General features: G+C 42.4%; 1 protein-coding gene, 1 long non-coding RNA gene and 1 pseudogene across 5 annotated transcripts; 2 read left to right on the top strand and 1 right to left on the bottom strand.

Annotated features, from left to right (window-relative positions):
* Nucleotides 1–22,505: 22,505 nt before the first annotated feature.
* LOC143716221 (uncharacterized) lies at nucleotides 22,506–24,323 on the bottom strand. 2 transcript variants are annotated; one of them, XR_013196285.1, is made up of 5 exons: nucleotides 24,082–24,323; nucleotides 23,793–23,909; nucleotides 23,404–23,511; nucleotides 23,051–23,117; nucleotides 22,506–22,961 (listed from the first exon to the last, which is right to left on the bottom strand). It is a non-coding gene; the product is annotated as an uncharacterized LOC143716221 (long non-coding RNA). The 2 variants fall into 2 exon arrangements; XR_013195987.1 differs by lacking the exon at nucleotides 24,082–24,323 and having other exon boundaries at nucleotides 23,793–23,931.
* A 19,021-nt stretch (nucleotides 24,324–43,344) lies between these two features.
* Nucleotides 43,345–128,889, top strand: LOC143706149 (epidermal growth factor receptor-like). Of its 2 annotated transcripts, none has more exons than XM_077197908.1 (17): nucleotides 43,345–43,635; nucleotides 100,851–101,002; nucleotides 101,221–101,407; nucleotides 105,286–105,420; nucleotides 105,526–105,594; nucleotides 107,659–107,777; nucleotides 109,263–109,404; nucleotides 109,771–109,887; nucleotides 110,700–110,826; nucleotides 112,103–112,176; nucleotides 112,276–112,366; nucleotides 113,975–114,174; nucleotides 115,351–115,483; nucleotides 123,472–123,562; nucleotides 123,782–123,939; nucleotides 124,082–124,123; nucleotides 128,257–128,889. In XM_077197908.1, exons 1-17 carry the CDS (start codon nucleotides 43,557–43,559, stop codon nucleotides 128,267–128,269), a joined length of 1,929 nt encoding a protein of 642 aa, XP_077054023.1. In that variant the 5' UTR covers nucleotides 43,345–43,556; the 3' UTR covers nucleotides 128,270–128,889. The 2 variants fall into 2 exon arrangements, with proteins under 2 accessions (XP_077054023.1, XP_077053944.1); XM_077197829.1 differs by having other exon boundaries at nucleotides 43,373–43,635; nucleotides 113,945–114,174.
* Nucleotides 128,890–132,672: 3,783 nt separating this feature from the next.
* On the top strand, nucleotides 132,673–134,663 carry LOC143743121 (uncharacterized; annotated as a pseudogene). The gene is made up of 3 exons (XR_013205499.1): nucleotides 132,673–132,709; nucleotides 133,419–133,553; nucleotides 133,606–134,663. The product of XR_013205499.1 is annotated as an uncharacterized LOC143743121 (transcript).
* Nucleotides 134,664–144,179: the final 9,516 nt, after the last annotated feature.

The raw sequence follows: 144,179 nt of genomic DNA, 5'->3' as shown, positions 1-144,179 counted from the left end.
AGGGATAATCAGTGTTTGTTATATTTGGATGGGTTATTGTTTCAGTTTTGTGCCTCAGTTTTCTCATGTTTCTCTGTGTTTCAGCGGTCTAAAAAACAATCTTGCAACTTAGCATCTGTTATCTGTATGTAGAGTACAGTCTTTATAAAAAAGGATATTAAACAGAAAAACCGATTCTTTGAAAAATATTCCAGGTTCAAAACAACATTTTTTTATGGCATAATGTTGATTAGGCTATGTAAGTGTTATGATGAGGTGGAAGCAAGGAGGAAGCAGGATCCAATTGCAGCACACTTTATTTAATAAACTCAAACTACATAATAAAGACTCTGGCTAGGGCACAAGACTCAGGAACAGAACCACCAACATCAAGGTACAACAACACAACATTAAGAACTCACAAAGACTGAACAAGACACAGGGCTTAAATACATACTGGACTAACAACGAGACAAGGGACACCTGTGAACATTTAAACAATCAACCAATGACACAACAGACAGGGGAACACAAGGCAAGATCACATGACTAGAACAGGGGATCACATGACAGACAAGAACCAGGAACAAGAAACAAAACCCAAACTGTGACATAGCCCCCCCTCTATGGGCGGCTCCCGACGCCCATCAAAACAAAAAAAACACAAGTTCAGGAGGGTGGTGAGGGGAGGCGGTCTTGGGGGAGGGACGGAGGGCCAGGCTCGCACTGGGACCAGGAACCAGGACACAGGAATGGCGAGCCTGAGCCACAGAGCCTGGGTGGACCTGGCTCTTGAGCGACCAGGGCAGAGCAGGATGCGCAGGCGGTGGCCAGGGCGGTGAAGACCCCTCGGGCGGCCACGGCGGTGAAGACCCCTCGGGCGGCCACGGCGGAGAAGACAGTCCATCGGGCGGCCAGGGCAGAGAAGACAGTCCTTCGGGCGGCCAGGGCGGCGCAGACACCGGCTCAGGAACAGCAGACACCGGCTCAGGAACAGCAGACAACACACACACTGACTCTGGCTCGGGAACAGACAACACACTCACTGGCTCGGGAACAGACAACACACTCACTGGCTCGGGAACAGACAACACACTCACTGGCTCGGGAACAGACAACACACTCACTGGCTCGGGAACAGACAACACACTCACTGGCTCGGAGGCGGCCATTTTGTCCGTAGACACTGGCTTGGAGGAAGTGACATGAACCGTCTCTGGATCGGCAGACGTGACTTGAACCGTCTCTGGATCGGCAGACGTGACTTGAACAGTCTCTGGATCGGCAGACGTGACTTGAACAGTCTCTGGATCGGCAGACGTGACTTGAACAGTCTCTGGATCGGCAGACGTGACTTGAACAGTCTCTGGATCGGCAGACGTGACTTGAACAGTCTCTGGATCGGCAGACGTGACTTGAACAGTCTCTGGATCGGCAGACGTGACTTGAACAGTCTCTGGATCGGCAGACGTGACTTGAACAGTCTCTGGATCGGCAGACGTGACTTGAACAGTCTCTGGATCGGCAGACGTGACTTGAACAGTCTCTGGATCGGCAGACGTGACTTGAACAGTCTCTGGATCGGCAGACGTGACTTGAACAGTCTCTGGATCGGCAGACGTGACTTGAACAGTCTCTGGATCGGCAGACGTGACTTGAACAGTCTCTGGATCGGCAGACGTGACTTGAACAGTCTCTGGATCGGCAGACGTGACTTGAACAGTCTCTGGATCGGCAGACTTGACTTGAACAGTCTCTGGATCGGCAGACGTGACTTGAACAGTCTCTGGATCGGCAGACGTGACTTGAACAGTCTCTGGATCGGCAGACGTGACTTGAACAGTCTCTGGATCGGCAGACGTGACTTGAACAGTCTCTGGATCGGCAGACGTGACTTGAACAGTCTCTGGATCGGCAGACGTGACTTGAACAGTCTCTGGATCGGCAGACGTGACTTGAACAGTCTCTGGATCGGCAGACGTGACTTGAACAGTCTCTGGACTGGACGGGACCAGCGGCGAAGAGGGCCTCGGCTCTGGCTGGACGTGGCTGACGTGAAGCTCTGGCTGGACGTGGCTGACGTGAAGCTCTGGCTGGACGTGGCTGACGTGAAGCTCTGGCTGGACGTGGCTGACGTGAAGCTCTGGCTGGACGTGGCTGACGTGACGCTCTGGCTGGACGTGGCTGACGTGACGCTCTGGCTGGACGTGGCTGACGTGACGCTCTGGCTGGACGTGGCTGACGTGAAGCTCTGGCTGGACGTGGCTGACGTGAAGCTCTGGCTGGACGGTCTCTGGCTGGACGGTCTCTGGCTGGACGGTCTCTGGCTGGACGGTCTCTGGCTGGACGGTCTCTGGCTGGACGGTCTCTGGCTGGACGGTCTCTGGCTGGACGGTCTCTGGCTGGACGGTCTCTGGCTGGACGGTTTCTGGCTGGACGGGCTCTGGCTGGACGGGCTCTGGCTGGACGGGCTCTGGCTGGACGGGCTCTGGCTGGACGGGCTCTGGCTGGACGGGCTCTGGAACTGGTTTGACGGGACGAGATTCAGGCAGGACGGTGATCCTTGCAGACCGTACGGACCTTAGCGGGGAATCTGCCAAGCTGGACATCAGCCCTGAACGCCCATAGACCGATCCGGTGTCAGACCCGCTGACTGGCGTGACGCGGGGAAACTCAGGCTCTGCAAGTGCCGAACCGCCCAAGGAAAGGGCCAGATCAACAAACCCTTTCAGGGTCCAGCCAGTATGATCCTCCGGCATCACTTGAGCGATGTGCCAATCCAGCCCGCTACAAAACAGGTCCACGAGCTGGGCGTCATTTAGCGCTCCCAGATGACAACACGCCAAAAAGTCCCTCACATACCTCTCCAAGGGCTGGCCATCTTGAGACAGAGATGATAGGAATTTCCTTAAGGCCTGGTTGCTAACAACTGCTGGATCCATTGGCGGTGAGTTCTTCTGTTATGATGAGGTGGAAGCAAGGAGGAAGCAGGATCCAATTGCAGCACACTTTATTTAATAAACTCAAACTACATAATAAAGACTCTGGCTAGGGCACAAGACTCAGGAACAGAACCACCAACATCAAGGTACAACAACACAACATTAAGAACTCCCAAAGACTGAACAAGACACAGGGCTTAAATACATACTGGACTAACAACGAGACAAGGGACACCTGTGAACATTTAAACAATCAACCAATGACACAACAGACAGGGGAACACAAGGCAAGATCACATGACTAGAACAGGGGATCACATGACAGACAAGAACCAGGAACAAGAAACAAAACCCAAACTGTGACAGTAAGGAACCTGGGTCAGGCTTTGGGGATATGTATTCAAAAATTTTTAATTTTACAATTAATAATTATTCATACGGGTTCGACCCAGATAATCATACATGTTAAATCTCCCAAAAGGGGATAATATATTCCCTGCATCTGCATTCATATATGTACTCAGGCAATTAACCACAAAGGATTATAATTAATTGCATATGTAGACTATATTTTACAGACAGGTTAAAATTAGCTCAATTGTATATCAATACTTAATCAAAACGGATTATAATTAAATATTTAATATATCAATTATGTCTATCATAGATTGATCGTCGGGATAATTTTCAAGGGGATTAATTTATGACCGAATCATCTGTTTGTCCAGTAAAACCTGATCATTCGATCTCAATCAAACCTCAAAAAATTATCCTACTTTATAGACTTTCAGGAGACTTTTTTATAGACTTTTACTTTATAGACTTTCAGGAGAAGCTATTCCTCTTGCCACAAGGAACAACTTTCCTGTTCTATAACGATTCTTTAAGTAGGCTATCAATAAATTTGTAAAGCACGTAGCTTTGGATCGTATACATTAAAGGGACTTGTATATGAGCATAGAGACAGAATCAATAAATAAATATAATGAATTTAATAAAGGAAAACTACGTATACGGTTAATAACGTTACAAGGAATAACATGTATTTAGAACAAAATACAACGACAATGAAAGAGAATGCATCAATAAAGAGAGAGAGAGAATGAGAGAGAGAGAATCTGGAAGGATCAGTGGCATTTACAGACCTTAAAACCTTTGAGAAACAACACGGACAAACACATCTTAATGCTCTGAATAGCTCGATACGAATGTATACTTGCACTGGCTCGTTGTGTGGCTGCTTCGAAGGCATGTGGATGTGTTCCGTGGAAGAGTCACGTGGCCTGCGGATGGGTCCGGAGCGCGCACTTTCAAACGAAGGTTTAACGGTCTCGGACGTAAATTACCAAATAAACAATTCAGCCTAAGTTCACTTACTCGTCTGAGGAAATGAACAAAGTAGAGAGGAAAAATAAAACTTAAACAATCAAAGGAAAAGATCCCCGTAGGGGGATCGCGGAGCAGTTACATGATTATGCAAAGAGAGAAGTAAGAGAGAGAGAGATCTTGATCAGTCATTTAAAAGGGTGAAGATGTCACACCCTCTGGGGGTATGTGAGCCAATCCGAAGTGGTCCCTTTGGAGGGAGATTTTATGACTCTTTGTGTTCAGACAGCACATTTGAATCTGTAATTTCATTGGGTGTTTAAGAGAAAGAATCTTCAAGATACTTATAATACCCATGTGTCACAAAGTTAACAAGATGTAATGTAAATTAACAAATGGGGAACGAAGATTGGAATTTATAGAGACCAAATATGGTTCACATATTTGTATGCAAAGTCTAAAACATTAACCCATTAGAGTTTACAAGAAAACAAAGGCCAAAACAACAATGAAGGAAAATCATGATGTCACATGTCTGTCCTGTCTTGGTTATGCACATGAGTGTTTTGTTATGTTGAGCCATGTGCTCTTGTTATTGTCTGGTCCCTCCCCCATGTTATCTGATTATTGGTTTATTTTTCCCACCTGTTATCCTTGTTCCCCTCCTTATTTGCCTTCCTATTTAGTCTTCCTGTGTTTGCTGTTCTGTGCTCGTTCGTTGTATTTGTTTCATATGTTGTTGCTTTAAGTTCCGTGCCTGTCTTGCCCTGCCTTGTTTGTTCTCGATCTAGTTAGTATGATCGTGGTTTTCTTTTGTTGATTTGTTTATTTTATGTTTTGTCTTTATTATAAGAACTCATTCACTCCGCACCTGAGTCCACGGATTTATTCCCACTACCCACCGTGACAGAACGAACGAGCCACATGTGGATTCAGCGGAGCGAACTTTGTCCGACTGAGAGAGAGAATGGGATTTCTCTTTTTAAATATTTCTCTCTGTGTGCCCAGAGGAATGAGGAGAGGAGGGCAGCGGAGTCTTCTTCACTGGTCTCTCCTCAAATGGGATCATCATCGTTGGATCCGTCCAGCGTTGGTATTCCGTCGATGGTTTTGGCCAGCCTCGAGTCTGCACACATCCGTCAGAAAAGACGGAGGAGGAGAAGGAGACCTGTGTCTGCCCAGTCAGAGACTGTCCACGTCACGTCACTGCCTTCATGGACCTGGACTATCTGGAGAGTCTGGCTCGGATCCTGGACATGCCCGTGTCTGCTGTTCCAGAGCCGGAGCCAGTGTCTCCTGTTCCAGAGCAGGAGCCAGTGTCTGCTGTTCCAGAGCCGGAGGCAGAGCCAGTGCCCGTTCCAGAGCCGGAGGCAGAGCCAGTGCCTGTTCCAGAGCCGGAGGCAGAGCCAGTGCCCGTTCCGGAGCCGGAGGCAGAGCCAGTACCCGTTCCAGAGCCGGAGGCAGAGCCAGTACCCGTTCCAGAGCCGGAGGCAGGGCCAGTGCCCGTTCCAGAGCCGGAGGCAGAGCCAGTACCCGTTCCAGAGCCGGAGGCAGAGCCAGTACCCGTTCCAGAGCCGGAGGCAGAGCCAGTGCCGTCTGCCTTCATGGACCTGGACTATCTGGAGCGTCTGGCTCGGATCCTGGACATGCCCGTGTCTCCTGTTCCAGAGCCGGAGCCAGTGTCTCCTGTTCCAGGGCCGGAGCCAGTGTCTGTTCCAGGGCCGGAGCCAGTGTCTGTTCCGTCCCGCCCTAGTCCGTCCCTCCCGTTCCCCCCGCCCTGGTCCGTCCCTCCCGTCCCACCCTGGTCTGTCCCTCCCGTCCCACCCTGGTCTGTCCCTCCCGTTCCGCCCTGGTCTGTCCCTCCCGTTCCGCCCTGGTCGGTCCCTCCCGTCCCGTCCTGGTCGATCTCTCCTGTCCCGCCCTGGTGTTTCCTTCCGGTCCCGCCCTGGTTTTATGGAGCGTCTGGTAGCCGCTCCGTAGGGAGGGGGTAGTGTCACATGTCTGTCCTGTCTTGGTTATGCACATGACTGTTTTGTTATGTTGAGCCATGTGCTCTTGTTATTGTCTGGTCCCTCCCTCTTGTTATCTGATTATTGGTTTATTTGTCCCACCTGTTATTCTCGTTACCCTCCTTATTTGCCTTCCTATTTAGTTTTCCTGTGTTTGCTGTTCTGTGCTCGTTCATTGTATTTGTTTCATATGTTGTTGCGTTAACTTCCGTGCCTGTCTTGCCCTGCCTTGTTTGTTCTGGATTTAGTTAGTATGATCATGGTTTTCTTTTGTTGATTTGTTTATTTTATGTTTTGTATTTATTAAAAGAACTCATTCACTCCGCACCTGAGTCCAAGGATTTATTCCCACTACCCACCGTGACACATGAGATGTGAAAATTAGATACATGTTTATACATTTCTCAAGTGGTTTATATATATATATATATATATATATATATATAAGATTAACAGGGTTTATTTCTCCTCCTCAGGAGAATTAAGCGAGTGTCACAACTCTCAGGAATTCCCTTTTAGAGGTCGTAAAAGAGGCTTGGCGATAACGGTCTTCCTTGAGGTTGGCTCGCGCGAGGATCTCAGTGGGGACTCATTACGCTGTAAAGGTGTCAAGAACTAATCTACCCTCCAGACTGGCTGGTGCTAATGGAAGATTTAGACTTGGAAGATTCATAGGCTGAGGCTTAAGAAACGTCTCTGTGGAGACATAATCGGACGACAATCATCACAATGGCGGATGGCAGGTGAATCATGAGGGTCTTGTAGCAGGTGGTTATTGAGGCTGAGGGCTCAGTTTGATGAGATTCAAAGCGGTCTCTGGCGTGGTACCCTCTTTCCGGGGGTTCCGTCGGAAACCTCCAGACACGGCTTTCGTGAGCTTGGCTGTCGATGTTCGCATCTTGTTGAGCCTCCTGTACAGGATGAAGGCCAAGCCTAGTGACAGGATGTGGCTGACTACCATAGAGATACATAGCGCGGTGTCAGCTGCGGTCCAGGCTTGGACAACAGGTGAGGTAGTCAAGATGGGCAGTCGAGACAATGCTTGGAGGGCTGTATCAATGGGAGCAATGTCAATTAGCTGGGATCCCCCTTCTTCAATCCCCAATTTCAGTTCTGGATCCAGGGTGAAGTTACAGTTCTTGAAAAAGGAGGGGATTTCCAGTTCTGATTCGTACTCATTGCTTGGAAGATGGTACAAAGCCAGATCATCTAGGTGGAGGATGGCACCTTTCGGTACTAGGATCCACATACTCTGGTTGAGCAAGGTGACACGGGTGGCAGTGTCATGTTGGTCGTAGGTGAGTGTAGCTGTGCGCACTGGGGTGTTAACGAGCCACTAAGGGCCATCAGTTACCATGGTGAATAATCCCCCGGTCGGGGTCAATGCAAGGGAATATTAGCATTTCACACCTTTGGGACACAAGGCAGTGGCCTCCTTCAATTGGTCAGAGGTCTTACATAGGATTGGCTGCTCAATGCTTTGTCCCTCCTCTAAACCCCCACACTATTGGTCCAGTTTATGGCCTCATTTGGGTTTATTATTACTCATTATTAATATTTATTATCATTGGTGTTCATGGTTATAATGTCAAGACAATCAGATAGACAAAGTTGAGTTTGTTATTTTTATTATTTGTAAATGACACTGGGCACATGACATATATATACACACATTCAAAATTCTATAAATAAAAATACATTAGCACAGAATACACTTTACTATTAGTCATACAATATATAACCCCATATAATATATAAGGTCTGTGTATAATATATAGAAAACAATATAATATACAAATACTTTAGAATATATAAATAGTACAATATATAAATAATACAATTTATAAATAGATAGCAATATGGAATTGTATAGAATATATAAATGCAGTATATATATAGAAAACTATATAGAATTATATATAATACAATCTATAAATAATACTTTGTAATATAAATAATACTATATATAAAAAAAAAACAGAATATTCAAATTATACTATAGAATAATATTTAGATGCGTAATACTAAAATAATTCACAGGCCAGCTTCTGTGGTCTCCACCGCGACTCGATCTGCACCAACTCGATCATGATGAGTTCCCAAGTACTTCTGGTCTGCTTCCAGTCTTTTTTGTAGCACCCCACACAGCGCAGACAAAACTGTACTGCGGGTTGGAGGCCGAACAACCCACACTGACTTTCCATCCAAGATAGCATCCTCTTCTGCAGACATGTGGTCAACTGTTGTAGTCTTCCAGATAGCTGCCTCTTCCTCTTGTCTGGAGAACGCCAGTCCTGCTGCTCAGCAGCTGCAAAATAGGAGGGAAAAAAGTAATTAAACCACTGAAAATATCAAATTGGTTGGGATGGGAGCCTCTCCCAGGCTGAGTCTTTTACTGAGATTTATATTTATTTACACTTACTCGTCTTTTTCTTTGTCTCATGCGCACAATGATCCTGCTGTCCTCCATCTTGTCTTTGTTCTCATCTTGGACCATCCTGTAACCCCTTCTAACAGTTTCAAAATACGTCGTGCAGGATGCTAGAGAGAGGAAGATAGTGAGGGGGGAGAATGTGTTTATTTATAACTAACTAATCTATACAGATAAATAGTTGTAGCCTTGGGACATTCTCTTGTGACTTACCTTTAAAAACAGCAGGATCTACGGCCAGTACAGCCATGGAGACGCCATTATAAAGATAGGTTGTGACCTCGAGGTTGTTGGGGGAGGATAGACTGTGGAGCAGTAATCAAAGAAGGTTTATTAAAAATATAATTTAGAAGAAAGGACTGTTATGAAACAATAGTTTTAAGGATATACCTGGTCTGTGGGTCATATTTGTGTATGTTGTTTTCCCCATTGTGCAATCTCCGTACAGCTTTCTGTAAACATCCAACATAGTATGAGGGCTCAATTCAAATACATTAATAAATAAAGCACACGAAGTTAAACGGACACCGTCAAATGTTTGTGACGGTCAGAAAATAACTTACCGCAACAGAATTATTCCCGGATCTCTTTAATTTCTTTGAAGCAGGCTCCTCTTTTGCCTCTTTGAGCTCATTGATGTCAGCCTCCATCTTATCCAACCTCTTGTCCATCATCTCCAGCTTTTCAAATATCCTCTTCAAACTTGCATTTACCATATACACCAGTCTGTTTTCGTTCGGACTCGGAGTTTGAATAGCCACATTGTCCCGACGTAAAGGAGTAACATCTCTACTCTGCTCTCCGTAAAACTCCAGCGATCTTTTGCAAGCCATCTTGAAGAGCAGAGGACACCTAGATACAAACTGCTTTTCAGGGTCTACAGTCTTTGTTGTAGATTGACACAATGTAAAGCACTTATCAGCCCACCTTTCCTGAATACTAATGAGGGGGGCAGGGGAATAGGGGCAATATTGAGCTGCCAGTCCCAAAACAAATTAGCATTTACAAAGCAAGCCATCAACTAACAGCATGTGGTCAGACAAGTTCCTGTTTTCGGGCCTTTGCGGGCATTTACAGGTACGCGTAACAAAGTTCCAAAGATCCCTGCCAAACAGCACATTTAGCGGGCGTATTCATTGTCTGAATTCTCCCTTATACACCCCTTTTGACGCAGTGCAGCATGTCTCTCATCAGGACCGTGACCAGCTGAGTTTGAGCAAAGTCATCCTGGAAGACAGTAAACAGCTGTTTCATGGAGTTCACTGTCTGGTTCAGCAGAACGCTGTGAGTGTTGAGAATTAGACACAGTTGCCTTCAATGGCTTGCTGATTGTCTGCAGGGATGCACTCTGTATGGTGAGTTGCTGTTTTAGCTGTGAGATCTGTCTGAATTTCGGCCACATGCAACCTCACAGTGGCTAGGCTTACTGCGTTGACACTGGACATACCAATGTTAAACAGGGTTCCGACAGCAGCGGCGGCTCCGAGCAAAGCTCCCAGGAAACGTTTGGTGTGGCGGTTGTGTCCGCCTAACTCAGCTGTAAAGTGAGTACCTCGGTCCGAGATGACTCTCAGTGGCAGTCCGAATCTGGAGAAGAGGTGGTTCATCAGGAGGTATGCCGTGGTCTGGGCAGTGTTGTTGGGTGCTGGACGACACTCTACCCACTTTGTGAACTGGCACACGACCGTGAGGAAGTACTTGTTGCCCCTCGTTGACCTGGGCAGAGGTCCTACCCGGTCGATTTGGAGGTCTGACCATGAAAATGTGACTCCTCTGCGTTGCAGTGGAGCTCTGTGGTTTGGGTTTACCGGTTGAAACTGGCAGCAAACCAGGCATTCTTTGACATATTCTGCCACGTCTTTCTGCATGCGGTGCCAGTAGGCCACTTGCTTCAGTGTCTCATAAGTGGCCCTGGTGCCGTGGTGTCCGGCACATGGTGCATCGTGGGCATACATCAGCATGACCCCCCTTAGGCACTGTGGCACCACAAGCTTTGGCGTAGTGATGTCATCAGGTACACAGAATGTTGTGTGTCAAACTCATCATGTGTTTGATGTCATGTAGACGTCTGAGACACGGGTTATCTGTGATTTCAGACGGTGCGATAGGGTGGTTGGAGGGGTCTGAGAGGTGGTTCAGAATAGTCTGTATGGATGTGTCAGAGGCTATGTCGTTGTTTGACATCTGTGGAGCTAGCGTTAGAGGCTGTGAGGTTGGTACTGTTGCAGGAAATGTTCGTTTGCTACGGGTTATCACAGTTCAATTCAATTCAATTCAATTCAAATTTATTTGTATAGCGCTTTTCACAATACACATTGTCTCAAAGCAGCTTTACAGAAATTGCATTTCGGAAATGTACATAGAAAAATACAGTTAGTTAATCAAGTATTAATTTATGGTATAACATATCGCTGGCTTTGAGTCGTCTCTTCACAGGCGTCGAGTCGTCTCTTCACAGGCGTTGGGGCATCTGAAGTCTCCGTGAGAGGCTGGATACAAACTGGAGCTGACGAACGCTATTTACCTCGGGACTAGCGTCCCGAGATAACAGCAGAAAGGCAGATGGGAAATAATTAGCATAGCTGATGTTCATAATGTTAATGCATTCGAACTGATTCAGCAGTAGTATCAAAGGTTAAGCATTAAGTGAATGCTTGGTTAAAGAGATGCGTCTTTAATCTAGTTTTAAACTGGGACAGCGAGTCTGAGTCTCGTACAATATCAGGAAGGCTATTCCAGAGTTTAGGAGCTAAATGCGAGAACGCCCTCCCTCCTTTAGTGGACTTAGATATCCTAGGAATGACCAGAAGCCTCGAATTTAGTGATCTTAAAGAGCGCGATGGATTGTATGGCGATAGAAGGTCTGTTAAATACACAGGAGCTAAACCATTTAGGGCTTTATAGGTCAGTAGGAATACTTTGTAATTGATACGTAACTTAATAGGTAACCAGTGTAGAGATGATAAAATAGGTGTTATATGATCATATTTTCTTGATCTAGTAAGAACTCTAGCGGCTGCATTTTGCACTAACTGTAGCTTGTTGATTGAGGATGCAGGACAGCCAGCTAATAAAGCATTACAGTAATCTAGTCTCGAGGTCATGAATGCATGAACTAACTTTTCTGCATCAGAAACAGATAGCATGTTGCGTAGCTTAGCAATGTTTCTAAGGTGGAAAAAGGCTGTTCTTGTAATATATGAATTATGATTTTCGAAAGTCAAGTTGCGGTCTAGTATAACACCCAGGTCTTTTACTGTAGTGGATAAAGTAACTGGACATCCTTCTAAATTAAAGTTGTATTGTAAGGGATTTTGTGGGTAGTTTTTTGGACCAATAAGTAGTACCTCCGTTTTATCTGAATTTAATAGCAGGAAATTACACGTCATCCAGCATTTTATATCATTTAGACACTCTGTCAATTTAGATAAGTTAGTGTTTTCATCTGGTCGTGATGAGATATATAATTGAGTGTCATCAGCATAACAGTGGAAATTAATTCCATGTTTTCTTATAATATTACCAAGTGGCAGCATATATATTGAGAATAGCAGAGGGCCTAACACCGATCCTTGCGGCACTCTATAGTCTACTGACGTTATCTTTGATTTTTCCCCATTTAAACAGACAAAATGGTAACGGTCTGATAAGTACGATCTAAACCAGCTTAATGCCTGTCCCTGAACACCAGTGTAGTTTTGTAGTCGATCCAAGAGTATTTTATGATCGATAGTATCGAACGCAGCACTAAGCAATAGCAATATCACAGCAATATTAAAGGTAGGTGGGTGGGTTGGAGGTGACCATAGAGTGCCGTGCAGTGTGCCAGTCTTGGCAGGGGCATCAGTTCGGTCATTCAAGTCTTTGTCAAGGCCCGGTTGTCTTGAGTGTCCTTTCACCTTTTTCCAGTAGACAATCTGGTTGTGTGTTCTTGTGATGTCATCGCATGCCTGGAACAGGTGTTGGTGTCAAGTCAAGTCATCCTCATTTATATAGCGCTTTTAACAATGTAGATTGTTTCAAAGCAGCTTTACAGAGATAAACATATAATTTAAGGTAACAGAGATTGGTTAGGTTTTATAGTGGTTCTTGAAAAATGTTTTTTCCAGCTGATTCACTTCCGTCTAAATGATCATTTGTTATTAAATTAGGGGCTGCTAAGACGACACCGTTCTATCTAAACAGACTTTAAACGTGAACCTGTGATAGACGCTGATGGCGTTCACATGCGCATTAAGAATTTATTCTATAGTTATGTGCGTTTGAATATATGTGCGCAGGTTTGTAATTCCTTACAAACCATGACTAAACAAACTACTTGTCTTGTCTATAAATTTTGATGCAGAATTTTATTTTATCTTTGGGTAGGTACGCGAACCGAAAAATTCCACAACGCTTTATCTGTAGAGTGGTATAGGGATCCTCCATAGGGAGAGGCTAGTTGGCACTTCCGCACTGCATTGTCATCAGGTCCAGGCGAAAGTCCTTCGTCAGATCTGGAAACGGCCTGGATCCGGCAGGCTGCGGAAAAACCTCGGGATAAACAAAGACACTAAAATTAGCATAGATGCCATTCTTCTTATGATGTAACGAGTACATCAGGATTTAAGGGAAGTGTTCCCAGTTCCGGCTGACCTAATCTAAGCAGCCTAATATTGAATTATAGAAGTCTATAGAGTGTTATGTGAATGCTAGGTCAAAGAGATGTGTTTTTAGTCTAGCTTTGAACTGACAGACTGTGTCTGCTTCCCGGACAATGTTAGGAAGATTGTTCCAAAGTTTTGGTGCTAAATAGGAAAGGAGCTACCGCCAGCAGTCGATTTGGATATTCTAGGTATTATCAACTGGCCGGAGTTTTGAGATCGCAATAGACGTGAAGGACTATAATGCGTTAAGAGCTCGCTCAAGTACTGGGGAGCTAAACCATTTAGTGCTTTGTAAGTAATCAGCAATATTTTAAAATTTAAACGATTTTTAATATGGAGCCAATGCAGTGTTGACAGAACCGGGCTAATATGGTCGTACTTCCTGGTTCTGGTAAGAACTCTAGCGGCTGCGTTTTGAACTAGCTGTAGTTTGTTTATTAAGCGTGCAGGGCAACCACCCAGTAGAGCATTACAATAATCTAGCCTTGATGTCATGAACGCATGAACTAGTTGTTCCGCATTTGTCAATGAGAGCATATGACGTAATTTAGATATATTTGTAAGATGGAAAAATGCGGTTTTACAGACACTAGACACGTGACTTTCAAATGAAAGATTGGTATCAAAGAGCACACCCAGGTTCCTAACTGACGACGAAGACTTAACAGAGCAGCCTTTAAGTGTTAGACGGTATTCTAGGTTATTGTCATGAAACTGCACATGGAACAAGGACAGAGGAGATCCAAACGCAGGCTTTATTATGAGGAGAATCCAGAGACAGGTACAGGGAAACAGGCAGAAGTCAAAACCAGGTAAGCAGTCCAGATCAGCAATCATACAATGCAGGGATAAGGCAAACGGGAAGACCAGATACAGGCGGGAAGTCCAGGAACCGTGAAACTAGAAAACACTAAGGAACTAGGAAAACGCTTAGGATGCAGTAAGACACTTACAATACTCAGCAAAGGTACAAACGGCAACTCAGGCTTAAGACAGGTGCGCTAAACAAGATAATCAAACACAGGTGCATAAAATAAACCATAATCAGTCCAGGGTAAAACATAATGGAAACAATAACCTACGAAGAAGTTCCCCACAGAGGCTCAGGCGGGCACTCCAGCCGCAGATCTTCACATAACCCCCCCTCTAAGGAGCGGCTTCCAGACGCTCCTAAGAGCTCCGGAGGGAGGTCGACGGGGGATGGGGTGGAGGGCCAGGCCCGTGGAGAGGCAGGAGGCCTGGAGACCAGAGCAAGGCATGGGGCCGCTCAGGTACTTGACTCACTTGACTCGGTACTTGATTCGGCACTTGACTCAGCACTTGACTCACTTGACTCGGTACTTGACTCACTTGACTCGGTACTTGACTCACTTGACTCGGTACTTGACTCACTTGACTCGGTACTTGACTCACTTGACTCGGTACTTGACTCGGTACTTGACTCACTTGACTCGGTACTTGACTCACTTGACTCGGTACTTTTTTATGAACTCACAGGCGCGGGCGCGCGAGAGAAAAACAAATAAATAACTGAGCGCACGGGTGGCGCGTTAACAGGCTAGCGAGTTAATAGCGTGTTGTGTAGGGCTGTAACGATTCACTCAACTCACGATGCGATACGATTCACGATACTGGTTTCAAAATGCGATTTTCTCGCGATTTTTTTAACAAGTGATTAATTTAAGAAATTATAAATGAAAAAGTTTCCCTTTTATTATTTCTCAGACAAAATGCTGCACATTTCTTTTTGAAATATATTTGTCAAATAAAAAAACTACATTGAAATTTAAAAAAAAATTCCTTCAAGGTTGTTTCAACTCAGTCTTTCTGTCTGTCTGGTCAAGATGGTGGATGGTACCTTCCCACACTAAGTAAAAGACTATGTAAAATTAGTACCACATTTAGAGGGGTATAATTTGTATCATTACACTAGCAAGAGTGAAAAAAACACACATTTAGAAAAATATGCCATAACCATCAATAAATTATATTTATATAAAAATATATATCCAAGTACACATTTAGAGAAAGAGATCGTAAAATAAATACAACACCTGGTTGCCACGGAAACACTGGTGCACCTTGTGATCTCCGTGGCTCTCGCACTTGTCGTATTAATGCCTTTTACATGAAAACGGAGGTGACTTGTGCTTCTCAAGGTGGTGATTATTATTAGTCTACGGCAAGTCAAAATGACGCCACACCTCCGATTTGATGAGTCAATATCTACGCTTGCTGTCGCCATGTGTTTGACGGCGCGTGCACACCAGTGAGGCACACACTGACGCTGCGCGAGCGGAGCAAACCGAGCGTTTTCAGTCCATTCCTATAGAAGTTGAGCTTGGCTCACACAAGCTCAAGTTCCATGAATGAAGTGAAAACACTCGCTAGCTTCGCGCCAGTGTGTGCTTGCTGCTATTGTGCCTGTAAAGCGAGGTTCACAACTTCACAGTAGGCTACAGTAAACGCCCCTGCTTAAAACGTCTATCGCGATTCGTTTAACATTTCAACTGACTTGAATCGTCACACATTTGTATCGATTTTCAACCGGTTGCAAGTGTATCGTTACATACCTAATGTTGTGCTAACAATAACGGAAGCTAGCGATGTCAGGTTAATCTGAGATGTTGTCTAAGCTGTATTTAGTAGTATAAACAACTAGAAATGGTAGTAAATGATGGTTCAAAACAGAAAGAAATACAAAGCTAATACGAGGCTTAGACGGAGCTTACAGCCTCGAAGCAAACAAAACACAGCAGGCAGCTAGGCAGACAGGAGCAATCGATCAGGATCAGGAACAGCAATCGATCAGCACCGGATGATCAATCGATCAGCACCTTCAGGATCTCTGCTCTCTCTGACGTGGCTACACTGCTTTGATCTGATGTGGGTTTAGACTTGGGCTTACCAGTGGCACATTGAGAGGGGTTCCGATGCCGGCTTTCTGGCCTTGATGCTCCGGACAATGGGGATCGGCTATTTCTGGGTCGCCGGCTGGCTTCCCAGGTGGCTCCACCCATTTGTGTTGTTGGATGGGTGTTGCCGGTCCCAGAATCTTTCAGAGCGCCCGGACGAGCACCATTGCGGTTGTCCTGCCCTCTGCTGGCCTGGAACTGTCTTGACTCTCTGTACAAAGGTCTGTGGTGTTGTGGGGCGCCCTCTAGAGTCATCTCTGAATAGTAATCGGAGACAGGGAAGATTGTGTGGTTTTTCACAGTCTTTGTGGACACAGTCTTTTGCTTGACATAAGCTTTGTGGGCCAAGTCTCGTAGCTGTTGGGTAGACATGGTCCATGGACAGGCCAGGACGCCCATGTGATGACTCACTGTGGGATGCAGATTTCGGAGAAATAGAGTTCTGAAGTTGAAATCCACTTCCATACTTGGCTCGTTCCGTGCTCCAAAGTAGGCTTGTCGGAATCGGCCTTGGTAGGTCTGTGGGGTTTCAAGTCTTGTCTGCTTGAGGTCAGTAGTTATTAAGATGCAGCTTGTGTCAAAATGATTGATGGTGACCTGTGACTTAGCCCCGCCTCCTGCCCTTCCGGTGAACCCTTTGATCTAGGGATTAACCTTTACCCTTGTCAGCCATCGATCATCCGGTTGAAAGGAATTTTTGACAGGTAGTTTTGACCTATTGACCAGGATATGATAAATCAAGTTGACAGTTGGTTTTGATCCGGGGGTATGATATATCAAGTTGACAGTTAGTTTTGAACTATTGACCCGTGTATAATAAGTTATTTTGACAGGTGGTTTTGATGTTAACATAATGAACATAAGCTTTGATGATAATGGTTTATCAGAAGTGACAGAAGGTTTGAGATTTATTGGCTTTGATGGTTTTGATGTTATTGGCTTTGAAAAGCCGTAATTTCCCTCCCACCCCGGTTACTCAAGTTAAAAAGCATTGTACATTTAAAATGGTTATAAAATGTACATTTAGTCATTTACAAAATATCTTCCACTAAGTAGATTTGAAAAAGCATTGATCTTTAAAAGTATATAAAATATATTTTCAAAACAAAAAAAGATCCCAGAGAAAAAACATACAGGTTATGAATGGGTCCTTTAAAATAAAAAGCGACTGAAGCAGTTATTTCAAAACAAAAAATAAAATCAACACTTACTTTTTCACTGTGGTGAAGAAAAGGGGTTAAAGTTGAAAAGCTCCTAGAGCATTTCTTTCTCTCTCTACGAGTCTCTGAGTTAAGTGTGTGTGCCTGTGCACAAGGATGGTATCTGTTGTTTTAGCAAGTCCGTCGTCAATAAATTACTGTATCCCTCTCTCAAATTTGCTCATCCTCCTATCTTAGTCAAAAGAACCGCGAGCACTTATTTTCCGTGTGTCTGTGTCTGTGTGTATGTATGAGAGGGCAATAAATTACTTTAGGCCTCTGAATCCTGAAAACCTCTCTCTAAGTCAGAGGGAGCGCGCACTTATCTCTCTGTGTGTGTGTGTGTGTGTGTGTGTGTGTGTGTATAAGGGGATGATTTAATGGAAGTTATGTAGGTTTTATGTTTGAACTTTCACACGCGGCTTCATCGGATCTCGCTGCACATTCCAGATATAATATTTTTCATACTAACTAAAGTTGAAAAACATTCTGTTCATTCAAGTATGTAAATGAAACGGTTATAAAAAATACATTTAGTCATTCACAAATATCTTACACTAAAGTTGAAACATATTCTGTTCTTTAAAAAGTATATAAAATATATTTTCAAAATAAAAATCATCCTCCATGTTTTAGAGAGATACATACAGGTAATGAATGGGTTTACAAAAATAAAATCAACTTACTGATTCACCGGGATGAAAAAAGATCCTGCATGCGTTTGTCTCTCTCTCACACAGTCTCTGATTCAGAGGGGAGTGGTGAGTGTTCAGTGTTCAGGATGTGACATTGTGAATGTTTTTCTAGTATTTATTTCAAAGTATAATCTTAAAAGTTTAAATATGATTTTTTAAAATGAAAAGATTGTTTAAATTAAAATCTTTAAAGTTTTAATACATTCGTATCTTCTATGTATCTTTTAGTAGATTACTGTAATGATTCTGTTTAACGGTGACCTAAAGTATAATGTTTATTAATATAGTCAGAGCCATAATGATTTTTGTACTGTAACAGCAAATGCTACTCCGTACACCTAAACACGACCCTCACAGAAATCAGCATTTTTACATTGTTTTTACATACTGTTTTGCACTCACACACACTAACCTGGCTCCATAAAATTAACTAATCTCCATTTTTTAAATTAAATGATTATAAATAAAGTATATAACTCAATGAATAATAACAAGTATGTTACTAAAATGAATTCAAACAATTTAAACATAGTTTTAGCTATATTCATTTATATATAAATAAAAAAGTATATAAATATAAATATACCTTACATTTCCATAGTGCTGAAGATGTAGTTCTTCTACAAGCCCTCCTGGTTCCTTCAGTGATAAACTACAGGGTGAAATGAAGCTTCACACCCTCAAAGAGACGAGAGGAGTTACAGGACAGATGAGCCTCTGGGACACAATGTCATAGCATATGTAAAGTTAATCTGCTTTCCAGAGTTTTATTCATACTAAATTCATTTAAAAGCAAAATATTAAAAGTTTAAATTAGATCTTTTAAAAGACTGTTTAAATCAAATCTTTAACGTTTTATTAAAATCGTATATTTTATTTATCTTCTTAGAAGACTTATGTATGATATAAATTATTTTGCATAAATTTAACCTAAGGTATTATTTTTTTACTAAACAGTTTAAAGCAATTTTAAAATTTTAAAGCAAAAACTGTACTTAGAATGCAGAGTTTTTAGATTAGTTCTTAGATTGCACAAAAACTGCACAGTTTTTGCTTTAAAATTTTAAAATTGCTTTAAACTGTTTTAAACTAGAATATGAATCGCGTGTGTGAATGAATGAACTGAACAGTTTTTACCAAACCCTATTGCTATACTGAGATGAGTGAAAATCGACTGAAATATGTTGAAATAACGTTAAAATGTCTTTGTATTAGCAACGTATTAGACTGCAAATTAATATTTATATGCCCTAATATAGCCTATCATAAAAAAAAAAAACGATATACCTATGTTAGAAGAAATATGAAAGACAACATTTCGTTGACTAGTTTTGGATAGATTATTAACTGTTTTCTGTAAACTAGACTACTGCCACATTGAATAAGCTTTTGTTCACCAATTTCTGCTCAAATGTTAAATATATTAGGCTATGTTTGTTTTGTCAAAAATAAAGTCATCAACTAGAATGCTATTTTAGTGTTTGTTCCAATGTAGGCTTTATTCAAACTAATGAATCCTTAACTTTGAAATATGTATGATAAAATGTATACTTTAGTTTTTACAAAGAAATATTACACTTGAAATATTGTTGTTTTAATTGTTGCTGTAATTGTAACCTTTTTAATAAAAGAGCAAATAATATATTTACAAGGTAGATGTAAACAAAATCTTAAAAGGTCAATATAATCCTTCTCTTCAAATTATTTGTATTGTGTTTTATTAGTGACAAATTTGGGGAGAGGATACATATCCAATACTTTCTGAAAATACAGTATGATAATTAACTACACAATTACTAGAAATGTTCACCTTGGATATTATACAATTTGCAAGTAAAAATACAGGTGGAAAAATACTATTTTTTTCTAGATGTTTCCAACTGTGAACCAATTTTGTAGTTTATATATATTTCTTTTCTTGTGTCCTTGTATTCTTTCTTGTGGCTCAGTGACACACCTGTGAAAAGCTCATTATGCAGGCTCATTAAGCAGGTCTTTTGTCTTCACAGGTGTGAATCAGACCATTATACATGAGTCACGCCCATTTCGCATATTGCCTTTCCAAACAAAAAGCGTTTTACTAAATTTAAATCAATGTATTGTTTTATGTGAATCATTTGGCAGGATGATTTTCAGATCATTTTGAAGCAAAAATCCTAGGTGAGAACATCCATTAGTCAAAAGTCTTGTGGACACATATTTAGTATGTGTTTTGTGGCCTTATTTCAGAGACTTTAAGTTTTAGTTTTTTCAATAACCAGGCATAAACAATATTCTCTCAAAAATACAAACATGTACATACATCTTGCTCACATATTATGGTAGCCCTGTTTGTGCTATATAGAGTGAATTTACACCTTTGCCATTAACATGTTTATAAATAACTGAAAAAAGCACAAATGTCAGAGCAGGTCAGAACACCTCCAGGACCCCAAAAACACCTTGGACCCATAAGGGTTAAACGACACTCTTTCCCCGTGGAGCACTCACACGCCAGATGATACTTGTGTCCCGAATCGCCGGAACTCGACGGGCAGTCGTTCTCCGTCAGCTTTTGCGTCGCCATTTCAGAGGTTTCTAGATTTTCAAATAGGAAACTGTTTGATGGTGAAAGATTCAAATAGTTTCCGGAATCTCTTGAGCGAGTCCTTGCAGCACAATCGTCCAGGCCTTGTGCTTCAACGCTCGGAAGCTTGTGTTTTTGGGTCTGAAGCGTGAGTCGAAGAAGTGTAGTTTTGCGTCAGGCTCAGACAAACAGGAGCTTCTGATCAATTCCTTCCAATTTTGATCAATGAGATGTTGTAGTACCTCCACAGTCGCGTTTTTTTACGATTATGAATCCAACGTCGTTGAAGCATCTGTCTGTAGTGTCAAAACGGGGTTTAGCAGCATTACCGGCATACACAGCGGTTAGGAAATATGGCTTGTGTGCGATAACTGAGGCTGGCTCTGTGTAGAGTTTATCAGCCCTGCGATTGCTGGCCCGCCCTCGCCCCTGGTGTGTACGGTGGGGGTCAACATCAGGACGCCATAAATAACTATCTCCTGCATGTCATCCGAGAGAATTCAGCCGAAAATTATTTTAGGATACTGTTCAGTTTATTTAAAAAGCATTTTTCATTTAACACCGCTGTATTAGCTTTCTCATTCAAACACAATGCATTGCGTTAAACTGACTTAACTCAATATTGTCATGTTGAAAGAACATGTTTCAGTTAAGTAGACCAAAATAATTACTTAAGTAAATGGAGTTAAATCAACACAATACTTTCAAACATTTTACTTTATCCATTTGAGTCGAGATTACACAAATGAGTTGTTTTAAACATACAGTGGCAGTAACAGTTAACAGATGAATGACATGGTCCTTTTTTATACCCTAATCATGCAACGTATCTCAGGAGACACAACTCATAAAATCCAAAATATATCAAATTTTTAAAAAATTCTTTTGGATATGTTTTATTTAAGTCCAGATGATATAAAAAATGAAATGAAATTATTTTTTGCTTCTTTTAAAAGAGAAGATCTTGTTAAGATAGCTACTAAAAAAAAAATGTATCTTGATTCTTACAAATTAATAGTTTATAATAGTGGATTGTTTTACAACATTTTAAAAATACTGGTCAGTTTATGAAAAATATTTTTGTTTTGTTTTGTTTTAACAAAGTTTTGGCTTTTGGCTGAAGTTAAGTTTTGGCTTAACTCAATATGTTCATGTTAATTATACCAAAAACAATATTTGATGCTTGTTCAATTTACTTATGTAAATGAAGTTAATCCACATACAACAAAACACAGTGATTTATCAGAAAATTACCATTGTTTGAAGAAAAACTTAAATCAGCCGATGCTTATTAACTATTGAAGTTATTAAACACCCCGTGAATTCGGTAATGTTTTAATTTCACTCTAGACAATTTAATAAACACTTCAGGGGAGAATTCTTTGTTAATTGTTAACTTAAAGTATGCACAAAAGAAATTCGATCCTATCTACTTTCTAAATGTGTGTTATGGATCTATGGCGAACAATTCACACGTGTTGGATATTACTTAACGTTTTATGTCAACAGGTACAACCTTAACAAATGTTATTTAATAAAGAAAACCTTTTACAAAATCTTTACTCCGTAAAGACTCTAAATGTTAGTGCATTTGCTTTAGTTCACAGAGGATGGTATCATGCAATTGTTCAATTATTGACCAATCATTTGTTAAAAACTAACCTGGAAATTGAATTAAGTGTTGTCTTTAGGAAGAAGTAAAAATTACTTCAACAAAGCTTGATGTGATGTTAAGTTGTTTCTCATTTGATGGTAATAAAAAAAATACATTTTATTTGATTATTATAATTGATTATTATAATCATAAGGTCAAGTAGAATGAAAAAACATTAAAATGTATTTAAAGATATCTAAGCTTAAAAACTTTAAGAAATACAAACTTTGCCGCTGTTTATTTTGTGCCCAGTTTGGATTCTTCTCACTTGTACAATATACTTGGTTCTCAATACAAAAATTAAAACTCCATCACCAATCAATTATTAAAAAATACATAATGCCAAACAATACAACAGTTGTTACTGCAGTTTCTTCATGAGATATTCTTCATGCTTGAACAAAGCGTTGACCAGGTGCTTGGCAATGCTTTCACAATTCACACAGTCAAGCAGTTCCCTCATCTTCATCCGGCGTGTTGGATTCGCTCGCACATTTGCAACGGATTCATTGTGCAAGTCAAGATCGTCAATGATTGGATCAATGTTCTTCATTTTTTCAACCAACTGACTGGTTTTGCTTTCAGAAACCCTTGATGATCTGAGAATATAAAACTTGAAAAATTAAAAGAGGAAAAGGAAAATGAAAATGAAGGCAAAATGGGAAATAATATAAGGATTGAATCTAACCTTGTATTGACCTGTTTCTCTTCTTTCCCAGTCGCCCCTTTTGGACAGTATTTGGCTTTGATAAAATCTGTAGTAAAATAAATAAGTGCCGTAAAATAAAAGACTATAGTTACAATTCTGAATAATCCAGGAGCATGACACCAGATAAAATAAATTCATCATGACTTATTCTACAAAACTTGATTCAATAGTACCAAAAATATTTCAAATTTGTACATGACGCTGTTAGATCAGAATGTAACTTTCCTTAAAATTGGTCCCAAATAGTTAACTTAGACTGCTTAATTAAGATTAATTTTATAAATTACATAGGCGAAAAACTGTTTTAATAGTTTCTCATGTATCACACTTACAATTTGCCGGTACATTTGATTCGGCAGAAGTCGTGCTAATCTCGAAGGAGCTTGAACCAGTTATGATAGGCGAAAACACATGGCCACCATCAGATGCAGAGATTTTGCCTGTTTACATAAAATATCTGCCAGGTCATCTGTCAATTGTTCATTTACTTTATTATTGCAACCATGATTTGAGTTAATTCGTGGCTTTGATAAAATCAGCAGTAAATAAAAGGCTATAGTAATGTAGTATAGTAAAATAATCCAGGAGCATGACAAATTTGTACATGACGCTGTTAGATCAGAATGTAAATTTCCAATTGGTCCCAAATAGTTAACTCGGACTGCTTAATTAAGATTAATTTAATGCATTACTTAGGCGAAAACTGTTTTATTACACTTACAATTTGCCGGTACATTTGATTTGGCAGAAGTCATGTTGATCTCAAAGGAGGAGCCATGAGTTAAACCTGTTATGACAGGCGAAAACACATGGCCACCATCAGATGCAGAGATTTTGCCTGTTTACATAAAATATCTGTCAGTTCATCTGTCAATTGTTCATTATACACCCAATAGCGTACCTCCCCCCTTTTTCATAGTCGCTGGTTACCGGAAGTGTTTTTACTTCCAGAAAACGCCTGTTCCACTCTATAATGTTTCTCATTAAAAATAAATATAAACCACACTAACATGTTACTTGGATACCCTATTGTCCTGCAGTGTTTGCTGTCTTTAGAGAGAGCGAGAGAAAAGGAAAGACCATGTTATTTTAAATGGAAAAAATCATGCAATCATCCTATAGGCAGTAACGCAGTGCATTACAGTACAATGATGAAGTTTACAGTTCTTTTCCATTCAAGGGAGCATAATATCATAAATATTGAACCATCTGAAACAAGACGCTTGACGGTGCCCAGCGTCAGAATGTATAACTACATTATGAGAATGTGTATTGTGAAAAAACGCTAGGCTATATAAATAGCTTTGACTTAACTTTTATATATATTTGGTTATCACATTGTGCCATTCATATTTATAGCTTACATTTTAAACAATTTTATCATGCAAAGTGCTAAAAGTTAAAATCAAAGACAAAGTAAAGGAAGAATTAAAAAGTAGCCTACCGAAATTTAAAAAGTAGCGTAAGTAACTGAAGAGGAATAAAATACAGATTAAATAATAAAATAGGCCTATGCACATATAACCATGTATGACTAAAATAATCTAAATAAGATTTAAAACTGAATAAAAACCAAAACATTTATTTTAAAGTCCTTTATGGAAACCCCGCAGCGGCCAACTACAGTAAACTGTGATTGGATGGGGGGGAAATATATATATATATTTTTTCTGAAACATATGACGCCAAAAACATTTGATATAGAACATATAACAATGTGTAAGAGCAACAAAGCATGCTAGAGGGTAAGCTAAACAGCAATAGCTTGTTTAAAACACTAATGAATTTTTTTCCTTATGTATAAACAATCTTTTTAAATAAAACATCGTAGAGAAAATTATAGAGAAAATTCTCACTTTTAGACATGTCTTTTGATGAGGTGGTAAGAGGAGTGAGGGTGCAAAAGTTTTTGGTCCAGAAATGATTTGTCTTCTTTTGTCTTCTATACAGAAGAGTCTGGGCAAAATACTCTAAACGTCAGAGCTGTGTGTCCACAATGTTCTTTCAGTACTTCAGCTGTAGCATGAGGTCCACGGTAGGTCATCGTTGACATTTTTTATCATCTCTTGTTTTTTTCAGGTTACACATGGCATTAAATTACTATAGCCGCTTAAGGACTAAGTTGTAAGGTATTTGACAAAAAAGCCTCCAAAATGGAGGAGGTCAAAGGGCATGTTTCCTGCTATATAGTATCATCAGCTCTCCCAAAGGCTGTTCATGCGGCCTACAGACAAACTGTCGCATCAACAAATGCTAACATTTTAAAGTTCTACATATATATTTTGAGTAGATAACCGATAGTATATTCTCTGTAAAGGGTTTCAGCCTGTATGTTTCCACACTGATTAAGGATAGTTCGGGAGATACAAGAAAAGTAAAAATTATATACACCTTAAACGTGCAATAGATCATAGCTACAGTAGAAAAAGTAAGATCATGCTTTGAATTAAGACGAGTAAAATTAAATGTGCTGCGTGATGGACCGCAGAGGCACATCGCCTCTGAAAATGTGCGGTGGTTTTCTAAATGATACAACTTCATCTAAATTAGAGCAATGTAGAGTCCTGGGATTTCTTACAAACAACAACTACAAAACATAACAAAACCATTGTGACAAACTTTGACAACATGTTTCATGTGGCATGGACAAAAATACTGTTTGAAATATTGTAATATATTTGATATATTTTGTATAAGATCTAAGATGCCAAAGCACTGTTTTTGCTTTAAAATTTTAAAATTGCTTTAAACTGTTTAGTAAAAAATAATACGTTAGGTTAAATTTATGCAAAATCATTTATATCATACATAAGTCTTCTAAGAAGATAAATAGAAGATACGATTTTAATAAAACGTTAAAGCTTTGATTTAAACGGTCTTTTCATTTTAAAAGATCTAATTGAAACTTTTAATATTATGCTTTTAAATGAATTTAGTATGAATAAAACTCTGGAAAGCAGACTAACTTTACATATGCTATGACATTGTGTCCCAGAGGCTCATCTGACCTGTATCTCGGGGGTCATGCATTCATTTCACCCTGTAGTTTATCACTGAAGGAACCAGGAGGGCTTTGTTTATGACTTTGGACTGTTTTTATCATTGCATAAAGAACTAAGTCTTCAGCACTATGGAAATGTAAGGTATTTTTATATTTATATACTTTTTTATTTATATATTAATTAATATAGCTAAAACTATGTTTAAATTGTTTGAATTCATTTTAGTAACAGACTTGTTATTATTCATTGAGTTATATACTTTATTTATAATCATTTAATTTACAAATAGAGACAAGTTAATTTTATGGAGCCGGGTTAGTGTGTGTGAGTGCAAAACAGTATGTAAAAACAATGTAAAAATGCTGATTTCTGTGAGGGTGGTGTTTAGGTGTACGGAGTAGCATATGCTGTTACAGTACAAAAATCATTATGGCTATGACTATATTAATAAACATTATACTTTAGGTCACCATTAAACAAAATCATTACAGTAATCTACTAAAAGATAAATAGAAGATACGAATGTATTAAAACTTTAAAGATTTTAATTTAAACAATCTTTTCATTTTAAAAGATCATATTTAAACGTTTAAGATTATACTTTGAAATAAATACTAGAAAAACATTCACAATGTCACATCTTGAACACTGAACACTCACCACTCCCCTCTGAATCAGAGACTGTGTGAGAGAGAGAAACGCATGCGGGATCTTTTTTCATCCCGGTGAATTAGTAAGTTAATTTTATTTTTGTAAACCCATTCATAACCTGTATGTATCTCTAAAACATGGAGGATGATTTTTATTTTTAAAAGATATTTTATATACTTTTTAAAGAACAGAATGTGTTTCAACTTTAGTGTAAGATATTTGTGAATGACTAAATGTACATTTTATAACCGTTTCATTTACATACTTTTAAATGAACAGAATGTTTTTCAAATTTAGTTTGTATGAAAAATATTATATTCGTAAATGACTAGATGCACATTTCATAACCGTTTCATTTATATACTTTTAAAGAACAGAATGTTTTTAAAATCTAGTTAGTGTGAAAATATTATATCTGGAATGTGGAGCGAGATCTGATGAAGCCGCGTGTCAAAGTTCAAACATAAAACCTTCATAACTTCCATTAAATCATCCCCTTATACACACACACACACACACACACACACACACACACACACACACACACACACACACACACACACACACACACACACACACACACACACACACACACACACACACACACACACACACACACACACAGAGATAAGTGTGCGCTCCCTCTTGCTTAGAGAGAGGTTTTCAGGATTCAGAGGCCTAAAGTAATTTATTCCCCTCTCATAAATACACACAGACACAGACACACGTAAAATAAGTCTGCGCGGTTCTTTTGACTAAGATAGGAGGATGAGCAAATTTCAGTCAGTTGCTGTGCAGTTGTTGAACAGAATGTAGACTACCCGAGATGGCACTTCTGTGAGGGGTGTGGCTTCGAGTGTGAGTCCGAGGTCCCCACATCCAGGTGAAGGTTGGAAGAAACCCAGCGTGTGGTTTAAGGTAGAGGTCTGCACTCCCGCGGGAGTCCCGCGGGACCCGCGGGTCCCGACGCAAAACAGTGCGGCGCGGGACAAATTTTTAAAGGTCATTGCGGGAGCGGGCGGGATGATGAGGTGCACTTGCGGGTGCGGGCGGGAGGGATGATACGCTGCACTCCCGCAAATTAAATATGAGTGTAAAGTAAAATATATAAATGATTAAAGTAGCGTACATAATTTGTAGTTGTGAGGGAGATTCTGATTGGCAGCAATAAAAACGTTTTAAGCAGCCTAAACTTGTGAATGTTGTCGGGTAGGGCGGGGCCTAATCTCACGCACACTTGTTTAGAGACAATTCCTTTCCCGCTGCTCCGAGTTCGAATTCGAAAGCTAGTTCAAGTTCAAAATAGACAGCATGGACGAGGAACAGAGCGCCTCTAGTGCTTCAGATAAAGTACAGTTGTGAATATTATGCTGTTCGTAATATGGGACCAATAAATATGTTACCAAGTATTGGTAAGGAATTTTGTGTGCACGCATTTTTTTTCCCCAAGACCTTTCGTCAGACAGAAAGTGCGGGCGGGAGCGGGACATTATATCACAGATGCGGGCGGGAGCGGTACTAAAAATGACAAATCTTTGCGGGAGCGGGCGGGAGCGGGACTGAACACTGCGGGAGCGGGCGGGAGCGGGTCTGAAAATTGTGTCCCGCGCAGACCTCTAGTTTAAGGTTTGGCCACGTCGAATGTTGAGCCACACAGCGACCCCTTTAGTGTACGCTGGTACCACTGTCCCTTGTTCGTTGATTAGAGTGCAGACTTCAGGGATGGTCTGCCCCGACAGTAGATTGTCATGATTGCTGGGAACAGGTGGCTGTAAAGTCAATGGGGCCCATACTACTTCATTAAACATGTCCAAGCTTTGAGGCGAATCAAAACGTCTGCTCCAATGTAGACATCGTGGACTGGGTCCGGAAGGATCAGGAAAAAATGAGTCAGGCACCGGTGATTCCACTTTAGTTGCAAAGCACAGATCCCTTTTGCAGATACTATGGAGGATGGATGTGAGTTGAGAGGGAAACGTGTGCGTTTGCTGGTATAGGGCAGTTCCGGTGTGTTGTCAATGATTGCATTGAATAGTGAGAGACTGATGGCTGACTTGTCTGCCCATAGTGCCAGAATAATGTCTGTTGTGGTTATATCCTGCAGCTGCAGGTCAGTCCTGACCTGGGGGCAGTAGATATCAGAGCCTTGGCTGGTTTTGAAAGTGCAGAGTAGCAAACTTGACCCCTGATCAGCTGTTGTGACTGGGTTGCCATGTCTGGCTGAGGGAATTCCCGTGAACCCTGTGACCTGACAGTCTGGCTCAGCAGATTTGTGTGGCTGGAGTGGGAGTGGTTCACGCACTTGAGCCCACACTTGCAGGTATTTGAAGTCCAGTAACGGTTCGAATCGATCCAGCAGGTCTTTGCCTTTTAGAAATGGATAAATGTTCATCGGTGAAACGTAGACCGGATGTACTAGACTCATAGGACCAATTGCCAGGTGAATGGGGGCTACGTTTCTTAGCTGGATGTCATTTTGGCTGTATGACTGCACATTCAGCTCGCAAGTGTGGAAGTTAAGAGTTCGATTCTGTCTTCGAGCTTGAAATTTGAGTGTTTCAAAGAGTTGAGCAGATATGAGTGTGAGGTCTGATCCTGTGTCTACAAGCGCTTCGAGTTTCACCTCTTTTTACAACGTGATGGTTAGGTAGAGTTTGACGTGCCACTCCTTTTTCGATCAGATTCCCTAGGAGTTTTGGTGTGGGGTCTTGTGTGGTGATTGATAAACAGTGCGGGTATGTGTCGTGTGGCTCGTTGTGGGTGCAGATTACCAAGACAGAAGTTCTGCAGCTTCAGACGTGGCTGCATTGTCTCTGTTGGATTTGGGCTCCAACTTCAGCTTACCACTGTCCCGTCGAGAGCAGTCTCCCGGCCGGCTCTCTGGGCTTGGTGTTCGGGGAGATGGAGGTCGGCTCCTTCTGGGTCGCAGGCCGGCTTCCCAGGTGCCCCCTCCCATTCGGTTGTGGGAGGGGCGAGGCCGGTCCTAGGCTTCCCAAGAGCGGTCGTTCTGCTGCCTTGGGTGGGCACCCCCACGACCGTGCTGACCTCTGCTGGGTTGGAATGGTCGTGACTCTCTGTGGACAGGTTTGTAACAGTGCTCAGAGACGGGGCAGATTGTGGGGTTTTTCACGGTCTTTTCAGAGACAGTTCTTTGTTTGGTGTATGCTTTGTGAGCCAAGTCACACAGTTGTTGGATCGACATAGTCCGTGGCTCGGCTAAAACCCCGAGGTGATGCGATAGGGTAGGATGGAGATTCCGCAGGAACAAAGTTTTGAAATTCCAGTTCTCTTCCATGCCTGGCTCATTGCGTGATCCGAAGTAGACTTGTCGGAGGCGGCCGTAGTAAGCTTTTGGGGTTTCCAGCCGGGCTTGTTTCAGATCCATTGCCGCTATGATACCTTGGTCTGATTCTGGATCGGATAATTCGCAAATCAGAGCTTGCCGCAATTGCGGGTAGTCCCTGTTGACAGTTTCTGGTTGATTGTCTAGGAAACTTCGCACGTCACGGCTCGAAGTGATCCTGAGAAGGTACAACTTATCCCAAGTAGTGGCGTTGGCCACTGTTTGTAGGTGGAAGTCAATGTCTTGTAAATAAGAGTGGACATCGTGACCTCCTGCTGGATTGGGAGTGAAGGTCGGGATGTTTCTAGCCAGCTTGTCTAGTTCTTTAGGGGCCGTGTGGTAATGGTTGGCCCGACCCTTCGGGCTGTGTATCCCCACCCTTCTTCAGCTGGTGGGAACTCGTGGCGGCTGGCTAGTGTGGTGTCGCGCCGTGGGCTTCCCTCCGCTCTGTCAGCTTTGGGGGGTTGGCTGAAAAGTGCAGGTTCGCTGGTGAGGGGAAATGGAGTGATGGGTGTTTCCCCCTCCAGCTCACTCTGCAGTTTGTAAGAATGTTTAAGTTCTCTGTGGACAACGTCAAGTTCATATTTTAGATCTTGTCTCTGTTAGACAAGCTCATTAATTTCAGCTCAGCCTGCTTGCAAATGTCTTTCACAGGCCTTTGGCTTTGGCCTCTCGGTCTTTTAATTCAATCTCTGCTCTTTTTAAAAGAGCGTCGCCATGACGCAGTTTGTCAAGGAGTTCCTCCGTGGTACGTTTCTCCGACTGCACTCTTCTGTCTGTGTCCGTGCGCAGATCCTCCAAGGTCTTTTGCAGTCTTTCCACTTCCTTTTCTAATTCTGGGCGTGTTTCGTCCTTGGCTTCGACCTCCCGAAGTAGCTGATCCAGACGCCCCTGCGCGTGGTCCTTCTGTTTGCGGGCCTCCTCCAGTTGAGTCTTTAGTCCTGCGATTTCCTTTCCCAGATTGGTGTTATCTTTCTCCGCCAAGCATGCTTGTGCCAGTAAATTGTGGGCCAGGCTTCCTATTATCCGGCTCCATTCCTTTGAACTGTAGGCCTGCGTGGGGTCCTTGGACATTAGCAGGTCTACGTTGGCGTCCAGTTCCTGTCGGGTCAGGAGTTTTGGGTCGCCAACGTCCTTGGGCATACAGCCGGTTGTCATGGTTCTTAACCAAGCATCCAGATTGCTCCAATGGGCCGCAGGGCTGGAGGCCCGTGACATTCTGGTTCACTGTAGGCGAGAGAAACACAACACACAGAAATAGGGCCAATGCAAGCTTGTCTTGAGGCTAACGAGCTGTAGTATGGCTGTGCCGTCTATAGAAATTTTGGCTAACTGATGTAGACAGTTAGGCGGCCAATTTACGCAGGTCAGCGTGGGACCCGAAATAGAGGCTGCTCGGTTGTCACTCTATTATTTAGCTTCCTTGGGGTCTCTTGGTGCAAAGAAACAGATCACAACAGAACAAAACAAAACAAAAGGAAGAGTAGATCGAGAGGGAAAAAACAAAACAAAAATATTGCAGTGAAAGTATTACCTAGGTGAATTGACCTGCGCTGTGGTGTAACCACTATTAACTCAGAGGGTGTGTCTTAGGGAGAAAGAGGTAAACCAAACACTCAGAAAATATATCCGGGGGAATATCTAATATTCTGTGTCCTATAGTAAGTGGCAGGGTTTTATCAAAATTCAGTTTTACCTGAGGTGAACTGAGGTCGAACCCAGCTGGCCCCAGCTAGCGTGGTCAAACTCTCCGGCGCCCTAAACACTTGACCGCCGTGACCCCGGGCTCTTCGTTGCTCTGCGTCATGGTTACGCTCTCAAACAGCGCGTGACCGTAAACACAACCTGGTAATTTCAGAGATATCAACCGGCTGACCGCACTGCAAAAGTGGGCGGGGCCCAGAACCCACCAGCGAACTGGTGTGGCGGCGCCTATGGTTTGTGCCCCGGTCCCAACAATTGACTTGTGCGTCGGCTTGGTGGTTGAACCTTCAAAGCACCAGGTTGCTGATTTCACTTACTGCGTGTCGCAACCAGTGGCAGAGATAAAATAACTCGAGAGCCACCGCACGGTCAGTGCCGGCGACGCTAGTCGGCAGACTCGCCCACAGAGGTCAACCTGCTGAGGTGCTGAGACTTTTACCTATACAACACGCAAAACAGAATGAACAAGGGAGCTTAAAGTTAATTAAGATTGTCTTGCTTGAACCAAATCAAGTAATTTAGGTATGTAGAAATAAAACAGAAACTACACTAAACCTGGAAAAGGGATAAGGTAGTAACAAAATGACTTTGAAAAGAAAGTTAATTTAACCTGGAAAGGAAAAACCAACTTAAGAGATGAACGGCTTTTGCCAACTAATGATAGCACAGAAAGTTATTAGACACGGATGGTAGTTATTGAAAATAACCTAACCCGATCGGAAGTTAGCAATAACCCAATGCAGGTGGAAACCGGAAATGGGAGCGGTAGGCCGCTGTAGTGGGTTTGGAGCCTCAAGGGGGCGCACTTCCTCGCTGTGCATCACCTTGACTGTTTGACACAATTTAAATTTCAATTCAAATTGGTTTAAACTCAAATCCAAATAAGCCTGGGGGAAGTTGACAGAGAATTAGAATGATTTCTTATAATAATCACAACAACACTGAAGTTTTTCAAAATGATTATAAAATAACTATTTTATTGGTAATCCAGTAACAAAGGCAAAATCATTTCATAGAATTATAGCTGAGAAACAGATGCATAAGAAATAACTGCTACCATACCACACTTTACAAATGAGAGAGGAAACATGCAACACGGATGTATACAAACTCATGAAGACAGTCCTAAAATGCTGTGCTACCATACTTAATGCTAAGAGAGAGTCAATGTGAGTGAAATGAATGTTTGAGTCAGTAAGTGTGATTGATCTTTTCTTTGGGCACTATGATGGATTGCACTTGCAAAAGATCAAATTGGCCAAAAGTCTGTCAGACATTTGTGCACGATGGGGCCGTAGTATGATGCCTCCATGGCTTAAAACACGCTCCACTGGAGCACTAGAGGCCGGCACTGCCAAGACCCTGATGGCTACTTGGAATAGTGCAGGAAGGGTGTTCCGGTTTATAGCCCAAAACAACAGGGCGTTCTGTCCTTCAGATATGTCAATGTAGTGACTTAGCTGATGTGCTGGAGTGGTCCCAATGTTTTTCCTCTGTCTCTTATGATATGCTGCAAACAGACCCACCTCATGTTCAGGCTGTTGACCTTCTTGCTCTTCAGCTTCAAAACAAGGAGCCGGCACATTCTCAGCAGCATCTTGCAAGATCAATTCTGGTAAAGGATATGCACAGCAGAAACAAACATGCAAATATTAATGTTGCTAATTATGCAGTTATTTAAAGTGAAAATCTATTACCTAAAAAAATTTATTTAGCTTGATAATATTTACCCTTCACTTTTTGTGTAACCACTTCCTTGACTTCAGGGCTGACCAGCACATGGTACTCCACCCACTGCAGTGAAAAAGCTGGATCCAAGATGGCTGCTTTTAGATAGATTGGGTCTGAAAATGGTGCAGTAGTATCTATTGAGCTTGCCATTTTCACATTTATGAAGATTCCAAGGAATCTTTTGATCAGGGAAGCTTGCAAACTTCTGACCAGGCTGCTTAAGAAACAGACCTGAGATTTCAGCTTCTCCAAGTGGTGATTCAAAGAAAGAACAGATGGAACAACAGAGCTGATCGTGACAATCTTCTCTCCCTGTGTCAAATCTGTTGCCTCTGCAAACGGCTTCAAGATGTCCACCATCTCCTTTAACTGAGTCCACTCCCTTGATGTGAACAACAGCTCCTTATGTCCAGACTTTTCCAGAACACAACAGAATCTTGGATGATCGCATTCAATTACTGCTCGTACCTGTCTCAGTGTTGAGTTCCATCTTGTGGTAACAGCAGCTGGAATGCTTTTTTCTCCAAATTCAGACTGAAAGACATCTTTGAATGTTGTGCTTGTGTGAAGCAATGAGCTGATTTTGGACAATTTTGAGAGAGCACGTGACATCATATTTGTGTCTTTCAAACCATCCCCCACCACAAGCTGAAGTGTGTGGGTGAAACACTGAAGACGCTGTTTTCTTCCAATAGCAGCATCCAGGGATTGCTGCTCCTCTTCGCTTAGGTCATTCCAGAGCTGTGGATCATCAAGTTGGTCCTCATCATGCATGTCTTGTTCGTGTTCAGTGGGGAAGCACACAGTGAAGGCCTTCTTCATGTTGGCTGCATTGTCACTTATAATGTAGTCTAATTTATCTTTAATGTTAAAATCATCACAAATGGCCTCAAATTGCTCACTGATTCTTTCACCGGTGTGTGGGCCTTTGAAACGGTTGCAGGCCAATAAATTCGAATTAAGCTTTATCTTCTCATCAGCTACCTCAATGAAGTGTACAGTTACTCCAAGAAACCCCCTCATTTTTCTATCGGACCAAATATCCACTGTGACAGACACATTTTGTGCGTTGCTTAACACAGTTTTTAGCTTCATGCATCGCTCCGCAGCAAGGTTTTCCACTTTTGAGGACAATGTTCTGCGACACACTGGGGTGTACTTCTGGTCAACCACTGAGAGAAAGTGGCGAAAACTCTTGTTTTCCACAATAGACAGAGGTAGGTTGCAATCACTAACTAAGTCAGACAGTATTGAATTAGTTATAGCTTTCTGTTGAGGGTGACCAGCACTGTACTGCCCAACACGGGTTTCCATGAACTGTGAGACTGAAGGTTGCTGTGGATCATTTGATATGCTTTTGTTACTCTGATATTCTTCAAACCTGCGCATGGTAAAGAGAATACAAAGCAGAGATTATATTAATTAAAATATTCAGAATAAATACATTTAAAATAAATCTGGACACATTTTTTAAATAAAAACATTTTATGATATATCAATATTATATTATGATATGATATTATTGAACATTGTATAACAAAAATTATAACATGGCTCTAGGTTCTGCATTCTGTTATTGAAATCTTCTGCTATCATTACTCAATTGTAAATTTCAGTTATAGCCTAACTTATATGGTTTAAACATTGTTGGACCACAGTGCATCTTTTATCTAAGGTGACTGTTTTTTTTTATTCATCCCATCCCAAGGTTTTTTTTTATACCCATTCACTGATTTTATATTATTTTTGTTTAAACTGAACTGAACTTAGCTGGATGATGACATCACAGAACTGCGGGTTATAGATAAATTTAACTAATTTAATAATTGATGATCTTTACAATGGAACGGAATCAACAATGAATTGACTTCTGCTGAACAAAAACACTATTTACTTTTAGAGCTGCTGAACAGCCTAAATTAACTCTGTTTGCATCATTTAATAATTTTCCTGTTATCACTGTAAAGCTACTTTGACACGTAACGTTAGTCAACCTAACGCTTCATTTATCGGCACTAATAATAATACTATAATGAAGTCGAAGCTTTCTTGACATGATTATTGGGAATTTACAGTATATTTTCAAAATATTTATAGTACTTATAGTATTAGGAAAATAGTTACATGAAATAAAAAATAATAATACAGACACAAAAAAATAATATAGATTGTTAAATAATGTTGAATAAAAATAAGAAACTACAAGTGAATGGATTTCAAAGACTGTGGGATGGAATTAATAAAAGTGATTTTTTCCTTGTAGGCCTAACGTAATATTATTTCTTATATATTCTAAATTATCATTATATTGATACATTATTCAAACTTAATTCAAATGCTTTCACGAGACGATGTGTCTCAATGCCGCACTGTCGTTCTTAATTCAAAATAAAATGTTAATAATTTGATAATACCAGGCCATTTCTGATCATCCATGGGGTCGAGTTTAAAATGTGAGCCGTGGCCGCAACAAAAAGTAAATCAAACATGTTTGGCACTGGTTCCACACTGGTCAATTTTGCTGGATTCATCAATGAGGCATGCAAAATTATTAACAAAGCTGTAGTTGATGTCCATTGTCTACTGAGTCTGTGTAACTGTAGCTAGCTAGCTAACATGATAAGTTAAATACTGAACCATCTACGACGTGTAACAGGTAACAATGTCAACTTACCGCTGTCTGTGGGTTTTCAGATGCCTCACAAAATTGGACGTTGTTGACAAAGCATCTGTAATTTTCGAACCACAGGTTCTACATATTGCACTCCTCCTGTTGCTCGTTGTTTTATATTCTTTATATCCAAATAAAATTACCCTGGGTATCATTTTGGCAGAATCCTCCATGAATGCGCGATTTTCAAACTTAGTGGATGTTGATTGGTTGGTTGTCTGATTGGTTGAATGTGAAGAGTGGCAATGCAGATTTAAAAATAAAAAAATATTTATATATTTAATATTTAGACACAAACCGACGAGAGAACCTGAGCCCCGGGCTGGAGCTAAGATCAAGGGAATAAAATCTAACGAAAGTGTGCGGTGAGGACCAGCCTGCCGCATCACAAACGTCCTGAAGAGAAGCTCCTGAAAGAAGAGCTGTAGAGGCAGCCATACTCCTGGTGGAATGAGCCCTTACAGCCAAAGGTGAAGGCTGATGGGCCGAACCGTAAGCAAGCGAGATGGCCTCGACCACGCACTTGCTCATCCTTTGCTTAGATGCCGGACACCCTTTCTTAGGTGACCCAAAACAGACAAACAGTTGTTCTGATCTCCTCCACAGGGCAGCTATGTGGACAAAAGCATCTAAAGCCCTAACGGGGCACAGCAAATTAAGTCTCTTCCGGTCTGACGTCAGAAAAGGCGGAGGACAGAAAGCCTGCAGAACTATAGGTCTAACAATAGTAGTTGGCACCTTAGGAACATAACCTGGTCTCGGACAGAGAAAGGCCTTACCAGGAGCAAATTCCAGGCACGAGGGAGCCACCGAAAGTGCTTGAATATCTCCAATTCTTTTTAGAGATGAGATAGCGAGAAGAAGGATAGTCTTTAGCGTAAGAAACTTTTCCGAAACTTCCTCGATGGGCTCGAAAGGAGCTAGGGAGAGACCTTCTAAGACGATGGCCAGATCCCAAGCTGGTACCCTCGTGCGAACTGCAGGCCTCAGCCTCAAGGCGCCACGAAGGAAGCGAGATATAAGTGGGTGTCTCCCGAGAGAACCTCCGCTCGAAGGGGCGTGGTAAGCAGCTAAGGCCGCCACGTTCACCTTCATTGTGGAGTGGGATAACCCTGTGGAGAGACGGTCCTGCAGGAAATCCAGCACTGTACCAACCGGGCAGTTAACCAGTTAACCAATCGTCTATATAGTTCAGAATACGGATGCCCTGCAGCCTCAGCGGGGCTATAGCCGCATCCATACACTTCGTGAACGTGCGGGGTGACAGAGCTAGGCCGAACGGAAGAACCCGATATTGGTAAGCTTCGCCCCCGAAAGCGAACCTCAGGAACTTCCTGTGTTGAGGGAGGATAGGTACATGGAAGTAAGCGTCCTTTAGATCTATCGTGACGAACCAGGCTGTAGTATCCTAACTCCCTGCTGGGTGGAGGAACCCGCTCTATAGCTCCTTTTGCTAGGAACTCTACTAAGGGAACCAGCCTCTCGAGGCTGGCCTCTGGGTGAACATCCCGAGTGACAGACACAGCGCCCCGTAACGTACTGGCAGGGAACAGCTGGTCTGGGCACTCCACAACCCTCCTCGGAGGGGGCGACTGTCCCTTGGGAAATCGCTCGCCAAGTCTCTCTACGCCCTGTATAGGCAGGATTAGTAGAGCAGACCCCTGAGGGCATCGGGAAAGACAGGGCACCGTGTTTTTGTGCAGTGAACTCAAGTCTTCCACGATGGGGACCACCCTCAGAGTCCTGACGTTCAGCACGTAAGGATTTTTTCGACGCGGCCTTCTTTGCGATAATGACTGTCCTCAGATCAGCCCTACCCCGAGAAGGTCCCGCCGGAGAGCGCCCGCCTCGTCCCTCCAGTTTCTCTGCGGGGGGGCACGAGACGTGACACTCCATTTCTGCTGCACTCTTTTTGAAGTACTCGGCGGCTGGGACTGCCCTCGCTCAGCAGCCCCAGCGACACACACTTTAAGAGGCATACATTTCTGAAAAGCAGCCGCCTGTTTCTTCTCTTCCTGGAACCTCTCCGTGACAGAGTGAAGAGCGTCACCGAAGAGGCCCGCAGGCGAAACTGGAGCATTTAAAAGGAGAGTCTATCTTTCTCCTTCATAGAGGTCTGACTCAACCACAAGTGTCTCTCTGTGGCCACCATGGCTGCCATAGACCGGCCGATAGATTTAGCGGTCTCCTTGGTGGCCCGGAGAGTGAGATCAGCAGTCTGCCTGAGCTCATTAATCATATCCACAGAAATTTCACCCCCCTCACAAGCATCTTTAAGCAGGTGAGCCTGATAAGCCTGCATAATGGCCACAGTGTGTAGACATGCAGCCGCCTGACCCGCCGCCGAGTAAGCCTTCCCCACTAACACAGAAGTACTTTTTAGCGGCTTAGAGGGCAGAGCCGGTGCTTTAAGTGAAGATGACGAAGCAGGAGAGAGATAGCTAGCGAGCGTCTCCTCTGCCTTCGGGATGGTCACGTACCCTGAAGCTTTTGCACCAAAAATGTTTCCATAAGCATTAGACTGGTTAGTATAAATTCTATTTTAAACAGGTCTAACCCAGGTCTTTGAAACCTCAGAGTGAAGATCTGGGAAGAATGGTAAGCACCGGCGAGAAGGCTGAGGACGTGCAGACAGAAGTCTATCATCTAATTTGCTTTTATTTCTAGACTCCTGCCTATCAGTTGGCCACTCGATGCTGAGCTTTTCAACAGCCCGAGATAACACATCTATCGGCCCCTCTTCAGCAGTATGCTGGTGTGACAAGTCAGTTTCTTCTGATGCAAAACTTTCGACATCGAGCTCCTCAGAACTGGATAATCTAAGTTCGACTTCATGTGCCTCGACCCGGGCAGAAGTAGCCGCCGCAGCGCGTGCTTCCAGAGCCGGGTGAGAGGCACTAGATCTCGCTGGAGATAGCTGAGATAGGGCGGAGCCCGTCTCAACGTCGCCAGTGAGATCCATCTGCGAGCCCCAAGACAAGCGCCGCCGCTCTGCCTCAACAGAAGCGGGACCCGAGCCTCGGGGAGCTCGCAGCAAACCACTCTCCTCGAAGAGCGATCGCCGCGAGCGCAGAGTTCTCAAGGGAAAACGCTCGCAATGCTCACAATCGACCCCCCCGAGAGCCGACTGGGCATGCTGCAATCCCAAACAAGCAACACACAGCTGATGTGTATCCCCACCCGTGATGTATCGTGTACAGGGGGAAACACACTTTCTATATTGCTCGCTCGTCACTTTGACACTCATATTGTTTTTTATATATATATATATATATATATATATAGTGAGAAACTCCTGTCTAAACAGACAAACACAATCGCTAGATTTCAGACACACACAGAGCTTGCTGAAGTAACAAAAAGCTGGCGTATTGTGTGCTCAGGGGATATTTATAGCTTCCTGGTCGATGACGTCACTCGCTATGACGCTCCATCTCTCCATTGACTGATTTCATTCATGCTTCAGGCGCGTTACGCTGGAGGGCGTTCCCACTGCGATTACACGCAGCGGTAGTCCCTGAAGGGGAACTAACTAACTAAAATTACTAGAACTGCAGGCTACTCAAACGATTACAATCCAAAAGTAGGCTATTTTAAAGTCGATTTTAGCCACTTCTTTTGCCAGGCCTATAATGTTTTAATGTAAGATGTCATATTGTAATTATACAATATACATAGATGTATTATTACTATACGATTTGATTTCCAAAACACACACACACACACACACACACACACACACACATCAATGTGAGTTTACTCTGATGCGTCATTGACCGTTCAAGATTAGCTTGCTTGCGCTTTACGACAACACCTGCTAGACAATTTTCTGGAGAGCCGTGATACTTCGACCTTGGAAACTTCTGATCATCATTCAAGACAAGTATTGTGTTATAGGTGGTATTTTGTTAATTCAGTGTGATAACTGTTTGTTGCCTTTTTTTCTTTCTTTTTTTCGTGATTTCATCTTCCCTTTTACTTCAATGTACTTGTAAGCAATCATGTCAATTATATGCCCAGCAAGCATGCTATCTTTACCAATGCCTAATTTCACCGTGCTTAAATTATATTAAAAATATTCGCTCCCTGGGCGGTTAGACACATATATCTCATTTAACTTACATTAACTTACATTCGACTTACATTAGCTGTTTAAGTTTAATTAATAATCTTAAATATTATTTATTTAGCAATAATTAGCCTTTGCCTAGTATGTTATCTCCTTACATATACCTATTGGGTATTAATTCATATCACAAGTTCTTGAATATCATTTTACACAACTTCTTAATATTATGCATTAACTTAATATGGCGTACTGGTGTTACATTTAAAAATAAATAAATATTAAGCAAAATGACAAAATAATTAATCAGAATACTTACCAAAAGTTGCTCCAGGTCACGCTTCGCCGTCTCTGCAAGATTACGTGATTCAGATTTGTCTTGGCACAGCTACTAAAAGATTTACAACTGTCAGTCAGGTTGCTCACGTCACATCTACGTCGTCAAGCTCAGTTTGAGCCTGCCCAGTACGCTTGGCTATCAGGAAGTGAGTGCTTCTGTTGGGCTTCAATTCTCTCCATTGAAATCAAGGGGGTCGCTGTGTCCATTTCTTTTACTGTCTATGCGTCTAGGCCATAGACTGTAAAAAATATGGACGTAGTGTCCATGACGTCACCCGTAGGATTCTGAAGAGCGTTTTTGAAGCCTAAAGTGGGCGGAGTCGCTTGTCGCCATCTTGGAAGCGCGTCACAGTGCGTCACTCCCGGATAAACGAAAATGGGCAAAAAGGCGGGACGTGGGTGGAGTTGAGGTGCCTGGATGCTGAAACTACGCCCGCCTTGCTCGAGTTTGCTCAGGCTAAGAACTAATGTGCTACTGGCCTCGCGCAAAAGTGACAGCTGACTTGAAGAAGTAAACCTAAAGCCAATAGTTAAAGTTCATGTTTTTGCCCTTTGAAATACTATAATAGTTAAAAGACATAACTAAGAGTGAGACTATGTGTATTGTGATGCATTATTATTCTCATGCAGTAACTTATAATATTTGCTCTGAGCGTGTGTGTGACAGTGATGCGCATACATGTCAGTCAGCGAGGCATCGCACGTCAAGTTCGTAGAGAGCTTTATTCAGTCCATTTTATATAATGATAGATATTACCCTAGAAGTTCAAGTAAATGCACTAGAAATACGCACTCATTTAAGGGACGAATAGAAAGCACTGACACCTGCAGGATTTAACCTGACGGTACTTTTTATTGAACACTAAACTGTGAAATAAGCATATTATAGTCTATCTGCTCCGTAAGATCAGCGGTACAGCAGAACGAGTGTGGCCTCTATATCTTAGACGTTTTTAAATCTGAACTCCAAAAAGCAACGATATTGTCAGACATCCATGAGTGCATGTTCACAGAGGAAAACAACTGAAGAACAGCAATGGTTGTTCACTCGACAACGACGGAATCCAACGGCGTGGGCGAAGGTAAGGGCGGCGTGTAATAAACTGTATCAAATAATCCCGAAAAAAGTACAAACACGACAGAGATGACAAGTTCAGCAGCTGGAATCAGCTGAGGTGACATGATGGCTAACAGAGAGCAGACAAACGGCTAGTAAGTTCAGCGGTAATCCACCTGTCACTCAAGTGGCCACGCCCTTGATTATGCAGCATTTTAAGGCTTAATATAATTTAAACGGATGAGTTCTAAAAAAAAATCACCCCCCTCACAGTGCTCATGAAGGGTAAAATTAGCTGTATAGACCAAAACAACTTAAGACACCAGGCTGTAAACATTTTTTTTTCTGCGATAAAGTTAGGCATTTTAACATGGGGGAGATACAGATTTGGCTCACTTTTGCAGTCAGCCTCAAGCGGCCAGGCGATGAATTGCAATTTAATTCACTTCCGTGTTGGTTTCAAGGAGGTTGCCGCTTGGTCTAGGCTCTGGGGTGCTTCTCAATATCCCTCCTCGTCTCCTCGCTCCTCTGTCCTCCATCCTATGACCCGGAAACCAATCAAGCACAGCCATCTTGAATGACATCTCAATTCTCTAATTGCACCGCGAGGAGTCGAGGAACGAGGAGTGAGGAGGCTTTCAGAGGAGTCATGAGCAAGGATACACAGGTGTATCCTATGCGGAACTCTTCCATTGACTAAACGTGACGCACGTATACATTCTCCTCCCCCTTCACATCGGTCAGAATCTTTTTAAATTATAGTTTACCTATGCAGTTTATATAAACCACACATCTCACATATTTCAACAGGGTATCTTGCTTTATTATTATTTATTATGAATTTCTTAAATAAACAAACTTCAACAACATAAGGGCAGATGCTTTGAGCGCTGCTGATGACGCTGTGAAGTGACACTCGAATGATCAAGTATTCCAATGTATAAAAAAAGCTTTCATTCGATTCCTCCATCCTCATTTTCTTTCCTTGCGTCCTTCCCTCACACCCTACAGGGGGAGGAGCTGAGGCGCTAGGAAAGGAAGCGAGGAAAGGAAACGAGGATGCACAAATAAGAAATGAGAAGCACCCCTGCTGTAGTCGAAAGCTGATGACGTAACATGCAGGAAGGCCCGCCCTCACGTGATACTGATTGGTCGATTGATAAGCTTAAATCTGTTTGGCTAAAGAGTACAGGCTTGTTCGACTTGAACCAGCGTTGCACAGACCGATCGTTTGATGACATCAAAGTACCGCGAGAGCGATTAGAGAGCAGACGGCTCCTTATGCTTTTGAATCGCTCTCGCGGTACTTTGATGTCATCAACCGATCGGTCTGTGCAGCGCCAGTTCAAGTCGAACAAGCCTACCGACTGCTCTGTGTAGGAGGAGATTGCTGCCAGGAAAGTCTCAAAAGCACACACACACGCATCGAAGGCGATACTCGTACATTTTAAACATTCAAAGGTTTTTGTGCACAACTGTATCTACGAATTGTGTTTTGCATTTGTGAATGTATATGAATATATAATTTTATTTTTCCGCATATGTGAATTGCTTTTTGTGAATATACATTTTTTTCACGCACGTGAATTTTTTTTTGTGTGTACGTGAATAAAGTTTCATGCATATGAAATTGTCTACGCATATGTGAATGATGTTTTTTGCGTGAATTATAATTGAGACTATTCTCTATCCTCCCCGCTGCTGACGTCACGGGCGCGAGCGCGGCTCTGTCCAGCAGCGCGCGACTCTATCACTGCCGAGGCTCGCGAGCGCGCGGAGGAGGAGCTGTCAAAGTTTACAGCCAAGCCGAGCGAGTTTTCTCAAGAAGAGGAGAAAGCAAGATCTCTGTACATTTAGAACCCCCTGAAAGAAGAGCTCTTCAAACTATGGAGTGAAGTCTGAGAGGTTTGAAACATAAGAAATGGCAGGACCAACTGAGCTCGGATTGATTTTTACCTTACTGCTCTCAGGGAGCTTATGTGCGACGCCGGAAAAGAAAGGTAGGAGACACTTAGTATTATGAAATGGCTTATTGTGTAAGATTAAACCTTCATCGTGGAATGATCTCCGGTAGATCTCGCACATACCTTCAGAGAGAGATGCGTGCGCTTAGAGGAACCTCAGTCAGTCAGCGTGGGAACAGTGGAAGTTTGTGCTGTCCCACAGAGAACTACTTGGACTTTATTAGTCTTTTAAATTACGTTTTTATTGAACGTGACATTTACAGATAATAATACTCTTTCTGGAGCAACCTGATGTTGAGTCTATTCACACAGGGATCAGTAGCCTACTTGTGTTTTGAACCTTCAACTTTTGACTTACCAGCCCAAATTTTAAGGCTCTATAACCCACCCGATACTTTTAATAAGGTTGTGATTTCTTTGCAGTCATTAGTGAACTGGCGTGATTTATATTGCATAGTTGAGGCGAAGAGAAGAGGATATTGCCTTGAACTACTTCTATACTATAGCCTAAAACAGCTTTAATAATAATCTAAAATGTGCTTCATGTGGCAAATTGACAGGTTTTATTCAAGTCAAAATATTACTTAACAAGTATGAAAAAACGGAGCTCCATAAGGTGACGGTTATGACAAAATGGTGACGCTTTACAATAACATTTCGTTTGTTAACATTTGTTAACAGTGACGTACTCATTTATTAATACTAGTTGATGTTGATCTCAGCATTTACCACATTATTTATTTTCCATCTTTTAAGTTTCAATGTGATTTTTTAAAATTAAATTCAAAGTGGTTTAAAAACACCAATGAACAACAGCAGGTTATGAATTTTGAATCACTTTGATTTGAAATTTAGTTTTTAATTTTAGTGTGTTGATTTATATTTTATTTTATTGAATGCTTGTATTTGTTACCTGAATGATTTCTACCAGATCCAACCATGAAAATGACTTTTGTCAGTTTAACAAATTGTAGTGAGGTAAATTCAGTCATATTAAATATTATATTTGACTTCATATAACATGAAGCTTCATTAGGTTATCTAAAATGTGTGCCAATGTGCAGGTCCACCACATTGCCTTTGATATGAATCCAATTAACTAAAGCCATTTATTTAATCTGTGATGTTAGTTTTAGAGTTTGCCACATTTATTAGATTTGTTTAAAGTGTGTTTATGTCACTGCATATTATTTAGACAGCCTCAGGGTTGTCCTGTGTGTAAACACATGGCTCTGCCAATTCTGACAGATGGGACACACACAAATCACTTTATTACAGTCTGCTTCCTCATTAGGGCTCATTCAGGCTTACAGTCACGGTGCCAAGAGAGGAATCGCCTTCCTTTAATATAAGTTCTGTTTTGACAGTCATCAGTGACGTTACCTTTACATGCAGATTTTTGTTTGTTTGAATTGGGTGCCTTTTGCTTTCAACTACATTTGCAGTTTATATAATGGGAGTATATTGCACAAGTGGGTTTACAGTACATGTTCACTCATTATCATTGTGAAATGCACTGATTGCCAGTTTTCCAGACCCCTAGTGGTTTAGAGGTAGGGCTGGATGATTAATCAAAAAATAATCGAAACCGAAATTCAGAGCCTATAACCGACGTAATTTTACCATGTCGGTTATTTCGGTTTTTTAATCCTATTAATATTTCCGTCCAGCGTCCACTGTGTGTTAATGTACTTTCCCCTTAAAACATATTACCGCGTGTGTAGTCACGTAACTCCGCCCCGTCCAGTCTGCGACATTGAAGCAACATGAGCCCCTTTCACACAGCGCGTTGATCCCGGGAAATTTCCAGAACAAACACCTTCTGTGTGAACGCAAACACGACCCGGGATTGATGCCAGGTTGGGGACATAGTAACATTGCCGTGTTCAGTCCCGGAACGCGCGCTGTGTGAACAAAAGCCATAATCAATGCCGTGTCGTAATGATGGCGCTAAGCCGGGATCGTTCGCCAGCGTGAAACGGTTCGTAATAAGCTAGTTTATGATCGAATCAGAGAAAAAAAATGCACAAGCGTGGTTTCTCGAGAGAAATCGCAGCTCATAAGCAAACTATAGACGCCGCTGGGACATGTCACGTGTCTTTGCGGGTTGTGTGTGTCTGTGAACGCACTCTCTTGATTCCGGAAAATCACTGGCAGTGTGAATTAACCAAAGTCAAACGAACCAGGGTCAAATCCCGGGCCACTTTATCCGTGTATTTTCCGGAATCTCTGTGTGAAAGGGAACTCAGTCAAACACTGAGTCAACTCAGCAACAGGAGCCGCTTGTACCAAAGAAACACGCGAAAAAAGAGAGAGACTGACAAACGCCCAGCAACACATGCCTCCACTCCACAAAGCAGGTTTCCATAACACAAGCATTTACAAATGCTACGCAATATGAAAAGGATTAGTTTTTTTAGTTTTATACAAGTTATATTTTACTTTTAAGATGGTAATATTTACAATGATTTATTTTGTTTACAAAAATAACTATTTTCTACATTTTTAGGAAACTTTCTTTTTACATTAAAACTTAATTACTTTTTTATAAGATGTTTTTATTTCAAGCATTGTATGCTTTGTTTGATTCAATTGTTTGAAATATTTAATAAGTAAGCATTAAAAGCTATCTGTGTGTTTCCTTATTTTAGAATCACAAGGATAGGATTATGCATTCTTTCATTAAAAAAAAATAACCGTGAACATATTTACAGTATACGCCTTGCCAGTGACACATGAGAAAGATTTTTTTTTTAAATAATCGTTCAATAATCGTAATCAAGGTAACTTGTTCGATTAATCGCGATTATGATTTTAGCCAAAATCGTCCAGCCCTACTGAGATGTTGTCTAAGCTGTATTTAGTAGTATAAACAACTAGAAATGGTAGTAAATGATGGTTCAAAACAGAAAGAAATACAAAGCTAATACGAGGCTTAGACGGAGCTTACAGCCTCAAAGCAAACAAAACACAGCAGGCAGCTAGGCAGACAGGAGCAATCGATCATGATCAGCAATCGATAGCAGCATGTTATACCAGTCTTAGTCGTAGTTCTGCACTGCGACTCAACAGTATTTGAGGAGCGAGATGATGCATCATTATACAGTAGCTGAATTGAACAAATTTCATAATTGATGAACTTTGCAACACTGACAGTTATTGAACTATATTGAAACAACACTGAACTATATTAAGCAGAATAATGACACAATTGTCGTCCGCTACTTTATAGCTGAAATTGTACAACTTTAACACAATTTTCCTATTAATTAATATGAAGCTGTGAAGCTTTGAAAATGTGAAAAAATATGAAGGTGCTTTAAATAAAGCGCTATATAAAAGTGACTTCATTTTCATTTATTTTTCGTGTGAACTGTCCTTTTTTCAGTTCCTAGAATTTAAAAAGTCTGCAGGATAAATGTTTTATACAATCACAAAAACATGTAATTTATCTTTTGATTAATCTTGGGAATTCTTGGACACCTTTAGGGTATCAGATTATATGTACTAGACGGTCTGACTGTGTGTCTTCGTCGAAGACTCTTCTTGTTGAGTCAGGCCTCATCTAATCATTTGCAACTTTCGTGTATTTGTGAGCCAAAAGACAGATCTCCTAAATATTTCAAAACAGCTAAACAAAACAGTCCTCATGTGCTGTACCCTTCCAAATCCAGTCGCTGACATGTTGTGTAAGGCGTGCTTAGGAACTTTCCAGAGTGTCAGTGAATAAGATCATGATCTTCAAGAGTGTCCATTAAATTTTGGAGTTAGATTTTCGAATATCGTTATATTTTCGCGCAATAATTCCAATATGTATTTGACATAATTGACGCCTACTGTCACAGATCGCGCAGCAAGGTATTTTCCTGTCAGGGACACAAGGTGTCACTAACATGAATGAAACCCCCTACTGCGTGATCTAGGATACCAGCGTTTTGAACATAGTGTAAACAAACAACAGAAGAAGAGCATTGTCGTAACCTCGTGGCCGTTAACTCTGCGACCAACCATGCAACAACCAAAAAGCTCCGTGTGGGACTCGTTTAAAAAAATGAACAATGATAAAGTTGAGTGTAAATTATGCCAAGCAAAGCTGGCATACCACCACTCTACATGACGATGCATAGCCACCTGAGATCAAAGCACCCGACAGCTTCATCCTCCTCTCAGCACCCAGCAGTCAATGGCTAGTTTCTTGGGACGTAAGTTGGATGCTAAGCGCAGTGAGCAGATCACTATGCTAATTACTAAGATGATAGCTAAGGATATGCTCCCCGTCAGCTTTGTTGAAGGAGAAGGTTTCCGGGAGCTAATGAAATTTATTGAGCATGAATACACCATTCCAACAAGAAAGACAATCACCACAAGAGTTGAAAAAATGCATGGTGAAAGCGCAACTGAGCTGCGCGCCCGTTTAGCGAGTGCACGCACAGTGTCATTGACCACGGATTCGTGGACGGCACTGACAACTGAATCATATGTTACGATCACTTCCCATTACATGCTTAACTGGGAGATGCAGAGTGCCGTTCTGCAGACCAAAGCCATGCCAGAGCGACACACGGCTGAAAGTCTGGCACTTGTTCTTTCTAATGCTAGAGACCAGTAGGGGCTAACTGGAAAGGTCTCAGTCTGTGTGCATGACAATGCCAAAAACATGGTTTTGGCCAACTCTAATGATCAACTTGAATGAGACTCACAGCCCTGTCTCGCACACACTTCAACTTGCAATAAACGATGGTTTCAAACTACCAAACATAAAACACATCATTGGAGCTGCTAATCGCCTAGTGTCCCATTTCCATCACAGCACAGTTGCGACACACGCACTTAAGCAAAAGCAACAACTCCAGAATTTACCTGAGCATAAGTTAGTGCAATCCTGTAAAACCAGGTGGAATTCTCTATATGAAATGTTCGAGCGCTTATTGGAGCAGCGATGGGCTGTGTGTGCTGCCTTGTCAGACAGGAGTGTCACTAAGCTATCAGATGCACGCACCCTAGAATTGACAGATGATAGTTGGATTGTAATGGAGAAATTCTTACCCATGTTGCACTCGCTAAAATGTGCCACCACTGTGTTGTGTGGAGAATATGACGTGTCCATCTCCATGGTGTACCCGGTGACCGTAACTTTACTGTCCAAGCATCTCAAAGAAATCCCAGGGGAGAACACCAAAGTCAAGGGATTCAAAAGCACAGTGTCTGTCTCACTGGAGAGGAGACTCGGGCCTGCAGAAGTCAGCAACGCGTGAAAGGTTGCATACATCACATCATTCCTAGACCCAAGGCACAAGCACCTGCGATTTGCAACAGATGATGTAAGAGGCGCTGTGCAGGCCGAAGTCAGAGACCTCCTGTCCAGCATTGATAACGCTGGAGACACGGAAGGCGCAGAGGAATCGGGAGAAATGCCTACTGAACCACCGGCGGCTAAAAATCCACGAAATGACGCCCTCTCTGCTGCACCGATTGCAGTCTTGTTTGGCGAGGATAACATTGAGCAGACAGCAACAGCGACAACCGAACTCTTGCAATACTGCCAAGACATATGCCCACCAATGAACGCTGACCCCATAACATGGTGGAAGGCCAACGAGAAGAAATATCCCCGCCTGGCAAAGTTAGCTATCTCCTACTTGAGTGTGCCTGCGACATCTATGCCATCCGAGCGGGTGTTCTCCGCGGCTGGACTAATTGTCAACTGGTTGCGCTCGAGTCTCCTCCCAGGACATGTTGACATGCTACTTTTTCTGAACAAGAATATGACATAATGCCTAAGCGTTATGCTATGAATAGTTTACATTCATTGAAACAAATTTGTTTAAAAAGTAGGCTATTGCCGGTTTCAAGGCAGGTTCGCATAAAAACATTATTAGATGATATTATTTTTTGATCTAGCGAGCATCTGGTTTATGGAGGACCAACTCTACCATATTTAAAAATAAATACAGAAATAAATAAATGCTCAATAAATAAATAAGCATACAATTAATTGCCCCAAAAATACAATAAACAAATAAATGTAGGTAGAAATTAAATTATACAGTGAGACATAAATGTATATATCTCTTTTAATTAGCTTCTTTATTTATTCACCTTTGTAATAATTACCTCATTTATTTATTGTCCTTTATAATCTTCAACTTTATTTATTAATTACTTATTTTTTTAAGTATTTATTTATGTGCATGTTATAATATTTTTGTCTGTTTTATTCTTCCTTTGTATTTTTTTACCCTATTTATTTCTTCAATGCTATTTATTTCTGCCTGTCGTTTTTACATTTCTGTATGCATTTCTGCCTCATTATGCAAATGAGGAGGGGCTGTGTCTTAAGGGGTCAACTTCTGCCCATTGGTCGGTTAGCATTTTACTGCATCGGTCAAATCTACATGCCACCGGCCACAGTCACAACAAAGATGGCTACCTACGATGAAGTTGTCAGTGAGCTGAGGCATTTAGCAACTGCTTTTGAAAACAATGCTAACGTTTGTATTGATTTTATTATTTTTCGTTTGGACGCTCTGACAGAACGTGTGTTTCAGTTAGCGGCACACGTGGACACACAGGGTCCGAAATTAACACCCGCCAAGCGCCAAATGCGGGTAGATTTTCCGTTTGCCGAGTAAATCTCAAAAGGCTATCCGCCCCCCTGGCGGGTGAATGTTCATACCAAAATAGTAATTTAATAAAATGTTTATTACAATTGCATTTTGTAATGTTATAAAATATCTAGCATGATGGCTACGGACATGACGGAGTTGTTGTGTTTGCGGGATGGGAAAGTGACATGGCGCCATTGAAAGTGACATGGCGCACCTGAAGAACGAGCAGAGAGAGAGACAGCGAGAGAGAGAGAGAGAGAGAGAGAGAGAGAGAGAGAGAGAGAGAGCCCTGGTCGCGCGCCCGCACTCTTTCTCTTCGAAACCAGGCGAAAGTATAAACAAGGCTTCACCGTCTCCTAATCGCTGTCTTGCTCTCTCTCCCTGGCACATATTCATCAAAATAAATCGACACGATGGTAAAGGTCGGAAGATCATAGTTTCATATGGAGCATTCGGATATTTTTTTTCCTGAATTACCGCTGGGTGTGAACTGTGAATTGTGCTAAAATACCTTATCTTCTCTGAAGCGTTCCGCACATTCAGCTGACATAAACCACACTTTAAATAAACGAAAAAACCTATCCAGTGATTAAATGTTTTCTGTGTTGACACAAATCTTGAGGGATGTCCTAGCTGCCGGGATAATCACACAACGCGTACATATCCCATAATGACACGTCCAATTCGCGAACTAATGACTCACTCCTTTGAACCGATTCATTTTAATGAATGGTTAAAAACAACTGATATTTCCAGTCCTTCAGTTACTGATCAGTCAGAGTAAATGGAGTAAAAAAATAGGCAGAGTAAAACTAAATATTTTTTTGAAATAATTATAATATATTGTTATTGCATACTTTTTATTAAATATACAATTAATACATTTCATTTGTACAGAACTATTTTTATAGGCACCACCACAAAAATATTATTTTATTGTGTGTAAATTGTGTAATATGTGTGTGTAAATAAAAGTAAGAATGGAAAATAATAGACCAGAAATATAATGCCAAAAATGTTTAAATATAGCCTATATAAATTAATGTATATGTGACACAAAAAGGCTGTTTATTATTTTGGCCGGTAAAAAATATGCTTGGCTGGTGGATTTTTTCATCTACCAGTCCCAGTGGCAGGTGAGCCAAAAAGTTAATTTCGGACCCTGTGGACACAGATGTCGACAATGTAGTTTTTCAGAATCTGGAGGAAGCGGCCCATCTTCTTAACTCGGTCGCTAACGTCAATCACACACCTGGGATAGCTGGTCGCCCTGCTTATATGCTGCCTGTGGACGCCGTGGAAGGACTTTTACATGCGGGTTTGCCTGTGGGTGCCATTGCAAGGCTTTTAGGAGTCAGCGAAACAACAGTTCGTCGTCGGATGGCAGAGAATGACATAAGGTGAGTGTACCATTACATGTGATGCCAATAGAACCAGTGTGTGTAACGTTACCAAATCACAAGAATGACACAGGAGAAAGACAAACCCTTCCTAGCTTGTGTTAATTTACAAAGTTATGGAACTAAACAAGAATGCATAGAAAGTAACGCTAAGTCGCACACACAGTGACTTCAGACTCCACTTTAGACTCTCCTCAAAAGACTTCAGACTCCAGATGGCAGATGGCCAATGCTGAGCTAAACATGTTTACTCACCACAGGTTACTAACCTATTTTGCGTTCAGCGTTTCTTTGTTTGGGTCTTGTTGTGTGACGTTTTAAAGCCAAAGTTTATGATGAATGGTGGAGCAGCTGCCGGTGTTTGTTGTCAACTCTGAAGTCTTTTGAGGAGATTCTAAAGTGGAGTCTGAAGTCACTGCGTGTGCGACTTAACGTTACTTTCTATGCATTCTTGTTTAGTTCCATAACTTTGTAAATTAACACAAGCTAGGAAGGGTTTGTCTTTCTCCTGTGTCATTCTTGTGATTTGGTAACGTTACACACACTGGTTCTATTGGCATCACATGTAATGGTACACTCACCTTATGTCATTCTCTGCCATCCGACGACGAACTGTTGTTTCGCTGACTCCAGAAAGCCTTGCAATGGCACCCACAGGCAAACCCGCATGTAAAAGTCCTTCCACGGCGTCCACAGGCAGCATATAAGCAGGGCGACCAGCTATCCCAGGTGTGTGATTAACGTTAGCGACCGAGTTAAGAAGATGGGCCGCTTCCTCCAGATTCTGAAAAACTACATTGTCGACATCTGTGTCCACGTGTGCCGCTAACTGAAACACACGTTCTGTCAGAGCGTCCAAACGAAAAATAATAAAATCAATACAAACGTTAGCATTGTTTTCAAAAACAGTTGCTAAATGCCTCAGCTCACTGACAACTTCATCGTAGGTAGCCATCTTTGTTGTGACTGTGGCCGGTGGCATGTAGATTTGACCGATGCAGTAAAATGCTAACCAACCAATGGGCAGAAGTTGACCCCTTAAGACACAGCCCCTCCTCATTTGCATAATGAGGCAGAAATGCATACAGAAATGTAAAAACGACAGGCAGAAATAAATAGCATTGAAGAAATAAATAGGGTAAAAAAATACAAAGGAAGAATAAAACAGACAAAAATATTATAACATGCACATAAATAAATACTTAAAAAAATAAGTAATTAATAAATAAAGTTGAAGATTATAAAGGACAATAAATAAATGAGGTAATTATTACAAAGGTGAATAAATAAAGAAGCTAATTAAAAGAGATATATACATTTATGTCTCACTGTATAATTTAATTTCTACCTACATTTATTTGTTTATTGTATTTTTGGGGCATTTAATTGCATGCTTATTTATTTATTGAGCATTTATTTATTTCTGTATTTATTTTTAAATATGGTAGAGTTGGTCCTCCATACTGGTTTGTCGATGCAAAATTGTTTATTATGCTTATTGTTTTTTCTTCTTCCAATTATTCTTCTATGTTAAAAAAAATGACGAAAACATGTCACTTGTTCAATTAATAAATCGCTAAAGATGAAATTGGCCTCCCTTTCTGTCATTGTGAGTCCGTTTTTTTTTTTTTTTTGATTTTCGATCGATAATCGACTATTGCGCCTCGATTTTCGAATGCCATTTTTAGCAGAAATTCACATCCCTATCATACGCATCCTCATGCCATTCCAAACCTCTATGACTTTCTTTCTTTTGTAGAAGTCAACGGGAGGTCGTTCTTTCCATTCACTCATAATGAATGAGGGGTTTTCCTCATTCCTCATTTGAGTCCATATGACCCATGCGCTATATGCCAAGTCTTCTTAAGCAATTTTATTGTTTTGTAAGGAACAGACTAAAGTTTAAGTTGTTATTCACTAATAAACTTATCCTCCAACCACTGCAGTCAGATCATCGAGTTATATTTTAACTACTAGGCCTATTAAAAAATGGTGATACCTAATATTCGTGTTATAGATATGTCTTATTATCGTGTTTTCATTTCAAAACGCTCCCTGTCCACACTAGCATTTTCAAGCATTTTCCAAAAGTTGCTCATCCACATTGAAACATCTGAAAATGCTCAAATCACCTTATTGTGAATGCATAAAACATACTAAAAGTTCACAAGATGATACTGAGAGAGCAGACATAATAAAGTTATCACACTATTCGGTAACAATTTACAATAAGGTTTCATTAGTTAACTTTAGTGAACTACATTAGTTAACATGTACTAATAATTAACTTCACTACTACAGCATTTATTCATCTTTGTTAATGTTAATTTCAACATTTGCTAATACATGATTATTAAAATTAAAAAAATTTGTTAACATTAGTTAGTGCACTGTGAACTAACATGAACAAAGAATGAACAGCTGGATTTTTATTAACTAACATTAGCAAAGATTAACAATATCAAATGTGTTGCTCATGGTTAGTTCATGTTAGTTTATACATTAACTAATGTTAACAAATGAAACCTTATTGTAAAGTGTCACCCATTATTCTTCTGCCACAATAATTTTAGCAAAATATCCCTTAGTATCACTCAGTGTTATGTCCAGGGTTGCACTTAAAATCACTTGGTCTAAAACACAATTGTCATCATGTTTTGCCAGAAGGACAGAAATTGTGAGTAAATTTTCAGTCATCTTTGCAGGAATGCAATATGAAGACTTCACAAAGGAGCATTTCTCTTTAGTAACACTATGAAAGTATATAGCAGGCATTACAATGCCGCTATAATCATATATCTGTGTACGATATGCGTCACATGACTAAACGTGTCATCGTTTTCAAATACCTCCGTTTTCACAGTCAACACTGCAACGCGAAAACGTCGTTTTTAAATGTATCCACGTGGGAGAGCTCCGTCTTCGTTGACAAAAACAATGTGGATGGAAGTTCAAAACGGATAGATAAAGATGAGTTTTCAAACCAAAACGTATTAGTGTGGAGAAGGCCCAAATAAGCCTTTGGCGGGACAAAGGTTCATTTTGTTGGTTGCCAAAATATTTTCAATGCAGGAACAGAACCTGCATTGAAGGAAGTCTGTTTTGAATGACGAGGGAGAGAGAATTCTTTCTTTTTTTCATTTCATCAGTTCCTTTATGTTTATCCAGGTTTATCTCCATTTGGAATTCCTGTTCATCTCAGGTCTTTAATTTACTAAAAATTCCGATTTTTCTCCTGGAACTGTTAATGATGAAGGTCAAACATGGATTTGTTTTGCGCTCTTTTGGGAGTTTTGCCTCAGTCCCAGGCATCAAACCATTCAGATTTCTCTGGAAAACACTCTGATATCCTTGCCAATGCTGAGACCTTATAAAATTTAACAAATAAAGACCATTTGCATAATTATTCAATTCAATTCAATTCAATTCAATTCAAATTTATTTGTATAGCGCTTTTCACAATACACATTGTCTCAAAGCAGCTTTACAGAAATTGCATTTCGGAAATGTACATAGAAAAATACAGTTAGTTAATCAAGTATTAATTTATGGCATAACATATCGCCGGCTTTGAGTCGTCTCTTCACAGGCGTCGAGTCGTCTCTTCACAGGCGTTGGGGCATCTGAAGTCTCCGTGAGAGGCTGGATACAAACTGGAGCTGACGAACGCTATTTACCTCGGGACTAGCGTCCCGAGATAACAGCAGAAAGGCAGATGGGAAATAATTAGCATAGCTGATGTTCATAATGTTAATGCATTCGAACTGATTCAGCAGTAGTATCAAAGGTTAAGGATTAAGTGAATGCTTGGTTAAAGAGATGCGTCTTTAATCTAGTTTTAAACTGGGACAGCGAGTCTGAGTCTCGTACAATATCAGGAAGGCTATTCCAGAGTTTAGGAGCTAAATGCGAGAACGCCCTCCCTCCTTTAGTGGACTTAGATATCCTAGGAATGACCAGAAGCCTCGAATTTAGTGATCTGAAAGAGCGCGATGGATTGTATGGCGATAGAAGGTCTGTTAAATACACAGGAGCTAAACCATTTAGGGCTTTATAGGTCAGTAGGAATACTTTGTAATTGATACGTAACTTAATAGGTAACCAGTGTAGAGATGATAAAATAGGTGTTATATGATCATATTTTCTTGATCTAGTAAGAACTCTAGCAGCTGCATTTTGCACTAACTGTAGCTTGTTGATTGAGGATGCAGGACAACCAGCTAATAAAGCATTACAGTAATCTAGTCTCGAGGTCATGAATGCATGAACTAACTTTTCTGCATCAGAAACAGATAGCATGTTGCGTAGCTTAGCAATGTTTCTAAGGTGGAAAAAGGCTGTTCTTGTAATATATGAAATATGATTTTCGAAAGTCAAGTTGCGGTCTAGTATAACACCCAGGTCTTTTACTGTAGTGGATAAAGTAACAGGACATCCTTCTAAATTAAAGTTGTATTGTAAGGGATTTTGTGGGTCGTTTTTTGGACCAATAAGTAGTACCTCCGTTTTATCTGAATTTAATAGCAGGAAATTACACGTCATCCAGCATTTTATATAATTTAGACACTCTGTCAATTTAGATAAGTTAGTGTTTTCATCTGGTCGTGATGAGATATATAATTGAGTGTCATCAGCATAACAGTGGAAATTAATTCCATGTTTTCTTATAATATTACCAAGTGGCAGCATATATATTGAGAATAGCAGAGGGCCTAACACCGATCCTTGCGGCACTCCATAGTCTACTGACGTTATCTTTGATTTTTCCCCATTTAAACAGACAAAATGGTAACAGTCTGATAAGTACGATCTAAACCAGCTTAATGCCTGTCCCTGAACACCAGTGTAGTTTTGTAGTCGATCCAAGAGTATTTTATGATCGATAGTATCGAACGCAGCACTAAGATCGAGTAGAACTAGTATTGAGATACAGCCTTGGTCAGAAGCTAAAAGTAAATCATTTGTAATTTTAACTAGCGCAGTTTCTGTGCTATGATGCGGTCTGAATCCCGACTGGAATTTTTCATAGATATCATTTTCTTGTAAGAAAGAGCACAATTGAGCGGACACAATTTTTTCTAGTATTTTAGACATAAATGGAAGATTTGAGATGGGTCTGTAATTTGCTAAGTTATTTGGATCTAATTGCGGTTTCTTAATGAGAGGTTTTATTACTGCCAGCTTGAATATTTTTGGAACATGACCTAAAAATAAAGACGAGTTAATAATATTAAGAAGAGGCTCTTCGACTACAGGTAACACTTCTTTCAGTAGTTTAGTGGGTATTGGATCTAATAAACATGTTGTTGGTTTAGATGCAATGATAAGTTTATTTAGCTCTTCCTGTCCTATAGTTGTAAAGCGGTGTAGTTGTTCTAGAGGGGCCATAATTGAGGCTGAATCATAAGACATCATAGAGGATTGTATATTTACAATTGTGTTTCGGATGCTTTCTATTTTCTCATTGAAGTAATTCATAAAATCATTACTACTATATTGTAATGGAATATTTTGCTCTGGTGATGTTTGTTTATTTGTTAGTCTAGCCACGGTGTTGAATAAAAACCTTGGATTATTTTGGTTATTTTCTATTAGTTTGCGGAGATGCTCAGCCCTGGCTGCTTTTAGAGCCTTTTTATAACGTGACATACTGTCTTTCCACGCGATTCTAAAGACCTCTAAATTAGTTTGTTTCCATTTACGCTCTAAGTTACGAGTTTCTCTCTTGATTGCATGCGTAGCACTGTTGTACCATGGTGCTTTAGTTTTCTCTCTAACCTTTTTTAATCTAATTGGTGCAACAATATCTAGTGTACTAGAGAACATGGTGCTCAAACTGCTAGTCATTTCCTCTAGTTCATCTGTTTGTTTGGGTGCACTGCGCAGCTGAGATAGATCAGGTAAGCTATTTGAGAATCTATCTATAGTGGTTGGAAGGATTGTTCTGCCTGGTCTATAACGTGGCGCAACATGACAAATTTCAGCAGTACGTATTATACAAGTTACCATGTAATGATCAGTGAGATCATCACTTTGCGGTATAATATTTATATCAGTTGGATTGGTTCCATATGATATAATTAAATCTAGTGTATGATTTAGACGATGAGTGGGACCACTGACGTTTTGCGTGACCCCAAAGGAGTTTAATAAATCTGTAAACGCAGTCCCTAACGCATCATTTGTATTATCTACGTGTATGTTAAAGTCTCCAACAATTATTGCTTTATCGACATTGACCAATAGATCTGAGAGAAAGTATGCAAACTCTTTTAGGAAATCAGCATAGGGCCCTGGAGGTCTATATAGGGTAGCCAAGGCTAGAGATAATATGGATTTGTTTCTTGCATCTAAGAGCGTAACATTTAGCACAAGTACTTCAAACGAATTAAACCTGTGACCTGTTTTCTGAGTAACATTAAGAATATCTCTATAGATTGTTGCAACACCGCCGCCACGACCGATCAGACGGGGCTCATGCTTATAACAGTATCCTGGTGGAGTAGACTCATTTAGACCGAAATAATCATTTGGTTTAAGCCAGGTTTCAGTAAGGCAAAGTACATCGAAACTATTATCTGTGACCATTTCATTTACAATAACCGCCTTAGGTGTGAGCGATCTAATGTTTAGAACAGTGTTTCCCAAACTTTTTTCAGTCGAGGCACCCTTTGAAAATGTTAAAAAATTTGTGGCACCCTACACTAGTGTTGTCACGATACTACTTTGATACTATACCTTGAAATGTATTGATTTTCAATACCACAGGGAATAACTGCCGTATATAGGCCTACTGTCCTATAGATATTTTTTAATATTATCAATTTTTTTGTCCATCCATTTAAAGTCTAGGAAATCATTAATTTCTTCTCCAGCGATCACTTTACATGATGACATATTTAATTAAGGCTTTTATTCATAATTCAGCAAAACATTGCTCAATTACCATTGCAAATCTCACCAAAATGTTTGCTCACTCAGTGTAGGCCTATTTGTGTTTTTATATTGGGCTAATTTTGTTATAATTGCACAAGATAGCTTGTTTTTAATTTATTTTATAATGTAATAATTTCACAGTTAATCTCCAAATTAATGTATAAACAACATAAAGAAGTATATTTTAAATAATTGTTTAATGGCATCTTTTTTATGAATGAAGCCCAGTATCACTGATACCAATACTGCTACTTGAATGAAGTTATCAAACACTTTACAGTCTTCACTGCATTAATAATAAATTAAATATAGATGAATCCTTATTAAAGCTACAAGCGTTCTTTAGTCAAGAGCAGTGAGTAATTGTCTCTGTTACCTGTTCTTTGATTCTGTTGTCACTGCTGCAATTGTTTATCTCAAACGCGTCCCATCTTCTCACAACTCTAATTTAAGACTTTAACTAATTTAAGACTGCTCTCATGAGGATACTCAACAAAACGGACATTTTGGCATAACTGTGTGTTATTATTCGTTCAAGCACGAAAGAGAAGTCGATTCTGGCACGCGATGCGCGTCGTCCTGTGTCAGCAGGACATTCACAGACAGCGCGTTCTCTTTTGTCTTTTCGCGGTTGCATGGTTTAAAAGCATTTGCATGAATAAGAACGTGATTATATAATGTAACGCTAGCCAAAGGATGACAGAAAAAAACGGATGCTGCGTTAATTGTGTTTAAATATTTTTTAACGCGTTAAACTGAAAAACATTAATCGCACGCGTTACCGTTGACAGCAGCACGGACATAACCGATGTGTTTGTGAATATGCGGCAAGACGGACGTTGTGACAATGTTTCGTGTGTATTTGACCGTAAGCGCAACAAGCCATGAAAAAGAGGCAGCTTTATGTGTGGACGCTGGGAATGAAGCACGAGAATGAAATCATGTGGAAATCGCAATTCAACGAACGCAGAAAACGTATGATTTGCATTTTTTATTATGAATTTGTGTGCATTATTTGTTGTTATTAGACGCTTCCGACGATGCGAGATAGATGATACATTTATTAATTTTTTTTTTACACATTTTAGCAATTTTAAAATGTTTAATGGAGTTTTTACACGGCACCCCTGCTCTCGCCAGAAGGCACCCCAGGGTGCCGCGGCACCCCGTTTGGGAAACACTGGTTTAGAAGACCTAGCTTTAGAAATTGTTTTTGTTCACTGATATTTAGATTTTCTGGTTTAATTACAATAAGATTTTTGCTAGATCCTACACTAGATTTATTGTTTGGCCTCACTAAGCGAGGAATAGACACAGTTTCTATATAATGTTCTACACTACTTATATCTATTAAGTTGGGACAGCAAAGACTGTGATTTGGACTTTGACTTACTAGTCATATGGTGTGTAACGTCTTGGAGATGTTGTCCGACAGAACAGCCGCTCCGATTCTGCTGGGGTGCAGGCCATCAGCACGGTAGAGCCTATAGACTCGCCTAACGTTCAAAACACAGATTGTACATCACTCCATGTTCCTTAGGTCTGCCAATTCAGCTTATTATGATAAATGGTCTTTTTGATTAGTCATGTAGCAGATAAATGCACGATAATCAGATTGTCCTCTATTGTAGTCACATATCCTTCTTGAAAAGCCATCATTTTCAGTTCTTCCACTAATGGCTGGAGACCATCAATTGGGATCCATTGGGATTATGAATTGTTTAGCCAGTTATCTCGAGAAATACATCAACCCTATATTTTCCCCTAATTGTGAGATGAATTTGAGTTGTGATACTGCTCTTCTTTCCCATTATCCTCCTCCCCCGCCTCAGGACGTTCCAAGATGGAGGACCGTTAAACCGCCAGGCATCATTTCATCGCGTTGTCATGGCAGATACGAATAAATGGGAATAACATGTGCAGTTGGATTCTCTGGAAGTTCTTGGTCCGTTGACATGGGACATGGGAACCGTGTTTGGCACTGGATTGTTGGCGTTATGCGACTTTAACAGCTCTTTCTCTCTGTCTCTGACTCTTAACAGCTTCTCAAATAATAAGAATTGTTGCAAATGAATGCTTTGATCTTGCAGCCTTTCTGTAGTTCAACAGGTACAGCATTGTGTTCGCAACACCAAAGGTTGAGTTAACTGGAAGTCTTTTGCCACTTGCCTGAGTTTTGGCTAATTGAAAATGCGTTCCATATTTTTGAGAAAAGAACAAGAGAAAAACGTTTAAACTTCAAAACTCCATTAAAACTTTTCATTTTACAATTATCATCATCATCATGAGCACTTAGCCAGATAGTCCTGTCTTACAACTTCAGACGGCTACACAACAGGACTTTTAAACACATAAGTAGCTAATGTGCTACTTTCCATGCAGCATAATTATTCATTTATTTCATCATTTACTCTCCAACATGCCATTCCAGACTTTATTTCTTCTGTCGAACACACAAAAAATATATATTTAAAAAAAAATCTCAGTTTTTTTTATACAATGCAAGAACCTAGGGTCCTGGTACTTGTGTTGTAAAAATCTCAAAAATATGTCAGTTTAATGTTGTACAACATGTTGTCTTTATTTTTGGTGTTTTTTTAAGATTATGTTAATATAACAAAATTTAAATAATTGTATGACTTTATTGCCCCCCCCCCCCTCCCCCCCCTTATTTTTTGCAGAAGTTAAAATGAGCTGCGTAACACAAGAATGAACCTCATTGGCTCTTGTGGAAGCTCAAATATGCTGCGTAACTTGAGAATGAACCTCATTGGTTCTTGTTAAACCACATATGAATGAAGCTTGAAACGGATTTGTAAAGATTGGATTTCATGTGATTTTTAACAGTTAACACTATCTAAATCTGATCGGAATTCTATTCGGATTTCCATTAAAATTGGATTTGGAACGACATGAGAGTGAGTAGATGATGACAGAATTTTCATTTTTGGGTGAACTATTCCTTTAAGGTTTTTAATCACCAAAAACAGATTCCATGGGATAATTTTTGCTTGTTAAATGATTATACGTCTCTACATAAATATAGTGTCAAATGGAATTTTTTTTTTCTCAGCGACAACCTGATTTCTTGATTCATTTGCAAGAGCTTTGCTTGCTGCCTACAAATGCTTATTTTTGCATATCCATTGACACAAGTCTCCACCTACTCACTCCACGTGCCTGACACCTTGACTTTTTGTCTCAATACTGTTTATTCTATTTCTATATTATTGTTTACACTATAGAGTGAGTTGCAAAAAACATCACAATCTCTTCACCATGCTGATTTGCTGTCTCACTGTCCTCATCTGTCATCGAGCTCCCACACTGTTTGCACACGCTTTGCATGACCCAGTGATCGGTTTTGCAGACGGCCGGCTGTGATTTCTCTCAGCAAAACCTAATGCCCAGCATCAATTTCCTGTCTTTAATATCTGCATACTTCCTCCTCCACCTCTGCTAAGTTTTCATTATCCGTCCTGAACGCTCTTTCAAGAGTTACCAGAGCCCACTCATGGCTCCATATTGAGTGTTACTAAGGGGCCTCCAGTATGTGAAAGCTGGCTGTTTCTTGATGCCTCTCCCCGGTGATTGGCTTTTCCTAGAATCACATCTGCTGAAGCGGTTGGAGTTTCAAGAGCTGCGGAGAAAGTCAAACGAGTTTGTTGGGAAAAAAGCAGACCTCCTGCTTTGATAAACTGTTGAGCAGTTTCCTAAAACTGGTGAAAAAGTCAGTGCCTCATTTTGCTGGAGTGACTCTCTCTCTTTGGCAGAGAACAATGAGGGTTTTCTGCAAGCAGTTTTTGAATGTTTCTCCATACGACTGCTATACAGGAAAGAGCTGTGTGACAGAAGTGTCATGTTTTTGAGTTCCTTCGTCGTTCACAGTCGTGTGGCGGCTCTGACAGTTTGATTGTGCGCTGATTGCGATGACAGCGACTGAGCTGACTTTACTTTATTTCTTCTGTGGAACACACAAAAAATATATATTTAAAAAAAAATCTCAGTTTTTTTTTACAATGCAAGAACCTAGGGTCCTGGTACTTGTGTTGTAAAAATCTCAAAAATATGTCAGTTTAATGTTGTACAACATGTTGTCTTTATTTTTGGTGTTTTTTTAAGATTATGTTAATATAACAAAATTTAAATAATTGTATGACTTTATTGCATCCCCCCCCCCCCTCCCCCTTATTTTTTGCAGAAGTTCAAATGAGCTGCGTAACACAAGAATGAACCTCATTGGCTCTTGTGGAAGCTCAAACATGCTGCGTAACTTGAGAATGAACCTCATTGGTTCTTGTTAAACCACATATGAATGAAAAAAGCAGACCTCCTGCTTTGATAAACTGTTGAGCAGTTTCCTAAAACTGGTGAAGAAGTCAGTGCCTCATTTTGCTGGAGTGACTCTCTCTCTTTGGCAGAGAACAATGAGGGTTTTCTTCAAGCAGTTTTTGAATGTTTCTCCATACGACTGCTATACAGGAAAGAGCTGTGTGACAGAAGTTTCATGTTTTTGAGTTCCTTCGTCGTTCACAGTCGTGTGGCGGCTCTGACAGTTTGATTGTGCGCTGATTGCGATGACAGCGACTGAGCTTGAAATGGCCAGAATCTATTTAGAGATAAACGCTGTGATTACCAGTGACAGTCTGTCTTTCTTTTCTTTCTTTTCAGGGGGTCATGAATGCGAGTGGCTGTTTTCGTTGTAGCTAGCCAAAGCTATGAGAGGAATTTGAGGCAGCCGATGAGCGTATTCCACAGTTCCCTTTCGAGAGGTCTCTCCTATTGCGTAAGTAGCTTACGCTATGGGAAAACTCCTTTTCTCGAGAATATTGAAGTCTTTATGTAAAACGCATTGCAGCTGCACAGCTGACAGCAATGAACGAAGGCAGCTCGGTCATTGGCTGTGCTGCGGCAACTTGCTCGAACCAATGACGGGGCGACTCTGAATGCGCGACCAATGAGCGCGCTTCGCGCCCACGCGCGTCAGAGCCCGCCAAGATGGGCGTGGCCAAGAGCTATATATTGGGCGCCCCGTCATGAGAGTTCTTTAGATTTAATCTCCTTCAGCGAACACCTTCTTCGCTGGATCCTCCGGATTATTGAAGCTTCGCCGTCGAAAAGCATACCAGCGGGATTTGCTACGAGGACGTCGGCACCTTCAGCCGCCTTCTAACGCGATCCTACTGAGCCATCCGGCGTACTGCTCACGCAAGTATTTACATCTGTTCGCTCTGCGACACTTGTAAAAGAGCAATTTTTCCAAGGCGTTGTTTCAAATGCCTTCCTGCGCGTCGTGCAGAGACCTTCTCCCGGACGGGGATCGTCACATCATCTGCGCTCGCTGCCTGGGCCGGGACCACGCAGAAGCTGCTTTGACCAAGGGCGGATGCCCCGAATGTGACGACCTGGGTCTCTCCGCACTGCGGGCTCGCCTCGTCGCTTTCGCCGTGAGCGAGCCCATCGCCGCCATCCCTCTGTTCGAGCCGCGCACTAAGAAAAAGCGCCGCTCACAGAGGCTTCCTGAACCTGAGCTCAGTGACGTCACGCCGAGCCAGTCTCCGCGTGCTTCACCGCCGCTCTTGCCTTCCCCACCGCCGGTTCAGTTCACCCAGCCGGACCCACACCCCTCTAGCAGAGCGGTGGGCCTTGTGACTTTCGGCGCGTCCGAGGACGACGGGGGAATGGATGACAGCTTGTCAATCGACGCTGCATCGGACGACTGGCCGGGCTCCACTCTCGACCCCGCCCCGTCGACGCTAGCTAGCGCGAGCGGGGGCTCCACCATGGATAGCGAGATTATCCGCGTTCTCTCTAAGGCCGTGGAAGACCTCGGGCTCGATTGGTCTTCTCCCGAAGAACCAACCCGGAGCCGACTGGATGAGTGGTTTCTGCAGGGGCGCCAGCAGGCCCCTCGGCAAAGGCCTTCTCCCTTCTTCCCGGAAGTTCACGACGAACTCACCAAGTCGTGGAAAGCCCCCCACTCTGCGCGCCTAAAGCCTTCTTTTTCTTCCTCGCTCTCCTCTGTGGACGGCGCGAAGGAAAGAGGCTACGAGGGAACACCGCCCCTCGAGGAGGCCGTGGCCAATCATCTCTGCCCGCCCTCCACCACCGGATGGAAAGCCAAAGCTTCCCACCCCTCGAAGCCCTGCCGCACTACTTCAGCTCTCGCCGGTCGCGCCTACGCCGCCGCCGGCCAAGCTGCATCAGCGCTTCACTCTATGGCGGTACTTCAAGTGTTCCAAGCCAAGCTTCTCCGCTCTATGGACGAGTCTGGCCCCGAACCCGAAGCCTTTAAGGACCTACGCAGCGCGACTGACATAGCCCTGCGAGCCACGAAGGCCACCGCCCAGTCTATCGGCCGTGCCATGGCTAATTTGACTGTTCTCGAGCGCCATCTGTGGTTGACTCTGACTGAGATGAAGGACGCGGATAAGGCGCCATTTCTCGACGCGCCTATCTCCACCAGCGGGCTGTTTGGACCGGCGGTTAAGGGTTTCGCCGAACGCTTCACTGAGGCCCAGAATGCTTCACAAGCTATGCGGCATTTCCTGCCCAAGCGCTCCAGCTCATCGCAGAGCAGACAGAGGCCGCCGCAGCCGCAGCGGGCTAGAACAGCCCCCACCGCCTCTCAGCCCGCGCCTCAGGCTGACGCTCGACGCCGCTCGCGCTCTCACAACCGCAAGCCGCCTTCTGACCGACGGGGTCCTCGGCCCAAGATTGTGCTGAACCCCGAGCCTCGAAAGCCGTCCTAGCCACAAGAATGAAAAGAGAGAGTGCGTGTCTCGCAAAAGCCGGACCTCTCTCTCTGCAAAAGCTCAAGCATTACCCAGTCCCCTTACAGGCGGCTGGATATGTTCATACAGCAGTCAATGGGCCAGTCACAGAGCTCGCTCACCTGCAAACAAACGCCGTTTTTACGGCGACGCACAGAAAACACAAAAAGAGTCTTTTTCTGCCTGTGTCACTAAGGGTTCACATGTCCACAAAGTGTGCATTCCCAGATACTGTCAAAACAGTGCCAAATTCATTCCCAGCTCAAGCTGCGCACCCCATGAATGTAGATCACGTGCCTACGGTCATGTACGTACCACTACACACAAGCACTGTTCACACAGTTATAAATTCATCCCCAGTAAAAGCGGGAAACATTATAAAAGTGACGTGTGTGCCTACCACTGTTTATGCACCCCCACTTATAAACACTGTCCTTACAGTGTCAAACACAACCCCAGCCCAGGCTGCGAGTTTTACAGACACAGCGCGCGCTGCTGTAATCACACACGCGCCCATTCACTCAGCTGCTCAGCGCGCGCCCGCGCCTCTGAGAGCTATGAGCTCAGGCGATTCGCTGGCCGGGTCCCTGCGTCACAGCGGCCCGCCCCTAGCCTGTATTCAGCCCATATCTGTACACGCAGCGGCATGGGAAAATATTCCAGATATGCCGAAATGGGTATTGAATATAGTAAAGCACGGATACTCGCTCCAGTTCGCTCGCAGACCACCACGTTTTACGACTGTGGTCGAGACGAAAGTGAGAAAAGAGTGCTCACATGTTCTACGCACCGAGGTGCGCAAACTAATAGAAAAGGGCGCTGTGGAAACTGTTCCCCCCTCTCTGAGCGAGGCAGGTTTTTACAGCCGCTATTTTCTCGTCCCGAAAAAGGATGGCGGTCTCCGCCCCATCCTAGATCTCAGACACCTGAACAAAGCACTAATGATTCGCTCGTTCAGAATGTTAACAACCAAGCATATCCTCACGCAAGTACGCCCAGGAGATTGGTTTCTCTCAGTGGATCTGAAAGATGCTTACTTTCACATTCCAATAGCGCCTCATCACAGGCCGTTTCTGAGATTCGCTTTCGAGGGACAGTCGTACCAGTACACAGTACTTCCGTTCGGCCTGTCCCTGGCTCCCCGTACATTCACGAAATGTATGGATGCAGCACTTTCCCCCCTAAGGCGAAGGGGAGTGCGAATACTGAATTATCTCGACGATTGGCTGATTCTAGCACAATCAGAGAGTCAGTTAATAACACACAGATCTTGGATTATCAGCCATTTAGAATGCCTGGGTCTAAGAATCAATTTTGCAAAAAGCATACTATCTCCCAGCCAGAGGATTTCTTTCCTGGGAATAGTTCTAGACTCGATGCAAATGACAGCGCGTCTCTCATCAGAGCGCGCGCTCACCATCCGGCGCCTTGCAACATCATTCAGGGCGGGCGCGCTCGCCCCCGTCAAGCGGTTTCAGAGGATGCTCGGTTTCATGGCCTCAGCATCGGCCGTACTCCAGCTAGGATTGTTGCATATGCGCCCTCTCCAACGCTGGCTCAAGAGCCGCGTCCCTACTCACGCGTGGCGTTCGGGCCACCTTTTAATCAGAGCGAACCACGGCTGTATAAAAGTCCTGACGCACTGGAAAGCCGCCGACTGGTACCAGTCAAGCGTGAGTCTGGGTGTGAACACAAGGAGAAAGATGATAACGACAGATGCCTCCAAAATAGGTTGGGGGGCCCTTTACGAGGGCAGGCCTGTCTCCGGCTTTTGGTCAAACCCGGAGAAGCGCCTACACATAAACTGTCTGGAAATGAAAGCGGTCGCTTTGGCTCTCAGAGCCCTGCTCCTACAGCTGAGAAACGAACACGTCTTGGTCCGAACGGACAACATGACGGTAGTATCGTACATAAATCGCCAGGGTGGACTCAGGTCGAGCTCCATGCATTCAATGGCCAGGAGACTCATTTTATGGTCCCAGCACAACTTGCGCTCGCTGAGAGCAGCGCATGTGCCAGGTGCCCTGAACCAGGGGGCGGACATGCTATCCAGAGACAAAATTCTCCCAGGAGAATGGGCTCTCAACCCGCTGACGATTCAGTGGTTATGGGAAACCTTTGGCAAAGCGGAGATCGACCTCTTCGCCTCCAAGGAGAACGCGCACTGCCCTCTTTTCTTCACGAAAAGCATGGATGCGCTCGCCCAGAGCTGGCCGAGCCGTCCCTTATATGCCTTTCCCCCGATCGCGATGCTACCGCAGGTCATCAGTCGGGTCAGAGAGGAGAAAAACGCAGTGCTGCTGATAGCCCCACTCTGGAAGAACCAAACATGGTTTCCAGATCTGATGCAAATGCAATCTGCACCACGGCCGATTCCACTGAGGCCAGACCTCCTCAGTCAGGCCAACGGGATGATATTTCATCCCCGCCCCGATCTGTGGGCCCTTCATGCATGGCCCCTCAACGGGTTCCCAGGAACCTCACGAGCGGAGCACTAAAAACCATCGCTGAGACGCGGGCGCCCTCCACGAGACGCTTATATGCCCAGAAATGGAAAGTGTTCAGTGACTGGTGTAATGCCAAGGGCCTGAACCCTGAAACATGCGAGATTACGAACGTACTCGCTTTTCTACAAGGGCTTCTGGAGGCGGGCCGCGCCCCCTCCACGCTCAAAGTATATGTGGCGGCCATCACAGCATCACACGACCCTGTAATGGAACGTCCATTGGGAAGAAACGACCTAATTATTCGTTTCCTAAGGGGCGCTAGGAGGATGAACCCTTCACGCCCCCCCTCAGTGCCGATCTGGGACCTAGCTACTGTCCTAGACGCTCTTAAAGGGCCTCCGTTTGAACCACTCCGAACCGTGCACCTTAAACAGCTCTCCCTCAAGACTGCGCTCTTGCTGGCACTCGCCTCGGTCAAGAGAGTGGGCGACCTGCACGCGCTTTCGACAAGCGCTGCCTGCCTAGAATTCGGACCTAACGACTGCAGGGTCGTCCTTAGACCGAAACATGGGTATATTCCTAAAGTGCTCACCACTCCCTTCAGAGCACAGGTTATCTCCCTAACTGCGCTATCGTCCCCAGCAGACGAACACGACGCTAATCTACTCTGCCCCGTTAGGGCTCTCAGAGTGTATTTGGAGCGTTCTGCCCTATTCAGACAGACAGAACAACTGTTTGTATGCTTTGGCGGCCGTACGAAAGGTTCCGCCGTTTCAAAGCAGAGAATCTCTCACTGGATAGTTGAGGCTATAGCGCTGGCTTATGAAGCTAAGGGACTTCAATGCCCCTGGGGAGTCAAAGCACACTCCACCAGGAGTGTGGCTTCTTCCTGGGCATGGTCGAGCGGGATACCGATCGAGGATATTTGTGCGGCGGCAGGCTGGGCCTCACCGTCCACATTTATCAGGTTCTACAACCTACAGGTCCCGACACTGCATTCCAATGTACTATCAGCATGATGCTAGTTGAACTACGAGTTCGTATCTAGATTATGTATGTGCTTGTGTCACACTGAGCGCCTTCTAGCCGCTCTGTATTCTTTCCCACATATAAAGCTCGCCTCTGCCGGCTAGTTGGATGATAACTTTGCTTTTTTAGCTCAGGCACCTGCCTCTGGCTATCATAAGGCGAAGTTCAGCACGCACGGCGTTTTGCATGGTGTTCCCATAGCGTAAGCTACTTACGCAATAGGAGAGACCTCTCGAAAGGGAACGACTCGGTTACTAACGTAACCTCGGTTCCCTGAGAGGAGGGAACGAGTATTGCGTAAGCTGCCGTGCTTGTGCTTGGTTAGTTCGCTTCAGTCGTTTTAACCTAAAGAACTCTCATGACGGGGCGCCCAATATATAGCTCTTGGCCACGCCCATCTTGGCGGGCTCTGACGCGCGCGGGCGCGAAGCGCGCTCATTGGTCGCGCATTCAGAGTCGCCCCGTCATTGGTTCGAGCAAGTTGCCGCAGCACAGCCAATGACCGAGCTGCCTTCGTTCATTGCTGTCAGCTGTGCAGCTGCAATGCGTTTTACATAAAGACTTCAATATTCTCGAGAAAAGGAGTTTTCCCATAGCGTAAGCTACTTACGCAATACTCGTTCCCTCCTCTCAGGGAACCGAGGTTACGTTAGTAACCGAGTCGTTTTCCACTCTTAAAATGCCAGCCGAAAACTGAGCTGCATTAGGATTTTAAAGCCAGTTTACCAAAATGCAGTCAGGACACCATAGTGATAATGCTTCTGTTTTGCATTTTTCTAATGGAATATTTGTTATTACCCATTGTTCTGTTCTATTCTATTCGGTTCCACTTTATTTCGATAGTCCACTTTAGACATTCTACTAACTATATGTAACTTTGCAACTACATGTCAACTAACTGTCATTAGAGTATTAGTAGACTATAATAGACTGTCAGTAGAGTGTTAGGTTATGGTTAGGTGTTAAGGTTCGGGTTAGTGGAATAAGTTGACTCGTAGTTGCCAAGTTACCTATAGTCAGTAGAATATCTGTTTGAAAACCATCAAAATAAAGTGTTAGCCGATATTAAGCAGACAGTCTACTAATACTCTAATGACAGTTAGTTGACATGTAGTTACAAAGTTACTTATAGTTAGTAGAATGTCTAAAGTGGACTATCGAAATAAAGTGTTCTATTCTATTCTATTCTATTCTATTCTATTCTATTCTATTCTATTCTATTCTATTCTATTCTATTCTATTCTATTCACAAGCTGCATGAATCCAAAAATTTGTTATCCTGCATGGTTTGAGAATGATACATAAGCTCAATATCACAAATGTACATATTTATCTATAGTTCTGCATTTTAAATATTTTATCTTGATTTTTTTGTCATAACTTTTCTTGATTTAAAAATGTCAAAAATTCTACAACTTCTACATTTTAAATCACCAGATGTTTTCTCAGACTTTTGGACACCACTGCATTGACCCATAATGTGCAATGAATATTTTTTAGTTGTTTATGAAATGTAGGCAAGGTTATAAGACCCTCGTGAACTTTCCCTTTTTCCCTTTAATTTTCCCCTACATTTTGTATACAGACTTCACAGTTACAACTTCCATAACAAATCCTTTGTTCAAAAAGAAAGGCTTGAAGAATTTTCAAAGTGCAAATTAGGTTTAGTCATAATTGCAATTTCTTGTCAGTGACACTTGCCAGTGTCCAACAGCTGAAAAATGCAAAGCATAAAACAAATGGTAATGTTCTTTGATCTAAAACCCGCAAGCTGCTATTTCACACCTGACTATTTGCTAACCTCAAGCACATCTGAAAACAAATCCTCCAGCCAAGTTACATGGTCCATGCTGGTGCAACATGCAGCATTCTTCCCAGGAAGTATCACCACATCTGCAGCCGGGCGAACATCTGTTCTGACTGATGCAATCCCGTTACGGCACGTGAGCATTCTTCGCGTATGCCGCTGAAAACCATCAATATAAATAAACAAGGAAAATTATTCAACTGATTTTTTAGTTGTGACCACAAACTTAGAAATTCAATTAGAGATTAATTATATGTATAGAAATAATAAAAACATTTTGTAACTAATAAAAAACAGTTTGTTTTCTCTTTCAAGTCTAAATTATATTTTGGAGACTGTTTAAAGTAACCAGAAGAGGAATGCTCTGGATTGAATGAAACATCTCTGGTATGCTACTGATTTCAGCATAAAATAAAGTGAACTCGTCCCTCAGTTTGCAAAAACAAACAAGAAATTCATGTGTGCATTGATGTGCTTCCAATGAAAGTTTATGGGGCAAGTCATTCTGATAGACCGATAATTGGTTTAGGCTTAATATATAGACTTAAAAAAGGTAACTTTCATGGTTTTACTGAATGTTGCTTTAATCCTGTCAATAAAATAAAAAATAAAATAAAATAAATATATATATAATGTATATGAGAGAGAGAGAGAGAGAGAGAGAGAGAGAGAGAGAGAGAGAGAGAGAGAGAGAGAGACTTAACCATTAATGACATGACCCTTATTGATTTATTTATTTGTCTATTTTTTTATTTTTTTATTTTTTTATTTTTTTATTTGTTATTATTATGTTTTTTACATCATCTGTTATTGGTCAAATTCCATTTGTAGGGTCTCTAAATAATAGCACTCAACACTGGCATTGCACAACTTTGCATACAATGTGTAACAATTAAACCAAATTAAACCAAAAGTGAGATGTGCTACAAAAAGGTTTGACATATTTATTGCATCAAATATTATAAATATTTAAAATCAGCATTTTATTGTAGTTCTAGACTTGTGAGGCATTTACTCATCCCACTTGCACAAAAACAGATTCAGTTTTCCTCAAAATGAATGAAAAGAATGAAATGCAAACACAGAATATTATGCAAACCTGCAATAATTAAATATGTTAAATTGCACAAATATACTTTATCCATTTCACTTTTGTCCTCTACATTTGGTAAAAATATACCTTTTTTGTTATTAAAAAACAAGCAAGCCCAGTTCAGGTGAGAAAAAGTAATGCAAAAGTAGCATAATACATTACTTTCCATACAAAGTAACTCAATTAGTTTCTTTTTTAGTGAGTTACGCAATAATGTAATGCATTACTTTTAAAAATAACTTTCCCAACACTGATTGTTAAAAAAATAAAATAAAAAAAACTATACAAATCAGTTCTTATTGGTTATTGGACAGTTAGTCATAAATATAATAAATACTGGTCATAGAAAAAAATTATAAGTGCATTAATAAATTGTATTATTATTTATAAATGTAATCTTCATTCTAAAGATGCTGAATATCTTGTATTGAACCAAGAATATTCCTTTAAAAAACTCGCAAATTAATATATTTTAGTCATTCTTCATCAGACATTGGTGCATGATCTTAGATTTGATCATATAGTGGAACATTCTTCAAACCACAAAGCTTTTGGCAATGTGACGCAGTCTCAGGCAGTCAGTATTGTCTGCATCTCCCAACAAATCATTTTGTGTTTCATTGCACCAGTGCAAGTCCGGCCATTTCAAAGTAGAATTTATCCTGGAAAAAGTTTATTCCTAGCCAACTTCTATGCCCAGTTGAGTGATACAGCGCAGGCCGCTCGACCCTTTCGAGTTTAGAGTGAGGGGGTGGGCTTAAAACAACTTACTTGAGGATGTGATTGTACTTTTAAACAAATGTGCCATTGTTTTGAGAGCTCTGCCTTGGCCAGTGCCTTGTTTTCAATGGAAAAGATGACTGTTGTAAAGACATTGGTGAACTCCAGATGAGATTCAATACTGAAACTGCAATATGTGAAATATATGGCATTTCAACTTTGAGTCTTACTCATTTCCACTGAATATTTCCTGAGATTAACTCCTGTCGATCACAGTTTTTGGCACATAATCTGCATTTTAAACATGACTCCTTAATGTGTCATCCAAACCCCTTTGGATTTCTGAGCAAAAAAAACGGATTGGTCACAGTTCAGAGGCTTGCCAAAAATACACTAAGACCCTTTTTTGCTATTGTGAAACAGTGTGTACCTCGGGAATCTTTATGGTAAGCGAAAGTAGTCCATCTTCTGCGTCAGTCTCTTGAAGAGAGTCATTCTTAATCTGCATGAACAAAACCACGTGTGCCATAATGTGAAAGGCAGAATACTACAATGAGTAAATGATGAGTAACGGTTGGGAGCAGCACACAGGAAGCTCATCCCTGTGCTCTCCAATGCACTCTCACTCTTTAAATCAGAGCTCCGTCCGCTCGGTCACTCACATACTCCTAATCAAAAACATCACATCTTGTTCTATATGCCTGAACATCTGTTATAATGAGACAAAAATCTAGGTTGTTAGGGCAGCGGAATAAACATTTTTTGTCCTAACGATACATCTGTAGTTTGTGGTTAGCTGTCACCTCTCAGATTCATTGTGTGCTGCTCTGTAGTTTGTGGAAAAGGTTCAGGGCAACAGGGGAGTCCCGAAATGCAGCTGCCTCTTTCCGGCTGGAATGATGTGTGAAATGTGTGGGTTATCCAGCAAATAGTGTAGTAGACTTTTTTATTGCAGAGTAGGGCTAGGGAAAAAGGGAAAGTGACCACAATTTTGCTCATGTTGCCCACTTGTTTTCTCTCAGCTCTCGTATCCTTCTTTCCTGTAAGGATAAAATGTATTGTAGTGTAAAAGGTATGTGTGTGTAAATTGCTGAGGGCTTAGAGCTGATATAATAGCAGATAATAATAGCAGATTTTCCATCTATCCCGGAAGAGTGGGGAGTCTACCATATATTGATAGCGGCTCCCTGAACCCCTGCAAATTATATACAATGTCCCGGAAATCGAGTTTATACTTTTTTTATTATGACGCATTGTGATACGTAATTTTTATGATTTTATTATTGTATTATGACGCGTTTTCGATTAGCCGATCACAAGTGGCCTGCCAAAACACATTACCATTAGGCTATACCTCGTATTATCATTGACGATTAATGATTCAGATTTTGTTGAGACCCTCGCCTCTTTTCAACACACTTCGACATCACTTTCACTTTTGCCGCATGAATACTACTGAATGAGCGAATCCATGTTACGCAGCTCACACACATACACACACACACACACACACACACACACACACACACACACACACACACACACACACACACACACACACACACACACACACACACACACATACACACACACACACATATATATATAGCGAGGACCCATGTAGACCCTTATGACTTAGTGTTAAAGGTGCAGTAAGGGGATCGGACCGAACACCAAAACAAACTTGTAGCCAATCAGCAGTAAGGGGCGTAGACACTCATTAGGAGGGAGGTGCCTGTGTTGCATGGCGTGTTCATGAATTTGGGGGTGGAGCTATCAATATAGGGGTGTGATCTTTGTGGGTAGGGGCGTGTTTGCGTTTCTCAGAAATCTCTTACTGCACATTTAAGGTCATTAGGACACAAAAATATTCTACGCAACAATGTGAATGCAAATGTAAATGCTTTTACGCTCGATTTTACATATTTTTCGCATTTGGAAAATGTTCAATATGCGTTGTTTTTTCAGTGTATCTGCAAGGGGTGCTGCAGCAAACATTAATATAAACAAAAGTCTTCTTTTGTGGTCAGTTTTTTTTTTTTTTTTGATTATTTACTGTAGAACCAGAGCAAATGTTTGAAAAAGTTGCTCTGTTTATAGCTAGCTACTGGAATTAAGCACATTTTACTTAAAGGTCCCATATTATGCAAAATTCACTTTTGCATGCTGTTTGGACATAAATGTGTGTTGGAAGTGTGTGTACACAACCACCCAATAGTGATAAAAATCCACTCACTCCTTTTTTATTAATCCCCATAAATCATCAGCAGTGTCTCCCAACGACCTGTTTTCAGAATGCTGTTTTAGTGACTTCACTAAGTACAGGCCCCGCCCACGAGTGTTGACAGACACTGCCGTTCTAACATATACCCGCCCTGATCGAGTTCACAGCTGCTGCACTGACGAGAATGTCTCCCAGCATTGTAACGTTAGGTGTTGTGTGGCTGGATGTATTAATCCACATAGCTCTCTCTATTTACTCCCGAAATCTGAGGCAGCCGCTGCCCACTGAAGACGAGGTGGAATTATTTTGTTTTTAAAGAAAATGCTCCCTCAACTCTACCGAAATTCGTTTATGTACTTGCGCACTACTTATATCTTACTGTTTTCTCAGCTCTTACGGTGAGTTTCTGAAGTAAAACTGACGCTTCATCTTTTGTGTTATGTACAATAAACTTTATTAAACTCATAAGTATATGTTTGATCATCATTCGGACCTGGTCCGAAACAGCAGACTTGTAGGCTATTAATATTGGATACATACAAGCAGATGACAAATACGTTATAACCGTAATTAAACTACTAAACTATACCTGTTCCATCTCTATACAGCACCCTGACTCTGTAGGCATTATTGTCCGACTCCGGGTCGAAATGAATGTTACTGAGAGTTTCTGATATTATTATCATCATTCTGTGAGATGAACTTGAAGCTCCGCCCTCTGTGCCGTGCTCATTTGCATTTAAAGGGCACACACTAAAACAGCGCGTTTTTCTGAGCACCAAAAAATGACAATTTAAACATGCTGTAAAAAATAATCTGTTGGGTATTTTGAGCTAAAACTTCACATACACACTCTGGGGACATCAGAGACTTATTTTACATCTTGTGAAAAGCGGCATAATATGGGACCTTTAATGGCACAGACAATTGAAGGTCCAATAATGCCACAGTAACTCAACAGGACTGTGCTCTTCTTTTCACTTGCACAGAGTGTGTTTCTGGTGCAGAGTTGGAATAATAAGTAAACTTGTAAGCTTTTGTAAGTTTTAGCGCATTCATTAGCAAGCATTGCCTCACACTCAAGAAATATGGACAAAAGCTAGCCAGGGATTTTGACTCCTAAAATAGTTTTCTTTACTTGCATGACATGACACATTTTCTGGAAGTTCACTTTTAAGTTTGCAAAACCCTACTGACCTCACTCTTTCGCTGTATTAAAATATAATGTCCTTCTCAACTTTGCCTAGTCATCTGATGTTCTAGGTTTAAGCCTTGATGGCATAATTACGGCCCTGCGAACACTAATGGTGGGTTTTATACACCATTTGGAATGAACTGGCTGGATTTGGGATGGAACTTTGTTTTTAACTCATATCCAGCCATATATACACAGCAACAAAAGAGGTTGTACATAATGTTGTAAGTCAGTCAGGGATCTTAGCTTGACGCTGATGAGAACAGTAGGGGTCGACCGATACGTGATTTTCAGGGCCGATGCCGATACCGATTATTAAAGATCAAGTAGACCGATAACCAATATTTTAAAACCGATATTTAGCCTATGTCTGGTGTACAAATGTAAGTTAATGTCAAAATTAAGAATAACAAAGAGTTTTGAGAAATACTTTCTTTAAATTATTTTAAAGATATCTTTAAATCTGAGAACTGTTAATAATAACATTATTATTATTATTATTATTATTATTATTATTATTATTATTATTATTATTATTATTATTATTATTATTATTATTATTAATAATAATAATAATAATAATAATTATTATTTATATAATTATAATTATAATAAATAATATTATTATTATTATTATTATTATTATTATTAATAATAATAATAATAATAATAATAATAACAAAAAAATGTGCAGGGAGCACCCAGCAGCATTCTGTAAAACTTAAAGACTCTATTGTAATGGTTAAATTACATTTTAGTAATCAATAAGCATTTCTAATTCATTTAAATCATCAAATGTATTCAATTTATTTACAGTTTAACAAAAATGACATGTTTAGGACCCTATGAAAAAACGAACTTTTATTTTGACGGGTTGCCGTGGAGATCTTTGAGTTCCCTTTCAAGGGAACTCGCACTGCGTCAAGCGCTGCAGGAACGCCTCTGCGTGATTGCGTCATGAAGCACTCGTGGAATCAGTCCAATGGCGTGCCGAGACGTCATAGGCGGGTGACGTCATTGACCAGGAAGGTATAAAACACCCCTGAACCAAACAATGTCAGCTTCTGTGTCTTCACAAGCGCTCTACGTGAAATCGTTCTACTATTGGTGTGTATTATCTTTCTATTATGGAAAATAAGCAGCAGTTTAAGCAGTGTGTCACTCCTTGCCCTCGTTTTATTACGGGTGGGGATACACACAAGCTATGTGTGAGGTGTTTGGGACTAGAGCATGCCCAGTCAGCCCTCGAGGGGGCTGGCTGTGGACATTGTGAAAAGCTGGCAATGAAAACTCTCTGGTCCCGCCAAGCGCACTTTGAGGAGGGTGCCTCGGCTCGCGTGCCTCAGGCACAGCGGAGAAGCTCGTCCTGGGGCTCGCAGATGGATCTGGCGGCGGGGTTAGAGACGGGTGATCCCCTATCTCTGCCTTTAACCGTCGGATCCGACGCTTCAGTTTGCGAGTCAGAAGCACGCGCTGAGGTTTCTTCTGCTCGCGCTGAAGCGCAGGTGCTGCAGCATTCCAGTTTTGAGGAACTGGATGTTGTGGGCCTGGATGCAAATGAAAATGAGGATTTTGCATTATCTCACACAACCAAACACACACAGGATAGGCTTTTGGAGGTTATCACTCGCGCTGTTGCTAGATTAAATCTAGATTGGCCAGCCGGTGAGCAGGAAGCGCGTCAATCAAAGAGTAAGCTAGACGAACGATTTTTGCCACCCAGATCTCAACCTCCAAAGCGGGGCTTACCGTTCTTTCCTGACCTTCACACTGAGGTGTCAAAGTCATGTGCTAAACCAGCTTCATTTAGAGTATTTCATCCAGCAACGTCGGAGTATTCTAATATAGTGGGGTTAAAAGAACACGGGTATGCAGCGATGCCTCAGGTGGAAGAGACGCTTGCGAGCTATCTCTCCCCTGTGTCTCCATCATCGCTGAAAGCCCCGCAGCTGCCCACTAAGCCAGTGAAAAGTACATCAGTTTTAGTGGGTAGGGCGTACTCTGCAGCAGGTCAAGCGGCCGCCAGTTTACACACTATGGCGGTCCTACAGGCATATCAGGCTGACTTGCTAGGAGATATAGTGAAGGTGCGCCGTTTCAGGTCACCGAGCTGGCCGCTCAAATAACACCAGAGACCAGCCTCGAGAGGCTGGTTCCCTTAGTAGAATTTCTGGCAGCGTGGAAACTTCTGCCAAATGTCTCAGATTGGGTCCTGCGTACAGTGGTAAAAGGGTACAGAATTCAGTTCAGGTCATGCCCACCCAGGTTCAACGGGGTAATACATACGGTAGTAAACTCCGAGCAGGCTCTGGTGATGGAAGAATATGTACAGACACTTCTGCAAAAAGAGGCTATAGAAAGGGTTCCTCCCCACAGCAGGGAGTCGGGTTTTACAGCCCGTACTTCATAGTTCCGAAAAAGGATGGAGGGCTACGGCCCATTTTAGATCTGCGCCAACGAAACCGAGCAGTCAAAAAGTTAAAATTCAAAATGCTCACGTTGAAACAGATTGTGTGTCAAATCAGGTCAGAGGACTGGTGTGTCACAATAGACCTAAAAGACTCCATCCTTCTGCAACACAGGAAGTTCCTCAGGTTCGCTTTCGGGGGCGAACCGTACCAGTACCGTGTTCTTCCGTTCGGCCTAGCACTGTCACCCCGCACATTCACAAAGTGCGTGGATGCAGCTCTGGCTCTCTTGAGACTGCAGGGCATCCGCATACTAAATTATATAGACGACTGGCTCGTTCTGGCACAGTCGGAACATCAGGTGGCTCAGTGTCGAGATGCTGTGCTAGCTCATATGAAGACGCTGGGGCTGAGGCTAAACGTACAGAAAAGCGTGCTAATTCCACAACAGAATACCACTTTTCTGGGCGTGGCTTGGGACACAAACACCATGAGAGCCCGTTTGGCGCCCGCCAGGATAAGATCGATCCTGGAAGCCGTGCGCAGGGTAAGACTAGGCCAGTAACTCACTGTAATACAGTTTCAGAGACTTCTGGGTTTGATGGCAGCAGCATCCAACGTGATTCCTTTTGGCCTGCTGTACATGAGACCCTTGCAGTGGTGGCTCAAAACCAAGCGTTTCTCCCCGAGGGGAAATCCGTTTCGCATGATCAAAGTCAGGCGGCGGTGCCTACGTGCATTGGTAGTGTGGAAAGATCCTTTGTTCTTATCCCAGGGTCCGTTGCTGGGAGCTCCTTGTCGGCGCTTAACGCTAAGGACGGATGCTTCCCTCACCGGTTGGGGGGCAACCATGAGTGGCCGCTCGGCTCGGGGTCTGTGGAGCGACCATCAGCTTTCCTGGCACATAAACCAGCTGGAGATGATGGCCGTGTTTCTGGCACTCCGACACTTTCTCCCAGACCTCAGGGGCCACCATGTGTTGGTTCGCACGGACAACACAGCGGTGGTCTCCTACATAAATCGCCAGGGGGGTTTACGATCTCACCGACTTTGGAGGTTGGCACATCGAGTTCTGGTGTGGGCCCAGGGAAAGTTGCTATCAGTTCGAGCACGTTATATTCCGGAGTATATGAACAAGACGGCAGACTCTCTGTCGAGACAGGGAGTAGTGCCAGGGGAATGGAGACTCCACCCCGAGGTGGTGGAGCTCCTTTGAAGCCGATTCAGACAAGCTCTGTATTATGCCCTGACGCACCCAGCCCCTTTGGGGTTGGATGCCATGGTACAGACATGGTACAGACATGGCCGAGGCTATGTCTGTATGCTTTTCCCCCTCTGGCATTGCTACCAGGAGTTCTGGAGAGAGTACGCCGGGACGGGGTTCGGCTCTTGTTGATAGCCCCGTTCTGGCCGGGTCGAGTATGGCTGTCAGACATTGTGTCTCTCCTCGAGGGTCCTCCGTGGGAACTTCCGGTCAGGAGGGACCTTCTCTCCCAGGCGACGGGGTCAGTGTTTCACCCGCGTCCGGAGCTATGGAAACTGTGGGCCTGGCCTCTGAGGGGGTTCAGCTCATAGATTCAGGTCTCTCTACCGAGGTAGTGGAGACCATGTTGCTCTCCAGAGCTCCCTTCTACGAGGAGGCTTTATGCCCTAAAATGGAGAATTTTCGTTGCTTGGTGTACAAGCCAGTCTGTGAATCCAGTTGACTGCCCAGTTGGTTCAGTACTAGATTTTCTTCAAGAAAAGTTTCCTTCGGGGTTGTCCCCCTCCACTTTAAAAGTGTACATCTCAGCTATATCTGCATATCACGTTCCTCTAGAAGGGGCATCAGTGGGGAGACACCCATGGGTAACTCGCTTCCTACGTGGTACTTTGAGGTAAAGGCCTGCGGCTCGCTCGAGAGAGCCGACTTGGGACTTGGCCATTGTTTTAGAAGGACTAGCCCTGGCCCCCTTTGAGCCCATTGAAGAGGTGTCAGAGAAGTTTCTCACATTAAAAACTCTGTTCCTTCTCTCTATCTCTTCTCTTAAGAGAATCGGGGACTTACAAGCATTGTCAGTTGCTCCTTCTTGTCTTGAGTTTGCGCCTGGTATGGTGAAAGCGTTCCTATTTCCAAAGGAAGGATACGTGCCTAAGGTCCCCACTAATGTGGCGGGTCCAATAATGCTGCAAGCCTTTTCTCCGCCTCCATTCCAGAATCCGGACCAGGAGAAATTAAACTTACTCTGCCCAGTTAGGGCTTTGGATGCCTATGTCCACAGAGCTGCCCTGTGGCGCAAGTCTGATCAATTGTTTGTGTGTTTTGGGTCCCTGAGTAAGGGGAAGCCCGCATCTAAGCAGACTTTAAGTAAGTGGATAGTCGAGGCTATTTCACTTGCATATGAGGCGGCCGGTCATCCTTCACCACTAAGGGTCCGAGCCCACTCAACTAGGAGTATGGCTGCTTCTATGGCCCTGTTGTCAGGGGTTTCACTTCAAGAGGTATGTGATGCGGCAGGGTGGTCCTCTCCGTACACCTTTTTAAGATTTTATAACCTGGATGTGGCTTCTACTCCGGGTTCTCGGGTGTTTTTAGTATAATGTGCGTTACGATTTCACATATACAGGCACTTGAGGATTATGGCGACGAGGGTATTCCGTTCCCGCAGCGCTTGACGCAGCGTGAGTTCCCTTGAAAGGGAACGTCTCAGGTTACGTATGTAACCATGGTTCCCTGAGAGGGAACGAGACGCTGCGTCGCTTTGCCATACTCCCGGTATGCCTGTGACCAACTTGTTCGATCAGAAGCTGACATTGTTTGGTTCAGGGGTGTTTTATACCTTCCTGGTCAATGACGTCACCCGCCTATGACGTCTCGTCACGCCATTGGACTGATTCCGCAAGTGCTTCATGACGCGATCACGCAGGGGCGTTCATGCAGCGCTTGACGGAGCGTCTCGTTCCCTGTCAGGGAGTCATGGTTACATAAGTAACCTGAGATGTTTCTGTGTGTCTATGATATGACGATAACTTTTCTCAGTTGAAGCTTTTAAAAGCTCATGAAGTGACTGAGCGGCTCTGGAGATGATGTTTATGCAATCATGTCCTCATATAAGGATGCGGCTGAGGATGAAAACAGCGCAAGCGTCACGCGTGCTCCAGTGTGTGTGTGTGTGTGGTAAATTAAATCACGCGTCTGCACCATTCATTTAGAGACACGCAGGATTCATATTTGAATAGTCTTTTTCCGGTTTGAAATTCGATTTGATTTGTACTGACCTGCTTTTTATTAATTCATCAAGAAGTTGACAAATTCCGTGACATTCCGCTTTATACAGTATTCCGTTTTTTATGACTGGATTCCGCGATTCGGTCCATGTTTTCTGCATCGCGGACATCACAGGACCCTATTATATTGAGGTGTTCTGCAACTACAGTTTAGTAATTTATTGCTACTCCAGCAAAGTCTGCTGCTGCCTTAACTTTGAGAGACAAGACAACTGATGCATGATCAGTGCAGCAGCTCCAGTCAGCGAATGCTGTCTGTGTGAGTCCTAAACTTTCAGTGCCTTCAGCTTTCCGCATTGTTTGGCCGGACTCGTGACTCCCAACAAATCAGATGTGCGGGACATTGCATTGGTCTAGTCTACAGAGTGGTGAGTCCCGACAGAGGTGGCTGCGTCAGAGCCAAATATAGCGCATTTCAAAATTAAATTATTTTATCGTCGAGTTGTTAGGGAGCGCTTTCCAAGACAGATAAACATTTGCCTCAGTTTAGGTCCTTATTTGTCTCTCTCAGGAGTTTTCATAGAAAAAAAGTGTGATGCTTTGCGAGATGAATGACCTTAAATTGATTATCCATACAGTTCTTAAAAAAATAAAAAATAAAAATAAAAAATATCTCAGAACACAGTGTCCATCAGATTAAATTTGTATCTCCTGTGTAGATGAAAAAGAGTGGGCAAAATTTTATTTTCCAATGGAGAAATTTTGCTAAAATGTTTTTGTTTGAACTCACCATTATGGTGATGAGTGTTCCCTATGGCTGGGCACTTGTGAATTCAATTATATTATTGTAATTTTCCTCCTATTGATGCAGCGATGCAACAATAAATCCCAGGTGTTTGGTTTTAAAGGAAGGGAAGTAATAAGTAGGTTGCTTTTAAAAGCTGATAATCAAAAATCTATTTTTTATGTCAAATAATGATCTTGCAATAGACCATGCTTGAGTCACAAACAGACTTTAACATTCAGCATGCCAAACGCAACAATGGTAGCTATACTAAATCAAGAGTAGGTCAAGAGTAAATCTAAAGTAAATTATCAAGTACTCTCTACAGTTCTTTTTTAGTTACTAGAACTCTTGTGTAAGTAACTACGCATTTGTCAGTACAAAAAACTATTCCTATTTCACTTAGTTTTTTTTAACACGATCGGTTTGCATGCTTTTTTTAAGTAAGTCTAACTAGATTTTATAGTGTAGCATTGTTACGTTTGTTACTGCCAACACTGAAGCCTACGTACTCGTGTGCAACAGAGGAGGAAGCTTTACAGCAAGTGAAATGAAATCAACACAGTATCACTTTCTGGTAGTAAAGCCAATAATGCATTTAAAGTACACTCTGTGAAATAAAATACATGGCTCTTCTGTGGGTGTTTTTCATCTGGCTAGGTTCAAACACTCGTTTTTCTTCCCAGTTCTCTCAATTCTGCCCTTTCCATCCTTATTTCTTGCTCCCTCAGCCTTCCCCAGAGGCCACTATAGCATCTGGGTTTGGAGTAATGCAATCACAGACCCCATATAAGGAACTTCCTGAAATGTCAGAAGGTCAATTTTTTTGGTTTCTCTGCTTTATTGCCATCCACTTTTTCAAATTGTAGTGGTGTTGGTTTTTTGAGTGTGCGAGTGTCTCTGTTTGTTCCATCTTTTTCCTGTGTGTTCCCACACCTCCACATCTCCCCAGTTTTGAGTCTATATCCCACTCATTGGATCCACTCCCTGATGGAATCCAGAATTTATCTTCAAAGACACAGAATACATTATTGTCATCTACACCCTGAGAATCTTTCATTGTGTTTTGATGCTATCTTTATTTACATTGCGCCATATGTAGTGGAATACACCCCCTCTCCTCAGCCTCAAACAATTCTGTCCTAGCAGGAGAGGGAAGTGTGGGCTTAATGCACAGGAAGAAGACCTGGGGAGACGCTTTATCTTCCTCATTAAAACTGGAAGTGGGCCTGAGAGGTTTAAACTGCTCTTGAAACCAAAAGCCTTGAGCTCTAGATCCAAGAAGGATGATTCAGAGACTTCAAAATTAATTTACAAAAACATCTGTGCCTTTAGCGCCATGGCGTGGTGTGCCAAAACACTTAATTATAAACTTCAATAATTCGTTCAAAACGCTTTGTGACATGAAAAGCCGTGAATGTATTAAGGCCACTGGAACCCCCACCGGCAAATCGCACCTTGTTACAACCATGTTTTTAAAAACTCTTTCATAACCTACCGGTATATGAAACCCCATTACGTTTTTTTTTATTTTTATTATTAACAGAACTGCTTTTGAAATTATTTGGAAATTACCATGTAGTATTTCATACTTACTGTTAATTGACTTTAGGCCCGCACTTACGTTTCAAAATGCGGCAATTTCGGCTGTTTTGCTAAATGCCCCTTTGCGCCACCTGGCGGTCACTTCGCGAACGACTATGAAATGAGACTGGATTATTTTTGCCGCGGTGGATTTGCCGCAGTACAAGTCGCGGCGGTAATAGGCATTCTGGTTGAGTACCTACTGTAGTCGCAGGAGCCATTGATGAGGCAGAGCTGGTGGCAGAGCTTGAGCTTGGTTCAGGAGGGGCTGACATTGATGGGGCTGAGGTCTGGTTGATCAACTGCATTTCAGTAATGAGTATTGCTTTCACAGGTTCAACATTTGCCATATCGCGGAACCCAAGGTTTTTAAATCTTATGTCCAGGTAGGTGCTGACTGCAAGACCATAACAGGTTTCAATACCCCTGAAACGACGCTGACATTGTGCTGACAGCTCAGCAGCTAGCGTGTAAAAACATGTTTTTCAGATGATATTTCTCTGGTGATTTCCTCATATGGTCTCAGGGCATCAATAGAGACACTTATCAATGACCAATCTTCCTCGCTTAGGCACAGTGAGCTCTTTCCAAGCAGACAGAGCACAGTGGTCACCACATCCTTCTGCTCATGCAGTCTCTCAAACATGTAGAACACTGAATTCCACCTCGTTTCCACTGATTGAATCAGTTTATGCTCTGGAAAATTCTGTTGGTCTTGAATTTCTTTGAGCCTCTCTGCTGCTCTTGTGCTGTGGTGAAAGAAGGTTACTATAGCACTACATCTGTGTTTGATGTCCAGAAGAGCAGGGAGAGCCTTAATGGAGTCTTTCACCACTACATTTAAGGTTTGTGCAAAGCATGGATAATGTTTCCACTCTGCTCTGTGCACAGCAGCAACCATATTGGCACCATTAACTGTGATTACGGCCTGAACTTTGTCTTATATACCCCATTCATCGGCGATTCTTTTCAATTCTGAACAAATGTTGTCAGCGGTGTGTTGTCCTGAAAAACTACAGGTCTCCAAGACATATGCTTGCATTTGCCAGATTTCATCAATAATATGGTATGAGACAGTTAAGTAAGCCTATGTGGTTCTTGATGTCCACATGTCTGTTGTAATTACAGCACTGTTTGTACCATCCAGAGATTTTTTCACTTTTAAGCGGCACTCTTCATACAATGCTGGTATGTTCCCCACCGTTAAACTTTTCCTACTTGGAATCTTGTAGCATGGATCGAGGGTATGAACAAAACCCCTAAAACCCTCATCCTCAACTATAGAGACAGGTTGCAAGTCCTTTGCGATCATTTTGGTAAGCTTCAGAGTAATATCCACAGCTCTTGGGGAATCACCTAGGTGATATAATAAAATGTCTCTTATAATGTATGTCAATAATGAAGCCTAAATATAGTAGGTCATATGAGCAAAAAATACTATATTTATAGATAACACGTTTCAATGGGCTCTATATATTATTTGAATGTCTCAATATGATCTATACTAGTTCTACATTTTGACAACAAAATGTGTGTGATTGCTCAACAACATTCATGTTTATTTTCTAGCTTATCAATAAATGCGGTAATGATGGACATGCTTGACCAGATGGAAGCAATCTGGAATGCATGATAGCCTATATGCAAACATATTGACGAGCCAGTTGTTATCTTAGACAACAGCTCAATATAGGTGTTTGCCATGCTAGACAATATACATTATATTAGCACACCGTTAGGCTGTAGGCCTAAATAATTTTATGTGTTGTTTCATGAATTTCCACATTTGCACAAGTGTAATCTAATGTTAGAGGGGGCGCACAGGATAAGTGAATGTAGCCCAGGTCTAAATTTAAGAATTAAAGTTAGTCAGGTTGCTCTCAGCTTCGCGATGTCTTATTCTTGAGCAATCACACTAACTAATGCTGAAGACGCGATGTGACCTGACTAACATAATATTAACCTACTCTTACAAGCTACCTTGGTATTCTCTGCCTCTCTGAAATGACTCTCCCAACGAACTCTGTCTCTGTGCCCGGGGTCTGGAAGTGGATGGATTTAGAGGAGAGATATTTAAATTAAAATATCGATTCAATTACAATTGTATTGATCTGATACCAATACCAGTGTTGGCATCGATACTATCGATATTTAGATCAATCTGCCCACCCCTAGCTCACACCCTCTTCAAGAAATATTATTATTTTTTGTGAGAAGACAGTAAATTACATTTTCTTCTGTATATTTCAACAAATTTTACATGACTAAGGTTCTACTTAGTATTTACCCTGTAGTGTGGATGCATGGGAACACTCAACACACATTATGAAGGACGTCCAGCACACCTACAGCCAGGGGCAAAAATTAACACTCAAACAGTTACGTCATATGCAGAGAGGAACAGTATACCTACTGAAGTTGAGCCAGCCTGGGTAAAGCCTCGCCTTATTATGGCACTGGGCCAGAAGGATTGCGAGAAGGAAGTGAGCTAACTCAATCTTTAACAATGAAACAAGTGACGTTACCTTGGTCATAATTTCTTCATCACATGATACAGTATCATCTATGTTAATGGAAAACATCCTACTGTCTCATAGAGTTGTATGCAACATCCAGTGAAACCAGCCAAAGTCATCTGCTCTAGAAGGCCTTCATTCTGCCTGGGACTGACGCAGGAAATGAGTAACTCCATATCGGCCATCCTAGATAATGCTGTTAAAGACACTGTTTATGAATTTATCTTGTGTAGGCGATGGGTTGATGGCTTTACTCTGCGCTATGAAACGCACTGTTTCATTGCGATGAGAGTATAGCAGAGCATAGGGAACCTGTTGTCTCACCCTCAGTTTTTACTGTCAGCATCCTTGCTGTCTGTATTAATCAATTAATGCCTGCAAAATCTTGATCAGAGCATCCCTATAAATAATGTTACATGATAAAAAGAAGGCCTCAACCCGGTGATCGGTGATACTGCTTCTTGTGATCGGTATCAGCCGATACTGCTTTCTATGAACAGTATCAGCCGATACTGCCTTCAATGAACGATATCAGCCGATACTTCTTCCTGTGATTGGTGTCAGCCTATACTGCTTTCTATGAACGTTAACAGCCGATACTGCTTCCTGTGATTTGGATCACCCATTACTGCTTTCTATGAACGGTATCAGCCGATACTGCTTTGTATGAACGATATCAGCCGATACTGCTTTCTATGAACGGTATCAGCCGATACTGCTTCCTGTGATTGGTATCAACCTTATCTCGCTTTCTTTGATGTATCAGCCGATACTGCTTCCTGTGATTGGTATCAACCGATACTGCTTTCTATGAACGGTATCAGCCGATACTGCTTTCTATGAACGTTAACAGCCGATTCTGCTTTCTATGAACGGTATCAGCCGATACTGCTTCCTGTGATTGGTATCAGCCGATACTGCTTCCTGTGATTTGGATCAGCCGATACTGCTTTCTATGAACGTTAACAGACGAAAGTGCTTTCTATGAATGGTATTAGCCGATACTGCTTCCTGTGATTTGGATCAGCCGTTACTGCTTTCTATGAACGGTATCAGCTGATACTGCTTTCTATGAATGATATCAGCCGATACTGCTTTCTATGAACGGTATCAGCCGATACTGCTTTCTATGAACGTTATCAGCCGATACTGCTTTCTATGAACGTTATCAGACGATACTGCTTCCTATGAACGGTATCAGCCGATACTGCCTTCTATGAACGTTATCAGCCGATACTGCTTTCTATGAACGTTATCAGCCGATACTGCTTCCTATGAACGGTATCAGCCGATACTGCCTTCTATGAACGGTATCAGCCGATACTGCTTTCTATGAACGTTATCAGCCGATACTGCTTCCTATGAACGGTATCAGCCGATACTGCCTTCTATGAACGTTATCAGCCGATACTGCTTTCTATGAACGGTATCAGCCGATACTGCTTTCTATGAACGATATCAGCCGATACTGCTTTCTGTCATTTGGATCAGCCGATACTGCTTTCTATGAACGTTATCAGCCGATACTGCTTCCTATGAACGGTATCAGCCGATACTGCCTTCTATGAACGTTATCAGCCGATACTGCTTTCTATGAACGTTATCAGCCGATACTGCTTTCTATGAACGTTATCAGCCGATACTGCTTCCTATGAACGGTATCAGCCGATACTGCCTTCTATGAACGGTATCAGCCGATACTGCTTTCTATGAACGTTATCAGCCGATACTGCTTTCTATGAACATTATCAGCCGATACTGCTTCCTATGAACGGTATCAGCCGATACTGCCTTCTATGAACGTTATCAGCCGATACTGCTTTCTATGAACGTTATCAGCCGATACTGCTTCCTATGAACGGTATCAGCCGATACTGCCTTCTATGAACGGTATCAGCCGGTATCAGCCGATACTGCTTTCTATGAACGGTATCAGTCGATACTGCTTCCTGTGATTGGTATCTGCACGCAGGGTAAAACAAACTGCAGGGTAAAACAATGTTAAACAATTGTGCAATTGAAATTGTGCAATTGAAACTGAAAGTCATTTACTCACTCAAGTATTAATTTCTTACTTCTGCTGAACACAAAAGAAGATATTTTGTAGAATGTCGGTAACCAAACAGTTGACAGGCCCCATAGTATTTTATGGAAGTCAATGGGTTACAGTAACTGGTCTGGTTACCGACATTCTTCAAAATATCTTCTTTTGTGTTCAGCAGAAGAAAAAAATGCATGCTTGATGGTGAGTATTACAAAATTTTCATTTTTAAACAAAAAAATTCATTTTAATTTTCCTTAAAAAGGAAATATAAATTCTTAGTCATTTACTCACCCTCAATAGATTTTCTTTTATTTCCCAAATGATGACAGATTATTTTTTGGTGAACTAGTCTCGCAACCCACTTGAACGGCCCCGCCACCACAGTTGAATACCACTGCAATTTAGTATTGTATAGTGATAGAAATATTGAGGTTAAGTAATCAAAGAATTAAGGAGGAGGAAGAGAAAGGACTGTAGAAGAACAGACCATAAGTCACGAACACATTATTGTTGATTCATTGTTTTGTAGGCTATTTGTATTGAGGTTACTTTTTTCTGTTATATTTGTCTTATCTAACGTTTTGAATGCTAATTTCTTTCAAATGAGTGGTAATTCCCATCACCCTTTCCAGCTAATCAAGTGATGTCTTAGGAAGTCACTGTTGACTGGATCTGTCTTCTGTTGCACAATAACTTAATTATTACTTACGCAGTAATGCAATTATTCACAATTTTACAGTCTTATGCATCTATTAGTGGAAACTGCCAATATGTTGGTCTCATTGGGGATATCTTGTGGTCCAAAATAATGGTTGTTGACACTCATTTTGTCATTAATCATTAACGCCTCAGTTTTATCTGTTTTGATTGCTGCCTTTTTTAGAATCAGAGCTCATAATGGTGTCTTTGCAGCAATATAGACCAGAATGATTCAATGTAGTTGTCATTTTTTCCCAGATGAGTGTGTAAGAAAGAGTAAGTTCTCGTAAAATTCATATGAGCTCGCTCTTTGCCACAACCACTATTCATCTTGGCCAGAGTTTTTCCTTTGCCGCTCAACGAACACCCACCTTGACTGAATTCTGATTGGTTCATTAGCTGCAAAAGACACCTACATGCCTCAGATTGGCTCTGGCTCTAGCATTCGCAGTTGATTTATTACAATCATTTTAGTCTTTTATTTGTATTTAATAAAGATTTGGGAATTGGCTTGGCTAGAGCCTAGACCTGATTTCAAGTGAAAACCTGTGGTTTGACCTGCAAACTGCAGTTGTAAGGAACTCAGCTTTCTGGAAATATTAATAATCAATAATATCTTGTTATTATTAATTATAAATATTTGGGTCAGTTAATTGGATTAACTTGATGTGGCTGAATTAATATTACAATCAATTAATCAGTTCTTCCAACGAACTCTTTTGATTATTCATTTATTCTATGAAAAGGGTATCTTCCATGGCCACCGAAGAATAATTATTTCTTCGCCTGTACAGTACTTTGAGCCAGTAGCAAAAACCGTGATCGTAAAGTGACTTGTATTGCAAACAAAACAGAACCAAATACATATTATGTACAAGTTTTATTAACTAAATATAGATATTTATATGAATATAAATAAACTAAGCAACATACACAAATGAATACATAAATAGGTTAGTGATAGGATGAAATTGGAAACCGGAAGAGGGTCTATGAGAAGAACCATCAGAATTTCATTTTCACATTTCATTGAATTGAATACTTGCATTTGTAATGGGAACAATTCTTGAAGTTGTTGAAAATTGAAGTCGTTGATGGTTCCGGCAGTGTCAAGCGGAAGTTGGTTGAGCGTTCTCTTTCTCCAGGAACGCATGGCTGGTTTGGGCAAGGCCTGGGACTCTGTTGAGGCCACGCCGAGCACCCAGGAGAAGTGAGGAAGTCGGAAGGATGGGTGATTGGAGTCGTTGTTGGTTGGAGTCTTTGTTCCAAAACTCTTGAGATTGTCCTTGGTTCTTTGTGAGAGAGTCATCTCTCTCCTGCCTGTGCCCATATCTGGTTGGATTGAGGCCTGCTGGGCCCTGGGGCCCCCGTGGAGGGGGAGGGGGTTCCCCAGAATCACCAGAACAGTGTTGCGGCTGGATGAAAGAACTAAGAGAGGGAGGTCACATGTGGACTGTCTCTAATAAGGCCTGGAAAAGATCCTCCCCTAAGGGTTGAACACGAGCAATCAGAAAGGTGACATGTCTGAGAGGGAAAGTGGCTCTTAGTTGATTTACGGATCTTTGTCCCTAGCATGATTATACCTTCATTAATGTTCAGATAGCTATAACACATCCACACTGCATTCTAGAAGAAGGTGATGTACATCAAAGTGTGAGTCATTAAATGAGCATTAATTAGGTAGGAGGCATGATACAGGTGAGGTTACATTGATCGTTAGTTGGTTGTATACCAGGATACATACCATAATATATACCTAATAGTACACGAGACAGTAAACCATTTACACTGTTTCTTTCACAGTTTTATGCATGTTCATTTATAGATCAGTTAGTCTATGATTAATGCAGCAAAGTCTGTTTTAAAGAGGTTTCTGTTTCATAGTCTCTCTCTCTTGAGTATGTGGCCACATTCCTCGGAGGTCGTAAAATCTCCTTATCATGCCCTGTAACATGACACTGTTTCTGCCCTTGTGTTTGTTCATTTGGGCTGTGTGAGGAGTTTCATAAACCTTTGTATATAATGAATAATTAGTATGTGTCTGATTGGTCCATACCCTACAGATCCCCCCTTTCGATAGTTGTTGTCCCCCCTCAAGGACAACCACGAGCGAAGTTGGAAGTGCAGAGAGATCAGACACACACTTGTCATAGAAGGCTGGAAGGCCATGGTGGCCTCTGGTTGCTCGTGTCTTCTGGAGCGGTGGTCGTTCCACGGCTGGTGATGTGGACAGTAGCCAAGTCCAGGTCTCTGCAGCAGGTGTTGAGGCAGCAGGTGTTGGGGCATTCTGAAGTTCATTAGTTTTGGGGCAGGTGTTTCCTTGTGGTTGCAGGAAGTGGTTAGGCCTCTATGTAGCATAGAGAGGTTTTCAAGCTGACCTGGTGCTGGTGGCCGGAGGTCAGAAGGTGGTTGTTAGCCTCTCAGTCACGAGAGGTCTGAAGGATTGAAGTGTTGTTCTGTTCTTATGGTGTTGCCGACGCAAGCTTGCCTAAGCTGGGGTGGGCAAGGAGTCGGAAGCTTGTACCTTACAGGACTCCTCGGGTGAGTCCTGTGCAGGGAGCTATTTTGCGTGTGTCAGCGGCTCCAGTAACTCTGAGGCAGGTGCGTCCAGCTGTCCTTGCGGAGCCTCAGATTGACACCTGTGTGAAGGGTATGGAAGAGGATGCTGTCGTTGACAGCCGTTGGTCTTCCTGTGGTGTTTGCAGGTTGAGGGTGCTGTCCTCCATGGCTTCTCCAAGGGGCTTGGCTGGTACCTGGGTTGTTGCCATGGTGACAGTTCTGTGCTGGTCCTGGGCATGCTCAGTCCAGCTGCATTGAATTTGGTTCGAACCTCAGTGTCTAGCTGGTCTGTAAGGCTTTGGGCACAGGTCCGCTCCTTGTGGGACGCTGTGATCTATTATGTGAGGTTGTTTACCTTCTGTTTTATACCCATAAGGTGGGGTAAGGAGATGAGAATCTTGATCACCCCGGTGTGGCTGTAACTCTGGGTTGGGTCATGGGTCGTTTGTCCTCTTCTCTCATGGTGCAGTTCCGTTGGCTCCGGTGCCGTCGGATGTCAGCAGCCATGGGTGGAACAGTGTTCCTCGCGATGGCTTGTCAGTCTTTTCGGTCTCCTAACCGGTTAAGGTCAGGTTAAGCAGAGGATCTGCAACATTTTGGCACACCTGTGGTGAGAGACTAATGCATGACCCTAGAAAGTTCAGAGCCACGGTTTAATGGGTTCGCTAGATATGTAGCATAAAGCTAGGTATTTCATGTGTAGCTAGCTAGTGAAGTGTGTATTGTATCCTTATCATCTTAGCTGTGGATGTTAGGAGGCTAAGACTTGTGTGGTTCCGAGAGTATTTCCTGGAAAGGGCATAGCCGAGATGAAATAAATGACTTAAGATGGTTCTTATGACTAAAATATTTCTCTGGACTTAACTGGTGGTTCACTACGGCTTGACGAAGTGAAGAATAGGAGGAAAAAGGACAGCTTTCCTATTCAAATTATGCTTATTATCAATCCTCAGGACTATAGTTATGCCCTAGTAATCGTTGAAATTACTTGTGTTGCAGGGTCATAAAAATTAGTGCACTCGTTGAAAATAAACAAAATCACAAATAAAGGTGTCTCTGGTTCCTTTCTGGGCCCTATGGGAAATGGAACCACATTTGAACAAGAGAGGAAATGGAAATAAATCATATACATGACAGAATAGACAAGTGAATAGCTGACTGCTATTATTATCGAAGTAAAATAAAAATCAAAAGGACTTAAGTAAGTGATCAAAACAGCGGGAATGATCTGAAATTGAGAGTAATCAGTAGCACTAGTGACTAACCTTTAGATTTGCCTGGACCAACACTCCATAGTGGGTCACAGCTGTTGCGTGTTTAAGACCACACCGTGTGTGTCCCTCCAAAGGTTTAGTCAACATGCTGATGAAAATTCTCATAACTATAAGAATTCTTCTCTAGCTACACAGCTTACATGTAATTAAACTTGGGTTTAATTGACAGGGGATCTGCAAATTTAGCCTACAGCGCTCAGCAAGGACTATGCCTAAACTAGTGAAGGTGAAATTCAGCTGAGAAGAATTGAAAGTAAGGAAAGAGAAAAATTAGAAACCCTAAATGGGGTTAAAGAAAGTATTTTAGAATACTTTGCGCTGTATACATAAAAGCTGTAATTAAGGCTTCAAGTAAATGATGCTAACCGCTAACTGTAGAAGTTATTATGTAGCTTAGCCTAAGCTGGATGGATGCTAGGTTAGCTTAGCCTAAGCTGGATGGACGCTAGGTTAAGTTAGCTTAGCCATCTAGGCTGGTTTGTTTACAAAATGACGTCACGAGTTAGCACTTCCTGTGACAAGTCGTTGTCAGGGGAACCAGTGCATGTCAGAACAATTCAACAGTCCATGAAGAATGTCCGCACATTTTAAATGAGTTATGCATGTTTAAACGGGTTAAAAGGGGGGCGCCTATACTTTAAGTCTTTCAAGAACTTGATGTTACATTCAGTAAAATGCAAATGTGGTTTGGCATTTGCAAATTTTACTCATGGACCTCTTCTCTTTACTTTACGCAACTTATTCTATTTGTTTACAGAGTAAGGAAATAGATTTGCTGTAAGTCAAAGCTTGTCTAAGCCTATATAGTTACGTCCATCTCGTGCATAAATACTGACTTTTCAGCGAGTGAACAGTTTTGATCGCTAGGTAGCTCTCTGGTTGTAGATGCAGACAAAATTTAGGTGAATTACATCAATCTAACAATAATTTGTAAGGTCTTTACTTTGTAGAAAGGGGAGCATCACCCAAGTCTACGTGTATATTACACTGTACTGAGATTCCTTCGTCGGAAACAGATTAAGCAACACTGCAATTTGGATTCCTTCAACCAAAGCAGACTAATAAATACCGGTACAGTTTGCATGCCGCTGAGATGAGATTCCTTTGTCAAACAGACTTACGCTTTAATGCTGAAATTACCGATACCAGTTAAGACCCCCTTTTTTTTATTATTATTATTATTTTAAGTAGAGATGTCAATTCCAGCTATCGTTTTATCTGCATTTAGACAAGCCAGCAGCTAGTGATCAAAATGTGTACCGCATATCATGTCCCATTTGGATCGGAATGATCAAATAAGCACTTTTAGGATAACAGCAGTTACGAAGGGGCTCTAGGTCATGCTAGTTTTCCCAGCTTAGGTGGTTTGCTTACTATCTGGCATTAGGGTGACGAATGCCCTATTTGGAGTTTGTATTTCCTGTAACAAGTCATTGTCATGGAAACTAATGTGCAGCAGTGTATATTTCACCCAGCGGGTGGCACAATGTCTGTATGTTTCAAAAAGCAGTGCATAGTCTGTTGGCACGTGAGGCTAACACCTGCATTCAAGATTTTCTTTAAATCAGTAAAATTCAAATTTTACTAAAGCAAACTCTTGCTTCCTTTTGAGCACACATTTTCATCTACTTTAAAAGTTTTATGTCCTATGCTGACTAGGAACTTTGTAGCAGAGTCGTGCATTGTGGTCATGCCGTGTGTCTTCTGGGTTTTGAAGTTCAGAGTCAAAAGGTTCTTGAAGCTGGTGTCTTCCTCCATCACAGGTTTGTTGCACGCTCCGAGGTAGCTCGCTTGATGTCTGTGGTAGTAGCACAGGGACTTTCAGGGTTACCCTGGTTGGTGTCTGGGACCGCGCCCAGTCTACATTCAGACTCTTAAGTCTGAGAATCCTGTTGTGATGGCTTGTTCCAGCTGCTGGTAGCTAGATTGGATGTTTTCTGGCTGCCGAGTCAGAAAGCGTCGCAACTCTGGGCTGGATGTGATCCAGATCAGATAGAGTCTAGCAAGCTCTGGTGTAAATGCAGGGATATGTCTGGCTATTCGGTTGAGGTCTTTGAGTGTCACTACACGCGTCGTTTCAAGATTCTTCTGAATCAATCCTTTTCCTTCCACGGCTGCAGAAGCTTTAAGGAAATTGTCTGATGACATGTTAAGCAGAGGGGTTTGTCTCCCCCCCCCCCCCCCTTTTGTGCAGGGCTGGGGAAGCCTACGCTGCTGATGCGAAGTTCAGCAGGGTACATATTTCTCGTGGGGTCCATTTGCAGTTGGTTGGACTGTTTCAGTTCTATTTGGACCACATCGAGCTGGTCTATAATGTTGCAGCATCGCTGAGTCAGTGTTGGGACTTCAGCTCTGGCTGCAAGCCGATGGCTTCAGCGTGTCTCTCTTTGAGTTCAACCAGTTCCTCTCTCATCTGTTGGCAGGTGCTCAGCGGCTGTCAGAGCCGCTTGAAAACTGGTGATCTCTTTCAGTTGCTCCACGCTGTCAGGGTCCCTGCATCTGTCCTGTGCCTTCTCCCGTTAAGCAGGGTTCGTTCTCTGTGGAGTCCTGTGGCTGGCAGCGTTAGTGCATTTACCTCCTGTTTGCGGCCTGCGGGAGCATGGCCAAGGAGAAGATAATGCTGGTCAGCTCTTGGTGGCTCAGGCTGGGTGTCAGACGTCTGCTTTCGTTGTTGCCTAACTGTTCCTTCCTCTGCCGTGGCAGGTCGTTGCCTGCTTCAGGCTGAAGGATGTCCATGACACTGCTCTGCCGGGTCTTCAGGTGGTCCTGGTGGCAGGGCCGGGTGTCTGAGGCCTACTGGCACACTTGTGGGAACACGAGAGTGAAATGGCACAGGCAAATGCAAGTTTCTACAGAGGTGGTGAGCTATCTGTGTGGGAGAATGGCTATGTGGAGCAGCTAAAATTTAGTGTTGGTGAGCACACACAACAACAACAAAAAGTTTTGAGTATCTTAGTTGACGTGCTTTAAGAAGCATCGACTGATGACTGGGCTCTTACATGTCATAACCTATTACTCAAAAATGCTGATGGTTCTTCTCACATGTTGTGCTACGAGAGTAACAGATAGAGCAAAACCAACATAAAACAATAGCATGAAACCAGAAAAGAAGAGGAAGAAAGGAGTGTTTTACCTATTTAGGTTTAGCCAGGAGACATAGGTAAACAGGAGTCACTTATGGGTTATGCTGCTGTTAGACTAAGCTACCAGGGACACATCAGACATCTCAAGGTCCAAAAGAAGAAGAAGAAACAATGGGAAGTGTTTCCAGTTCTGTCTGGGGCCTACTGTGCGTTTGTGTTTAGCCGTACTTCATGTATTTAGCTTGGTGCTAAGGAGTGAGGATGGGTAAAACACAGACAGGAAGTAGGATATTAATGACCTGTGTAACTCACTATGGAAACAACAGTCGCTAGATATTGTAATCCTATAGAGAGAGAGAAGATGAGGATAGTGACTAGTGATCTAAAATAAGGTAAAGGTAAAGTTAGAACGTCCTTATAGCTCTAAGAAAACTAAAAGGAAAGGGAAGCGTATCAAGTAATTTAATTAAATTTCAAATTTAGTTAAGCCCGTTTTTTTTTCTTTAGCTGAATATAAGAATTCAGGCGGAAACCAAAGTAAATAACTAAATTGAAATAAAATCTAAAAAAATGTATGTAAACATTGTGTGTTCTCATAGCTCTGGTAACTAGGGGGGAACTTGAATAAGCAAATTGATTTAATTAAATTCCCAATTTAATTAAATTCTACTTAACTGAATAGGACGATTCAGGCTCAACAGGTGTAAATACACAAAATAAAATAGGGGTACATTTAAGTAAAAATAAAAGAAACACAAATAAAAACCCAAAGTATCTGGGTTTCAATCTGAAAGTGAAACCAAGAGGAAGGGGTCGAGAGAGAGAAAGAGAGAGAGAAGAGGGTGGTTTAACCCTCTTATGAGACGTGCTTCGTGAAGCTCTGACACCAGGGTGAATCATTCGTCTCAAATCATTCGGAGTGTGTAATGTGTATCACTGCTAAGCTCACGTGATTTTATTAAACTGGGCTTCGTTACGCGTCATAGCTGTTTCGAAATTGTTTTAAATTTCAACGGTTCGTGAACCAGTGTGTATCTGGTCTCTATGTGATCTCGTTTCACTTTATAGATTCGTACACATTTAATGAGGCATTTGAGAAAGGGTCTGATTGACTTTCAAGTCAAGCATTCATAAAACGAGCCCTACAGTTTACTAAGATATTGTGCCTTGAAAGACACTCAGTACTCAAATTACTCAGTTCAAATCAGGCAAAATCTATAGTCTTTGGTTTAAGGTTACACTTTACGCTCTAACGTGTCTAAGTTTTTAGGCGGTGCTAAAACTATCACTCGAGGATAGAGGGTTTTACTTGTAAGTTAGGATTGAGGGAGCTATTGGCTACAACCGTCGCTTGTTTACACGAGGGTCTGTGAGATTGGTGCTGTTGTCAGAAAAACTAGATAGGAACGCCTGCTCGCGTTCCGGACGCAATGCCAACCAACAACACAGATCGTTCGGAGCAGCGGAGCAGCGGACCTGTGCTGACAGTTTGCACTGAGTCTCTCGCTTAGACACGACGTTGCGTGTGAGTGAATCTTTTTAACAAATCAAAACAGCACCGTTCTTTCACAGACAATGGCACATTAATTGTTAGCTGATTGTTCTAATACGAATTCGACGCGATTGTTTCATATGAGCGCTTCAGCGGTTTAATATGAATACAATGACGTAACGCATAATAAGGCCTTAATCGGTGATTGAGGAACATCGCTCAGATCACATTCAAAAATGCTGAAAATGGAGATTTCTTCGTCCATATCAGGTTAATTTGTTCTGGTACCATTTATGTGCGCGGCTAATCTGAGATTTCTTCCTCAGAGAAGGCTTATGCTCGATTTATATCTGAAATTAGGCTTTCTTCGCTAATATCAGGAGTTTCTTATCGTACGATTTAAATATGCATTATAGCATTTGTGAACTTTCTGCCATTCGTAGGAAGGCATATTCAAGCTATAGTTTTGCTGATTTACCCAGAAACTTGTAGGCCTACGTGAATGTATGAGATGTTAATAAAAACTTATGGGACAACATATGATTGATTACTGTCTGCTTGCATACAATGTTTAATACGATGCCTGCATTCTCCACCATATATGTAAGGAACTCAGCTTTCTGGAAATATTAATAATCAATAATATCTTGTTATTATTCATTTTAAATATTTGGGTCAGTTAATTGGATTAACTTGATGTGGCTTAATTAATATTACAATCAATTAATCAGTTCTTCCAACGAACTCTTTTGATTATTAATTTATTCTAAGAAAAGGGTATCTTCCATGGCCACCGAAGAATAATTATTTCTTCGCCTGTACAGTACTTTGAGCCAGTAGCAAAAACCGTGATCGTGAAGTGACTTGTATTGCAAACAAAACAGAACCAAATACATATTATGTACAAGTTTTATTAACTAAATATAGATATTTATATGAATATAAATAAACTAAACAACATACACAAATGAATACATAAATAGGTTAGTGATAGGATGAAATTGGAAACCGGAAGAGGGTCTATGAGAAGAACCATCAGAATTTCATTTTCACATTTCATTGAATTGAATACTTGCATTTGTAATGGGAACAATTCTTGAAGTTGTTGAAAATTGAAGTCGTTGATGGTTCCGGCAGTGTCAAGCGGAAGTTGGTTGAGCGTTCTCTTTCTCCAGGAACGCATGGCTGGTTTGGGCAAGGCCTGGGACTCTGTTGAGGCCACGCCGAGCACCCAGGAGAAGTGAGGAAGTCGGAAGGATGGGTGATTGGAGTCGTTGTTGGTTGGAGTCTTTATTCCAAAACTCTTGAGATTGTCCTTGGTTCTTTGTGAGAGAGTCATCTCTCTCCTTCCTGTGCCCATATCTGGTTGGATTGAGACCTGCTGGGCCCTGGGGCCCCCGTGGAGGGGGAGGGGGTTCCCCAGAATCACCAGAACAGTGTTGCGGCTGGATGAAAGAACTAAGAGAGGGAGGTCACATGTGGACTGTCTCTAATAAGGCCTGGAAAAGATCCTCCCCTAAGGGTTGAACTCGACCAATCAGAAAGGTGACATGTCTGAGAGGGAAAGTGGCTCTTAGTTGATTTACGGATCTTTGTCCCTAGCATGATTATACCTTCATTAATGTTCAGATAGCTATAACACATCCACACTGCATTCTAGAAGAAGGTGATGTACATCAAAGTGTGAGTCATTAAATGAGCATTAATTAGGTAGGAGGCATGATACAGGTGAGGTTACATTGATCGTTAGTTGGTTGTATACCAGGATACATACCATAATATATACCTAATACATTTACATTTATTCATTTAGCTGACGCTTTTATCCAAAGCGACTTACAATTGCTATGTATGTCAGAGGTCGCACGCCTGTGGAGCAACTAGGGGTTAAGTGTCTTGCTCAGGGACACATTGGTGTCTCACAGTGGATTCGAACCCGGGTCTCTCACACCAAAGACATGTGTCTTATCCACTGCGCCATCACCACCCTAATAGTACACGAGACAGTAAACTATTTACACTGTTTCTTTCACAGTTTTATGCATGTTCATTTATAGATCAGTTAGTCTATGATTAATGCAGCAAAGTCTCTTTTAAAGAGGTTTCTGTTTCATAGTCTCTCTCTTGAGTATGTGGCAACATTACTCGGAGGTTGTAAAATCTCCTTATCATGCCCTGTAACATGACACTGTTTCTGCCCATGTGTTTGTTCATTTGGACTGTGTGAGGAGTTTCATAAACCTTTGTATATAATGAATAATTAGTATGTGTCTGATTGGTCCATAGCCTACACAGTCTACAGACACACTCCATCTAATTTGTGTAATTGGGATAAATTTGCATTGCAAAATGGGCTAAAATTCCACAAATGTGAAATAAATAAGAAGGCTCACGACTGTAATTGTTGTTGAAGGACTTTGTATAAAGCTTTTTGTGCTCATAAGACTGCATGCATTTGATCAAAAATACAGGAAAAACAGTAATATTGTGAAATATTTTTACAAATAAAATAACTGTTTTTGACAGTTTCATGTTTTTAAATATATATATATATATATATATATATATATACTTCCTTTGATGGCAAAGTTGATCATCCTTCAGAAATCATTTTATTATGCCGATTTGGTGCTCAAGAATATGTATCATACACACAATTCACCCGCTATATTGCTAAATGTACCTGATTTTTCATATAAACAGACAAATATATCAGCATGGCTTCTCTTGAGACTCCTCTGCTTCAAAATGCTAAAGCTCGCCCTGTACGTTGACGTGATTGGTTACAAGGTAGTTTGTGACATACGAAACCCTTTAGATTTCAGACCTAGTTTTTGAGACTGTCTTTGGTTCACTGCAGTTTTAAGGAGAAAAAACTCCGTAATGGTGTTGACTTATGAATTTGCACATGATTTGTCTTAAAGCATATTAAAAAACCCTCATATACATATAAACAACATTAAAAACTTTAATATATTTGAGGAAACTGTGATAGATTTTTTTAAAGAATTCTTTAATGAATAGAAAATAAAAAAACAGCATTTATTTTTAAATAGAAATATTTTGTAACAGCCTAATAAAAGTCACTTTTTATCAATTTAATGCATCTTTGCTGAATAAAATTATTTATTTAATTTAAATAATCTTACTGACCCCATGTCTTAATGTATTATTGAATGAAAAAAAAATATTCCAATGTGTTTGAAAGTATATTCAAAAATATTTTGGTTGGGAGGTTTAATTGATAAACAAATTGCAAAAAGAAACCAAAAACATTTTTGCTTCTATTGGCATTTGAGTTTTATTATGCTTTTTTTATGAAGGCCTCAGTGGATTTAATTTTTCTTTCTTTCTTTCTGTGTGTTTAAGTGTGTCAGGGCACGAACATCAAACTGACCCTCCTGGGAACAGTGGATGACCATTATCAGATCCTGGTAAAAATGTACAGCAACTGCACCGTGGTTCTGAAAAACCTGGAAATCACATATATGACAGAAAAACATGACTTGTCTTTTCTCAGGGTATGATCTGTTTACAAACACTACATTCAGTGCTATTTTACTGTTACCTACTGTTTGGTTATTGTAAGTCATCTATACACCAATGTTTTATTATATTTTGTATTTCATGACAGATACCTTAAGCTATATTTAAATTATGCAGTATAACAACTCTTTATATAGCCTAGTTTTAGTGATGTATGTTAGTGAGTTTTATGTTTAATGTTTCTGAATTTTAGAGCATTCAAGAAGTTGGTGGTTATGTTCTTATTGGGATCAACTCGGCTCCTACTATTCCCCTTGAGAATCTACGCATCATTCGTGGCCACTCCCTTTATGCAGACAGATTTGCTTTGGTAGTCCTCCTAAACTCCAACAACAGCATCGGACAAGGCGTGAATCATTTAGCACTGACTAGCTTAACTGGTATGTGGTTATAAAAGTGCTCCTCTTCAGTCGGTCTCTCGACGCCACGTCGGGGACCAATGAATAGGAATCTCGCTAGAGAGGTCAATGTACTTCGAGTGTAACTAAAACGAGCCAATGCATATGGCTATAAATGTGATAATAGCATCAGCTGCGCTGCATTGGGCACCCTCGTATAATGAGCAGCAGGTGCATCGCATCTTCAGCTTTTCGCTTCGGAGTCGAGCGGTTTGTTTGTTCTGTCTCTAATCTGCAAGCAGTGCTATCTAAAAGAGCCAGTTTTCAAGGAAGACGCTTTCTCATTGGTGTTGGTGTGATGGTACTATACAGCGTTGATTGAGTCCTCTCGCCTGTGTCTATGTGCTAGGGCTTGCATAGACTAGTCGAGTAGTCAAGAGATCGACTACTTCAACCACTAGTCGGGGCTGTTGGAAACAATCGACTACTCAAGCGTCCATTAACCATAAATTAATTAAAAATGGCGAACGTCACCAACAGACACCAGACATCAGATGTGTGGCAGTATTTCATCAAGGATGAAAAAAAAAAAGAGTAATTTGCCAACTCTGTAAGATATTGCGCCTAAAAATGCTCTCCTTCTTTCCACAAGTGCTTGCGCTCCCATGGCGTCTGTCGTTGCTATGCAACCATGAACTGCGCTCTCTCCATGATGACGAGGAAGAATCACCAATGGATTAATGATTTCTAGCCCTTGCATTAGCTTTACTACGAGATATATTTATGGAGATGAGAAATGAAAACCCGCAGTGAACAGCTATGATCAGCTGTTCGGCCGATCTTTTGATTTGTTACGGAAATGCAAGCTTATCGGTTGGTATTTGACCTGCAGTGCCCTTGCGGCATTCTGAAAAGATGAGATGAAAAAATGAGCGTGCCGCACCACATGCGCGTTGCGACCGCGTCGCTTCCATTATGATCGAGGTTGCCGCACGACTAAATTTGAAATAACAAACTTGAGCGCGCAAAAGAAGCGATATTTAAACTGCCCCTGTAGACCGTGAAGATCAGCGAGAGCTTCCGTTGGGCAAAACCCGGACAGGTCTCTCGCTCCTCAGCGTATCGTGTGCCGTCGAGCTGCTGGGCTGCAGCACAGGTTGTCACGGCAACCCAGCACTCACTCGGCACTCTGGGTGCGTGGTCTCCTTGTCTATTCTCCGTTGTAGCACCCTCCCTGGTGGCCACCAGGAGAGGTCTACTTCAATAGAATAGCTTGGTTGTCCTGAGAGTTGAGGGTTTCTCCTTTGGGGAACCAACCCCTAGGGCCCCTAGCGCATCACAAGCTGTGCAGCTTCTGTATGGGATTGCTGGTCCTTAAAAAAAAACAAAAAAAAACAGGGGAACCTAGCGTTTCAATCAGGGCTCCAGCTGAGGGTAGATGTCGATTGCTGCATCGGAAAGAGGGGCTGTTTCGCTCTGAAAATGAGGATGATGCTGAGTACCCACTGTAATAGTGTGTCTGCTTATGCTGAATCAGATTCAGAGCTGACAGTCATGCTTTCCCGGGTCTTTCTTGGATGTGCATTGAAAACTTAGCAGTATGCGAGGCCAATGCACTCTTATTGTACTAGGGTAGTTCTGAGCTGGGGGTGATCAAGTCACAGCGCAGGCCCTCGGTCAGACTATGTCCACCTTGGTGGTCCAGAAGCACCCCTGGCTGTCCTTGCAGAGGTGCGAGAGGTCATCAAAGTACGCTTTCTTGATGCTCCCATCTCACAAGGTTGCCTTTTCGGCGACACTGTTGAGGACTGGCCCAGCAGTTCTCCGCAGTCAGCAGCAGAATGAAGCGCTACCCCCGACGTACCACCAGAGTGCCTCGTCTACCTCAGTCTACTCGTCGTCAAGGGTGTCAGCCCCTGCAAAAAAAATTAAAACAGCCTACTCTACTGTGTCCACCGCAGGAGGATGACCATCGGTCGGTTAAACAATCACCCCTGAGATGGGTGACCCGGAGATGGATGGAGCTGCCCTCCCCCGGTGGAGGGCCGGGCAGCGAATATTTTGAGTCAAAATTCTGTTCCGTCTCTGGAGTCACAGTGGTACCTAAATTCTAAAAAAAATAGCTGTTCCTCTTTCTCTGGGTCTGAAGAGGGCCCGGAGAGCAGTCGGAGGAGAGAAACCTCACCACTCTCATCCGCCTCTTCTTTTCACCCCCGGGTGCTGCAGCGCGCAGTCTAAGAACACAACCAAGCTTTCTACTGCGCCTCCTGCCCTGTGGAACCAGGTAAGTGTTGCACAGCACACTCAGACTCCGCTACGAGCCGCCTCCCAGAGAGAGCCTCCCGAGCCACATCCTTGTGTTTCACCTCGCTGCCCCACTGCAGGTATGCCACATCCCTGTTTCACCTCGCTGCCCCATTGCGGGTACGTATTTTGAGTTCTGAACGTGGACAGAACTCAAAATCTCAGGACCTCAGACCAGCTTTTTGTCTATTATGGAGGCCAGCAGAAGGGACAGGCTGTCTCCAAGCAGAGGATGGCCCACTGGATAGTGGATGCCATTGCCTTTGCTTACCAAGCACAAGGCGTACCCTGCCCGCTCAGGTTGCATGCTCACTCCACGAGAGACGTTGCATCCACCAGGCTCTGGCACATGGCGCCTCACTTACAGATATCTGTAGAGCTGCGGGCTGGGCAACACCTAACACGTTCGCTAGATATTATAGCCTCCGCGTGGAGCCGATCTCCTCCCGTGTTCTCACCCTAAACGGGTAGAAGCACTGAGAGGCCCAGCTCTGTCAGCTTGCTGCGCCCTACCGTGTGCTCCTTATTGCTCCAGAGTGAAAAGCCAATGAGTCCTCCAACACCCTTCGGCCGGACGTGGCGGAGCGTCCAGTGCCAGGCCTTTATCCGCTGAACCCTTGAGAAACGGTTCTAGACTGGGTTCCATATGTGTGAGCCTGCGGGGATCCCATATGTGTATTCTTCCACGGTTGCACCTAAACGGAAGCCTGTGTCTTTCCCTTGGGTTAAGCCACCCAGTATTTCATATGCAGTAAAACCTTCAGGTTAGTCCATATGTATATCTCCACATAACTCCTTTCAGGAAGAATGTGGGTTCCGCAGCATTCTCCTTTCTAACAGAAAGGGCATGCTTTTCCCAATGTTATCCAAAAATCTCACTGTATGGGTTATCACGGAACAACAGTGACAGATATACTCTGTGTAAGACCTCTCCTATCGTCCTTCCAGGCAAAAAGAGACAAGATCCTTGCACAGGGCGATGTATGGGGTCAGCAGTTGCTGCTTTTGTTCCCTTTGTTAGGGATTCCTATTCGTCGGACCCCGACGTGGTGTCGAGAGAGCAACTGATAGAGAACCTCTCGGTTACATATGGTAACTCGTCGCCACATCTATAGTAACATCCCGTCGCCACATTTGCTGCGCCCCGCTGGGGCAGCCAGGTCACCGGCTTGACTCCTTAGCGAAAACTTCTGCTCATTATATGCGCGTGCCACAATGCTGCGCAGCTGATGGAATTATCGCATGTCAATGTGCATTGGCTCGTTTTAGCTACACTCAAAGTAGATTGGTCTCTCTAGCAAGATATCTATTCGTCGGTCCCCGACGTGGCGTCTCCGTTCCCTTCTTTAGGGAATGAGGGTTACCATATGTAACCGAGACGCTATTTTTCCTAATTTTTTTTCTTCCAAATGAGAATAACACATGCTTCTAACTGACCTGTATGTCTTTCACACATTTGTTTTGTAGAGGGAATAACATTCATTAATCTCCATTCCTAGTGCTGAAAGCTATATTTGGAAAACAATAATAGACCTAAATTTCAACTGTCACTCTTTGTGAATTTTGTCATACAGTACATTAATGCATTGTTCAAACACTGTCATTTTCCCTCCAAGAAATACTGAAGGGTGGAGTAAAATTTATCAAGAACAGTCATTTATGTAATGTGGAGACCATCCAGTGGACTGATATTCTGAACATGAAGAGCCATCCTGAAATTATAGAGGCAGAACCAAACTTGTCAACATACTGTAGGTCCCTCAAGATTAATTTTTAAAAATACATATACACACATATTAAATGTTACTTTTTTATTTTGCACGTTGATTAAGAATGTTCTACTCTACCTCCCGCAGGTAAGCAGTGTGACTCAAGCTGTCACAATGGTTCCTGTTGGGGTCCTGGTCCTCAAAACTGCCAAACAAGTAAGTGGTCCTAAACTACTCGAGTGACTGAATCTGAATGTTTTTCCTACTTTCAGGCTTCTTAGTAAATTAGTGAAAACATACTAATGTGGCGAGCAGGATGAGGCTGAGGGCCGTGAGAGAGTGGCACGAGGCCGGTGGCGTGATTACTGATGACCGCCAACTGCGCGACGCACCGGTCTCGTATCTCTCACGGAGGAGCGGAAATATAAAAGGAGGAGTGACGACAGTGGAGATCGAGAGAGGCCAGGCCTGGAGTTTTTTTTGTTTTGTTTTGTTATATGTGTGTTATATGTCTTTTTGTATGTGTATTCAAATCTTTGAATGTTCACCGGTTCCCGCCTCCTTCTTCCCGTAACATCTAACCGCGTTACAAGTTGTAGAAGTGTTCTAAAAAAACAAAAAACAGAAACCTTTTAAAAGCTAGCGACTGGAAACACAGATAGTTAACACTACTATTCAAAAGTTTGGTTCTGGGAGCAGTTTATTTGAAGATTCAGTCTCTCTTAACACTCCCTTTCTGATAGCCTACTCTGCTCTGCTCTGCTTGATTGGTCAGACAGCCCAGTCTGTTGTGATTGGTTTAATCTGCTCTGATTGGTCAGATGGCCCAGTCTGTTGTGACTGGTCAGACAGCCCAGTCTGTTGTGATTGGTCTAATCTGTTCACATTGGTCAGATGGCCTAGTCGGTTGTGATTGGTCTGCTCTGCTTTCATTGGTCAGACGGCTCAGTCTGTTGTGATTGGTCACCGCTTACAGCTCATGTCAGAAACAAAAAGGCCATTATCATATCTGAATTTCAGCTCCAAAGGCTTTGTTGTGGCAAAAATTCATCTCAAACAAACATCACTGCGTAAGAGACACTCAGAGTCAAATTATATAAAATAGAAGTATTTATTCTTGCAAGAATAGGAGCAGTCTAATACACAGTTGTTACCCTGTGCAGAAGAGTGACACACCCCCAGACAGACTGAACTAGCTTTTATCTTAGTTTCAAGGCCTTCTTCCCCCCAGAGCCTTCCTCCCAGTAGTTTTCCATAGACGTCACTAGTTGGCCCACTAAGCTCCCCTGCACCAAATGGCCTTCTGACATCTAGGTCAGAGGTCCTTGTTCGTCTGTTCTCTGGAGTGTCTCCCCCTTCTGCCTCCCCAGGTACATAAACAGAATCTTCTCTCACTACAAGTGAGAGACACACATGTGACATTATTTGAATCATCTATATTTTACTAAAGATCAATGAATATCATTAAAATTGCCACCACAGCTTCTTAAGCGTTTATAAACAGTCATATGAACAAGAAAAATGGATCGTCCTTTTTTGGATTTGCTTTTGCAGTGCAGAAAGCAGAAAACTTTTTGACATGTCGACAACATGAAATACAGGGAGTAGACATTGTTCACGGGCAGCCAATGAAGACCATCGACTGGCATTATACAAATTTGCTAAATTGTTATGTAAGTATGTAACAGGAAGTGAGACAGGAATTGCTGACAACTCGGCAGTTCAGAATCGATTGTTGTTTTTTAGGAGACAATAACTGTATTTGTTGTGCACTGTGCTCTTTAAAACTTTGCAGACCTTTTAACTGTTGTCACCCTGGGTTATGGCAAGGAACATATACGATGAAGTAGATTAGAACAGGGAACATACTTTAATGATAAATCCACAAACATGTAGCTTCAACATTTATGTCATTGAGAATGGACAAGTAACTGAAAAATAAAACAGTATTAAAAACCCTTATCTTAAACCTGGATTATCTTGTTTCATGCTGTACTGGTTTGTAATGCACAATACCACTGCAAAATACAGTGAATTGACAGTTTTTGGATTTCTGTAAGAATTTCTGCTTTTTGAGTAGTATTTTTAAATGCTCCTCTTTAGTTAGTTTAGTTGATCCTTGGCTGATATTCACGACTGCCGAAGAACACTACTTGACCCCCAGAGGACTGTTTTGAAAACTCTTCAGACGAATATTGAATTGTTGTTGCTGTGCTCAGCTGTAGCGAACACTGATAGGTATGTTAGCATCTCTGAAGGTTCTTCCCTCTCTGAATCTAGAGACTAAGGTGATCTGTGCGGAGCAGTGCTCGGGCAGGTGTAAGGGACTCAAACCTATTGACTGCTGCAATGAACATTGTGCTGCTGGCTGTACTGGACCCAGACCAACCGACTGCCTGGTGAGAAACACAGTGTGCAGATGTGTTAGATTCATTTCCCAGCCATTCATTGTTTGCTCATTTATCATTTAGTACATACTGTATGCTATATTTAGCGTAAATTTAGTTAGTGAATTAGGTGTAGACATAATGTTTAGATAATTATGAACTGAACTAGTGTGAATAATGATAGCAGCATGACTCAATATTTGAGAAATTCACAGCAGCTTGAATGTGTTAATAAAAACTAAAATAACAGATTTTTATTTGAATATATATTAAAATGGGATCAAAGCTGAATTTTCAGAATCATTACTCCAGTCTTCAGTGTTACATGATCCTTTAGAAATCATTCTAATATGCTGTTTTACTGCTCAAAAAACATTTCTTGTTATTATCAATGTTGAAAACAATTGTGCTGCTTTATATTTTTGTAGAAACCACTTTGATGAATAGAAATTTTAAAGGAACAGCATTTTTTTTAAATAGATATCTTTGGTACAGTCCTTTTTCGCATGTACATACTGTAGGATTACAAATTTTATTTAAATGTTTAATTGAGCTTCCAATACAATAGTATAGAAACTGAGAAAGTTTATTAGTGTGAATTTTGTATCTAAGGTAAATGATGTCACAAACCTGCCTGTTCCTGTCTGTCCAGCTCTCTATTGTCAGAGCCCTGAGACTATCACCTTTTGTCTTTATGCACTGCCTGGCCATTAAGATAATGTGAAGGTATCGGTGAAGAGTCTGGCTGATAGGATTAGGATATTTACACTACACTGTTATGCTGATTGGATTAGGATTGGTAACACTCTCAGTCTAGGGCACATTCCTTAACCCAGATGCCTCATTTACATGCTTTTGTTTCCACCTTTATGTAACTCCTCCCCCTGAAAGGGTATATGAACTAAATGTATACTGCCTTAGTTAGACTTGATTGAGATGACTACAGCGACGCAATAAAGAACTTATATCTCAACAATCTCCTGGTCTGCAACTCTATCTTTTCTACACTTGAGAAGAAGAAGTTCACAACAATACTATGTACTTATTATAGCAATTACTATAACTGGGTTATAACTAGGTACTAATCCTGAACCTACTCCTAAACCTAACCTTAACCCACGTAGTTATCTTATACTTACCAGTACTTTCTTGGGCAATTACACTGCAAGTACACTATGGTACATGTACTGTAAAATAAAGTGTAACCAAATATTTTGTAACATTATAAATCTTGTTACTGTCACTTTTAATAAATTTAAAGCATCCTCGCTGAATAAAAGTATTAAATTATTTAGTTAAAAACTTTTGAACTATAGTGTACTATATATAAGCCTTTGAAAAAATACAAGAAACAAGGTATTTAGTGTCTGGAAACAGTTGTTACAGTGAAACATTCATTACCAATGGAGTGCACAGCTGCAGTAAATGTAACCTCAAGGGCAATGAAGATGATTTCGGACTAGTGCGCTCATGGGAAACGCTGTTTGTGTTCTGCAGGCCTGTAAGGACTTCCAGGATGAAGGGACATGTAAGGACGCATGTCCACGGCTCATGCTCTACGACCCCAACACACACCAGCTCGCTCCCAACCCCGACGGGAAGTACAGCTTTGGGGCAACGTGTATCAAGATATGCCCACGTAAGGCCAGGCTGAAGTCAGAATGAGACACGAATCTTCACTCTGTTTGTTTGTTTTTTTACACTTGAACACACGACCAGATTCTAATAATGTCTTTCATGCGAAATCAAATCTGTTAGGTCTTGAATTCCTTCATTCTGGAGATTAATGTTTTAGGTGTTCAGGGTTAAAATTTAAACAACACAATCCAGGTAAAGAGAATCACTCTGGTGTGGATCGTGAGCCTGCAACTCAAACTCTGGTTTCTGAATAACATCTCAGAAAGCAGGATAACCATGACAGAATGATTTGACGCGTTAGGACTGTGTTGCTGGTTGGTTGTGGTTAATGACTCCGGAGTGACTGATGGTTTGATGTTTTTCTCAGATAACTATGTCGTGACAGACCATGGGGCATGTGTGAGAACATGCAGCCCTGGCACCTATGAGGTGGATGAGGGTGGAGTTCGGAAATGTAAGAAGTGTGATGGCCTGTGTCCAAAAGGTACAGTTAAGACTGCTGGTCAGGTTTTTTTTTTATGAGGAAAGATTGTTTTTCTGTTTGTTTTCTCTCTTTTTTTCTAATTTGACAAACACGTTAGTCTTGTTTTAGTTGCATTTACAACTGTATTCTAATATCATTTAAAAGATATAATTAAAACTATGTAGAAGGCATAAAACGACAATCCATTGCATTGTAGTGTCTGTTAGTGATCTTTCCTTCCATAGTATTGCACGTTAACTATTGTAACTAAGCTTTTCCAACAATACAGTCAACATATAGCCATGATATGTTGTATTAAAAAAAAAAAAAAAAAAAACACACACGTGTGTGTGTATACACTATCGTTCAAAGTCTCTTATGCTTAGCAAGGCTGCATTTATTTAATCAAAAATATTATTACAAGGTAAAACGTATTTAACTTGTAAATCATTTATTCCTATGATGTCAAAGCTGAATTTCTTCAGTGTCACATGATGTCGCACTCATGTATAAATATAAATATTTTGTAATATTATAAATGTCAATTTTAATCAATTTAATATGGCCTTGCTAAATAAAATTTTTATACTGAATCAACATATTTAATTATTTAATTTCTTTATTTAAATAGTTTTGTAAAGCCATTCATACATACAGTAAGCATAATTGAAGTCCTTCAGATCCAAAGATTTTTAAGATAATTCAAAGCATAAATTCAGTCAAGTTTTTACTTGTAGCATAAGTACTAAATTTATTTTTGCCTTCAGGGCTAGATCTTCACCTTAGAAAGGAGTTGCAATTAATTTTTAATGTGTGTGCTAACAATCCCTTAGTTTGCAATGGGCTTGGAATGGGACCTTTGACCAATGTCCTGTCAATCAATGCCAGCAACATCGACTCCTTTGAGAACTGCACAAAAATCAGCGGAGATGTTGCAATCCTCACCACAACAATAAATGGGTGAGAATTATATTTTACACTCTCTGATAACAAAGAATGGACTGCACAATGCTGAGTGCCATTGTATGTTTGTTAAAAACATCCTTCAAATATTTTTGGTTACACTTTATGTCGATAGTCCACTTTAGACATTCCACTAACTATTAGTAACTTTGCAACTACAGGTCAACTAAATCTCATTAGAGTATTTGACTGTTAGTTTGGGGATTGAGCTAGTAGAATAAGTTGACATGTTGTTGCAAAGTTATTTATAGTCAGTAGAATATCTGAAGGGAGTATCAATATAAAGTGTCAGCAGATATTAAGCAGACAGTCTACTAATACTAACTAAATACTAATACTCTAATGACAGGTATTTGACAGGTAGTTGCAAAGTTACTTATAGCTAGAGTTGGGTATCGTTTGAATATTAGCGATTCTGATTCTGGTTACTGATTCCGATTCTTATTGATTCTCATTTAGATTAAAATTACAAAATGAGTCAGTCAAGATCAATTAGTGATTTTCTTTTTCTTTTGTTCTTTGATTAACATTAATGGCACAGACAGCAGCAGGAATATTAGGCTGCTGTCACTTTAAGAGCTGCACGAATCCATTATGCTGACACTATACAATATACTAATATTATACAATATACTAATATTATACAATATACAAATTAACCTTTTTATGTTCACAAAAGACAAAACCGACGAAGATAGTTTAACATAATTTTGTGTGTATTTGTCTGTTCAAGCGAAAGAAGATGGGAAATAGAAATCAATTCAGTATTCGCGACTGTATGAGGCGGGTGCTTGCTCTTTGGATGCGTAACAGCGCACAAGTGCTGAATTGAGTTTCTTTCGCGTCTTCTAGTGATTGAATGGTTTGAAATCGCATAAAAATTTGCACACAGAAATCGATAAGCAGTATCGAAATGTGTGTCTTATTGAGTCGTCGGTTCTTGGAAACTTAGTATCGGTTCTCGATACCCAACCCTACTTATAGTCAGTAAAATGTCTGTTGAGGACCATCAGACAGTCTACTAATATTCTAATGAGAGTGAGTTAACATGTAGTTGCAAAGTGTTATTTAGTAGAATGTCTAAATTGGAAATCGAAATAATGTTTCCATATTTTTTTGCCATTTGCTTAGGATTTAGATTGTGTGATTGAGGCAAATTTTCCACAAACTCTTTGATATCAATCTGCTTATGGTGACGTTAGGATTTGACAATCATTTTGTTTTTGTTTACCAGAAAGAAAGTCATTTTAGGATTTTTTTTTTTTTATTGTAGTGACCCGCATACTAAAACTTCAGGACTGGACCCAGCCAAGCTCAACGTGTTCAGAACTGTAAAAGAAATCACTGGTGAGAATGCAGTGGTTTAATATTGGACATTTATGATGGTTAACATGGTGTATCATGTACCTTTAGTGTTCATAAACTTCCTCTTCACCCAACTCAAAGGCTACCTACTGATTCAGCAGTGGCCGGAAAACATGTTATCCCTCAGTGCCTTTGAAAACCTTGAGGTCATCCTTGGACGGACAAAAACGGCGTAAGTCAATAAAAAATACTGTGGTCTCAAAAGAGGCTTTCGCAGTACATGTACTTTTTTTGTTTTGTTTTTTATAAATAGATATAGAATAGAAGATAAAGTGATAGTATTAATGACTCGAGTGTTGCCGAAAAAAGATGCATCTTCAGCTGTTTCTAGAAAATGGCCACGGACTCAGCAGTTCGAGTTGAATTAGGCAGATCATTCCACAAGCAGGGAACAGACCAGGTAAAGGTCCGAGAAAGAGATTTTGTGCCTCTTTGAGATGGCACCACGAGGGAGCAGAGCCAGTGGTTCATGTAGGCGAACGTCAGTGACTTGAACTTGATGCGAGCGGCAACAGGCAACCAGTGCAATTTTTTGAGGAGAGGAGTGACGTGTGCTCTCTTCGGCTCGTTAAAGAACACTCTAGCTGCAGCATTCTTGATCAGTTGCAGAGGTTTGATAGTGCCAGGAGAGCATTACAATAGTCCAGTCTGGATAGAACAAGCGCTTGGACAAGGAGTTGTGTAGTGTGCTCTGATAGGACGGGCTTGATCCTGCTAATGTTGTATAAGGCAAATCTGCAGGACCGGGTAGTTCTAGCAATGTGATCTGTGAAGTTCAATTGATCAACAATCACAACTCCAAGGTTCCTGGCTGATCTTGATGGAGTTATGGTTGACGAACCCAGCTGAATGGAGAAGTTGTGGTGTAGTGTTGTGTTGGCCAGGACCACAAGCAGTTCTGTCTTCGCAAGGTTTAGTTGAAGGTGGTGGTCCTTCATTCAGCCAGAAATGTCTGCCAGACATGCCGAGATGCAAGTAGCAACCGTCGGATCATCAGGGTGGAATGAGAGGTAGAGTTGATATCATCAGTATAGCAATGATAGGAAAAGCCATGTTTCTGAATCACAAATCCTTATGATGTCATGTAGATGGAGAAGAGAAGTGGTCCAAGCATTGAGCCCTGAGGCACCCCAGTAGCTAGATGTTGGGTCTTAGACACCTCACCCCTCCACGACACCCTAAAGGACCTACCTGAGAGGTAAGACTTGAACCATTGGAGTGCGATTCCCGAGATGCCCTTCGTCTTTAGGATTGAGAGGAGGATCAGGTTGTTAACTGTGTCAAAGGCAGCAGACAGATCCAGCAAGATGAGAACTGAAGATTTGAACATTGAGGATTGAGAACTCTTGCCAGTCTCAGAACTTCAATTACCGAGAACAGGGCAGTGTCAGTTAAGTGTCCGCTTTTGAAACCAGACTGGTTGTTGTCAAGGAGGTTGTTCTGTGTAAGACAGGAAGAGATCTGGTAGTTCCTATAGTGCTGGGTTTGACCCACTAGTAGGAGCTAATTTATTTCCCGCAAAAGGCGTACCTATAACTAAAATCGTTCCCAGTTCCTGCGGTACGAACACGCCAAAAAGCATTTACTTCCGCCATTAGTTCAAGGAACTATGAAAAGGTTCCTCCGGTGCGAAAGCCGAAAGCTTAAATATGTTGGCAGTCTCACATAATTTTGACGGATTACGACAAATTACAAATTAGCAAGCTGCACCTAAATTAATCACTTTTTTGAGTCTGTTTTGCATATACAGAACCCGCATCTTTCTCTCCTGCTCCCAAAGAGGTACATTCAGCTTGGCTGTCACCCAAACTAAAATCACACATATCGGCCTGCGGTCTCTGAGGGAGATCAGTGATGGTGACGTGATTATCTCTACAAATGCGAATCTCTGCTACACCAGCCCTGACCAGTGGACACGACTCTTCAAATCTAAAGACCAGACTGCCAAAATGATAGCAAATGCTGATGGTGACATCTGCGGTAAATGAATTATCACAATAACACCTGTTAAAGAATTTCAGTTTAGTTCACTCCCAAAAAATGACAACTCTTTTGAAAGTTTACTCACCTTTGTGTCACTCCAAGCCTACACTGTATGTGTGCTGTCTTTATCAGTAAAGCACAAAAAGTGAATTTTTAAAGAATCTTCACAAAGTCCTTATCCAAATGCTGTTCATACTGTCAAGCTCAAAAAAGCCCACAAAACATAAAAGAAGTCCAGTCAACTTCTGCACTTTATTCCAAGTTTTCCCTTGTGAACAACAAGTGCACTTAATTGTATTGATCATACAGAATTAACAAAAATGTGCTTAACATCAAATAATGTATTATGCTCTTGATTAATATTTCCATGAATTTCAAAGGCCCAACAAAAAACAAATGACATGGAAATAGCTGAATAGAAAATGTTGTATTCATATTAGCCAAACCCTTGTGAAAAAAAGTGTGCTTAATTGTATTAAATGTGCAGTATTAAATGTGCAGTTGTAGTGTATTTCAAATGGGGGGGGGGGGGGGGATATCACATTATGAAATAAATGCTTTTCTCCAAAACACGCTGGCCATAATTATTGGCTCCTTGTTATTAAATACTTTTTGCAACCTGCTTTTGCCAAGATAACAGCTCTGAGTTTTCTTCTATAATGCCTGATGAGTTTGGAGAACAACACTGTTCTAACAGAAAACCGTTAACGCGCTCTGGCCCACTCATCTGCACAACAACAGTGCCTGGCGGCTCGAGAACGCAAACCCGAAATGGGTTCCAAAGGGCAAGCCCTGAAAAAAAAAAAAAAATCTCTGGTCAAGCTTTAAAAACGCAAACCTTTGAAAGCGCTGACGGCAAGAACATGTGTATTACGCGTTCAGTCTATAATTATGCGCGTTTGAATATATATTTGCACAGGCGTGTAGTCTTTTATTTACAACTTGAGCTCAACAAAATACTTGTCTGGCCTTAAACATTTTATGAAAAAACACACTGTATATATTAAAAAGTTCTTGCAAATAATACAATAGTAATTAAATAAAAGGTCATTTAACTGAGTACAATTTCATTACTGGTTCTTAACACACTTAAGTACTATTTTAAAAAGTGCACTTTGCAATAATGTCAAATTAAGGTACATTTTATATCGTATTTGAATATGTGTGTTACAGCGAATCAGAGCAGAACATGTGATGAGATGTGCACTACTGATGGCTGCTGGGGTCCTGGTCCCACTATGTGCTTCGTCTGTAAGCATTACAGCCGTAGAAAACACTGTGTGGCTTCCTGTAACCTACTGTCTGGGTGAGTGAGACTATTATGCCTTCTCAGTTGATCCATGTTCAAACTCGAAATAATAAGTGACCAAATCTCTTAAAGTTCCCCTGTAGTCAATATTTAATCCCTTAAAACTGATTTTTTATCACCAAAATTACATATTTAAACGCTTGAAATTATTCCTTGTTCCTTGAAATTATTTTAATTCATGGCTTAAAATGGCTTGAATGTAACTCCCTTGCCTCATTTAGTATATGTGGTTCTATGAATATCCAAATTAGCCCCCCCTCCACTCACTCACAGCAGCTCAGAGATCCACTCGTTGACGATCACACGTTGATCTGATTGGTTACAATGAAGTTTCTGACGTCAGAAACACCAGCGATATCAAACCATGTTTTTGAGACTGTCTTTGTTTCACTGCAGTTTTAAGGAGAAAATACTCAGCCATGGTGTTGACTTGTGTATTTGCACATGGTTTGTCTTAAAACTTTAAAAACGCCACATAGACATATAAACAACATTGAAAACGTCTCGGTTACGTATGTAACCCTCGTTCCCTGAGTACAGGGAACGGAGACGTGTCGTCGGGGGAGTTCCCTGACGAATTGGGATCACGCTAGGGAGACCAATTGCCTTCGAGTGAATTAAAACGAGCCAATGAAAATTGGCATGCAAGATTTGCATTCCGCGACCCGCCTACCAGCGCGGGTATAAAAGGCGGAAGTAAACATTGCGCAATGCTTTTCGCTGAGGAGCCGAACGGTGTCCAGTCCTCCGCGAAGGTACAGCAACATGGCGAAGGGACGACACGTCTCCCGTTCCCTGTACTCAGGGAACGAGGGTTACATACGTAACCGAGACGTTCCCTTTCGTCCTGGGAACTCCGACGTGTCGTCGGGGGAGTTCCCTGACGAATTGGGATCCCTAATAAAACGCCATGGTGCTGGCCCCTTCCAGCGCCCGGCAAAGCTACCCTGCAGCAGTTTCTTGAAATAAGTTGCGGGAGCTAGCACGGGAAACACACTGCTGTTTCGCGAGACCCGCACAGTGGATATTGGATAACACTGGGAAAGCGTTCCCTCAAGAGAGGAGGGAACGCTGCGGAAGCCCCAGCCTGACTGAGGAAGGCCAGGAATACACATATGTACTAGCCCGAAGGAATAGTGAAACATATGGCAGTCCCTGAGGTAGTCCCAATCCAAGGGAAGTGGGAGCGTACTCAACAGGGACGACGAACGAGTCCGTCAAGGGGAAGACACGGCTGAACTGCACGTGGCCTCATGGGTCACAAATAGAAACCACTGGAGCACCCAGTCTACTAGCAGCTCCTTACTAGAGGTAGCAGACCTGGTGCCGGGCGGTCCGCCACGCCCAACACCGGAGGGGTGAAGGAGGAACTCTTGAGGCTCACCAACGTAGGGCGCCATACGGAGCAAAGAACGCACGTATCCGCTGTTTGAGGCGGAGTGGCGCAGCAAGCCGACACAACCTATTCCCTCGACCCACTGGCCGTAGCCAGAACTTGGGAGGAAACAGGTTCCACACGAAGGCTATAGAACCTAGCGAACGTGTTAGGTGTCGCCCAGCCCGCAGCTCTACAGATGTCTGTCAGCGAGGCGCCTTGAGCCAAAGCCCAGGAAGCGGCAACACCTCTAGTGGAGTGAGCGCGCAACCTGGGAGGACAAGGCTCACCCAGAGACTCATATGCTCGGATGATAGCATCCACTAACCAGTGGGCTAACCTCTGCTTGGAGACGGCCTTCCCCTTCTGCTGGCCTCCGTAACAGACAAAGAGCTGATCTGAGGTTCTGAAGCTTTGCGTTCTGTCAATATAAACCCGCAGGGCACGGACGGGACAGAGAAAAGCCAGGGCTGGGTCTGCCTCCTCCTGGGACAGCGCTTGCAGGTTCACTACCTGGTCCATGAAGGGAGGGGTAGGAACCTTGGGCACATATCCGAGCCGGGGTCTCACACAACGTGAGAAAGGCCCGGCCCAAACTCTAGGCACGATTCGTCGACCGAAAAAGCCTGCAGATCCCCGACCCTCTTGAAAGAGGCCAATGCCAACAGGAGCGCTGTCTTAATGGACAGGATATTATCTCACCGTCAGCAAAGGCTCAAAGGGAGGACTTTGAAGAGCTCTAAGTACCAGAGCAAGGTCCCAAGAGGGTACAGAGTGCGAAACACGAGGTGGATTTAACCTCCTGGCACCCTTAAGGAATCTGATGACCAGGTCGTGCTTCCCTAGGGACTTACCTTCCACTGCATCGTGATGCGCAGCTACTGCGGCGACATACACTTTGAGGGTGGAGGGGGACAGCCTCCGCTCCAACCCATCCTGCAGGAAGGAAAGCACGACACCGATCGGGCAAGTCCGGGGGTCCTCCTGACGGGAGGAACACCAATCGACGAACAGGTTCCACTTCAACGAATAGAGGCGCCACGTAGAGGGGGCTCTAGCGGAAGTGATGGTGTCTACCACTGCCTGTGGTAGACCATCTAGAACCTCCGCGTCCCGTCCAGGGACCAGACATGGAGTTTCCAGAGGTCTGGACGCGGGTGCCATAGAGTGCCCCGTCTCTGAGGAAGAAGGTCCTTCCTCAAAGGAATCGGCCAGGGAGGGGCTGTCGCGAGGAGCATGAGTTCGGTGAACCAAGTCCTGGTGGGCCAATATGGCGCCACAAGAAGGACCTGCTCCTCGTCCTCCCAGACCTTGCACAGAGTCTGTGCAAGAAGGCTCACTGGGGGAAACGCATACTTGCGCAGGTCCCGGGGCCAGCTGTGAGCCAGGGCGTCCGTGCCGAGGGTCCCCTCGGACAGGGAGTAAAACCACTGGCAATGGGTCGTGTCCGGAGAGGCAAACAGGTCTACCTGTGCGACTCCGAAGACACTCCAAATCAGCTGGACCGACTGGGGATGGAGTCGCCACTCTCCTGGCAGGGGAGGCAGCCGTGAGAGCTCGTCTGCCACACGGTTGAGCTCCCCTGAAATGTGAATGGCACGAAGCGACCTCAGATGCTACTGACTCCATAGGAGGAGGTCGGAGGCAAGTCGCGACAAACGACGGGAGCGTAGACCACCTTGATGGTTGATGTACGCAACGGTCGCAGTGCTGTCCGTACGGACCAGTACGTGCTTGTGTCTGAGAACCCCTCTGAGGCGACGCAAGGCTAAGCGTACTGCTTGCAACTCTAGGCAGTTGATATGCCAATGCAGTTGAGGCCCCGTCCACAGACCTGAAACTGCATGCCCGTTGTACGTGGCCCCCCACCCGGTGGCAGAGGTATCTGTGAAAACCACAGCATGCCTGGAAACCTGGACTAAGGGCACTCCGGCCCGTAGAAACACAGGATCCGACCACGGGGAGAAGGTTTGGCGGCAGTGCGGGGTCACTTTGACCCGGAACGTGCCGCTGTGCCACGCCCACCTCGGGACTCGATCATGAAGCCAGCGCTGAAGCGGTCTCATATGTAACAGGCCGAGCGGCGTTACTGCGGCTGCCATATGCCCCAGGAGCCTCTGAAATTGTTTCAGTGGAACCGCTGTCCTGCCTCGAAAAGACCTGAGGCAGGTGAGCACTGACTGGACGCGTTCCTCTGTGAGGTGCGCAGTCCAGGCGACCGAGTCCAGCTCCATACCGAGATAGGAGATCCTCTGCACAGGGCAAAGTTTGCTCTTGTCCCAGTTGACCTGAAGCCCCAACCGGCTGAGGTGCCGAAGCACCATGTCCCTGTGATCGCACAATACATCTCGCGAGTGAGCTAAAATGAGCCAGTCGTCGAGGTAGTTGAGGATGCGAACGCCTTGTTCACTCATGGGAACAATGGCCGCCTCCGCGACTTTCGTGAAGACGCGGGGTGACAGGGCCAGCCCGAAGGGAAGGACCTTGTACTGATACGCTCGACCGTCGAAAGCAAACCGAAGAAAAGGTCTGTGTCGAGGGAGAATCGAGACGTGAAAGTACGCATTCTTCAGGTCGATCGCTGCAAACCAATCCTGGGGACGGATGCATTCGAAAATGCGCTTCTGCGTAAGCATTTTGAACGGGAGTTTGTGCAGGGCCCGATTCAAAATACGCAGGTCCAGGATTGGCCGTAACCCACCGCCTTTCTTGGGTACAATGAAGTAAGGGCTGTAAACCCAGACCTCATCTCGGCAGGAGGGACCGGCTCGATCGCGTCCTTCGCCAGCAGGACAGCGATCTCTTTCCTCAAGACAGGGGCGTCCACCGACCGCACACGGGTGAAGTGGACGCCCCTGAACCTGGGAGGCCCGCGTGCAAACTAAATTGCATAGCCGAACCGGACGGTGCGGATGAGCCATCGGGACAGACCCGGAAGCGCTCTAGCCAGGCTTCCAGATAGCGTCGCAATGAACCCACCCGAACCACCGGCGTACCCGCGGCGGGGCAGCGAGGTGGAAGACAGGGACCCGGCTCTGTTGGCGTTGTAGCGACCGAGAGCGGGGGTCTGGGTGCGCCTGACACCAACCTGCTTCCACCGAGGGGCAGACGGCAGAGAAGGCTCGTGGGCGTTCTGCTGCGGACTGCCCGGTGGCGAGGGGAGGGGGAGAGACGAGGAACGAGGCCCTGACTCCTCGTATGCTGGTCTCTGCGCCTCCGGGCCCAGCTGCAGACCGGAGCGACGCAGCCGAGGCTGCGTCACTGCTATCTGCAAGCTGGGGAGAGGGGAACAGGAGTGGTGCAGCTCGGGGGCGGCACGCACTGCCATTCTGACCCTCTCGGACGGAGGAAACTGGTCTTATTATACTGCCAGTCTCGACCGTGAGGGGAACGAGGGACGAGGCCCGGGGGCATCGAGTCCTGGTTTCCCCTCACCCAGCGAGAGACGAGAGTGACAAGGCCGTAGCCCTCACTGCCATCTGAGCGCTGGGGCCCGTGAACGACTCAGAGGAAGTGGACTGCTCAAACTTTGGGTACCGCTGATACAGCGGCGGAACAGAAAAGAAAAATTCTCCACCCGGCCCTCCCCCGGGGGAAGGAGTGGTGATGACACGCACTCCCAGAGAGCAGATTGTCACACACTCTGGGTCGCTCATCTCAGGGTTGCTTCCCTGCGCTGGGGGAAACAAACTCTGAGCGGGCTGGTTTTGAGGCGCTTCTGGACCACCAGTGTGGACATCGTCTAACCGAGGGCCAGCGCTGTGACTAATCACGGTCAGTCACTAAGCACAGCTCAACCCCGAGTTACAACTACGCACGTGCAGTGGTAGTGAGAGAGGAAAAACTTCTGCAGATTTAGGCATGTTTGGCTTGCCATATTGGCACCAAAAATGCTTGCATGCTGCCAAAATTCTTCACACACATCCAGGCACTTTAGAACAGCCCAGGAAAGTGTGGCTGTTAAATCTGAATCTTCAGCATGAGAACACACCATTATAGTAGGAACTCAGCATCATTTCAGAGTATAACAGCCCTCTCTCCGATGTAGCGATCGACATCTGTCCTCCCTGGGGCCCCGAATGAAATGCTTGGTCCCTCATGAGAAGGATCAGATTCTCATCCGAAAGCCTCAACGGCACACGGCACGCTGAGCGGCTCAACCTTTACGGGAAAGGGGAGACGAACAACGTGCCGACGTGGTCATGCACTCCTGAGAGAACATGAACCACCCACGAACGCAGTCTCAACACACTGATTAGGCATGTGAAACCGTGATCGTGGCCGTCAACCAGGCATGCAAGATAGTGAACGTGGCCATCGCTTCGATGACACACGGCACGCTGGGCGCTCATGCCTTCAGGCAGGGCGAACAACGTGCCGACGTGGTCATGCTCTCATAAGAAAGCATAAACCACCCACGAACACAGTCTCAACATGTTTGCGATGCGCTAGAGGAGTGAGTGGTTCGTGCTCACTGAAACCCTCAGATCACCAATGTTATTCACCAAAGTAGCCCTCCTCTGGAGCACCAGAAGAGAAACTAGATCGGGAAATAAGCAAAGGGACTCACCTCATAGAGGCACGCGAGTCTTGATCTTGACCGCGCATCTTGAGCGCCGAATGACGCTCGCTGGGTTGCCGTGACAACCCGCGCTGTCAGCCGGCGCTCGACGGCACACGGTACGCTGAGCGGCTCAAGCCTTTACGAGAAAGGGGAGACGAACAACGTGCCGACGTGGTCATGCACTCATGAGAGAACATGAACCACCCACGAACGTAGTCTCACACACTGATTAGGCATGTGAAACAATGAACGTGGCCGTCAAATAAGGACAGGAAACGATCGCATCCAGAAACACACGAGTGAAACGTCATCCTGAAAAGGACGCGATCTTCACTCGTGTTGCTCTTTCAGGAAGAAAGTACTCTCTCTATCGTGCTGAAGCACACAGGGACCCAACGCGGCAACACAGCGGGGAAACTGCAAGCCCGCTGTGCGCACTCAACCGTTTACCAGCTGTGAAAACAGCTTTTGAATCAACAGCATATAGACGCAGCCGGCAGACAGGAAACCGCGCGGTCGCTGAAACGCCATCTCACCAACACAGAGAGATCCCCTCCCGAAACAGCAGACTCGTAGCCGTAAGAAAAATACAATCTTAAAGCTCACTCACTCAGAGAGGACACAATCGGTCGGCTCCGAAGCTAAAAGCATTGCGCAATGTTTACTTCCGCCTTTTATACCCGCGCTGGTAGGCGGGTCGCGGAATGCAAATCTTGCATGCCAATTTTCATTGGCTCGTTTTAATTCACTCGAAGGCAATTGGTCTCCCTAGCGTGATCCCAATTCGTCATGGAACTCCCCCGACGACACGTCGGAGTTCCCAGGACGAAAGGGAACTTGATTTTCACCACAGGGGGACTTTAATGCAAGCACCTAAAAATGAAAATTACCTCATCATCTGACATTCCAGATGCGTATTACTTTCCTTCTTCTACAGAACACAAAGAAAGATTTTAAGAGAAATATTTCCACTCTGTCCATACAATGCAAGTGAATAGTGACCGAAAATTTGAAGGTCCAAAAATAACATTAAGGCAGCATAAAAGCATTATAATTTGTGTGGACGGACAAAGAATATAATAATCTCTATAAAATTATCAACTCAAATCAGGATTGTTTAATTGATGGATGGATGGATGATCCATTGTGGCCAGGTTTCTTTTTTTTTGGTCTATTATTGAGAGGATATTATATTTATTGAGAGGAATGTAGAAATAGGACAGGAAATGTTGGGAGAGTAAGAGTGGGAATATCTGAAAAACTATTTAGTGTATTTGAACTTTTGGTGTTAAAGGGTAAGTTCGGCGTTTTACAAGTAAAGCCCTGTTTTAAGATCGTTTCTGATGAAATCGAATGGTTAAGATTAAAATTTGGACACATGCTGCTGTCCCGAGAATTTTAGGTTTTTGTGTTAGCATCTTGGAATGATTGTTCCAAGGCACCTATGAGACCATTGTATAGGTGGGGACCTATACAATGGTTTCATAGGTGCCTTGGAACAATCATTCATATAAACGCATTAAACTTTAGTTTACAAAGACGTGAAACTCACCTAGTGGTCTGGGGTGTGCACTGATATGCTCACGCAAAAATCGCTGCAAAAGATGCTTTCCAAAAGGTTTTATAGTAGTTTTTTGAAGAATGTCCGGTTGTGAGGCGTTGGAAAAATAGGTCCACAGTTTTACAACGAATGGTAAAACACCTGTTGGAAAGCATATTTTGCAGCGATTTTTGCGTAAGCATATCAGTACACACCCCAGACCACTCGGTGAGTTTCATATCTTTGTAAACTAAAGTTTAATGCGTTTATATGAATGATTGTTCCAATGCACCTATGAAACCATTGTATAGGTGGAGGGGTGCTAACACAAAAACCTAAAATTCTCGGGACAGCAGCATTTGTCCAAATTTTTATCTTAACCGTTCGATTTCATCAGAAACGATCTTAAAACAGGGCTTTACTTGTAAAACGCTGAACTTACCCTTTAAGTGTTTATTTGGTTATTTCAATGATTATTTAAACTGAACGCATTTTTGTCCATATAGTGAGCCTCGTGAATATGAGGTCAACAAAACGTGTGTGGATTGTGACCCTGAATGTCGGCTCATGAATGAAACTCTGACATGCACCGGCCCTGTAAGTATCAAACCAAACCTACAGCACCGCATGTTCTGCTAGATGCCAGTAAACAGTGTTTATTCTTATATTTGAAATAGCTGATGGCAGCACAACAAGTCTCTCAAACCAATGTTTTCTGTCCCAGTAGTGTGTCCTGGAGACACATCATTAAATTCACATCACTAGAAGACTGTGGAAAAGTTGCTTGTTTCCATATAATTTCCAACTTTTGTCCAGGGACCCGACAAATGTACATTCTGTGCTAACTACAAAGATGGGCCGCACTGTGTCCCACACTGCCCGCAAGGCGTACCTGGAGAGAAAGACATACTCATTTGGAAATATGCTGACGAGAAGCACGTGTGCCAGTCCTGTCATGAGAACTGCACCCAGGGGTGAGAGAGGCTTCATTTACGATGCTTTCATTTGAATGTAATGACATGAAACGATCATTTGTGTAATTCAACCAGGTTCATTAGGGACTGCAGCATACATGTACTAGTTGTGATTTTTTGGATTTTATGCTTTGCATTGCAGATGTACTGGTCCTGATCTGAAAGACTGCAAAGATTTCAAAAGGTGAGATGTAAACCCGTCCTATAATGCTTTTAGACGGTGGGCCGAGGGCCCGTATCTGCTTTATGGATGATCCCTGTAATAGAGTGGGTTTCTCACGTTGGGGTTCTCATGTGGTGAAAGGCTGTGATGTAATTGGTTCGTAGGTCACGTGACTCAGTGTAATCAGGAAACTCAGAAGTGAGATACGGAGCTGTGTGTGTGCGTGCTTATGCGGCTGTTCTCTGGCAGTTTTCAGTAAAGGTTATTGAGTTATTGCAACCACCGTTTCCAGTGCATTATTCGAACCCCAAGATATTACATTGGCGACGAGGATGGCGCTAATAGGACGAGTGGAAGAGTTCAAGGAGTCGCGGGAGGATTTCGCATCCTATCTGGAGAGATTTGAACTATGGCTAGTGGCAAACGAAATGTAAGCGGAAAAACAGGTCAGTGTATTTTTAGCGTGCATTGGACCAGAAACTTATGGACTGCTGAAGAACTTGGTAATACCAAAACAGCCCGCAGAAATGACTTATGAAGAGTTGACTGACACATTAAGATCACATTATCAGCCGAAGCCTTTGATCATAGCGGAGAGATTCCGTTTTCAAAAACGTGATCAAAAAGAAGGAGAGTCAATAACGGATTACATAGTGGCAATAAGACAATTGTCAAAGGATTGTGAATATGGAACTCACTTAGATGGCGCATTGAGAGATCGTCTTGTGAGTGGACTGTCCGCTGAATCGATTCAAAGAAAATTACAGGCGGAAAGAGAGCTGACGTTTGCCCGAGCATGTGAAATAGCGTTGACAATGGAGATGGCGTCAAAGAATTCTCTTGAAATCTTGGGAAAGTGCAGGCTGCAGCTGTAAATCAAGTCTCTAAATCAAATCTTGGAAGCAAAGGACGACGCCAGTTTAGACATGGAAATGAGAATCCAAAACTGAAAAATTATCAGGATGGGGACAGCGAACAGAAATGCTACCGTTGTGGGGGAGGGGGACACTCACCTCAGGAATGCCGATTCAAAAATGAGAAATGTCATGCGTGCTCCAAGACAGGGTATATTTCCAGAGCATTTAGGAATAGGAGACAAACTGCCAAAGCCCAGTACGTGGAAATGGAGGGTCATGGCATCCAGTGGGGATGAAGGCATTAAAGTTAATGTGAAAGTGTGTGATGAGGACATTAGTATGCAGTTGGATACTGGTGCAGCAGTGTCCCTTGCATCTGAAGTGTTGAACCAAAAAGGTTTCCGCATTTACCCATTGAAAAGTCCAACATCAGATTAAAAGCGTACTCAGGAGAAATAATTCCCCTTCTTGGCTATGTTCAGGCTCCAGTGCAGTACGGGGACCAGAAAGCTGCACTGCCTCTCATCATAGTTAAAGGAAACAGGCTGGCTCTGTTTGGCCGAAATTGGTTGGAGAAGCTGAAGCTGGATTGGAGGAATATTTTCACAGTTGAAAAAGGAAATAAACACGGCGACCCGGAATTACAAGCAGAGCTGCAGCGCCACTCTGTGGTGTTTTCTGAAAAGGTCAGTGCCATAGAGGGGTTCAGAGCAATAATAAGAATGCAGCCGAATGCGCAGCCAGTCTTTTGCAAAGCCCGGCCGGTGCCGTATTCATTGAAAGAGGCTGTGGGAAAAGAACTGGATAGGTTAGAAAAAGAGGGAATAGTTTCCAAAGTGGATCGTAGCAAATGGGGGGCACCTATCGTAGTTGTACCGAAGGCCGATAAATCCATCCGAATCTGTGGGGATTACAAGGTCACAATAAATAACCAGCTGGAATTAGAGACTTACCCCCTGCCCAACACTGAGGATTTATTTGCGACTCTAGCAGGAGGGAAGTGGTTCTCAAAGTTAGATCGTTCTCATGCTTACCAGCAGTTGAGATTGGACAAAGACTCTGTGAGTATTAATGGTTAAATACTCTTCAGAGGACTGTACCGCTACCATCGTCTCAGCTATGGGGTTGCCAGCGCACCATAAATTTTTCAATCAGTGATGGACCAGATTCTACAAGGGCAAGAAGGAGTGACTTGTTTCCTGGATGACATCTTGATCACAGCCGACACAAAACCCCTGCATTTAAAAAGACTGGATGCAGTGTTGAGCTCTCTTGCACGCTATGGTTTGAGAGCAAAGTTGGCTAGGTGCAGATTTCTACAGTCAAGTGTAGAGTATTTGGGGCATCGGATAGATCAGGAAGGCCTGCACCTCACTCAGCACAAAGTGGAGGCTATTGTAAATGCCCCAAAGCCCACAAATGTCTCTGAGTTGCGTGCGTATTTGGGGCTGTTGAACTATTATGGCCGTTTTCTGAGAAACTTGTCTAGTGTGCTACAGCCATTGCAGACTCTGCTAAAAAAAGGGGAAAAATTGAGCTGGACACCTGCATATGAGGAAGCCTTCAAGAAGGCTAAAGAGATGTTACTGAGCAGCACGGTTCTGGTACATTATGATACAGAGAAGCCATTGAGATTGGCATATGACGCATCCCCGTACGTGGTGGGGGCAGTCATTTCGCATGTGATGGACAATGGTGATGAGAGACCAGTTGCGTTCGCCTCACGCACTCTTACTGAGGCCGAGCAAAAGTATGCGCAGATAGAAAAAGAGGCGCTGCCGATCATTTACGGAATGAGGAAATTTCACAAGTATCTATATGGACGCAAATTTACTCTCATCACTGATCACAAACCCTTGCTGGCTATTTTGGGGCCAAAGTCAGCAGTGCCGATATTGGCAGCTTTGCGCATGCAGCGCTGGGCGTTCATTCTCATGGCTTACAGTAATGAGCTAGAATACAAGAAGTCGTCAGACCACCTTAATGCTGATGCTATGTCCAGACTTCCCGTGACCGAGTTGGACAACACAGCACAGGAATCCAACATTTTCTACTTCTCACATGTGGAAGATTTGCCAGTAACAGCTCAAGACATAAAAGTAGGCACCAGCAGAGATCCGTTGTTGAGCAAGGTTTGGAGCTTTACCATGAATGGATGGCCTAACTACCTGAGTGATGAAAGCCTGAAACCGTACTTTGTCAGGAGGCATGAGCTGTCAGCCGATCAAGGTTGTGTTTTGTGGTCTCAGAGTCATTGTTCCTCACATGCACCGGCCGCAGATTCTCAAAGACCTGCACCATGAACACCCGGGCATATGTAAGATGAAGGCCCTAGCTCGCAGCTATGTATGGTGGCCAGGGTTGGATGGCGAGATTGAGAACATGGTCCAAAACTGTACTGTGTGTCAAGCCGTGCAAAGGGACCTGCGGTTGCACCGCTCCATCCCTGGGAGTGGCCTGTCAGAGTGTGGCAGAGAATCCATCTGGACTTCGCGGAGAAGGATAGACAGTACTACCTAGTGATAGTGGATAGTCATTCTAAATGGCTGGAGGTTTTCCACACGACCTCCACAACGTCAAGCCGAACCATAGAGGTGTTGCGCAACCTATTTGCTGCATATGGTCTTCCAGAAGAGGTTGTGTCGGATAACGGACCCCAGCTCGCCTCCACAGAATTCAAGCAGTTCCTTGACAAAAATGGAGTAAAACAAACTCTGGTACCACCATATCATCCAGCATCGAATGGAGCAGCTGAGAGGTCGGTGCAAATACTGAAGCGGGCTCTTGTGAAGCAGGTCCTTGACGCAAGTGGACAGCCCAGCATCTCGCTGCAGCACAGGCTGTCAAACTTTCTGCTCATGTACAGGGCTACGCCGCACTCAGTCACAGGTCGCTCTCCAGCTGCGCTGTTTTTAAAGAGAGAGCTGCGCACCCGGTTCAGTCTTTTGAGACCAAATCTGTCACGCACTGTAGAGAATCATAAGTTTTAAGTAGGATAGTTTCAGCTGGCTAACTAGCAGTAGCTAGCATGTCAGGTCGTTAGGTCACGTTAGGTCACAGCTCTGAACCAAAACTACGACATTACTAGTAGATTAATGCATCCTTCATTTTAATTCTAAATGTTCACTCCCTCGGTTTTTTCCACAGTTTTTTTTGAATAGCAAATTCAACTTTGAGAGTCAAAGCACTTTGCGGTGTTTTAAAAGCCTCTCCTTAATGACTGTTCTGCAGAAGTGTTTGTATCCATTTTCATATATTTTTGTTTCTGTTCTCTCATTTTTTTTTTTTTGTGGTCAGGTACCGGGTATAATCTCGATAGCAGGTAAAGTGATACCGTGCTTCACTAGCCACCAAGTCCCTGTCTTGGATATGAAGAAGGAGAGACTCATCCCTATTATGCTCTTATAAGGCTACTGCTAACTAATACATTGCACGTTTATATCTAATTTATATTACTGTAAAACATACTACTTTCTTAAATGTATACTACAGTACCGAATGTCTTATACTGCGCCACCTATCTATACAATATAATACTGCACTGTATGTCTTTAACTGCACCTCCTGTCTATAAAATATTACCAACCTTCATTTGCAGTTTCTTCAAATACTGCCTCTCTCTTCTCCTTTGTGCTCGTTCTATCTTCGTGATATTTGTGAAATGGCTGTAGCATTCCCTGTGGGAGCCAATGTTAGCTGGTTTGACTAACTGGTTTGTAGGTTCCTGGCTTTGAAACTTGTATGCCTGTACTGCCTCTTCTGCTATAAGACTTTCTCTGCATTCAAGGTCTTTCCACAGAAACACCGATTTAATAAATTTCTCCCAACTTATGTCTGTGAAGGGAATGGTGGGTCCATTTCCCTCACATATATGCATGCAGCACTTATTGTTTTTGCCACTTCTTCCACAGTAAAAATGTGTGGGATAAAGAGTATTGTCTGGCTCGTTTTTATCATAGACATAATAAATACATAGACGCTCAATTGCCCGCTGGAGCTATGTCAACGGTGCCGCCATATTGCGGAGGGCAGCTTTCCCATAACTTTCATACCGGGAATTGAGAATGTTTTTCGTGTGCTGCTTGGGGCTGTACAAATCGCCAGACAATTGAAAACAGGTCTCGAGGAATTACCTTTCACAAGCAAGACTGAACATTTGTTTCTGGTTGTATTTGGCCATTATATAATTAGAAATGTCAAAATACTACTGTTATTGTGTCACGAAATATAGTTTTAATAGTTTTTTAGTCGACAATGTAGTTGTCCAAAGCTCAAATCTATGGTTTATTCATAAAGATAGAGCCCATTTAAAATTTTGATCTGACGTTTTCGGAGTGAGAGATCCAGGCGATCACCGGGCGCTCAGCGCTCATGTACCCCACCTGGAACAGCCTTACCTCGGCTAGTGCTTCTGACGTTTGCCGCTGGCTCTGATGTCTAGTGGTTAAACATGATATATAATTCGTCTTGTGTATATCTAACGAGTGATCTTTGGTCTCATTAACCTATAATTTGTTCCTTGGCAAATCATTTTGTCTGAGGGCAAATTCAAGTTTCATAACTTTATATTTAGGCTATTTTAGCGTTGTATCCTGCTGTAGATGTCTATGTTTTTTTATGATGTTGTGTTTCCAAGCAATACCATGGATCAAATGTGTGAAATCAGAACGGTATATTTATTAAAGATTACAACGAAATGACAGGACATCATATGACAAAAGATGGTTACATAAAATAAAAACAGTGAGAATGCATAACGATACCTCTACATTCACATTTTGTGTCAAACTGAATATGTAGCATAAGTGGGCAAAATGAGTTAACAAGTTCAATATCTTTCCTGGGCTAAAATCACTTCTCGAAAAGATGTGCACAGAGTCAGACAGCAACTTCATATCAGCGCGCCAGCCAGGGCTCGAGACTAACGCCGTCCTATCGTCCTGGGGACGATAGAAAATGTGTTTAGGACGAACAGAAATATTCTCCAGGACGCCTACAGGACGAAAGACATTTTTGTATGTGTGTTCTTTTATTATTATCCTATTAGGCTAACTTACTTAGAAAATGCCAAAATTAACCGACCAAACGCTGAATAACAGTTACAACGGAGCGCGTCTTCTCATGCTGTTACTATAGTTACTATCACTGGCCGCTACTCACCCGTAGACGTGTTCAGCGGTACCGGGTGCATATGGGTGCATCTATCAAATGAATTAATGACATCGCAAATATGTTGCGCTGGTTAAACAACGGTAACGTAAAACAGATTGCTTTGCTTTTCATATTTGCTAAATAATAGCTACCGTCTGTGTCTGTCTCAATGGGGCTGTTTACACCTGGCCACTTCATGCGTTTTCTCAGATCGGATAGCTATCTGATTTATCAAAACTATTCCATTTACATCTGGACACACAAATGTGTTTTTCACAAAACGGAAATAAATCCGATCTTCAATTCCCGCGCTATATGCAGATTTAATATAGTTCACGTCACCGAAAGCAACAGATATGAGCTACATTTTATTGATCATCAGCTAAAATCAAAATCAAATATCGCAATAAGAGAGTGGCAACAGCACTGGTGAGATCATTCCGTTTCTTTACTTTTAATGAAGATGATTATGTCTGCACGCTGGCTTGATGAATAGATCGCTCATCTGCGATGATGCTGAAGTATGCCGTCATATCTGGCTATAACATGACATATAACCTATCACACGTTTATTTTTTAAGCATGGTTGAGAGGAGTTAAATCTACTTGTGCTTTCAAAAACCAGATGCATTTACACTTGTCCAGTTTCGTCTGGAATGAGTCTCAGACCTCCTCCTGAAGTGGTTTGAGTGATCGGATTTAAATCCGTCTCGAATGCGTTTCGGAGTGCATTTACACCTGGTCTTTTCACGATCGGAGAGCTATCCGATCACAGAAAACGTATGAAGTGGCCAGGTGTAAACAGCCCCATAGAGCTTGCTTTGAAAAGCTTGCGCGCCAACGTCATTCATGTCATTGGATCACTTGTGGTGACGATGCAGTGTGGGCAGGCTTAAGAGTCCACACGTGGGGTAGAAGCCGCTGATTGGCTGAGAAGCTTTCACTCAAAGCTTTCCTCAGGCTGCGTATTGGATGAACTGCTAAAATGAAAATCACTCACTAGTCACCATAGGCCTGGGTCAAAATGGACGAGCCCAGTATTTATTTGTTATTGTTTAATCCAACCAACTCAAAAACGTTTTGAGCTGTATGTATTTTTCTCTTAATTTTTGTATATGTAAAAAAAAAGAAAAAAAGAAAAAAAAAAGATTTGTTCTGCATGAATACAAAAAAGCATTTAACTCCTGATTTTTTTTATTAAATCTGTTTTTTACCTGTTTACAGATAACTACTTTGAATGGAGCTAAATAAATATAATAATATATATCATAAAGATGGTGTTTTTAATGGTGTTTTTATTATGTGACTAACAACTATAGATGATAATAACAAAGTACAGAAAAAACATTTTGATTTTGGGACGGTTGACATTCACTTTAGGACGGTTCATATTGTATTCAAAAAAGTTAGTCTGGAGCCCTGGCGCCAGCAAAGCCGTCTAAAGTAGTGATGTTTCGTTCATGAACGATTCGTTCATTTTGAACGAATCTTTAATATGACTCGGGACTACCGAGTTGTCTCAGAGAGTGATTCGTTCATTTTGTGTCGACCGCGCATGCGCATTGCGCCACATATGGGTTCTGAATCTGTACTGGAAACAGAAATGATTAGTTCATCTCTCTCGAGTCTTCGGGTTCGGGATGGGTCCGAGTCTTTCGTTCTTCCTGTCAGTCCATAGAGACTATGCTGTCAGTACCGGAAAGAGAATTGATTAGTTCATCTTTCGAGTCTCGAGTTCGGGTTCGGGATGGGTCCGAGTCTTTCGTTCTTCCTGTCAGTCCAATAGAGGCTATGCTGTCAGTACCGGAAAGAGAAATGATTAGTTAATTTTTTCGAGTCTTCGGGTTTGAGTCCTTCGTTCTTTTGTCACGTGACTTGTCACCGTATTGAATAGCCTACTAATTTACAACCTTTTTACAAACAAGCACATAGTTAAGGTATTAAATATAATAGCACTTAATTAATGTATAATATATAATAAAACATACCACAGTTGCACAAGAAACATTTAGAAAATAGAAGGACAGGGACAATATAAGATGGAACGTTTATTTTACAGATAATGTTTTGCACATATTTTGTATTTTATTTCCTAAATATAAAACAATATACATTCAGACGCAGTCAATAATACGAATATAATGTTGTATTTGATGCGAGATACCAGCGGTCACGTGACAAAAGAACGAAGGATTTAAAACCCGAACTCGAGACTCGAAGAAAATGAACTAATCATTTCTCTGTCCTGTACTGACAGCATAGCCTCTATGGACTGACAGGAAGAACGAAAGACTAGAACCCGAACTCGAGACTCGAGTGATGAACTAATCATTTCTCTTTCCGCTACTGACAGCATAGTCTCTATGGACTGACAGGAAGAACGAAAGACTCGGACCCTGCGAACCCGAACTCGAGACTCGAAAGATTAACTAATCATTTCTATTTCCGGCCCTGCTGCATCACACACACGGCACGGTTGGCCCAGCAGACAGATCCGAGTCAGACACTGGCGAGTCGACAGCTAATGTCTCGAGACACGAGAGGAGAACTAACCTGATAAATATGAAGTTGCAAAGGAAAGAAGGTCTCGGATCAGGAGGTGAGGTGAACTAACAGAATCAGACTGCAATTGCCTGAACTTAAAGGTTGTATCAGCGATTGTGGGTGTTCTGTTTGTGTTTGAAGCGAGATCCCAAACAAACAAAGTTAGCTCACCCCTCCCTCAACGAATTCCAATAGGGCTTGGGCGTCGTGACGTCATCACGTGGCGTGGCCGCCATTTTGGCAGCTTCCTTTACTACTACTCGGACTACTGCGCACTGTTTGTAGACGTACTTCCTCTCAGTTCTGTGGCTTAATTTGATTTAAGTTACGTTATTTAAACCATGGTAACCCGTTGCTGTATTGTGGGGTGTAACCGCGCAACACATAATCATCATGGGAAAAAGATAAAAAAATGGATTAACTTTCCACCGCTTTCCTGCTTGGAAGCGCACCCACGGAGACCTAGTATCCGAGATAACAAAGAGTCGTCGGCTTGCTTGGATCTCGGCTGTAAGACGACCAAACATAACCTTCCACAGTATCCTGGTGTCGATGAGAGTGTGTTCCCTGCATTTTCATTCTGGTACTTTAAAGAAGGTGTACGATTTTCTTTTTATACATTGTTTCTTTCCTTCAACCGCGACACCACATACATACACATGATGCGCGCGCACACAAACACAACACAAACATATCACAACATTATGGTTCTATATGTTTTCAACACTTCTGCTATGCAATCATAATTTTGATTGTGTTACCAGGAAAACCAGCAAATGAAATGTTCAACTCTCATCCAAATTGGGCACCATCAGTAAACCTGGGCCACACTGAGAAGAAGGCCACAAAGACCGCACGCTATGAGAGGCAGGAAAAGAGAAAACGGCAAAGGACTGACAGTACACCTGCGATGGATGAGACAGTTATTACAATTCCTTATATGATCCACAGTGGAGACACCAGCACCAGTAGAGGATGGAGCTGACCAGAGACTGCTGACAGAATGTGACTTCTGTCAGCGTCGGCGCGATGAAATCGACCAGCTGCTGGAAGAGAACAGGGCCCTGAAATGTGAGCTTGGCCAGAGAAAAATGAATGAACATTTCCTGAAGGATGACAACGTCAAAGTGAAGTACTACACTGGACTTCCACACCTTGAAGTTGTCATGGGTGTTCTAGCCTGTGTTGGACCGTACGTGACACAGAGTAGTAAAGTACTGTCACCTTTTCAGATGCTTTTCCTGACTCTCATGCGCCTTAGACTAAATTTACCAATACAACACATTGCCCACCTCTTTTGTGTAGACAGAAAAACTGTTTCCAAAACCTTCAGTAACATCATAAATGTTTTGCATGCCCGCACCAACCTTTTGATTAACTGGCCAGGGCGAGATGCGTTGCATGCAACTATGCCTCATCAGTTTGTGGAGGCCTTTGGGAAGCGTGTTGCCGTTATTCTGGACTGTTTCGAAATATTCATGCAGAGACCATCAAATCTTAAAGCTCAAGCTCAGTCATATTCCCACTACAAACACAACACAACTATGAAGTACCTTATTGGTATTACACCACAGGGCTCAATTTCATTCATTTCCAAGGGATGGGGGGGGGGCGCATCAGTGATAAGCACATAACTGATAACTGTGGGATTCTGGACAAACTGTTACCTGGGGATTTGGTGTTGGCTGATCGCGGCTTTGACATACAGGACAGTGTGGGACTTATGTGTGCCGAGGTAAAGATCCCTGCTTTCACAAAAGGACGCTGTCAACTGGATGCAAGAGATGTGGAGAGCACCAGAAAAATTGCCCCCCTCCGAATTCATGTGGAAAGGGTGATTGGAACCGTCCGCAACAAGTACACTATTTTGTCACAAAAAGTACCGATTCACATGGTGTTGCCATGCAAGGATGAAGACATGACATTCCTTGATAAGATTGTGTCTGTATGTTGTGTTCTCACAAACATGAGCCCTAGTGTTGTGCTGAAATAAATGTGCATTAAATACAGCCATAAGTGTCTGTTTCATCCATACCCACAATCTTCACAATAAACATACTAAGATGCATGTGTCTTATAAACCAGAAGCAATAACAGTATGATGTGCAAAAGCAAGAAGTGTCACAATCAGATGTTTTTCAGTGTTTATTTGCAAGTAGTGCAACCTGAGAACACAGAACGGTGCAGTGTAGTTGGAATGCTTCAAGATAAAAGGTTACAAATAAAAAATGGACTCCGATTTCTTAGTTTATAATTTCTTATATAACAATAATAAATACAATTTTTTTAATAAATTCTTTCAATACTATTAATAAATAGGTATCTATAAAATAACAACAATAGACACATGGAATATGGAGGTAGTGCAAATTATAAATATAGTAAACAACAACAATGCAATAACGGAATGCTTCAAGATAAAAGGTTACAAATAAAAAATGGACACCGATTTCTTATTTTATAATTTCTTATATAACAATAATAAATACACATTTTTTTTATAAATTCTTTCAATACTATAAATAAATAGGTATCTATAAAATAACAACAATGGACACATAGAAAATGGAGGTAGTGCAAATTATAAATATAGTAAACAACAACAATGCAATAACGGATTCAAATAAAAATGGAGGTAGTGCAATTTCTTATGTAATAATAATAAATATACATTTCTTATTTCTTTCCATGCTATAAATAAATAGGTATCTATACAATTTATAATATATACAATGTATGTCTTTGGACAGCTGTGTGACTACAGACATGCATCACAAAACCAGGAGTCACCTGCTGCAGTAGTTGCATCAAGTCCAACACAGGAAAGGTGGAACCACTGCGTCGCACAGTTCTTGTTGTCACACGCAACCATGTCATCCAGTTCCTCAGGCCCTTGGCACACGCACCACATATTCTCTTTACTTTCTGTGGGCTTCTTCCTCGCTCTCTTCTGCCCTCTTACTTGTGGGACTGTTACAGCCAAAACTCTTGAGGGCTGCGGTGTGGAGGCATCTTGTGTGTAGTGGCGGCAAATGAGCTCAGGGAGGGAAACCTTCAGGAAAAATTCCTGTGCCTTTTGTAGACATGACTCCCAGAACCTGACATCTGGCATGACTCGGACAACAACGAGATCTTTCTGTGTCCACACCACAAAGACACAGTATTTGGACTCAGTCACATAGATCTGTGTCTGCACCTGTGTGTAGTATCTGTGGCCTCGTTTAAGTAGAAATGTGTTGTCCACAAGTTGGAGACAGAAGTCCCTGTCACCATCACAAGCCTCCTGGACAGTTGTATTCTTGTGCTTTGCTGGACACTTTATTTCCAGGCAGCCTTTACCACAGCAGATACAGTGAAGTAATCCATCGGGTGAAGCGCCTACTTGTGGAAACCCAGGGTTGATGCAGAATCCAGACAGATCAATTTTCAGGTCAGTGTGGTGTGGTGCTTGTTTGGCCTGATAAGCACTCCTTGCAGTTGTCTCATGTTCAATTCCCCATCTTGTGTCTTGTGTAGTCAACAGTGCTGTTGGGTAGCACACTTTTCTCACCGTGGACACAGCCGGCTTCTCAATGTTGCAAACAACAACTGCATGCATAGCTGAGGCGGTTACTCTCCCTGCCCGTACTCCATACCAGGCAGATGACTTATGCTGCTGCTTTGTGTGTGTACTGATGATGTTGGCTTTTTCCTTTGTCACAACTGCCATGTCTTTCACTGTCTCACATTGCTGGAGAAGGACAGATAGTGGAGCATGATCAAACTGTGGGTCACACAGATGGTCTTGCAGGAGTTTTGGCATCACAGCTGGCTGGACAGGGTCAGCATAGGCGTGATGGTAGTTGTCCATTGTCGACATACAAACTGCCCTATGTTTATGGAGAACAGGGAGCAGTGATGACAAGTCGTCCAATGTGGCTTGTGGTATGTGTCTACTGGCTCGTGTCCGTAGGCCAGGCATGGGACTGTTGTCATTGATGACACTGTCCAGAGCAATCTTCTGAGCTTTAGCAGAAGTAAAGTCTATCTTGTGGGCGACCTCTCCGTGGACTTTGTTAATTCCAGATGGTATTTTCCAGTAAGCAGGCACATCTGTCACGGTCTTTTTTCCGCGGATGCGGACTGCTGCCTCAATCTTAAATAGTAGAGCCCCAACATGTGTACATGACTCTGCAATGCCAGCCATGCATGTACAGTGTGCACACCAAACCTGGCCATCGTTGGCAATGATAACCCATGGCTTCAGAGGAGTCTCATTGATGCGTTGAGAGTGCAAGACCTGAGGAGACATAAATGAACATACATTATGCATTTGTTCATTTGTCTTAAAACTGGAAAAAGACAGTAGTAATAATAAAGTAACACTTTACATTAAAAAATGACAGATAAGGACAACACTTCATTATGTTTCATTCTATGCAGGAAACCAAACATTAACCTCAACCCCACAGTAATGTGTACATGACATATAAATGACATTTATATATACGACAGTAAATAACAGCCATATCACCCTGTATTATTATTATTAACATCTGAATATTAATTTATATAGCTTAAGTCGAATGCATGATGAAGACAGCGGAAAAGAGCTCAAAATACGCGAGAAACACGGAAAACTACACTTTTGAAACACATAGTTAAAAGTACATGTGAATGGTTGTTAGCACTAACAGTTACTAAACTAGCAGCTGGGTGGAGCGCACCTTACCTTTGTCCGGATTACTGCGTTCCCACTGTTCGTTATGATGATCTGCAGCTCCTGAACCCATCCATTAGTGAACTGAACATGCGACTCCAATGCCTTGTAGCTTCGGAACTGTTCAGAGGTGTAGGCGCTCACACCACAAACAAGGTAGCTGAATATGTCGTTTATACAAAACTGCGGCAGCAAGTCCTCGTCGGTGCTCCACTCTTTATGTGAAATTTCATAAGGATCCAAACTGTTTATAATGGCGATTTTGTCCACATATCGGTCCCTGGCTTCCCTAGATAACCTATCGCGGTAAATTGCACATCCTTTTAGGTGTTTTAACATATTTATTTTCTTTTCTTTCTCTCAACTCTGCTTCTCCTCGTTCGGCTTGCTGTATGTTTACATTCGTATAGCTGTCAAGATGGCCGCCACGTCCCAGAATGCAACGCGGCGTCCAAGCCCTATTCGTCAGAATCAACTCGCTCACTAGCATGCCAATCTCACACACTAAATCCCTCCCTACAATCTGATATTCGCTAGAGCTATCCAAGTTTAGTCGAGCTTCACTCATATTTTTTAAAGAATTATATTTTCACACACAGTTCACATACAAAAAGTCATCACTAGCAGCTACTCACCTGTCCAAAAGAAACAGTGCAACCTCGGCGTCCGATTTAAAAATTTTCTCTCCACCGTTTAAAAGCCTTCCCGATTATTATTTGTTTCTTTGACAAAAAACGAGGGTATTCCCTCGCCCTAATCCTCCTTCTCTTTTTGGGGATTGCCTCTTCCATGTTAAATGTATCTGGTCCGTTGATAGCATAGGGTTGATAGACGCTGCCTTATTCTTCAGCTCCGACTTCGCGTGCAGGCGCCGTGCACGAGCGCAAAAACAAACAACACCCGCCCCTGTCGGTGATTGGTTAGAACACTGTTTATTTTGATTTTGAGTGGTGGTTGTACCCATTTGTTTTGTGTGCAGATCTCAGAGCCTAGGCTGCCTACAGAGACTTGTTTTTTTGACAGCCTGCTTATGGGGCGGGCAGCTAGCGGATCGTTAGGAAAGATTAGATGAATGTGATCATTTTTGTTTGGGCCTGAAATCGCTGATACAACCTTTAAGACCCAACAACTAATCAATTAATAAAACATTTCGGTTTCTTATAATTTGGCTTTGGCTGCATTACCCTATAGTTTATTTTTATTCTTTTTAAAAATGTAATCAACGTTTTTGTAATTACTAGAAGTGTTGGGATATTTAACATGCCATTTTAATTATATTATGCTGAAATGAACGAAATGACTCGAAAAAAGATTCGTTCTTTTTGCTGAACGAGACTCAAAGATCCGAGTCAGTTAAATGATCCGAACTTCCCACTACTAGGATTGTACCGAATTTTGGTTGTAGTTCCGACAGAGTTCCACTGGGGGGCGATCGTCCGAGTGCAAAATTAATGGTAGTCTATGGGGCTAGAGGGTCTCTTTTGTCTCTTTCACCCGATTGCCGTTGAGAAATCTCAGATTTGAATGTAGATTTTGCAAGTTCAACATGGGTTATACGTCTAAAGTTGAATGAACAAGTACTTATGTCCTTTCGATGTCTTACAGGTTGAGTTGTGGTTGCCCATAACACGCTAGCATTCTGCTAATGGAGTTTGATTGGTCAGTGAAGGACTGAATACGTCCAGAGATACCGCTTGATGGCACCGTGGCATCCGAAGTATTTTCGGCGTGGTCTTTTTAAAACAACAAAACAAAAACTCTTCTAGCAAGTGTATTTACCTGTGTCAGCTGTGTTGTCGATGCCTCGAGAGAAAAGAAAGTGCAGATCGCGAAAGCACCAAAGTGACTGAAGGATTATGCCGTAAAGCAGTTCTCTGGTCGTACGAAAGTGTATGACGTCATTGCCATTTTAAAAGACTTTTTAAAGCAAATAAGTGACTCTAAAAAATCTAACTCCCAGTAATCTATCATTTCTTTGCATCTCCTTTCGAAAACAACATTCAAATTACTAGACAAAAAATTATATCCTGAGAAAAGTGGATTTTTAGAGGAATAGCTCCATAGATCTCCATTCATTCTGCACTCGTCCTGTGAGCGCCCTCATATGGAGCCAGAGTGGAACTGCAACCAGTTCAGAACCCGGAAGTTTACTGAGAGTGAAACTTCTCCCCAACTTCTCTGGTGGCAGTGTGTTGACAAACGCGTCACCAACACTGACACTTTCCCATCCACGCTATTGGATGAATGCAACAAATACGTCATACATGTCGGACCCCACACATAGCCGCTCTATTCGCCGGGAAAATAACCTGGAGAAAGTTACCGATATTATAGTAATGTGCAAAGTATGTGAGTGGCAACAATTTTTATTTGCTTTGTTGAAAAGTGTAGTGGTTATTTATAAAAAACTGGGTAATCCATCCCCACAGATCGTCTGAAAACATGAAATCTGCCCTCGGCCCACCGTCTATTTGGGATTTTTGGGATTTTCCAGAAATTTGATGTATACAACAGTGTTCATCCGGTAACACATTATTTCGATGGTCCATTTTAGACATTCTACTAACTATAAGTAACTTTGCAACTAAATGTCAACTAACTAAAGGCTGGCCCACACTAAACGATTTTTCAAATCTGACCAGATTTTCAAAATCTGAGAGACAATAAAAAATCATAGATTTCATTGCTTTTTTCTTCTAGGACCCTATCATAAAGCCGTCGCAATGCAGTGCCAGGCGTGACGCACGTGTTTTTAACTAGTTTCAGCCCGACGCAGTTTTTATTTTCACGTCTTGCGGCACGTTGTTTAAATAGCAAATACATTTTCGCCCATCTCTGCACCCATGGGCGTGCTGGTCTTAAAACGAGGTGTGTTGGCGCGTTTCTACTTTGAGGAAACTGAAATAGACTGAATAAATTTTTTTTTAATTTAAAGCAGCACTATGCAGTTTTTTTAGCTTAACTGAACAGCTTCAGAGTTATTGGAATGGTTATATGACTCTTTTCGGGTTGAATGGTGGTCGTCTCGCCCCCCTCTGGTGCCTGTGAGTGGAAAAACCGCACTTGCAACTTTGGGCCGGCGGAACGACTATCGTCATGGCTAAACCGGCATATAAGAAGCAGAAAGCTAGGAAAGCATTGTCGGAGGAGCAGAGAAAGAGGAAACGGCAGACTGACCGTGCAAGGAGTCAGACACGAGTAAATATCCGACCTGTGTTTTCAGAATGGAGAAAAAAATGAAGAAAGCGCGGTCGGAAGAGTCTATAAAAAGGTAACGAGAATCTGACAGCGCGAGCAACCGGACAAGACTCCTACTCGCTCAGGCTTTCACTGTTAAAGTTGATTCCTGCGATTATCATGAGAACAGTTGTCAATATCTCACATAATTATCAGGACATAAATAAGCCTACATGTTGTAAATATTGTAAATGAGTGCAATTTGCAAACTATTATGATAAATTGCAATAATCATGTCTAACAACATCATAATAACAGACGTTGTTATGAAATAATGCGACGTACATGATGTAACTTTATTGATGTCATCTGGCATTTAGGCTCAGGTTAGCCTAACGCGGTAGGCTACTTTATTATTATAAAGTGGAGAGGCCTTGAGTGCAGATCATAGACTGTCACGCTCTGCGTGAGTTGTACTGTATTTACGACAGTAACGTTAAATACAAGTACTCTACAGCGACTCTAGGGGACGCTGTTTGACAAAAACGGAATCGCTGCATAGTGCTGCTTTAAAGAGTGTGTTAGTAATGTGCAATAGATTTACGACGACGTCACATTTCTCCCGCAACTCCTTACAGCGCCATCTTGTGTTTCAAGTGGGTCAAGCGTTTGTGTTACGGAGCATTACAATATCCCAGGTCTGCAAACTCTCACGCATTGAGCGTGAGACTCACACAATTGACCCAATTTTCACGCTCTCACGCCACACACCCGATTTCTCACGCTGAAGTGTCAACCCGGTCGGTCAAATGCCTGAAAGATGAGTTAATCTATATATCTACCTGTTGAGCCACTCTTGATCGACTAGTTATACCCCAAATTAGTTAAAATATCCCGTAATCTATCTAGAGCGAGCGTGCATGCGAGACAGATATTGTGCTTCAAAACGCGCGTGCGCACGGCAGAGAGGTAAGCGAGCAGACCCCACCCTGACCCCACCCCACCGTTGGAGAAGTCTCACGCCAAGCTAAACTCAAAAGTTGGCAGCACTGATATCCTGAAGCAATGGGTCACACCCATAGACTGTAAAAAAAGATGGACGACGGCCCTTCGTTCTCTTCCATTGGCGAGAAGTGAAGCCGCCATTGTCGAGAGGTATCCAGCTGCAGCCCCGCAGACTCACTTCTTGCTAGACACCAGTGGCTGGACAGCAGACGTCATTTACGTATCTTCATTTACTTTTCAAATTGACGCGCCATGCAGATGTCAGCGGTAAGAAAAAATAAAGGATGTTTTTCAAAGACTGGGTGGGGTACTGTGGAAACGGAAGACGTGGAGACCTGCGAGGGTTTTATACAGACCCTGAATTTCCTGAGCATTGCCCAGACTGCCAGTTTTAGGGGGCAGGAATGAGGTGTGGTGTGCACAGTGTGCAATAGTTTATTTGGAACTGTTCATGTTTTATTTTCTCTTGAAATAGGGACTTCCTCACAACCTGACTGAGGATTCTTCATTCTGATGGTCAGATTTGACTAATTTTACTAATTAGATTGTGTAATTTCCAATAAAGATTGCAAAACCATGAAGTGTTAATTTGATCTGGATTGTTTGGTAAATTGTCTGATCATGTGAATCTACGTATATTTTAAAAACAGAAGTGGTTACATTTACACAAAAAAAAATAAGAATTGAATATCCAAATGGGCAAGGCAAAACACTGTGGTTAATTAACATGTACAAGTCTGTTGTATTGACAAAACGTTATAGTCCATTGATCTAGGCTGAATTTAAAGTAACACCAGGTAACTTTTGCTCTCGGGGTCCCCCTACAGTTGGGAAATAGTATTGTCCTCTACTACTGTCGTAAACTCTGTCATCGTGCATTTGTTGACAACAATGATAGCCCTGAACACTGTAGGAGGAGGTCACATGTAGATGTTCTGCTTTCATCGCGTGTGAAATGTCTTCATCCCAGGTACAGTGGCATATATTTCAGCATGTCATATGAATATAATGTCATGGGTTTTATTTTTTTTCTAACGACAAATGATCGCGATGATCACGTTTACAAGCCAGTGTCATTATAGTAGCCTAGTCTATTGGTTACCGTTTTACTAAATCTATATGATACTTCAATGCAATGTTTGAGTGGTAGATAATAACCATATATCGTCAATATTATAATATCAAGCTACCATAAATAAATCTGCAAATTTTACAAATCGATTTGCATTATAGCTTGAGGCAAGACAAATAATCATTACCTGATTCATGAAGATAAACGGAGGATAAGATAGCTTCCGTAACATAGTCAGGCAGACAAAAAAACACCCCAGACTACGGGGTGTCATTGGTTGTTGCGTTAAATGTTACCCAGATACAATAGTGCTATTTTCTGATTGGCTAACAACCCCAGACGAACAACACCAGAAGGGACGCGCTTGAATTCATGCCTGTTCCGCAGTGAGAGCGGCGCGGCCAGAGTTTTGGGCGCTGCGGCATATTAAATATATTACAAATAGTTTTTCAGCGTGAGAAATACAATGTGTGGCGGGAGAGCGTGACAAAAGACCGAAATGAGTGACTGTCACGCTCAATGCGTGACACTTGACAGCCCTGCGATTTTAAGGAAGTGGGGGTGGTGGTGGAAGTGACGTATATGCCGTAAAGCAGTCGAGTTTTGTAGTTCTCTTTGTTCGCCGGTTACTACCCAAAACCCGAAGTTTAAAAGTACGATTAAAAACGCTACAGACCCCGTCAGGCTATGGCAGACGTGTCATTCAACCTATTGTAAGTCGATGTGCCATCACAAGAGACTAGGACATATATTATTTAGTTAATCATTTAGTTTATTAATAATAAAATATATTATTAAAAGTTACCTGGTGTTACTTTAAGTCACAAAAAATAGTGATATGATCTGAACAATATATATTTTCAAGGTGGTTCTTGTGAATGCAGTTTGCATGAATTATGGATGTTATAATATTAAGTATATTATTGAGAATTGTTTTATGTAAAGAGATATGATAAAGATCATATTTCAATTTGCACACAGCTTTTATATTATATATTTTAAGTCATAAAAGTAAAATGACAATATGGAAAAGACGTGTGCAATTAAGCCTGCAAAGAATGCTGTCTATCCACTGGTGAAAACAGAAAATAAATATGCTGTCTATCCATAGGTGAAAATATAAAATAAATATAGGTCAATCCAGAGGTGTAAATATAAAATAAATATATGTCAATCCAGCGGTGAAACGGAAATTAGCGGCGAAACGGAAATGACGGAGAAAATGGAAATGACGTAGGCTGTCTATCCACTGGTGTCCAGCCAGTGGTGTCTAGCCGGAGGTGAGTCTGCGGGGCTGCAGCTGGATGCTATTGCCATTGTCCCGATATGTCTTGGGACTTGAGTCTGCGCAGTTGCGATTTCGGGACCAGACATGTGCAGTAGTGAGCAGAAAGTACAGCCCCGAAATCAACGTCCCGCTCTGGTCCCGCCCTCACTCTCGCTGAATCAAACGTAAGCACGCGCCTCTGCTGCAGAACAAACCATTATGTCGGTGTGAAATAATTAATTATAGAAATTTATATATTAAATGTAAAGCTACAATCCCCTCAGTCCTCCAAAGATCCCGAAAAA

Source organism: Siphateles boraxobius, unplaced genomic scaffold (assembly GCF_051911475.1).
Source record: "Siphateles boraxobius isolate OS27281-9 unplaced genomic scaffold, OSU_SipBor_1 1, whole genome shotgun sequence".
NCBI classification, from domain to species: Eukaryota; Metazoa; Chordata; class Actinopteri; order Cypriniformes; family Leuciscidae; genus Siphateles; species Siphateles boraxobius.
The sequence above is the reverse complement of the archived record's forward strand: the minus strand, read 5'-3'. Positions and strand labels throughout refer to the sequence as shown.

Bases quoted from the DNA above. Each gene is read 5' to 3' on its own strand.
- LOC143706149 (XM_077197829.1), top strand. From the start codon at position 43,557: ATGGCAGGACCAACTGAGCTCGGATTGATTTTTACCTTACTGCTCTCA. The intron at 112,367-113,944 runs GTAAGTCAATAA...TTGCATATACAG, and splicing joins CTTGGACGGACAAAAACGGC to AACCCGCATCTTTCTCTCCT. The intron at 115,484-123,471 runs GTGAGTGAGACT...TTGTCCATATAG, and splicing joins TCCTGTAACCTACTGTCTGG to TGAGCCTCGTGAATATGAGG.